This window comes from Castor canadensis, chromosome 12 (genome assembly GCF_047511655.1).
Source record: "Castor canadensis chromosome 12, mCasCan1.hap1v2, whole genome shotgun sequence".
In the NCBI taxonomy this organism is placed as follows: domain Eukaryota; kingdom Metazoa; phylum Chordata; class Mammalia; order Rodentia; family Castoridae; genus Castor; species Castor canadensis.
In genome coordinates, this window is record NC_133397.1 from 59,630,631 (window position 1) to 59,774,809 (window position 144,179).

At 41.2% G+C, this 144,179-nt stretch overlaps 2 protein-coding genes and 1 long non-coding RNA gene across 6 annotated transcripts in view; 1 reads left to right on the forward strand and 2 right to left on the reverse strand.

Annotated features, from left to right (window-relative positions):
* Positions 1–2,990: 2,990 nt before the first annotated feature.
* LOC141414833 (uncharacterized) lies at positions 2,991–25,877 on the reverse strand. 2 transcript variants are annotated; one of them, XR_012439730.1, is made up of 4 exons: positions 25,442–25,877; positions 8,417–8,707; positions 4,563–4,655; positions 2,991–3,589 (listed from the first exon to the last, which is right to left on the reverse strand). It is a non-coding gene; the product is annotated as an uncharacterized lncRNA (long non-coding RNA). The 2 variants fall into 2 exon arrangements; XR_012439731.1 differs by lacking the exon at positions 8,417–8,707 and having other exon boundaries at positions 2,993–3,589.
* Positions 25,135–108,666, forward strand: Arhgap25 (Rho GTPase activating protein 25). 3 transcript variants are annotated; one of them, XM_020177423.2, is made up of 11 exons: positions 25,135–25,518; positions 63,613–63,812; positions 72,506–72,593; positions 77,134–77,250; positions 89,347–89,554; positions 95,796–95,928; positions 98,402–98,475; positions 99,488–99,609; positions 100,293–100,489; positions 104,075–104,607; positions 106,428–108,666. In XM_020177423.2, exons 1-11 carry the CDS (start codon positions 25,458–25,460, stop codon positions 106,639–106,641), a joined length of 1,947 nt encoding a protein of 648 aa, XP_020033012.1. In that variant the 5' UTR covers positions 25,135–25,457; the 3' UTR covers positions 106,642–108,666. The 3 variants fall into 3 exon arrangements, with proteins under 3 accessions (XP_020033012.1, XP_073905975.1, XP_073905976.1); XM_074049874.1 differs by lacking the exon at positions 25,135–25,518 and adding an exon at positions 63,202–63,402; XM_074049875.1 differs by lacking the exons at positions 25,135–25,518; positions 63,613–63,812; positions 72,506–72,593; positions 77,134–77,250 and adding an exon at positions 82,365–84,172.
* Positions 108,667–139,088: 30,422 nt separating this feature from the next.
* Bmp10 (bone morphogenetic protein 10) overlaps positions 139,089–144,179 on the reverse strand; it is a 10,230-nt gene continuing 5,139 nt past the window's right edge. The window contains exon 2 of the mRNA XM_020177438.2: positions 139,089–144,179. This exon is cut by the window's right edge and continues 188 nt beyond it. Within this exon, the coding sequence (XP_020033027.1) occupies positions 143,427–144,179 (753 nt within the window). The 3' untranslated portion in view covers positions 139,089–143,426.

A 144,179-nucleotide genomic window follows, 5' to 3' on the forward strand; every position in this document is an offset into this window, starting at 1 on the left:
CACTCCTTGGTGCTGAACCCATTCTTAGTAAGAGGGGAGCCAACCATGGTTCAGATGAAATAATGTCATATGTGACTGACACACAGGCAGATCAATGCTTGTTAGCTCTCAGTATTGTTACAACATTCTTAGAAAGAATAATACGGCACATTCTTTGGTTTAAAGATAACAAGGTCTTAAAACGATTAGCCAATCTCATGAGCTAATATTTTAGTTTGTACCTTAACTTTTAAATCTGAATATAGCATGTTAATTCCTAACAGAAACTTGAAAATTTGTAGGTGTATTATAGGAGTAAAACCTATCTGGATCTGACCTGTGGATGTCTAAAATGAAAAACACTTTTGGTCATGCATCCCAACACATAGAATGACCAGACGAAGGTCAACAGTACACACTTGTTGCCCACAGATGGAAGTACAAAGAAGTGATCAATCAGCAGGGACTTGGGTTGTGTCCAATATACCTGTCCCAGGTTTTGCTATGCAGAAAAGGTTTGTTTACTGCACTGAGACTCCCAGGGGTGGAGTACTTGGGGACAGAAGCCAATTCTTCAGTGTCACAGGATTTGCGAAGGCCTCTCATCTAGGCAGGTGCTCAACTGAGAACAAAGCTTTCCAGGAAGTGTGTGGCTGGTGGGTGGGGGGTTGTTCTCTCTGCACCTGGGCGGTGAGCTGAGTGAGGCTCTAGCCACTAGCTGTAAATTGTGAGCTTGACTCCTTGCTAACAGCCAGGGCAGGAGGACCTGGTCAGAGGGACCTGGTCTGGGTAATTCCTGGCCAGGTGGGGATGGAAGTTCTGGGACAGTTACTTAAATTTGAGGGGCCAAAAGCAAAGGACAGGAGATGCCAGACCCTCCAAGGTCGTTAGTAGGAATGAGTCAGTCAGGCTACTCAGGACCTGGCACCTTGTTCTGTGATTTCACGTTTGTCCTCACACTTTCGGGAGTTATCTTGCTCTTGCTTTTTATTACAGTGGTCTCTTGTGGCAGAAAGGGAATTGAACAATAGTTCTAGTGGATTATGGCCCTGGCATGGGTTAATGGCAGCCCTAGAAAACGCTGCTCTGTATTTCTGGTTTTTCACTGAAGACCCTTACCCAGACGTGAAAGTAGCGGAGACACATTTCCTCACTTACACACACACACACACAACTGCTTTTCTTTCCAAGAGATCTTTTTTCCCTTATATAGAACAAAATCAAATATGCCTAACCACTCCTAGATCTAATCTAAAATCTTGCATATGCCAGGCAAGTGCTTTACCACTGAGCTACACCAGCCCTTGGTTTTTTGAGATGGGATCTCCCTATGTAGCTCAGGCTGGCCTTGAACTCTCTCTGTTCCTCCCTCAGCTTCCCAAGTGCTGGTATTACAGGCAACGCCACCATACTCAGCCATGCACAAATACTCTTAATCTCTGACCTTCTCCAGCCCTCCCTTTGTCTGTTAGGAACATCTTGGAAATTCTAGCATTGTTGGTTCTAGTAACAAAACTTAGTGCTTTCTTTTTGACCATGTTATTCTCTCTACTCTCCTTCTCCCTGCTACATTGCCCTCCCTGGGGGTCATTCTTATTATTATGAGGTCTAATTTATTAGAAAACAGGAGAAATGTTAGAGAATTTATGTTGAAATGAAAGAAAACTATACTAAGTATAGGAATGGGATGGTGAGAAAGTAGACCCAGGTAGGGTAGGGTTCAGGATGGGAGAGAGAATATTTCCAGGGAATGGCTTTCATCCACACAGACATTACTGAGATGGAAGAAAGGTTGCTTAAGTTATTTCACTATGGGTTAAGAAGGTGGATCTTTAAAAGATGAAGCACACTTATATTGCCTTGAATTGTTTTTAATGGCTCTATGTTTGTCCGTTTTAATTTGAGTTAGGAAGTTCATATAGAGCTTAGGCCATGGGGTGGAGGCAATTATATTCATAAATTTTGAAGGAAACCAGCCTTCAGAGAAGAGAATCATTTTTTCCAGTCAACAGTCATTAAGCAGGACAGAGCCACTGCGCTTTACCTCATGTCTCAAACTTCCTTACTGGGGGAGCTGGGTAAATTGTCACTTTTGTTGCTCCTCCTGGCTGCAGGAACACCAGCATTAATTGCTACTGACAACACTTTGCTGAGTGTGCTGAAAGGTGCAGTCCCTTTCTAAGAACTACCCCATACCTTGCCTCTGTTACCAGTCCTCACCAAGCCCTCTCCTGGTTGTTCTCCAAAGATGACTGGAAGTATAATCTTCACTATACTTGTCTTTCAGCCACCTTCCCAACTCCTGCTCATATAAAAAAAGGAAAAGGTGGTAGAGGGATGTGCACTGTCAAATGCATTCAAAATTTTGGCAAATTTTATTAAACTAAAAAAAAAATGGTGCTGACTTCTGAGTTCAAGTTGATACAAAGCGAGTGCACGTAGACTCAGGAACCATTAGTCAAGAGAATGCAAAGGAATAACTCTTGGGAATTCACCAAAATCATAAGGAGGGCTTTTGATTCTAAGACTTTGGAATTGGGGATTTTAAATTAACCTTGTCTGTATCCCCTGAACAACTGATACTGGATTTTCATTAAAAAGAAGATTTTCAGTACACTGTTGGAGAGAAAGCTTTAGAATTCAAGTATCCCTGAAGGAGATGACTCATTGGCATAATTGCATACCAAGCTACCAAAGAACTGGTATAATTCAAAAGGCATATTCATTCATATGGGAGGCTGATAGGAATGTGAAGTAGAACAGGGAAAGAGAAGAGATATTAGTGTGGGAAGGAAGGTGGCAAGAAAGAGGATTTATCTGCAACTGGGCTATCATGGAAGAAATGGCTCAATCAAATGATGAATAAATACTAATTTTTCTGTATTACTATAAACATTGTGAATTTAATGTAAGAAATTTAAAAGGGTCTCAAATTCTGTTCCTAAATATCAGTGTCATGAAACAATATATGTATTCTTGCTTTTTTTTTTTAATCTTAAAAATAATGCATAGGAACTTGAGATCTTGTTATCTATTATGGCACACGTTCTAAAGTTAATAGTCATCTTCATTTTATTGTTCCTTTATTTTTCTTTGTCAGTATCATACCCACAAAAATAAACATTTTTCTTGTAAAAATCTTCTTTATTTTCTCTTCAGTTTCACTAAATCACTTCCAAAGAATGATTTCTTGGTTAAATTATTTGACTGTTTCTGTTCTTGACATTGGACACATATGCGTCTTCACCATCTCACCACTTCCAAAGCTAAAACCCTAGAAATGTCAATTAAAAGATTGCACAGTGAACATCTGAAGCTGCTTTTTAGTTTTCTAAGTTCCAATGGAGAAAATCACCTTTTCTAATGGAAAACATTTTCAATATGGAAATTACAACTGGAGGTGCAGCCTGTTGTGAAGGGTTCAGACATATTTGGTTAATGGGTGAACAGATTTAACAGATGACCATTTGCATTGAGGCAAAGAAATCTTCTGATTGGTGCTTTGTGTCTCTGTGGGACTCAAGCTGCACATCTGAAGCTTGAACATACCAGATCATCCTGGTGAGCTGGTGGAACCACCCAAGAGAAGTCTGCTGTGGGAGGTTGCAACCTGAGGGAAGAAGAAGCCATGCATCAGGAGTTTGATCCAGTAAAAAGATGTTTCCCAGGAAGAGTCAGGATTCAAAGGACATAATTGAGGTTACTGAAATCTTTCCTTACCTTAGATGCCCACATGACAGTGGGGGACAGGATTGAAGGCAAACTGGAAAGTCTACAGGCTCAAGCAGTCCCGCTTTGTAATACTTCATGCAGTATATAACACAATGTGAAGGGAACCACTCTCTTGCATTCTTCTTTAGAAAATTGCATAGCTCTCGTGCCCCATGGCTTACTGTTTTCAAGAGGTGGCCCACAGCAGCAGTGATCATTTTTGGATGAGCTACATTGGACCAAGGGCAGGATTTGCTTGGTGGAGTGCTGGTGACCACTGCTATGTGCAGTGGAGATCTGAAGAGAGATCCTGGTGCTCAGCCAATGAAGTACTTATAGAGCCACCATGAGAGGGAGATTTCCCTGTATATACAGCTCATGGGGACTACCAGAAATACTTGGGCTGGAGTAACAGTGTGGGCAGATAATAATCAGGCTATTTGTTTCCATATATCATTTAATTGAAATTAATAGTATAATACCTTGAAACTAAAATGTAAAAACATTTGTTATCATAAGTATGAATAGAATTGAAATATGTATTTTAGAACATTGGTTACGAAGTTTAATATTTTAGGTAGCAAGTCAATTTGATTGAGGTCTTCAGGGAAGTCAAGATCTAATAACAGTAAAACATGACCTTGATCTGTCCAAATCATGGATATAGCTTAGAGCCTTGAAACCATTTTGCTTGATATAGTTCTACTGGGGTCAAATAGAATGTGAGTTTAAACTGTATTCTGGCCAGTGAGAACCAGTTACTGAGCTGATGTGCCAAGATGTTGCCAGGGACAGGTTTGAGCTATAGACCTTGGGACGATGGGCACAGCATACTGGGTGTGTCATTCAGCATCATGAACTGGCTTGCCTACCTTTATGCACAAGGCATGGTCATGAGCAGATTGGGAACCGTGCAGTTGACTGCTCATCAGAGTCAGAAAGAATGCAGTGATACCAGCAAGACTCTTAAGGAGAAAAAAAATGAGAAAACCCAAGATGAAAAGGCTGAAAGACCTCAAATGCAGTGTTGAATGTCTCTCTGAATTGCTATTATTGGTGTCTGAGAATCTTTCAGGAGGATAAGAATTGTGAACAAAGGAGAGTAGAATTAATAGAATTGGATTTTTTTTTAGCCCAAGGAAGGAAGGAAGGTCATTTAAATAACCAAGCATATTGAGTCAGGATAATCATTAGGTATTCTCCCTCCCCACTAAATCTGCATGAGACATAAGTTTAAATGGTGGTAACTGGAATTTGAATTAGGTGTAAAACACAACTTCAGAGCGGATGGGGTGGTGTAAGTGGCACAGTGCCTGCCTAGCAAGCATGAGGAACCTGAGTTCAACCCCAGCAGCACAAACAATAGCAAAAAACCCCACCACTTCTGGACCTTGGCTCCTAACTTGGAAGTACAGCAGAACCTCAGCCTCACTTCTCTTTGGGATGAAGCCTGTATTTTAACCTGAATTCAACCATTTTCATCTTTTGGAGCACTGGTTTCCTGGAGAAGCTAAGGCCTGTTTTTCCTGGATGATGTGGACCCGACTTCCTATCAGCCATGTGTGGCAGGAAGATGCTCCCCTGTGTACACAAAGCTCAAGATCCATAAGGAAGGGAACAGAGGGGTTTGCAAATGTCCAGCAGAGGGAGCTAAGAAACAAGAATTTTTTTTCTCTTACCAAATAGCCTCAATGGTCATGGACATAGAAAACTTTTCTCTGTCAGGTTATAATTAGAACAGATTAAACCAAGATCTGAATATATCAAATTTGGCAAGTGAGTGTGTGGTACTTCAATCCCACTTTGCACACTCCCTGCCCTGCAGCCAGCCATATGACCCTTGTCCCTGAGGGTTAGGAAGACAAATGTAAGATAGGCCAGCAATGTGGACATCTGTACACATTATGATCCTCCATGGAGTGGAGACAAAGAAAGCAGAATCCAATTGAATTTTGGATTATGAGACTAAATGGCCAACGCATTTCTTCTCATGATTTTTATCCTAAGAAGTTAAAGAATGGCTTTCCTTAAGGTAACAGTGTTATCCTTTCTGAGAGATGCTTCATTGAAGAGTCTTATGACAAGCCTGTCCATTTGATCCATAAAGGAAGCAGCTAATTACCCAAGACAGATTGTATTAGGTTGATTTTATGTTAGGTCAGCAAATAGGTCAAACAGATAATTTAGAAACGAAAAGGAGAACTGGCCATAGAAAGGAAGGAAAAAATAATAAAGCAACGTAGTATGGCAATTGTGAAGAGAAATGGGAATGCTTTTTTAAAAAAAGGACACAGACTTGAATTATAAAAGAATCATAAAAGAAAAGAAATTGATGAACAGAATCCATTAAATTCCTAAGCAAATGGAGTAATAACAATTTTGTACTAATGGCAGAATTTCAGACTGCTTCCTGGGTATTAAAGGGGAATGATGACCAGAAGCTAATGGAACATAAGTATTATTTGAATTAGAGTCACTGTTTTTCAGCTGGTGAATGAAATAATGATTATGGAATGAATCAGGCTAAAAATAACTATAGAGTTTTTATTTATTTACTTATTTATTTATTTATCAAGACTCCCCCCTCCCAGCCTCCCCCACAATGGGTCAACCTTGGCTTCTCTGTCTTCTTCCATAGATGAACACCAGCCTGTCTGAAGCAAACAGTCAGCTTTTGGTCTAGAGTGACTCCCACCTCAGGGGGCTCTGGACACTGATGGACACCCCTATCCTGAATACTTCTAGGAAGATGTCTCTTCAGCAGGTGAATGACAGCTCCTTTCCAGGAAGTCAGAGTCCTCAGACAACTGGCAATTTCACAGAGCTGAAATATTTGCTTCCTGACACACTTGCTGGCTTATTCGAGGTCTTATATAATGAGGAGTCAGGTGGGGGCTGATCTGTTCCTTGTGATATAGGTGAAAATCCCTTCAGCTCTCTAATAACAGGGATCATGAAGAATGAAATCCAAGGTCTCTGCTACATCTCCCTAGTATTGACCAACCCTATGTAGTTCTCAGAGTTTCTCTGTCTCCTTGGTCTTCCACTTCCTCCTCACATGTCTGGGTCATCTCATGTCACAGTTGAAACTTGGCCTCTAGTTTCCATCACAACAAAATCACTCACACAGAATGCAGCCCTGTCCCACTCAAAAACCCTCATTTCTTCTTCTTCCCTTTTCTGCTCTCTGTAGGATTTCCCAAGGAGGTCCAACGACTTTTCCCTTTGTTTGTAGCCATTCAGCTTGTTTCTCCCAGGCCTAGGTGCTGACCTTCATAAAGGTCTGTGATCTGCTGGTAGTGGTGGTTTGCAGGATTGCAGGTGAAAACGACTCCTAGGTTCTTCTCAAAATAGTTTTCTAGTGGGGAAGAGTGCCTTCCTAAGATAAATTTTGGTGCATGTTTAATATTTTTTCAACCTCCTTACGATGATTTTAACCCAATTATTGGTATCATTGAGAGAATAACTACTCCCACCTACATTATGTTCCATACACAATCTTGATTTTGATACATAGACATGCTTGATTAAAGAAAGGAAGAAAGTTGAGAAAAATTCTTTAGCAGGAAACATGTACTACAAAAACATTTTTGGTTTTTTTTTTGGAGTCACTGGGGTTTGAACTCAGGGACTCAAGCTTGCTAGGCAAGCACTCTACTACTTGAGCCACTCTACCAATCCCTACAAAAATATTTTTAGTAAAATAATAACACAGATGGAAAGAAAAATCCAATTCATTCAGATGACATACAACAATAAAATGTCTCACTGAATTCCTTCCTCCCCCTCCTCTCCCACTTTTGAACATTTCTGCTTTCAGCTCTTCTGGTGGCTACAATCATAACTTCCCCGACTGAGAGGGGTGACTAATTGCTGAGCACGAGAGTATGACATGCGCACTGTGGAGCTTAACTTGAAACATGTGGGCAGGAAGTGTGCACTGTGAAAATGCTGAAAGAGGATGGGCCCTTTCACTCTGTTCATCGTCTCCTCAAATACAGTTCTCAAACCAGTGCCATCAGAACCCTGAGAGCTCCATAGAACTGCAAATCCTCCGCCCTGCCCCCACCTTCTGATTCACAACCCCTGGGGCTGGAGCCCAGCAATCCATCTGTGTCTTTAACAAGTGCTTCAGGCAATTTTGATATGTGCTCAAGTTTGAGAAACACTGCTCAAAGACAACCTCTCCCCACAACAACAATAGCAAAAAAATCCCATGTCTCTTGCCAGTGATTGGTTTGGGGTGTGCATGTGACCCTGTTTTGGCAAATGAGTTCCCACAGAAGATTTGTTTAGGTGTACTGGGAAAAGAGTGCTTGCTCTTGTAAGAAGTGTGTGGGAATAGAGAGAACACTGCTCAATCCTTCCTTTCCATGGTTTCCTGTCTAGGTGAGAGGCATGCCGCCATCTTGTGGTCATGGGGTGAGCTGACATACTGAGTGGGCTGAGCTGAAAGGTGGAAAGAATGATATCCCAGAACCCAGAAACTGATCATGCTGGAGCCATCAAACCTATGGACTTCTTGTGTGATGTGCATTTATGTTTAAGATTAAAAACCAGTTGGGCTGGATTTTGTAAGCAGGTACTCTGATAAAGTACTATTCTTATCTCTTCTCAGGCATATAGATAAGAGGCTGCAAAGACCAGCTCTTTGGCTCTAAGTTGGGGCATAAAAGTCACTATTACATAAAGGAGTGAGAGGAGGTGGCTAGGAGAACAAACCTACCTTAGGTTTATTCCACAGGCATTTGTTCAATCATTTTCGTATCTGCCATTTCTGACTCTTTGTCCTGTTGCACTCTGGGCCATTTTCTGAGCTGTTAACCCTCCTGTTCATGTTTATCCCTCAGTGTGATTCCACTCATGAAGAAATTCATGCTGATCTTTCCCTGTGCCCTGCGTCCTTCTTTTCTGCCATTTAGATGGGACTTAGGGAGAGCAGAGAGATAAAGCAGTATGTTTGGCTTCCCAACTTGAATGAAAAGGCCCAGTTTGTTTGTTTACCATCCCTTGGAATCTGTTTCAAAAGAAGAAGGAAAAATGAAGTCAAAAAGAAGAAGGAGAACTGCTCAGTGAACATCCACGTAACCTTTGTGGGGCACACTGTGATGCTACTGAAGTGCTTCTTAACTTTTACATTCCTGCAAAACACTTTGAGAAAGACAGGGGCACTACAGTGTGTCAGCTTGACAAGGGAGAGGGTCACAGGTTCCAGAGTCTGTCCTGGGTTACCTGTATTCTACCCTGGAGCTTGGGTAAACATTCTTCTCTCAGAAGGTGACTCAGAGGATGTGGAATATGGGTCTCTCTACCTTCATGATTTTATGAAACTGAAGCTTGATTTTCTTGGTGCAGATTGAGAATGTACAACACATACACAGACACACACACACACACACACACACACACACACACTAGTTTTATCCAAATCCTCAAACACATGATGCTATCTTCAGGCAGCACTTACATTGGTGAGAAACCACTATGAGGTGTCTAAGGCCATCTCAAATAGGCAGCCTCACTCTACTTGGTAGAGTTTTCTGACCCAAGCATCCTTCAGTGTTATAGAATTTTGCCTCTCCTCCTTGATCCTAGCTAAACAATGAAGGCAGATTCTCTCTCTCTGTCTCTCTCTCTCTCAATATTTACTTTGTCTATACTCTTCAGTGTTTCTTTTATAGTTAAATGAATGTTAAACCATAGGTCCTATGCTAGGTATAACCAGAGATCCTGCCCCAGGGTCAGGATGTTGAGGTTTTTGCTGGCTCTAAAATGAGTCAATTCACTGCTTTCTTTTTGAGCTTCAAACTCTTCTGTCAGAAACCAGAGCTGAATCCTGGTCTGACAGGTTTTGTGTGCTAAGGCAAGAAAAGGGCACTAGGTAAAAACATGCAGTGTTGTGAATGTGAGGCCAAAGGTCTGAAATGTAAATAAGCACATCGCCATTGAGAATGACAACAGTCACTTGACCTTTTACATTTTAACTTAAAAGACAGATGCTCATTCCTGTGACTTTTCCTGTATGCATTGTATCTAAGAGGCACCAGCAGGAAAGTTTTGGTTTCTTTATAGTGGGAGTGAAAATGAAGACACTTTTAAAGCATTCCAGGCGTAGAGATTTTGTGATTCTCCACTTACCCACTTGTGAATTGATATTTTCTGGTGATGTACATTTCTTCTTTCTTTCCAAAGATATTAACAGATTTCATTGAATGAGCTCTGTTTTCTTTTCTGCACTCATACTTCATTGCTTTAAGTTATTTACTTCACCGTTTAATTGGAATAGTTAGTACACTTTATATTGCCTTGGGAGCATTAACTGAGGTATCCTGCACAGCTGAGTTAACCTATACAATCTATACAATTCACTAGATGGGACTAGAATTGAATGGCATGCCATTAGCTGTGAGCACCTGTCAAGGAGTTTTACAAAGGACTGGAGAGAACTGGAAACTTAATCAAGGGCAGATCCATTAAAGGGGAATCTCTTCAGTGCCAATTAAGTGTTCCCTCAAAGTAATCCTCTAGATCCTGATACTCAGAGTGTGGTCTGAGGATCAGCAGCATCATATCATTTGGGAACAAGTTAGAAATGCTGAGACACAGGATCAGTTGTATCCCAAGGTTCTGAAAAGGAATGTTCATTTTAATACGAAACCAGGTGATTCAAATGCACAAGAAAGTCTGAAAGTCACAGACTTAGGGTCTGTCTGCCTTAGGGCCTTTGTTCTTCCCACTCAATGCATTCTCCTGCTATAGGCTTGCCTGCTTTTGAACTTGGTACAAAATAGGTATGTCATAAATACGTGATAATCTTGTTCTGAAAAAAGGGTTTTGTTGGAAATTACCTCCAGAGGCAGTCACCCAAGCAAATTAGTTTTATCCTTTCTTCTGTAACAAACTATGAAAAACTCAGTGGTTTAGAACATAGATAGTTCTGGAGGTCAGATGTTTAAAATTGGTCTCACTGAGCTAAAGCCAAGGTGTTAGCTGGGTTGCTCTTTCTGGGCAATCTGAGGGGAGAATCCATTTCTTTATCCTTTCCATCTTCTAGAGGCTGCCTGCATTCTTTGCCTTGTGGCCCCTTTTCTACATCTCTCCAATCTCCACTTCTGTACTCACTTCTTCCTTTTATAGTCAGAGCTCATCATGCCTCCCTCTTATAAGGACCCTTGGATTACAATTAGGGCCCACGTAGATAATTTAGGTTAGAAGCCCATCTCAAGATCTTTGATTTAATCACATCTGCAAAATCCCTTTACTATGTTGTAAAATAATAAGAAATTTATATACTGGTCTCTGATACTGGTTCCTGACACAGAACTCCCCAAATCCCTGTTATTTGTTAAGCAACAGAAGTGCTGATGTAATCAATAATAATCAATCATGCCTACATGACAAACTCGCAGAAAAATAATCCCCAAAGTACAATGTTTGGAAAACTTCCAGGATACTGAACACATGCACATGTCAAGAGGATCGTGCACCCCAGCTCTACAAGGTCAGAAGCTCCTCCAGCCAAACCCTTCCAGACCCACCCTATGTGCCTTTCATTGACTGTTCTTCTGTATCCTTGAGCATCTATTTTATTATACAATTAACCAACGTATGTAAGTATTTACCCAAGCCCTAGGACTTGTTCTAACAAATTATGGAATCTGAGGAGGGAGTCATGGGAACCCCAATTTATAGCTAGTCAATCAGAAGTACAGGGGACAACTTTGGACTTGTAATTGGTGCTGAAGTCAGAACAATCTTGAGGGATGGAGCCCTCACCTGTGGGACTTGCTAACTCCAGCTAGATCATGGATGAACTGAATTGAATTGTAGGATGTCCAGCCAGTGTTGGAGAATTGTCTGGGTGGTATGGGGAAAAAACCCTACATATTGCTCAGAAGTGAAGTGAAGTGTTGAGAATATAGAGAGAAAAAGATTTTTTTCCCTATACACACATTCTCAAGGAGCACATTCTCAAGTTCTATTTCCGGGTCATTTAACAATATTCTAATTGCTATTTAATGAATGACTGTTACGACCCAGGCACTTTACATACACACAGGTCTAATTCTCATAAGTACACCCCACAGGAGATACTGTCATGAGAAGTCTGGGGTTCAGAAATCACAGCAAATAACTTGACCTCAGGGCTCAGCACCCAGGGTTCCAAGGTCCAGGCTACTAAACTTGGTACCTGACATTTGTTATAATCATGACCTCTTGCTTTATTACCCAAACTCAGTCTGAGTGATGGCTGACTACCCTGGGGTGCTCAGTGACCTGTGTCACCCATCTAAATCCTATGCTCATTTTCAGGAGACTTTAAATGTTATGCAAAGACCAAATTGATTTTGGTTTTGGTGAAAGATCAAGCAACTTCCTGTGCACTATCAGCCGACTGATCAGGGCCCTTTCTGAAAATGAACACACCCAGTTAGAGAAGGTCACCATTTTAAAATCACAAGTCAGAAGAACTGCTGTCCCTTGGCAATGGGTGGCTTGAGAAATGCCACTCTGAAGAACTCCCATGATAAAGGTTTAGTGGAGCAGCGGGATGAGGCTGGGGCAGAGCAGAGAACACACACAAGGAAACATTGCAACTAGTCTTTTACAATAATAGCCCTATGCTTGCTCTGAAAGCTTTGCCCTGTGCAAAGATCAAAGTCCTCAAAGTTATGTTGCTATAAGCACTTTGCTACTGCTGTCGTCAGAAAGGACACATTCTGGTCCATAAAGGCCACAGTCTGCTTTCAGCCTTTCCTCTCCTCCCAGACTCAAAAGTTCTATAGCAAGGCGAACAAAATCTATGTGCTTTTAAAACTCTCAGGCTATTTTCTGATACACTTCCTCTGCCCCAGATGTTTTGGATTTGAAAGTCATCCCTTCAGATAATTATTTTCTCTGCTAAATCAATATGATCTTCAAAACTGAAATACATTTTTGTAGAAATCCAGTCATGCTCACAAATAGCTGAATAAAGCTTCAAACTCCTGCCCCCCAAGCCCCCAGACTCCAAAGCCTCCTTGTGAATTAACCTCCTGGTTGCTTTTTGCCTGCTCCATGTCCATGTATCAGGACTCACAAAGTTTTTAGGGGCCACTTTAACTAATACCAACTCTAAATTAACATTGGAAACAGTTAGGTTTCAAATGAAGATGTACACAAGCTTCAATTGCACTGGCCACTTCAAATTTCATAAACAAAGCTTTTTGTATACCAGATAAAGCATGGTGACTCCCTTTATGAAAATGGTCAAAGTTAATTTCCTCTTTTCACCATCAGAACTAACAATTATATCTTAATTTCCTTGTTTTATTCTGAATTTTATACTTCAAGGATCATACTGCACATTGTATATTTTAAGGATCATATTGTATATTTCTAAAGATTATAATAACTTATGGACACAGTATCAATTTCTGAACTGATCTGTAAGCAAATTGGTCCCCCCCATGCCTTTCTATAAAATGGGTTGAATAATATTTGCTCCATTCACATACAAGCTTTAAAGAGAGTCAGAAGAGGAAGTGGGTTTGCAGTACTGCCTTTGCCCGTGTGAGCTCAGTTGAAAGTGAACTCAGTGCTCCAGCTCACTTTTCCCTTCCCCCAGCTACTCTGGGTGTGTTATGTGTAGTTAGTCGATGAGAACCATGGGTTTTGTTCATCTGTGGAATCAGTTGTCCTTGTCACTTCCTGTTCTGGCAGTGCCCTGCTGAGCATCTCGTGATCTCGGGGTAGAAGTTAATGCCGAGCAGTTCAGGTTTGTCTTTAAAATGAAGTGCTCCAACTGTGGCAGTGGATTTCCTCAGTGAAATCCTAGGTAGACAGTGGATTACAAGTTTGTCTTTCTGCAACTTGGATTCCTTTCCCATCTTTGTGTCAGGGTTATAACTGTCCCCCTTTCCTCCCCAGCCCTCCAAGCATACCACTTCCTCTCACCCAATATGTCCAAGCTAAGCAAGTTGGGTGTGTCATTGTTTGCACACGTGCTGGGCCACTGGGCAGGCAAGGAGGGGCTCCTTAAACCACACCAATGGTTTGTGGTCCAGAATTAGTCACTACCTTCAGCATCTCAGCACTGCAGTGCTTTGTGGACAGACAGCACCCTTCCTCTCACTTTTCCATGCCCCTCTGCATCTGGCCCAAGTTGGTTTTGCAGCCTAATGGGTCTTTAAAATAAAGACGGGCAAGTCTGTCATGTTCCCCTAGATGGAGCATGGATAGCACACTTAAATTTGTTAGATTACAAGTCACATAAGTGCTTGAAGGGCTCTTTGTGACTCATAATTTCACCAATGAAAATTATTTGCTATTCTAAAGTGTATTAAGAACTTGCTACATGCCAGGTACCATACTGAGTGCTTTTTATAGATGATTTTACTCCACCTTACTTTTGCATATGATAGAAGTAAAGCTTAGAAAGGTTAATCAACATGCTCATGGTGACACAGGTTGTAAGCTGAGGAAGTAGGATTTGAACCCAGGAAGTCAGGTTCTAGGACTCCTGGTCCTTATAATGCTTTTCTCCTAGTTCAGGCTCCTGAACCCCTGGGATTTCCATATCACCTATAGGCACATCAGTGCTCAAAGACAGCTTTGTAAAACACTATGCACACAAGAGCAAGTGGAACTTGGAGTGGACAACCTTGAACAGAAAGTCAATTGACATCCAGGTTCTTTATGCTCCAAACTGGGAAGAGACATGTTCAGCCTGGACTCAGCTGGAGACACATGAACCTGTGCTCCAGAAGAGGAACAGCAGTACCTCTATGCTTTCTATTCTTGTGAGGTGAGAGTGATGGTGGCTGTGCTTCTCTCCCTGAGTGGTCATTCCAATCACTTAGAGTGTGAAATAGCTGGCAAATCCCATGTGAGATTGAGACAGGTCACTCAAGGGACAAACCACTTAGAAAGCAAGCAATACACTGCTGTGTCAAACAAATCCCTTGCTGACTTCCTAGTCCTTGATGGGTATTTCAAGGATCTTGCAAGCCTCTGTGGTCTGTTGTAGGTATGATATAAGGGATTCTGCATCTAAAGACTCCTTGGACTTTTTCATTCCAAATGCTTCTCCCAGAAGAGGTCTCCCTATGGAACATAGCCGCATACTCATATCTGAGATGTTGGAGGCTGCAGGTACCTGCCAGCCTTTCTGCCATTTGTACCAAGCCTGAACAAGTAGTGGTATCAATATTGTCTATGGAAAGGCGTGTCACTGTGGAACAAATGCTGCCTGACCAGTCATGTAGAAGGGGATTATGGGGGTCTTCAGAGTGGAGGGTGTCTCCCCCTACCCCATGGGTGATGGCATGTCATGAGCAAGGAGTAACCACAATGTCTATAGGCCAAAAAACACCACAAGAGGGCAAATTGCTGGCCTAAGGAACATTGGTGGTCTGGGGACTATGTTGTCATCTGTGGATCAAGAAATGCCTGAAAAGGAGGGTCTCTCATAAACCTTAGCTTGATGGATGACCCATATATGGGTAACTGGAATCATGGCAGTGCTGCACACACTGTTTAGTTTGCTTCTTATAGTGTGAAAGGCTAGGGGAATAATGGGATCAAAGATAAGACACCGGATAGAGCAGTTATTATCTATGCATCCCAAGGCCTTCTGGGAAAAGAGAACTGGGCCCCTAAAATACAGGTCACAAAAATCTCTGGATAAAATGTATTTGCAGTTGACTAAGGCCACATGACAAGCAGTAAAGGCTTAATATGTGGACCTTTGTTGCAGAATGAGATGTCTATAATGGCTGATTTTGAGGGTGCAGACACACCTGCCCCAGTCTTGAGCTGGACTCACAGAATAAGTTTACATACCTGTGTGGGGTTACCTATACCTACACCTACACCTACAATGCTTAGCCCTCTGCCAAGACTGTAGCCACCTGGACACAGCCTACCCTCAGCATGATCTGACGGCATAACTTCCCAGTCCCCACACTGGAAGGAGTTAGAGGAGAGGCAGGGGAAGCCCAGGAAGGGAAAAGTGGGTGGACAAATCTGCCATAGGAACCCATCACCTAAAGCAAGATGACTGACAGTATTTTGTTAGATAAGAGATGATACTGTGGGGTATACACTCAGTCTGAAAGGGAAAGCCAGGCTCAGCATATTCCCAGGAGAAGCAGGGCAAATGTATGAGTGCTGCCTATGGTGGTGCTTGGCTTGGCTGGCTTGCACAAGGCAGTGAGCTTGTACTCAAGGCCAGCAGGAAAATTCTGGGCTAAAGATTGCCTGCAGTTAGCCTGCATATACTGTAGTTACTAGTCAGTAATGAAAAAGGTTCAGTGGAGTCAAGGTGAAGGAGGCATGAGGGGCATTCTAGTGACTTAACCACCCGGGGCTCATAGGGCAACCTGCCTAAGCCTGTAGACCTATTTGGGGTCCAGCTGCAAAACAGAAAACCAGTGAGCCATCCAAAACTTGAAGGGACCTTTGAAACTAATAAGAGTAGGCTCCATTTATCCAGAGCCTCCTTGAAGCTATTTGCTGTAGGTAGGACAGAGTAAGAGGGGGCAGATAAAAGTCTAGAGCAGTTATTAGGAGAGTGATTATCCAGAACATGGTCAGGGAGGAAGAGGGCAAATAAGGTTCCTTGTCCTAGGGCTCCCTCTTAGGATTAGCAAGAAGTCTACTGGGATCAGAGGACTTGCAAAGAAAAAAAGGAAGGCCACTAAATCTTGGCATCTTGATCACTTATCTTTGGGGACTGGTGTGAACTGAGTGCTTGTGGAATGCTGGTAAGCAGGGATTCTTCGAGGAACATCTAGGCCACGGAGAGATTCCAGACTCTTGGAAGCAGAGGGTTAGGGGACGCTATTCCTTTACCTCCTCGATCACATTGCCTGCTTGTTCAGGTTTCTCTGGCCTCCTTACCTGGGAGTTGGTGCCCACAGCTGTACCCTCTGCTGCAGAGCACTCGGACTTTAGGCCTTGGAGTTTGGAGAGAAAGCCCTGCCACTCGATAGCCAGTCAGCCTGGAATAGACATACAGTAGACCTATGGATATGCATTGGGTGGCTTGACTAACACACTGTCTGGTCCCTGGAGGTCATGTGTGGTGGCAAGATGGAGACTCCCAGATCCCCACAGAGTTTTTTGGCTCACTTGGAAGGAGGAGGAAATACCTCAATTGACTGTGCTTGGACACATCTGACATCTATCTTTGGGGGTAGTACGTGCTGAATAGAAAGTCAGTGAGGGTGGAGATAAATATTCTCCCCTCTCTTAGTCCAGATATGACAGGGCCAGACCTTGATTGATAAACACCTGGGATCAGAGAGTAGAACTGTACAGCTGAGCAGGACCATCAGATGAGTGGCCTTAGGCACTCTCTGGGTAGACTGCAAGGATGGTTACCCTTCATACAGTAAGAAAGCCCAAGTGCCTTTTGACTCAACTGCACACTGGACTAAATTCCCAAACACTACAGGTGTTAGAGAGCTAATACTTCCCTTGAGTCCCCTCTGAACACCTGTTTTTTAAGCTTAGATTTCTTGACATCTGAGTCTATAATGATGTTTTGCTTGTTTGTTTGTTTTTGAGACAGGGACTCACTATGTTGCCCAAATTTGTCTTGAGCTTGTGGGCCCAAGAGATCATCCTGATTCAGCCACCAGAGTAGCTAGGCTCCAGACATGCACTATTACACCTGGCTTGAGCTTATGTTTACTTCTCCTGAGCAAAACTTTTCCATTTCTAACTCCTTTCTACAAAAAAGAAAGCAAGGGTGAGCAACTGACTCAGCTAGGACAAGCCTGGTGCTCACTGTTGACTCTGTAGGATGCTGAAAGAATGGGGCCTCAGACACCTGCTGACCCATCAAGCAGTTACCAATCGCACTTGCTTAGGTTCTCCCTGAACTACTTTGGGTAACCAAAGTAATTGAAGGTCCAGGAAATAAGTCATTCTACATTATCTAAACCGTCCATCCAAAGGATGTCAGCCAACCAACAATACTCATATTCCCCTGCCTACTGGACCATTGTCACTTGGATGTTTACTGAGAATCTTTAACTTAATTTTGCCAATCTCCATCCTTTTTGCCATCACCACAAATGGAACCTCTATTATTCTATTTTCTCAAGCCATGGCCTGTAGTTTCTTTTGGTTCCTCTCTCTCTTCCACACTCTTTATCCAATCCATTGCTGGAAATGATATCATTGACCCAAGATATACTTGGAGTCTAAGCACTTCTTACCACCTCTCTGGCTTCCACCAGAGCATTTACTGGTACATATGGGATTGTGTTTTGTAACATTTAGAACATCACCCTCATGACTTCATGAGTGGATAGAGACTTGGTGCAGAGAACATTCCTTTGGATAGATGTGGCTCCATATTTATGCTCTGGGCTGATACCTGGTACCCTCACTGTATTTCAACTCACCTACCCAAGAGGGTTGTGGTTTTTCACAATGTGTCAACCCCACAACCATGTATAGTGTACTGGATAGTTCACACTGATCTAGACCCACCATCTCACTCACCCAGACCATGACTTCAGTTTCTAATGTCTCTCTGCTTCTGTCTTTGCCTTCCCCATCCCTGAGTCTGTTCTTAACACAGAGTCACAGTCAACTTTTAAAAGTGTAACTCAAATCAAATCATTACTCTGCCTTCAGCTTCACTCCAAATAAAAGGCAGGGTCTTGGCCAAATCCTATAAAGCCTCATACGATTAGTTCCTGTCTCCACAGTTGTCCCTTTCTTCCCTTTTCTCCATGCTCATGACCTCACTGCTATCTCTTGAATATGCTAGGTTTCCTCCCACCTCTGGTAGAGCTTGGAGCTCTTGTATTTGCCCTTCTCTCTGCTGGAAGTTTCTTCTACATGTGTCCACATGGCTCATTCTCCCTTTCTTTAGGTCTTCACTCAAAGGTCACTTATCCCATGAAGACTTTGCTGTCTAACTATTTAAAATTGGCAGTCTCTCCCTCTCTCCACTAACATGACAGTGTTCCCCCCTTCTAGTGCACTTCTTCCTCACTTCAGCACTTCCACCATATAAACATACTATACTTATTTTTCTCTCTCTTCTCAATAGAATCAGCTTTATGAAAGCAGACATTTTTGTCTGTCTTGCTGTTGGTTACATTCTCAGCACCTGGCAGACCCAGTACATTACAAAGTGAACAATTCATTTGATATTTATTAGAGAAATAGGTGGCAGGAAGCCATTTTTTTTTTTTTACAGATCAAAAGCTGCAAAATACTGGCAGCTTCATGTGACCTTACCTAATATAACGTAACCCATAATAATGGGCAAAAGGAGGGTGTTATGTCATGGACATTTCCTCCTGATTTGCTCTGTGTGCTTCCATTTGAAAACACTGGGGTTTACTTCTAATCTCTTGATAATAAATTTCTCACTTAAATAGACATTTCTCCCCCGATCCTGTGACCCACAGAGCAGTCTTTTTCTAGGCAGATTCTCAACAGCAACAATGCCAGTCTTGGCTTTCAGGCCTCTGGATAAAATTTTTCTTGGCTATGGGATATGAAGACAAGTTTAATAGACTATCAAACTGTGATACGACAAAGCCAGGGAACTTAGCATAGGTCAGTGATGAGGCAGGATCAGGGCAGGGAGGAACAAGGCTCTGCTGTTTGAGCGAAAGAGCCTGTGCCTGTGCTCACACAGAGTACTCAGAGGATGGAAATCTCCTACTCTGACAAGTGGTGGGTTTTTTTCTGTTTTTCTCATATGTCTAGGGAAAGGGAATAAAACCTTTTAAGTCTAGTTTTCTTTAAAATATATAAAATATATAGAAAATCCAAATAAAAAGGATCTTATTATTTGTGTATCCAAATTCCACATTCCAGGACACATATGCTGGGGAATCTGTCATTCACTATTGCAAGATGTAAGCTGGGTATGGTGACACAAGCCTGTAATCCTAGTTACTGAGGAAATGGAGATCAGGAGGATTTCTGTTCAAGGGAAAAAAGTTTACCAGATCCCATCTAGACCAATAAAAGTTCTAGATGGGTATGGGTGTGTTGGTGTGCCCTTGTAATCCCAGGCATTTGGGGGAGCATAAATAGGAGCATCACAGTCCAGGCCAGTCTGTACCAAAAGAGAAAGGAAGAAAAGCAAGATGCAGTCATTAGCCTTTAGCATTTAGTGATTTAGTGGTAACTAAAGGTGTAGCTCCTGGCTGAGTATCCCTACGACATGGAGTTCCCACATTCAATACCTGCAGGAGCCAGGTGGGAAGCACAACTGTCTCACATCTGCAAAGAAATGCTTTTAGTCCCAGCATGCTTGACATCAGGCTACCTTTTCCTTCTCACTTTCAAATGAGATGTGGGTATAAAATATTAACCTTCTTACATCTATTATAAGGAAAACAGTAATACAGCATGACTCCAATCACACCTGGCACTACCTCACAAGAGTGTAGGGGTTTTGGCCAGATTCATTCTCTTGACCTGTTTGAGAGGTCAGCCGTTATCAGATTGACTATTGTAGTGCTCAGCGCCTATGTTCAAATAAGTTATTTTACATAATAATGTCCCCAAAGTGCAAGGGTAGTGGTGCTGACAGTCTTATTACAGTATATTATTTATTTTCTCATTGTACTATTAGTTATTGTTAACTCTTACCCTGCCTAATTTATAAATTAGACTTTATCATAGCTATCTATGTATAGGAAAAGAATATAGTACATATAAGATTTGGCACTAGCTGAAGTTTCAGTGCCTTCTGGGGGTTTTGGAACATATTTCCCACGGATGGAGAGAGAACTACTGTACACATTAAATGGTAACAGCAAGTTATTTATATTCATATTTTCTTAAAACCTCTGCAAAGGTCCACATATAATTCCATAATGGTCAAAATAACCATGATAGGAATGCTTAAAAAGTTCTGTCACCACAGAATAGACTCCAGGACCTCAGCAAGTAGTCAGGCCTTGGACCTGGTGGACTACATGACCTCTGCCCATCTCCCCATTCAGCCATTTGCTATTCCTGACACTTTCTTAAATAGGTGTCATGTTTTAACAGCTATATGCCATTTTATTTCCCTACAGTGTCCTCCTCCCTCTTCCCTACCCTGCTTCCTGACTAGATTTATGTGTCAGGAAGCGTGACCCATTTCCTGGAAAGACCCCACGCACACACCTCCCAACCATCCAAGCAGAGCTGACCATTTTCTGCTCCCCTCCTACCCTGTGAGCGAACCACTTTTGTTTTTTTTTTTTTTTTTCATTTTTCTTTTATTATTCATATGTGCATACAAGGCTTGGTTCATTTCTCCCCCCTGCCCCCACCCCCTCCCTTACCACCCACTCCACCCCCTCCCGCTCCCCCCCTCAATACTCAGCAGAAACTATTTTGCCCTTATCTCTAATTTTGTTGTAGAGAGAGTATAAGCAATAATAGGAAGGAACAAGGAGTTTTGCTGGTTGAGATAAAGATAGCTATACAGGGCATTGACTCACATTGATTTCCTGTGTGTGGGTGTTACTTTCTAGGTTAATTCTTTTTGATCTAACCTTTTCTCTAGTTCCTGGTCCCCTTTTCCTATTGGCCTCAGTTGCTTTAAGGTATCTGCTTTAGTTTCTCTGCATTAAGGGCATCAAATGCTAGCTAGTTTTTTAGGTGTCTTACCTATCCTCACCCCTCCCTTGTGTGCTCTCGCTTTTATCATAGCGAGCCACTTTTGTATCTGGCATAGTACTGTTGATGTGTTTACACTTCTCTCCCATGAGTCATTTGGGGATCAGGCCAGGTTCCTAATCATGCTTGTTCATTCAGCATGCAGCACACATTCATCCACAGTCATGGATAAATGTTAATGAGACAAGTGAGTGAATGAATGAATGAGTCTATCTGAACTCGAGGCTCACATTCTTGTACAAGATCTGTACCCAAGGGCCCCCATAGGTGCCCAAATACAACATCCCCCAACTGAAGCCCACCATCTTCTTCAAGGTACCTCAACTCCCTGCCCCTCATAATCAGTCCTCATTCTCTCCGTGCATGTCCATCTCTGTGGCTGGAACCTCCAACCCTCCGGTGTCTTTTTTCTCTCACTAGGAGCCCCTGGGTCTGTCACTTACTTGGCTCTTGTCTGTTTTCTCTTCTTTCCATACCTGCTATGCTGCCTCTCTCCTTCTCACTTAGATATTGCCCACAGTCTCCTCACCCCACCCTGCTAAAAACTCCTCAATGACCTCTATTTTCCCCAGGGAAAAGTAAAAACTCTTTTTTGTTTGTTTGTTTTGGCACTTGAACTCAGAACCTCACACTTTTACCACTTGAGCCATTCGCCCCGCCCCCCAGTCAAAACTCTACCCAGGCCTATGGGGCCCTGTAAGATATAACCCTCTGGGGCTCCGGCCTGTCTTTCCAGCTTCATCTCTCCTCCATCTCATGGCTTTCTTCCTTCTCACGAGCAACCTGAAGACTTCTTTCCTGCCTCTGTGCCTCTTGCATTTGTCTAGATCCCTTTTTGAGAACTCTTCTTTCTCTAACTCATTCATCAAACCTTAACTTAAAAGACATTCTTCCAGGAAACCTTCCCTTCCTCTCCAAGTCTCAATCAGGCCCTTCCTATAACTCCCTGCACTTCCCCCAGCATCGCCTTCTCCTGTTGTATTTAATTATTCACTTTCTCCCTCAACACTATTAGCTGTATGTGAATGGTGGCGAAGGTCAGAGCCAAGCCTGCCTCTTCATGAGCTTTCCTCCAACAGCCAGCAAAAGTTTAGTTCTTAATTAGCAAATGGATAGATGGAATTTTACTTTCATTATTGCCCATGCTAATTTAAACTTCAGGGACCAGACAAGACATCTGGCTCTTCATTTTATAAAGTCAGGGAAGGGGAACAAAGATGGAACAGACAAGTCTCTGTCCCTGTGGCTTCACGTAGGGAACGACATCCAGGAAGGGCTCTGAAGAGGGAAGGCTACAGTGTGGGGCCTTTCCAGTGCTGCATTTTCTGATTGCCTTTCCGAGTATGCATAACCAACTTCCCCCATGGGTCATGAGTTTTTCCAGGACTCACACGAAGCCACCCAAAAGAGTAAAGGAAGTTCCCTGTATGTTCCTAAAAGCCACCTTCAAAATATTTTCAGAGTTCCTAAGTTATAGATGCTAGGACAGAAAGTTTGGATGTTGTTCATTTCCCTATGGAGATGCTACTGGATTGGGCTCATGATGGTTCCTTTCTTGTTAGGACCAGAGAAAGAACAGAGGCATTTAAGTCAGGAAGGGCTCCAAACGTCATGATTGTCTGAGTCAGGGCAGGGAAGCCAGAAAGCAGCTGGGTGAGCCGGGTTGGTGTTATGGATGGAAGCCCTGATTAGCAAATATCCCTGGCCCTACTCCTTCCTCCTTCCAGCTTAGTGACTTTGGGCTTGGTCATGTGACCTGTGTTGGCCAATAGAATGTGAACAGACAGGATGGGACCATACATTTGTGTGGCTCTTGCTTCTTATTTTCTTTTCATTCCTTATGAGAAGAATATTCTCCGATCACCACAGCACCTTTAGCTCCCCACACTAATGGTCACTGAATATTAGTTTTGGACAGGTTTAGTTTGAGATATCTCATAGAGATCTGAGCAGAGGTCCTTTGGGATTGGGCTGGAAATTTACATTGGAGTCAGTATACATGCATGGTAATTAAGTCTTGAGGCAGATGTGTTCACCAAGATGTGAAGAGAGATGGAAAAGATGTCCACTGATTAAGCTTTGGTTTCCTCCAATATTTGGAGGTTGGAGAAATAAGAAGGAATTAGCAAAGTACCAAAACATACCAGCCTGAAAGACAAGCAGACAACTAGGCCACACTCATCATTCCTGGGAGCCAGATAGAGAGATGGTTCAGAGGTGAGAAAAGTGGTCAAATGTGTCTAACACGACTGCTAGCTAATGATGGAGAACTGATCTGTTGGTTTGGTGACAGTGTCTTTAATGAGAAGATATTCTGTTGAGTTATAGGTACAAAAACATCAATGGAAGAAATTCTGGGAAGAATAAGGGGGCGACATTTACAAGTGTAGATGGCTCTTATCAAAGCTTTGCTCATTTTTATGAAGGAGAGAAATGGAGAGAGCCAAAGGAGGAAGTAGTAACAAAAGATTTTTTAAAGTTGGAATAAAACATAATATTTTGAATACTGATGGAGAAGAGAGAAGACAGTGAGAAAGCAGTAGAGATGGGGGGTGAGGAGAGTTGGTTCATCCATTATAACAGGGAGAACATCAAGCAAACAGGTTCACACGCAAGTAGGCGAGATATGGGGAAGGGGAGCTTGCAGACATTCTCTTCTAGTTGCATCAATTTTCTTAATGAAACAGGAAGTCTGCTCATCAACAGAAAGGACCATGTGGGAGGTGAAGAACAAAGTATGACAGAGTTACCCAGGGCAATCGAATAACTGAATGAATGGGTCAAGGATTTAGAGCTTGCAGGATGGTGAGCAGTGGTTGCTCCAAGCACTTTGCACCTGCTACCTAGTAAAGCCTGACAACAACCTCATAACAGTAGGCGCTGTGATTTTCCCTATTTACAGATGAGGAAATTGAAATATAGAATGGTCAAGAAACTTGTTCAAAATCATATAGCAAGAAAGTGGTTAAGCTAGGATGTGAACATAGGAAGTCTGGTTCTAGTATTCAAATGCTTAACCTTTGGTTAGGTTGACCTAGTTTAACATATGCCTGACATGGAACTGAGCAAGGTGGAGTAGAGGTTGGATTATAATGTCTATGGTGTAACCACTGGGGTCTAGCTCTGTACTGCATGCCTTTGCAACAGTTCTGCAGCAAAATAACCAACCCCATTTTGCTGATGAGCATATTGAGGTCCAGAAAGATTCAGTTGCTTATTAAAAGTTATAGAGATGAGAAGTGAAAAAAGTGAGTTTCAAACACATGTTGGTCCAATTCGAAACCCTGTACGTGATGCCAAAGGATGATCATGATATGTGAATGGGTCTGCCCAGCTAAAATGGACTTCTCTGCTAAATACATCGAAACTTTCCCTACCTGAGGCTGAGATCACTGGGAACCTTTATCCTGAGCAGGTGAAGAGCTGATCATGTCCCTTATGCAGGAACAATTTTAAAGAAGGGAACTTTGATAGAATGATGGCTGTTTTCCTGACCATTTTTGGATGTTTGATCCTTAAGGTGAAGAGGAGAGAAACAGAGCTGAAGCAAGACTCTTGGAATTTTTCTCTTAATCAAAACTATAACCTTACATCACAAATGCATTTATTCTACCTTTACAAGCATTTCCAAAGAAACATTTTTTTCAAGAAAGCATGCTCATAACACACTACACTGAACAGCTACCCACTTCCTCAAAATGCAAGGAAGCAGACAGTTAAAAAAAAAAAAAAAAAGCCGCGAGGCAGAGTTGTTTATCACGACTTCGCCTTAGTAAAGCCTGAGATTCTTTAAAACAGAAGCTCTGCTTCCCATGACGCAGAGCGAAGTGTCAACTGGGATATTTCTGGTAAAACTGAAAGCAAGAAAAGCGGGTGCCAGTCCCTAGGGGTTTGTGGGTGGGAGTGAGGGGTAGCTTGGGTGCCATTCTGAAGTGACAGATGGATGGACCTTTCATCTGAGAGAAAGGAGGAGACACATTGGCAAATCAAGCTCAAACCTAAGACTGCTTGTGAAGCAATCTTAAGGAGGGAAAGACAGACACAAGTCAAAAGGAAAGATCGAAAAGGCAAGAAAGGCACAAATTGTAGCAGACTGACTGCTTCACCAGCTACTCACCCAAACCGGAGGCAAAATGTCCTTAAAGTTACCAAGGAACTGGGATTTCAACCTGAAAGCAGAGGCTGCGAAAATAGGTATGGTTGGGTCCAGCTCTTTTCTCTGCTTCTGTGGTTCTTATACTGGAGCACTCAGCATTTGCATGATGGTCTGCAGGGAGCATAGTCTACTTCAAAACCAGAGCCTGCAGTAAGTCTGAGTTTGGGGGAAAATTTGCATTCAAGTTGATCTGTTGACTCAAGGTTTCCAAATGCTGGGAGAGGGTTCTCTTTCATCTGGAGGTAACTGTGGAATGGAGCACCTTGGTGTGTGGAATATAGGATGGTCTTAGGCTACATATCAGGCACAAAACTGAGGTTTTCCCTATATTTCATGGTAGGGTCGATTCCCTTTGGTTTGAAACTCATCCATATTTTGAGTGGTTTTCAATAGGAGCACAAAGACTTCAGTCTTTTGATGTGCTCTATCCATGACTAAACTCAATGGTGAATGTCCTGTTTCGTGAGCCCAGGGGTCAAGATGTGGCTATCTGTAGCAAAAAGCAGACAAGGTATAATAAAGAGAATTTTAAAGGAACAGAATGGGAAGGAACTCAGAAGAGTTGAAAAAGAGAAACATTTTCAATTCGTTATCTTTAAGGGATAATTCTGAGGTATTCCGGCTTTTAATTCATACCCTTTACCTCCAATGATCATGGTGATACATTAGTTTAAATCTAGTATTTAATTGTTGTTATGGTATTCTTTATACAGATATCGTCTATTATTAAATTGATTACAGTAATATAGAATAGAGAAAATTGAACTAAAAGTGATTGCCTAAGTAATATTTACATATAATTTTAATATATAATAATAAATAAATGTAAATGTATAAACACATAGTGAGATAACTTTCTTGATAATAGACACAGGTAAGTGTTAAGGTGTTTGTAACAACATGGAAGAGTTTTGCTTGGAACAAAGGTTAGCTTGGACCCCTAATGGTGGTTGATTACCGCTAAAATGTGTAGTCCACTGAAAATTCACAAATGAAGAGTGTTGATGAAGATCTGAGAAAGGAGTTGAAGGAAAAATAAGATTAATTTATCTTGGTGGCCAGAGAGGACTGGCATTCCCTAACCAAGCTGGAATCATTAACTGTTGAGCTCAATTCAGAGAACAGGTAATGTTCATGCTTCTTACATAAGCAAGAGCTTTTTCTCTTAACCATCATTGCAAATACACTAGGCTCGTGCTCATTCTATGCCATCACAATTCATTTTCAAAGCAAAACTACTATGACTCTGTTTCTTTGAAAATGTCCTGATTCTCCTCACATAAGGCCATCTTGCTCTCTCACCATCTGTATTTTAATAGGTACTTAGGTCTTTCCTTCATTTTGAAAATAAGAAAATTAATAGTTAAATGATTTTTTCAGAATGTAGACCATTACTATATTAGATTCTCAAGCCTAGGGTTAAGTTGGGTAGATTTCATGGTAGTTAAAAGTGTGGCACCATGGATAGCCTGCTGCAGGCAAGTCAAGTGCCAGCCAAAAACACAGATTCCTGGGCACCATCCTGATTTATGGCATCAGAATCCCTGGAAGGAGGCCCAGGATTCTGCATGTCAATAAGCACTCACCTGATGAAGAATGCTGCAGGTGCCACCGGCTACATGCACGAGCCTCAGAGAGTTACTGTCTAACACAGCGCCTAACACCTGGGCCAGCGTGGCACACAAGCAGTATTCACTGACTGAACAAAGACTGGTTACCAGAAGATGGTATTATTTAGTATTACTAAACGGAAAAATAGTAACAATGACTTAACGAAGTCTAAGGAGTCCTCATCGTTATCCTTATCCATGCCATCTATAAGTTTGTTGCCCCAAGAGACTGGACTGCAGTAGAATGTATCTTATGTGTGTCTCACGGACTAGAATCTAGATGATAAGCCCAGTCCTCTGAGAGCAGAGGGTCCCTGACTCAGTCCCAGCATCTTCTGTCCAGGTGCAACTGTAGGAGCTGGCTTAATGGTGTATCAAAGAAGCCACCTCCATTGGGAAGACCTGTGGAACTGGGAGTCAGATCAGGGAAACTGATGACTTACAGTTCTTTTCCAGCTTGGGTAGTGAAAATCTGATCAGGGTATCTCTTCCTGATCTCTGTTGACATTCAGGCTTGTTGTGGGGGTTTTCCTGTGCATTATGGCATATTTGGCAGCCTTGGCCTTTCCCACTAGGTGACACCACCCATTGTGACAACCAAAAATGTCTCTAGACATTGCCAAATGTCCCCTGGGGGAGGGGGTGAGCATAATATCTTCCCTAGTTGTGAACTACTAGAATAGATGATCAGTAAATGTACAATTACAAGGTCACTTGTGATTGGAACCCACACATCACATAATGATTCACTTTCTAGCTCAATTTTAGAAGATGCGTATTAACATATGACTTTAGGGGGACAGTAGTTTAAGAAGAACACCAGATTGGGCTCTTGCTGGGGAAATAGCAAGACACAGACCTACAGTGTGGCCCGGGATGGGGGTTGGGGAGTAGGGGCTCTGCTCTTCCTCACTGAACTGTGTCTCCATTTCCCCTAAGTCCTGAGTGCTGAGACAGGGTTGGAGTGAAAGTGAAAGTCTGAGAGTGGTGGGGAGGACTCTGTACTGTACTTCCATCTCAAAGAGCTGAGGGGAGCCTTTGGATGGCAGGACAGCCCCAGAGACCACCACCGTGATCCTGGAAGGGTTATGATGCAGTGATGGGAGAACATAAACCTGACCATCCTGCCTCTGACCTAAGGATCTTAGTGGAGAACAGGTGTTGGAAGTAAAAGAAAAGGTAGAGCCAATAGTTTTGACTTGAGGTGGGACTGTAGTTCACTTTTCTTCCTTTGATCTTTATCATCTTCAAGTTCAGTCCAGCAATTTAAACTCTGATAGCCTTCCACAGTGTTCACACACTGTTACACAAATATTTCACTTTTTCACATGTCTGTCCATCAACTGAATTGTCATCACTGGGGGGAAGGTTCAGAGACACAGCATCCTTTCTTCCCAGGGTCTAGCACATCCAGTATTTTGCCTATGAGTGCTCCTTTGAGAGGGTACTGACCATCCAAGGAAAGCCCTCTCTACTCTGTGGTTTGTGAAGACTACTGGGTGAATTTCAAGACCATCTATATTGTATCCAACTGCACACACATCTTATTTTTTCTCAGTTCTCCTAAGCCAAAATAGGAGAGAATAGGGCCTTGTAGGGATATGATTTTGAAGTACACAATGAAAATGACTATGGAGGAAAGGTTGTTTCTAACTTTCCCTTCCTGAAATTTAATATTAAAAAACTATTCAGAAACAAAAATTTATTGTAACCTTCAACTAATAAGTGAATAAGGTCAAGAGTGGGTTTTTCCATTTGGTTTTCTATTTGATACCAATTTAATCATTATTTATCTGACGTGGTATATTTTTGTCTTTTAGAGAATCAAAGTAAAGGAAATAAAAACATTCATTATTTAAACTTTTATAACTAGTTCAATTTATAAATCATAAAACTTTGCATAATATAGGTTATTATTCTTATTAAAAGAAGTCAGATTTGAAAGTATAGTTTTAGATAGATTCATAAATTTAAAGAGATAGAACTGAATATATAAAAAAGTCCTCTGAACTATTTTAAAATAGGCACACAACATGAATAGGTATCTCACAGAATAGAAATGGTACTTGGCCAATAATATCTGAAAATACACTTAATAATCAAAGAGTGAAACTTAGAAGCACAGTGACGTACTTATTCTTACTCACCAAGTTGGTTAGAATGAAAAAGTTTGACAATACCATGTGTTTGTTGTCCAGGATGTGAAGAAATGGCACCTCTCACACACTGAGGATCCAGCCACTTTGGAGGAACCACTTGGCAATGGCTTAGGGAAGCTGATGATGCACAGATCCTATGAAGCAGCAGTTTATCTCCTGAGACTTTCCCTGGAGAAACTCTGTGCATGGGAACAGAATGCGTGTATAGAATTATCATAGCTGCATTGTTTGTAATAACAGGAGGGAGATACCAATAGTACTATGGGAAGATCAACTCCAGCATTCTTACAAGATAGAATGCTGTACAAGAACAAAGTATAATTAACTATAGTAACACACTTAAATAGCAAAAACTTACTATTAGGCAAAAACAGAAGTTAAAGAAGAGAAGAATGAATTCATTTATATTATTTTTAATATACATAAGTATATGTATATTGAAAAACTATTCTAAAAAACAAGGAATTGACATATAAAATTCAGAGTTGTTGCTACTTTTGGAGGGGAAAGGAAAGAGAATGTATTTGGGATCTTCAAAGGTAACTACCCTCAGTATAGGTACATGAGAGTTTATTGTATTATTGGATGTCAGATGAACAAAATATCACACATATAAACAAATCCTCAAAAATCTGTAAGGATTTACAGCACTCGTTAATAGCAGTTAACTATGGGTGAATTCTTTATAGGTGTGATATAGTCACACATAAGTATTATTATTTTTAAGTTCTCTGTAATGAACAAGTATTAACTGTGTCATTAAAGATACTCAAAGCTGAAACATATTCCCAAGTGGTTGACAAGGAATATTGACCCAAGGTCTTAAACTTGGCATATGTTTAAGAAATATATATATTTGGAAATCTAGCAGCCAGCTCCAAAGTCCTGGTCTAACTGAAGATGTTCCACCAAGCTAAGATTCACACTTACTCTTTTGTAGACTTTCTGGACTTCGAGTCCCAGGAAATAGGGTTTTCTTGAAAGAACTACACAACTTCACAGTGGCCAGGCCAACCTGCTTGAGCATATTTTATGCCTCACCTAGACATGAAATGCTGGATACTGGTTGGAAATTCTGAAACCTCTCTGCCCAAGGTGAGCTGATCCATGCATTCTTGGGAGTTTAATCTTGGTGAAATTTCCTTTACAGTTCATTGTCAAAATTACCATGTGCTAATCCAGCCAGCCTGGGTTTTAGACCCATGTGTTTATTTGTTGTGGCCAAAGTTATTATGCTTCCTGAGTAGCTCCCAGTCACTGGTGGCTTAAAGTCCCCAGGCATGCAGGCAGCATCAAGGATCAGAACATGCCTTCCTTGGAAGTGAACAATTGATACAAAGGGGGTTCTTTCCCAAGCCACACTCTATCTTTTTGAAAGGGTGCATCATTATTCTTTGAGTAAAAATAATATTGTTGACTTACCTTTAGGTATAAGTTAGATTTTTTCCACAAAGGAAATGCCTCCTGCTGTCCAAGCTGAGAGCCTCATCACCACTTAAGGACTGAGGGATGATGCCTTCTCTGGGTCTGCTTGCTGCAGCAACAGAGTGAGGATCAACCTTAGTAGTAAAGGGAAAATGCACTGTTTTCTACCCACTCACCCACAATGCCCTGCCTGCAGACACTAGGCAAGGCTGCCTTAGATTTTGCAAGCTGTGCTATACTGGAAGCCAAGTGCACTGGATTGACAGACACAAGCTCTGTGGCTCTTAGTGTCTGTGATTCTGAAAATGGGTCTGGGTCAAGACAGCCCTGGCCTAGTTGTACACAATCTAAATAGTATGCGGAAGTGATAGTACTGCCTCTCTCTGTCTCACACATCAATTTATAAGGCATTTTCACGGTGCCCAATGGGAGAACTGTATGGAGACTCCACACAGCTGGAGAGAGGTCCTTTGAGTAGGTCATGCTCACTGTGAGGGAGTTGAAAAGATCTATGACAGATTGAGAGGAGTAAGTTGGTGATGATGGTCCTTTTACACACAAGACAGCTTGGAAAAAAAAAAAGAATCTTCCATGTTGCAGCACTGAGGGTGACTAATTAGGTAAGTTGAGATGCAAGATCTAGGAGGGTAAAAAGAGCCAAAGTGAAGCACTAGTTTGTGGGCCACAGCAACTGAGACCAAATGGTACATGGGGAGAGCTGGGGAAGTCAGTGGGGACAGCCACAGTGAGCCATTTGGAAGGATTCCATCACAGAGGTTGACATGGAAATTTTGCAGAATCCCCAGAAGGAACTGAGATATGAAAATTAGAAGGAGAAAAAATAATTTACATTTCTTATTTTAGCCTTTGTTTATCACCAGTTTTCTCTGCTAAATCTTTTTGTTTTAAACTAAAAACCATTTTAGAAAAAAATGATACTCATTGGTCTGACAACCAAATATAAAGATAGTCTTGCTCTCTACATTTTTAGAGCTCACAGTTAAATGGAGGCACAGACAGGGAAACAATTACAAGACCATGAGGGAAATCCTGTGATGACAGCAGGTGTGGGAGCCACAGAAGGATGCTAGTAAACCAGAGCTCTGGTGCCACTACCCCTCTTCCCATTGCTGTCAGTCCCTTTCTTTAAGACACAGACATGTTCTTTAGGGAGTCCCACACTTGTCTTTGTTCCCCCACTGATTTTCCAATGATAGTCTCTGCTTCTTGGTGGAAGTAAAATGTTTTATATTTTGTTTAGCTAATCCTTTGGAAGGGTTAAGCTGAAATTCCTTATGAGCTCACTCTGGGCACCTGACTACTTGTCTCCTTGCCACACTTTCCCCAGGCACATCACATTTGCAATGCAGCCTTCAGTCACCTCTCACTTTCTTCACTTCCCCCTCATTCTCATCTGCCTGATGCCCTCTCTGCACCCTGGACTCCATTACCACTGCTCAATTTCTACTATGTTTTGGTCACAGCATGGACATCATGCCCATTTGGAGTCCCTAAGTCTTTGAATAAGTGGAAAGACAATATAATAATCCTTTCCCCAATCATTTATACAGTTTACAGATCTCTAGACTACAGACTTCCTTTGAGGTGATATCCATGCATGCTTCTGAACTTGTATGATGTGAGTCAACCTCACCAACTAACTGATCATTTGGTTTTTTATCAAAAAATTTTTTTTTTAATAAAATATGTAACACAGTACTCTAGGTCCTCATGGGAAAAAATAACCTCAAATTGCCTGAAAAAAGTAGCATTGATAAGAGATTGTCTAAGGGCTGAATTGTCCACTGATTATTCTTTTGAGGAGTAGAGGATGCCAGGAGCTTATGGTTTGGGGATCCTACTGCTAATCAGCAGCAAACCTGGGGCAAGATGCTTAACTTCTACAAACAAGATTCATAACATATATATGCACATCTGTTTCCTTCCTTTACAGGCAATCTCATTTCCAATCTCAGATCAGACCAGCAGCTATGATAGACTACATTACCTTGGTGCCCTCCTAGAACAGGGCTCTCTGAGCTGTGCTCTAATGTTACACTTTCAGTTTTTGTCTTTCCTGAAAGTAATGATTTCATGAAATCTTTCCTAATTGTGTTGGAAAAATGAAAATGAGGAATGGGCCATTCTAGTAACTCCTGTGCATAACTCCATGTGAGAAAATTGTTTAAGAATTCAGTGCTCAGAAATAACTTTGCCTTCTTTGAGGGATGGCTACACTTCCTCCTTTCTGATAAGACAGGGCAACTTAACTATGTTCCCCTTTTTGTCTTGGCTCTGAAGAAACTGAATTAACTTTGAAGCTTAGTCACAACGACCTCCACCCATTTGATTAACAAGCTTATATTTTGTGTTTGATAAGAATTTTTGTGTTCATTGAAAATGGTTTTCTGTGAGACTATTAAAACCTCATTAGTCATTTTCTTTAAATAAGAAAGTATAAGTACATGCAATATACCCAACTCTTCCTACAGCCTGTGGGCAGATCTCATACTTAACAATTGCACATTTCAAGTTTTCTCTTTTTTAAAATTAATGTTCAATTTATTAAGATCACAAATTCAAACCCTCACTCTTCTTAAAGTTTTTAAGTCTTTAGTATATTATTTTATGTACTATCTAATTTGGCATTTATTTCATTATTTATTATTTTTATTGCTAATTGTACAAAATAAGGGTTTGTTATGACATTGTCCTACTTGCATACTGTGTACTTCAGTCATACTCATCTTCTATACCCTTCTGTCATCTCTTCTTCCCCCTCTCATTGACTTTTTCTTCCACCAAATAGTACATTGTCTACTTTCATGTCTAAAAAAATATAGGTTCTATATATGAAAGAAAACATGCAATGTTTGTCTTTCTGAGTCTGGTTTGTTTTACTCAGAATGATGTAAAACATCACCACATTTTCTTTATCCATTTATCTGCTGAAGGGCACCTAGGCTGATTCCATGACTTGGCTATTGTGAATAGCACCAAAGTGAACATGAGTGTGCATGTATCTCTATATAATATTTCTAAAAAGAGTTCAAAGGACATAAAAATGCTGAGGATCATTTCTTTTAGTTCACAAATAAAGATACAATCCCATGAGCACTCAAATTTCTTCTCTAGAGTTATATAAAGTTGTGACATCTTTAGTACATTCAGACCAGTAATTAAATTTATTCACTTGTTCAGAAAACATTGACTTGCTCCCTCTATGTGACAGCATCTCCCCCCCCCCCCGGCTGTGTCTCACCTTGAGAGCACTTCCTCACCCATACCTTCACAGTCTTTACCAGTACCAAATATCCTCCGTAAGTCATGAGGTCTCTGTTACCAGCACGGAGACTAACTCAGGTGACAGCTGCCTCACTCTATCTTTTCCTCTCACACTGCTCATCCATCCCCCAAATTTGCACATCTACATATTGTTCTAGATAAGGTTCCTGGCCCATGGTGGCTGAGCCATTTGTGTGCTTCTTTGTTGGTTTGGAGGTTCAAAGTGAAAGAGGAAGCACTACAGCATGGAGTTCCTAAGTCTGATGTAGAGTAAATTTTAACATTTTAAAATAATTTTATAATGTTTACAAAATAACTTTCTGACCAAGTCTAAACTAACTGGAATGGACTAAGTCAGCAATCATATCATAGTTAGAAAGCTGGTTTTGGAGTCAAATTGTCTAAATTAGAATCCCAGTTTTACTAATTGCTTATGATGTGACCTTGGTCTTTAGGTTCTTTAACTGAAAAATAGAGAATAATCACAGTATTCTCTCTTACAGTTTTCATGCAAATTAAAGGAGATGATCGACATAAACCCCTTAGCATAATACTAAGTGCTTCATAAATATTAATTATCATTATTGTCACCATCACTGCCATTGCCACAATGTAGGTCTGATATCAACACCTTCAAATCCAGTCCTTTGTGAAAGTCTCAGCAAACAGCACTCAGGTTTTGTTTGTCTTTGTCAAGTTGAGTTCTTTCTGTTGAGTTCTGTTGAATTGAGTTCTGTTGTGTAGCTTCTTTCATCTATTTTAAAGCAAGCTTTTATTCTTGCTCACACATTGGGAGTCACATCTGACAGTATATTGCAGGGATCTTTCCAAAAATCACACAAAAAAAATCCTTGCCCTTGTGAATCCTTTATCTAGTGCCTAAATTTGTGATCCTACTTTATGGGTGTTTTTCAATTCTGCCCCTTCCTCCCCATCACCATGGCCACCCCCATCTCCTTCTGGGAAGCCTAGTTATATTGCCCAAGTGGGACGGCTGCCTCCTGCTGTGAAACTGTACCTTGTGGCTAATTTTTCTCTATTCTGACGGACACGTATTTATTGGATACCTACTAGGTGCTGGGCACTCTGCTCAGCTAATGGTGTAAGAAGATAAAAAGATTAAGATTCTGACAGTCTTATTAGAGAGAGACTGAGTGGGTAGATCTCTCCCACTAAAGAGCAGCGTAATTGTCTTCATGATATTTACAGAGCTGGCACAGGACTTATTCTGTAACTGTCGTTTTCCTTGCTCCACTTGAGCCATAGCCCCTAAATATCTACAAGGATAACTTTTTACATGTTAATCCAAGTCCATATGCTGTTTCCAAAAACCACAGATCTTTTTGGATCTTCAACTGCTATCTCATTGAGAGCCAGTAGAGAGCGCCCACAGACAATGCACTAAAGTTGGATTTCTGTCACTAAATGTTGACTGTATCCCTTATTTACCTCCAGAAAGCCTTGGATGTTGCCAGGTCTCTGGCCAGCCCAAAATTATTCCCAGACCTAATCCTTCTATGACCTGAAATGGACAGCATTACAATGAAAGCAATTGATAATGGTAGTCACTCTTTTGTCTTCACAAATAAAAAGTAAAGTTCCTGATTTACAATATTTCTTGACAGAAATAAAATAATTCTTAACTTAACGAAGAAGCCAGAGCTGAATATAGAAGGTGGGTGGAAAGTGAGTTTAGGTACAAAGCGTAGAAGACAGAGCTGGTTTGGTTTCCAGCTCAGCCATTTATCATCTCTGACTTAGGCGAGCACTTAATGTCTGTGTCTCAGTTTTCTCATCTGCAAGATGGAGGAGTAGGTTCTGCCTGCTTCACAGAATTGTTACACAGTACTTCCTCCAACCAGCTCAGCCACTCATAGCCATAAGTCAAACATGTCACTCCCTATAATTGTGCTATCTTTGAAATCTCACTTTCAGACTTCCTACTCTGTGACCTATGTACACAGCTTACCCACTCCAGTAATCAATTCTCTGACAACTCCTCAATGAACCACCATTCATTGGTCCTCCAATTATTTTTTCTCTTTATCTATCACCTCATTACATCCTCCTTCCTTTAGATTCCTAACTCTAGCATTACTTCCTCTACTGAACAAGCAACAAGCACCCTTAAATCCTTTGGCCCCCACTCCTCATGACTATCTGAAAAATCATTGTTTAAACCCAATTATCCACCTTTTCAGTGCCTGCACCTGAGCAGCTGAATATCACTGGAGAAAAACCAGACCACTGAGCTGCCTTTATTTGCAGCCAGTCATCTTAGTGGGCACTTAACAGAAGCAGAAAAACCTACTATTGTGTTAGTCCATTTCTGCCACTATTATAAAATACCTGAGACTCAGTAATTTGTTTAATTTAAGAATAGAAATTTATTTCTCACGGTTCTTGAGGCTGGGAAGCCCAAGATCAAAGTGTTGGCATGCTTAGTGTCTGGTGAAAGCCTGTTACTTATGGACGGTAGTGTCATGGTATGAGAAAGAGAAGGGCAAAATGGGATGAACACTGTGACATCACATAATAGAAGGTCAGAAGAAAGTGAACCCTCTTTCTCAGACTCTTTTGTAAAGGCCCTGTGTTAGTCAGTTTTTCATTGCACTGACAGAATGCCTGAGAAAATCAACTTAAAGGAGGAGAGATTTATTTTGGTTCATGGTTTCAGATGCTTCAGATAATGGTCACTTGGTCCCATCACTTTGGGCCTGAATGAGGCCAAACATCATGGTGAAAAGTTTGTGGTAGAGCAAAGTTATTCACTCCCTGGGGCCAGGAAGAGAAGAGAAGAAGAGGAGAGGAAAGGAGAGGGGAGGAAAGGAGAGGAGAGGAGAGGACAGAGGAGGGGAGGGGAGGAGAGGGGAGAGGAGGAGAGTGCTCAGGACAAGATACAGCCTTCAAAGGCATATTCCTGGTGATCTACTTCCTTCATCAGCTATGAATTTATCAATAGTCCATTGATGAGTTAAAATCCTCTTGATCCTCTCTATAGCACCAATAGCTGGGGACCAATCTTCAACACATGAGCCTTTTTTAAAAGGCCCAAACCATAAAAGGCCCTGGTCACAGAGCCCTCCTGACTTAATCACTTCCCAAAGACCACACCTGTCAATACTTTTTTTTTTGCTTTGGAGATCAGCTTTCAACATGATTTTCAAAGGGGCACAATCATTCAAACTATAGCACCTACCTAGTAAATTTATTTTTCTTTTTCCCCAAACTCTATTATACTGGCTAATCTTGGTTGTCAACTTGATTAGTTTAAGAAGCACCTAGATTAGCAAAGCACACTTCTAGATATGTCTATGAGGGCATTTCCACAAAGGATTAATTAACGGGGAAAGGCCTGTCCTTGGCTAGGAGCCTGAAAGGAATGAAAGGGGAAAGAGGAGAGAACCTACTAGTACAAGCATTCTTTCTCTGCCTCCTGACCACCATGATATGAACTGCTCTGCTCTGCCCTGCTTTCCCTGACTTAATGGACTGAAACTTCTGCAACTGTAAGCCAAAATAAATCCTTCCTCCTTTAAGTTATTCTCTCAGGTATTTGTTACAGCTATGAAAAGTGTGACTAATACACTCTCCTTTTTTCTCCTCAGGGTCTTAACACTTATTTTTTTTTTTGCTATTACTCATACTTTTACATTTCATAGAGAAAAATATGTGCACCCGAAAAAGAATTACTTCATTTTCCTATCACCAACAGTCTCCATATACCCACATCTTTTTCTCCAGTTCTACTCTTAGATGTAGGTAATAGGGGCCCTATTTGAAGACCCACACTTTACAGGGTTATGCTCTTGTCTTGCCTCTGCTGTTCTCCTGCTCATAGCATAAGGAGTCTAGCCAAGGTGACATGCTCTGCCTGCCTTTTGGACCACCTGGGACAGCTGGCTAGGAGTACACGAGCGAGTGTTTTCCTGGACCAAGAACCCAGTGAGTGTTCTTATGGGTTCTCAAGGTGGTTGTTCCATGGATGGTTGATTTTAGGGAGGCACAGAGTTTGGGTTTCTGGGCTGTAGTATCCTCATGAAGTCCCTCACTGGAAGAATGGAGCTGGGGATCAGAAAGAAGGCACATGGGTTTTAAGACAAGGAACTCAATTTGAATTTTGGTGCAGGCTATCCAATATCAGTGCTGGACCTGGTCATGTCTCACACAACAGTCAGCCTAATGACATTTGGTGCATGCCCCTCCACCAGGGATGTTCTAATCAAAGTCACTCATGATGCATAACTTGCCAAACTACAGTTGTCTCCTCTGGCCTCATTTCATTCACTCAACTATCCTGCAGTGTTGGATGAAATCATCCATTTCTTCTTCTCATGGCTTCCTGGAGGCCACACTTCCTGGCTTACCCTGATTTCATGAGTCATCTTTCTGAGCCTTTTTGATAAGTTATCCTCCAACAGACCTCTTAACGTGGAGGTGCCCTGGGCAGTGCTGGCTTGTCATTTGTGGTTCTTAGTGCAAAATGAAAATGTAGGGTTCCTTATTTTAAAAAGAGCATTTGGAATTTCAGATTGGGGCAGCTGAGCATTAAATTGAGTGCAGAACTTTCTGAGCGCAGGGCCCTGTGTGATTGCACAGGTAGTATGTATATAAAGCTAGTCCTGGTCCCAAGGCTCAGTGCCTGTGTTCTCTTCAGTTCATTCAACATCACCACCTAGGTGATCTTATCACCTTTTAAACACTGCCTGAACTGTTTTTTGGTGGCACTGGGGTTTGAACTCAGTGCCTTGAGCTTGCTAGGCAAGCATTTTACCACTTGAGCTGTGCTCCCAGTTCTTTTGTTTTTTTAGGTTTTTTTTTTCCAGATAGAGTCTCCTGCTTTGCCTTGGACTTGCTTTGGAATATAAGTCTCCTATCTCTGCCTGTTTCCTAGCTGGGATTATAGGCATAGACCATCACATCCAGATTGTTTTTGAGATAGAGTCTCACTAACTTTTGTCTGGGTTTGCTAAAAACCAAAATTCTCCATTCTCTGCCTTCTGAATAATTGGACATGATGACATGCCCAGCATGTACCTTCAATTTTGTTATTAGCTCCAATCTCTCTTGTGGGTTCTGATCTTAGTAAGGTAGGCTAAAAATCTGGAGTTAACTTCTGCTCATCTTCTTCCCTCCTACTGCACACCTGATCTATAGGAAAAAGATCTTTCGCTTCAAATCACCAACCTGATACTTTCTGATATCTTTGATGCAATAAACCCCAATAATTCTTGCCCCATCTACTGCAGTAGTGTTTCAGTCTTCCTGACCCCACTATTGTTCTGTATCATATATTCTCTGCACCATAGCCAGACTCCACAGATTAGAAATATAGAAATCAAATTATGTTGTTTTTTCCTCAAAAATCCCGTGTACTTAGAATGAAATTTAAACCCAGGATCCCTGCCTGTGGGCCAGGCCACTGCCTGTCTACCCCCAACCCATTGACTGTTCTGCTGCTGCTCCCATGCTATGCCCAGTCACACACACCTTCTGGCTCCTGAAACACTCTGTGCTGGGGCTAGCTCAAGGTCCATCTGCTGTTGTCCCTGAAATGCCTTTCCCAGGTCTTACTGTGGCCTTTCATCCACTCTATTCCAAAGAGGTCCATCCTGACCACAGCATCTAATATAACCTGCCCCTACCTCTCCAGTCTCCTCCTCATTTTCTTACTTTACTTAACACAATTTTGAATCTGAAATGATCTTATTCATTTGCATGTTGGTGCACTGAATTGTAAGCTCGTTGAAGTCAGGACTGCATTTTGTTCACTTTTAGATCATTCAAGAACAAAAACAGTACCTGCTGCACAGTAGTTATCAAGGAGAATTCTGCAGAGTAGCTGGAGTCTGACCTGTGCCTGCTAACTTTCCTCTACCCCAGGGAAATTAAACAAGTTAAATAATGACTGAAGCATGTTTTAAATTTTTATTATCTCTTTATATGCTGTTCTTATTAGAGACTGAGCAGTGGTTTGATTTAGAGAGGTAATTCTGACTTTCTTATAGAACGAGAAGTAGGGCTTTCGGTTTCTGAAGCTATTTTGGAACAGTATGTGGGTGACTGAACATTTAGTTATTCCCGATGGAGGTCAGGGCCTCAGGCACAGTGTCACAAGGGGTACTTCTTGCTCCTCTAATCGAAACATTTTGATGACTGTGACTAAAGCATGGGCTAAGATTTCCTTCATTTCAGATTCAGGGCTGGGGAGGGGGTTTCTGTTCACTTGCCTCCCCACTCCCTCTTCTCTCTAACCACATTGGTTCTCTTCTTTACTCTTAGGGAGCACCTGACTTAGGAACTTAGGGACCTTTTCATATTGATGGCTACAGGTAAAATGGGCAATTTAATTTAGTTTTTATTTCCCTCTTTGGAGAAAAATTCAATTCACATTTACTAGTGAGCATGAAAAAAATTAACTGCTCAGGAAATACAATACTAAAGCTATATATCAGTTTTGTAGGATGGTCAGTTACTGTAAGTGGGTAGCTGAGAAGAGAAGACAAGGACCAGCCAGGGAAAGGAAGAGAGAGAAAAGGACGGAAGAAGTCCACCAGAAGTTCACTGATAAGTAGGAAAATCTACAATAACCTCAGCTAGCACTTCCATGGGTCCTTCACAGAGAGAGGTTATCAGTGGGTGGCTTTCCATCTCTGGTCATATGTTTGCATGCTCTCTCTATTTACCACTCCTTCTTATTCCATCCAATGACTAAGATCCCCTTCTTAGGGCTGTTTGCATGGCGTGCAACCATCCTCAGTTACGCAGGGTCCCATGCTGCATTTCATGTTCTGTTAGAACCATCTTGTAATTGTAATCACTTTTGAACAAGGGCTCCACATTTTCACTTTTGCACTAAGCTCTGTGAATTATGTAACCAATCCTGATATTCTTCTACTTCTGTCCTAGAAACTGGGTCATCTTTGACCCTGGTCTCGACCTCAGGACCTCTTCCTACCCCAATTAGTGCACCATCAGTCCTATGAGTTCCACTTACTTTTACCTCAGATCCAATCCACCACTTTCTCTTATTTCCATGTGGGGCCTAGACTACACTGGTAGCTTCTTGACCACTTTCCAGCCTCCAGTTTTCATAGCATTTCATTTGTTCTCTGTGAGTTCCCTAGAGACTTCATGTTAATATTTTTATAGCTCAGATCAACCTGCCAGGGCTCAAGGGAACCAAGCAAAGACAGAATAAGACTCTGAAGATAAACATTCTCTACTCTTCCTCTAATTAATTGGATCTCAAATTTGGCTGTCCTGGGAGGTTTTAAAAAGTTCACTACTATGTTCCATCCCAGAGGTACTAGTGTAAGTGCTCAGTAGTATGACTTAGGAATTTAAATTTTCATGAGCTCCTAAGTGACTAGATATGCCACACAGTGTGGGATTTGCTTCTGTAAGTGCTGGTAAGACAGCCATGGCACAATGGCAGCACCCATGGCAGATTGGAAGGGGGATCTGGAGCAGTGATTTGCAGAATGTTTGGAATTGTGTTACTTTTTTGTAGTAGCCTGACTTTTAAATTTTTTCTTCTCTAAAAATGTACACTAAAACATTATTTATATCCTACAGTATAGTTTTGAGTAATGCACATGAAGTAAAAATGACACCTGAGAGTACTATTAAAACTTAAAGGTGGAAATTTTTTGTCGTTTACAATGTGTGGGGCAAAGGCATAAAGAATAGTTTGTCAGCAGACCCAGCAAGTGTTGTGGACACTTATGTCACCTGCTGTAGTATGAATTACCTGTGGCGTTTCCTAGGATTCAATTTTGGAGTATATCACAGACTCAAACTTGTATACTGCTTCTGACTCTTTCAACACCTGTGTGTAGGGTCTCATCCCATCCTTTGAGGGATTAAGCCCAGAGAGGCTGTAGCCCTTGATCACTCAGTGAGTCAGGACTTTTGGCCTCATCACAGCTAGTCTTCTCACTTGCAACCCAAACTTCATTGATGATTTTCCAATGACTTTGCGTGGAAACCAGAGCGGGGGTGAGACTGGCCAGGAAAGCCTCAGGTATGTAAAATGGAACCAGTAGTAAGAGTGAAAAAGAAAGGTGGAGGATACCCAGCATGAATGACTATGTCTAAAGAGCCATGTGGGCATTTGGTACATTTTAGAGGGCAATGAAATGCTTATTGTCCCCTAGTTAACAGTAACTTTACTCTTTCTTTTCTTATGCCTGCCCCTGCCATTTTCCCTGTCTATTCCAAATGCTGTGATTGCTGGCTTGCAATCCTCCCCAGCTAACATATTCAGGTTCTTTCCCTTAATGTCCCCAGTCTGGCTTCAATGAGCCCACACCTGCCTGAAGTCATATGAAGAATTATTGGTGTACATGAAGATTCTCAAAGAAGTGTATAACCTTACAAAGGTTAAAATCACCACTTTACACTTCCAAGAAGAGAAAAAGTCCTCCTTTTGTCACCAGAGAGGGGTCAAGGAGGATCTTAATGACAGAGAGATCCTTGACTCATTACTCTGTCCTCCTGTCCTAAGCTCTTGAATCTGTCAGTGAAAAGAATTTCAAGACAATTCACAAAGTAAGTAGAAGGTGGGCAAAGATTTTACTAGACAAGTAAGACAAAGCACCACCAGTAGAGGGAAAGGGAAACACACATCAAGTGAGCGTTGGAAGGAAATACTGTGATTCTTCCATTGAGGTTATTTGTATTAATTAAAGTAGGTTAGGGAGTCTTGCTTTAATTTTCTTCCAGATAAGTGATTTCTTTGTAGTAAGCACTTGCTAACATTCAATTGTCTTGTTGCAATCTTTTGAATTAGTACTGAAGCAGGAGACATTGGGTCTAAGGTGGTCTTACCAAGGAAAAGGAGGGTCTTGGGACATGGATGCCCTTTTCTTGTAACTTTTATGGAATGCTTCTGATTAAAAGAATTGCTGAACCAGGCATCTCTAATTTCTGGGGCAAGGTCAGAGAAATTTCTTTTATTCTATATTATATTTAATGGGGAACTAAGAAATGATGGTTAGGGAGTACTGAGAAAAATGTATGTGCTTTGTGCATTTTTCTTAAAGATTACATAGTGCAATGTTTAAATTTGAAATCCTAGCAATTTTTCAGTCCTAGCTCCTAATTCTGGCTTGCTTTAATTCCCATGCTGCCTGTCCCTATATTAGCCTGCCTTACTTCAACATGGAATCCTGTGATAACTGGTCCAGATATCACATTATGGGCAAATAGCTGTCATCCTCTAGCCTCCCCCCTCTGGCCAATGTGTTTTCTGGATATAATGTATAGTGGGATGTCAAAAGAGTAGGCTGGTGGAGAAGCACAATGTGGGTTCCCTAGTTCATAGTTTTCTCTTAGCGCAGTCTTCCTGGTCTAGGCCAATACAAGAGTGACAACTAATGAAAATTCCTAGAATTGCTTCTTATTGCTGAAATGCAGGATGCCAGCCACAGGATGGCATTCTGTTCACTGATGTGTAAACTGAAGCTGACTATGGCCACCAGATGGCAGAAAACCCAGCCAGGGTTTGGATGGATTTGGGTAGGAGCTGTAGACTGGAAACTTTACAGGTTGAGGACAACCATTTCATTAGTTTCAAAATACTATGACCATGTGTTATAGATAATTGAATTTTGGACTTAGAGTCATTTTGGATTCCGCTTACTGTGTTGGATTTACTGTCTTTTCAATAACCTTGCTTGGTGTTTATAAATGGGCAGGCATCAAACTTACCTACATGTCCTGACATTCTGTAAGGATGTAAAGATATTGAGGTTATTTCTAATTTTTAGACATTATGCATAAACTGGTATAAATATCTACTTACTGGTTTTATATGAATCTAATGCTTCATTTCTCTTGGGTAAATATTGGGGAGTGGGACTATTAGGCTATATGATGAGCACATGTTTAACTTTAAAAGATACTGCCAAACTGTTTTCCAAAGTGGCTGTATCATTTTGTATGCTGACCAGTCATGTATGAAAGTCCCTGCTGCTTTTCATCCTTACTGAAACCTGAATTTTGGACCCAAGGCCCAAACTCCTGAGATTCCATATGCCAGGTCCAGCCACCTGCCCCTAAACGCCAAATAAAGAGGCATGGTAAAGGTAGAGAAAGGAGGTTTATCACACAGCACAGGGCATGCCATGGGAAGAGGCAGAGTAAGCACATAGCTCATCTTTAGCCATGATGACATGAGCTATAGGTTTAAATAGACAAAAGAACTGGGGCCAAGGGACTAAGATATGCATAGTTAAGCAGTCTCAGTCACAGGTGTAGTTGTGATTGGCAGAGCAGTCTTGGTCAGGCAGGTGGTCTGGTCCAGTTTTGGAAAGTTATCACCTGAAGGGAGTAATCTGGTTCCTGTTGAGAGGATTCTTGGGATAATTGTCCTCACTGGGAGTGTGGCAGCTCCAGGCGGCTCCAGTTCGTTGTCATAAAGATATTATTAGCTCTGTTCTTTCTGGAATCCAAGGTAATTGTAAATTGACTGTAAAGAGAATGGTTTAGAGCAAAGAGATACAAAATGGAGGCAGGGATGTCAAGCTTCTCATGTTTTTAGTTAATCTGTGGGACCAAGTAAGGAGGCAATGCTTTTCAGCAAAAGCAGTCTAAGCACCTCTTACATTACCAGTCTTTGATGTTGTTAGTTTGCCTTTAAATTTTATTTTAGTCATTGTAGTATCTTTGTGGTGGTATCTCATTGTGGTTTTATTTTAATTTTCTTAATGACTAACCGTGGTTAGTATCTTTTCATTTGGTAAAGTATCAGTTCGTATATTTTGCCCATTTTAAAGATTGGCTTATTTATTTTCTCATTGTTAAGTTTTGAGAGTTGTTTATCTATTCCAAATACAAGTCTTTTGTCAGATTTGTGATTTGCAAATATTTTCTTTCAATCTGTAACTTGTTTTTCATTCTCCTCAAGGTTTCCATAGAGTGAAAAGTTTTAATTTTGATGAAATCTAATATCAAAATTTTCTTTTATGAATTGTACTCTTGTGTCAAGAGTTGGTTTTGATGATTTCAACCCAGAATATTCTATGAATATCAAATACATTTCACAAATATTATAGATTCTGAGTCTTCAAATACATTTCACAGACATTATAGTTTCTAAGTCTTTCATTCAATCTCTGCCTGCAATGTCTTGCAAACATGTTCGTTCACTTTTTTCCTCACTAGCACTGCCTACATGAATACATCCACACCCCCACACACGGATTTCCTGTGTGACTCTGAGCCCTCCCAACTATCAAAAAAGTAACATTTTCCAAAATATCTCTTATCATGCAGACAAAAGTACTGAAAGTGTGAAATGCCCAGTGCTATTTTTACAGCAGAACACTTTGAAATATTACTGTGAGTTCTCTTTCTCAAAATTATGCAAGGTAATTTGAAATAACATTTTGAGAATCATTTCCCCAAATAATTTTATCTCTGGTGTGATAAAACTCACATTGTACATCAGTTGAAATTTAATGTTTAAGTCAATGAAATTAGCTATGTTTATTTATTTGTATTTTGAAATATCTCCCAATATATTAAAAGGAACATGTCTGTAGAAACGTTACTGTAATCTAACTACTTCCTCCTACTTCTCTTGGGTCTGATTTTAACTCATCTTTCTTCACAGTTGATACAATCAGGGAATGCCAAGAAAGAGAAGAAGGGAGGAGAACAATTGAGCTTAAAAGTTGGAGAGGAAATATAATTTGTTCTTTAAGCACATGAAACAAATCTTTTTTCTCCCATTTTTAAAATTCCACATTCAAATACTTACTATTTCTTTTCTAAATGTGCTCCATTCCATCTTACTATAAAATATGTAGGTTATTTTATGTTTGACAAATAATGTTTTGGGTGTATGCATTAAATTTAATAAAATTATTCCCTTAAAATATAACCCATAAAGGATGCTGGGAAGATGATAAGAATAAGAAGCACCTAAGATCTATCTTCTCACCTAGATGGCACTACCCTAGCAGAATCCGTTTGATACAACTATTTTTGAATTCTAGTGTCTCATGGAAACTTGGATTTTCTAGGGAAAAGGCTTGGGCGGTAAACTGTGCTTAATTTTGGTCAGTTTCAGCTCTTAGCATACTAATAGGCACCCATTTCCCACCCCAGGGCAGGCAGCTATGTATGCATTCTCTGAGTGGCTTATGCTCAGCATGTAGGAGCAGGGTGGGCAAAATGATTCCAGCCTCCAAATAACAGGGGTCTGTCCTTTGATTACAGAGGTGCATACAAAGGAGTAGCAATTTTCTTTCTTTCTCTCTCTCTCTCTCTTCCTTCCTTCCTTCCTTTCTTTCTTCTTTTTCATCTCTCCCCATTGGTTAAAATGACTTTTCAGAAGCTTTAAAAGGTCCATGCCCTTTTTCTCTTTACCTTCCTTCCCTTTTCTCTTAAAATGCTTATCACAGTCACAACGAACAAACAATACAAAAGCCAGCCAACCCTAGAGAAAGGGGTATAATCTGATTTCCAGAGTGACCTTAAAACTGGAGTTTTGGACCCAAGGTCCAAACTTCTGAGATTCTGTTTGCCAGGTCCAGCCACCCACCCCTAAAAGCCAAATAAAGAGTCATGGTAAAAGCAAAGAAAGGAGGCTTATTACACAGCTCAGGACATGCCATGGAAAGAGGCATAGTAAGCACTTAGCCCATATTCAGTCATCTTTGGGGTACATGCACACACTATAGGTTTAAGTAGACAAAAGAACTGGTGGTAGGGGACAAAGTTATGCTTAAACAGATCCAGTCACAGGTGTGTTCTGGTTGACCATGATCTCAGTCCAAGGATTCCCAGAGGGGTTCCAGAAAAGATGTTATCACTGTCATCACTTGAAGGGAACAATCTGGTTCCCATGAGATGATTACTCCTGCTCCAGGGTGTAGCCTTGTCATTATAGGTAATTGTCCTCATTTGAAGGGATGGTCTCTCCTGCAAGTCTCCACTGTTCCTTATGGGAAGTTTCAGTCCCTTGTTATAAAGATGTTATTAGTTCTGCCCTTTCTGGAATCCAAGGTGACTGAAAAGTGACTGCAAAGAAAATGACTTAGAGCAAAGACAGATATAAAATGGAGGTAGGGATACCACACTTCTCTTGTTTTTAGTTAATTTGAATGCCCAAGAAGGAGTCAGTGCTTTTCAGGAAAAGCACTTAGAGTACCTCTTACAACTTCATTATTAGGTTCAAATGTCCAGTTTCCAAAAACAACAAAAAAACCACAAGGCATACAAAGAAACAGAAAATTATTGCCCATTCAAAGGAAAAAATACAGACCCAAAGAAACTGTTTCTGAGAAAGACCTAATCAAAAAAAAAAAAAAAAAGATTTTAAAGCAACAGTCTTAAAGATACTCAAAGAACTGAAGAAAGATGTGAAGTCAAGAAAAATGATGTAGGAACAACATGAAAAAACAGCAAAGAGATGGAAAACCGAAAAAGAAACCAAAAGAAGCAGTGGAGGTGAAAATTATTATAACTGAAATGAAAATTACTAGAGGATTTCAAAAACACATTTGTGCAGGCAGAAAAAAGAATCAGCAAAGTTGAGATAGGATGAATGAAACTGTCAAGACTGAGGAACATAAAATATTAAAGAAAAGTGATCAGACCCAAGAGATCTGTGGGGTACCTGTAAGCAGTCCAATATAGTCCTGGAGGTCCCAGAAGAAGAGAGAAAGGGGAAGAGAGAATATCGGAAGAAACAATGACTGAAAACTCCCTAAAATCTGATGAAAGACATGAATATAAGCATTTGAGAAGCTCAGTGAACACCAAGTCTGATGAACTCAGAGACACTGTATAATGGAAAGGTCAGGAAACAAACATAGATGTTTGAAAGAAGACACAGAGAAATGATTTGTCCTATACAAAGGATTCTCAATGAGACTATGAGCAAATTTCTCTTCAAAAGCTTTCAGGGTCAGAAAGCAGTGATCTGATATATTCAAAGTGCTGGACCAAGAATCTTATACCTAGCAAAATTATCCTTCAAAAGTAAGAGATAAAAAGTAAGACATTTTTAGATAACTAGAAGCTGAGGAAATTTATTGCCATTAGACCTGCCCCCAAGAAACCCTAAAGGGAGTCCTGTAGGTTAAAATGAAAGGATACTAAACAGTTAACTCAAATCCATGCAAAGAAATAAAAACCTTGGAAAAGATAAATATATATATAATTATAAAAGCCAGTATTACAACAATGATATGTAACTCTACCTTTTGTTTTCTATATGATTTGAAGACTGGTGAATTCTTATTGTAGAAGCCAGTGTTATTGTAACTTTGGTTTGTGAACTATACATTTGTTTTCTACATAATTTAAGAGACTAAAAAACTTAAAATAAAAATAGTTATTGTCTTTGAAACACAATATATAATTTGATGACATTAACAGCAGAAAGGAGTGGAGACACAATTATGAAAGAAGCAATCTGTATGTTATTATTAAAGTTAAGCTAGTATAAATTCAAATTAGACTGTTATAACTTTAGTATGTTACATGTAATCCCAATTTTAACCAAAAGAAAATAGCTAAATAACATACACACAAAAGGAAATGAGATAGGAATTTATACCTTTCACTACAGAAATTTAAGTAAAGGAGGTAGCTATACAGGAAATGAGGGGGGAAAATGCTGTAAGGAATGTGAAAAACAAGTAACAAAATTACAGAACTAAGTTCCTCCTTATCAGCAATTACTTTAAATGCATTGCCATTAAGCTCTCTATTGAATAATAGAGATTTGACAGAATGGATAAGAAAACATGACCCAACAATATGCTGTTTGAAATAGTCTCACTTTAGACTCAAAGACATAAATAAATTAAAAGTGAAAAGATTTTTAAAAAGCTATTCCATGTAAATAGTAACCAAAAGAAAATACACTAATATCAAATGAAATGGACTTTAAATATAAAATACTATAAGAGACAAAGAAGGTCATATCAACTAGAAATTCAATACAGTAAGATCAACAAAAAAACATTAAGTAACCATAAGCTAAATAGGCTATGAAAAAATGAAAAAGACTCATATTGCCAAAATCAGAAATATTACTGGGTCATTGCTACCTATTCTACAGACATAAAAAGGGTTATGAAATAGCATTATGAGCAGTTGTAAATCAACAAATTTGGTAACCTAGATTAAATGGAAAAGTTCTTAGAAATATATCACTTTTAAGACTAAACCAGGAAGAAATAGAAAATCTGAATATACTTGTAGCTAGTTAAGAGAGTTAATCAGTAACCAAAAATCTGTCAAAGAAAAACCCTAATGGGTTCACCAGTGAATTATATCAGACATTTACAGAAGAACTCACATCAATCCTTTGCTCTTTTCCAAAAAATTTAAGAGGAGGGAAAACTTCCTAACTCATTCTATAAGGCCAACACCCTAGTATCAAAGCCAGTCAAAAATGCGGTAAGAAGCAACAAACAAATATCTGTTCTAACATTGATACAAAAATCCTCAACAAAATCCTAGCAAGCTGAATTCAATAGCACATCAAAAGATCAGACATCACAATGAAATTACAGGATGATTCAACATAAAAAAATCAATATGATATGCCACTTAGAGAGAATGAAGGGAAATATGCATGATCATTTCAATTTTGGTGTAGCACAAAAATTCAAACGCCCTTTCATGATAAAAACACTCAGCAAACTAGGATAAAAGAAAGCTACCTCAGCATAGAAAAATCTATATGAAAACCCCACAGTGAACATCATATTTGATGTTGAAAGACTGAAAGCTTTTACTCAGATCAGGACAAGGCAAGGATATCCACTTTTGCCACATCTATTTAATGTACTCCTAGAATTTTTAGCACCTGGCAAGAAAAACAAATAAAAGACTTCCAAATTGGAAAGGAAGGACAATCATCTCTATTCAGAGATGATGTGATCTTATATGCAGAAAACCCTGAAGATTCTACCAAGCTGTTAAAACTAATAAACAAATCCAGCAATGTAGCAGGATACAAAGTCAACCCTCAAAGATCATTTGCATTTCTGCACACTAACAGTGAACAATCCAAAAAGGAAATTAAGAACACATTTTCAGGACTAGAGGAGTGGCTCAAGTGATAGAGCTCCTCCCTAGCAAGCCCAAAGCCCTGAGTTCAAACCCCAGTACCAGAGAGAGAATAAAATATTTAGGAATCTTAAGCAGGTAAAAGACTATTCTACACATCTACAAGATATTTCTAAAGAAATTCATTCTGAAGAATGAATTCCTAGTTTGAAGATTTTAAATTGTTTAGATGTCAATGTTACTTCTAGGACCTACAGATTTATTGCAATCCCTATCAAAATCCCAATGACATTTTTTTCTACAAAATGAAAAACTCATCCTAAAATTTATATGGAATCTCAAGGGACCTGAATAGCCAAAACAATTCTGAAAAAAAAAATGGAGCTGGAGAACTCACATTAAAACTTACTACAGAGCTACATTAACTAAAACAGTGTAGTATTAGAAGAAAGACAGACATACAGACCAATGGAATAGAACAGTGTCCAGCAATAAGCCCTCACATATATGGTCAAATTATTTTAAATAAGGCAAAAGACAGTCTTTCCAAAAAAGATGTTGAGAAAATTAGATTTATATATGCAAAATAATTAAGTTGGACCCGTATCCAATGTCATATACAAAAATGAAGTCAAAATAGTAAGATCTAAAATTATAAAATTCTTAGAACAAAGCCTAGGGCAGCCAGCTTTACAACACTGGATTTGATTATTATTTCACAGATACAACATCAAAGCACAGGCAACAGAGGAAAAATAGGCAAATTAGACTTTTTAAAAATTTTTAAATTGTGCATTAAAAAAACTACTAACAGAGTAAAAAGGCAGTCCACAGAATGGAAGATATAATCACAAATCATATACCTGATAAAAGACTAAAAACCATAATATAGAGAGAACTTCTAAAACGATACCACAAAAAGCTTCATTTCAAAAATGAGCAAGTAACTTGATTAAGACATTTCTCCAAAGAAAGTCTACAATGGCAATAAGCACAGGAAAAGCTGTCCAGCATCACTAGTCATTAGGGAAATGCAAATAAAAATCACAATGAGGTAGCATCTCATCCTCCTTAGGAAAGCTACCATTAAAAAACAACACAGAAAATAACATGTGTTGACAAGGAGGTAGAGAAATTGGAACCCCGTGTACTGCTGGTGGGAATACAAAATGGTGACCCCATTGTGGAAAACAGCATGAAAGTTCCTCAAAAAATTAAAATCACTATGCAATTTAGCAGTTTCAAAAGAATCGAAAACAGGGCCTTAAAGAGGTACTAGTATACCGTGTTCATAGAAGCATTACTCATAATAACTAAATGTGGAAGTGATTCAAATATCCACTGACAAATGGATAACCAAAATGTGGTGTATACATGCAATTGAATATTATTCAGCCTTAAAAAAGAAGAAACTTCTGTATTATACCATGGATGAACCTTGAGGATGTTATGATAAGTGATATAAAGCAAAAAGATTGAGATTGTATGGTTCCATCTATCTGAGTTGCCTAGAGCAGATATAGTCATACAAACGCAAAATAGAATGGTAGTTAACGGGCTGGGGAAAGGGAAAAAGGGAATTACTTTTCAATAGGTGCAGAGTTTCAGTTTTGCAAAATAAAAAGTTCTTGAGATGGATGTGTCCATGGTTGCACAACAATGCAGATGTTCAGAACAGACACTTAAACTGGTTAAAATGATATTTTATGTCATGTGCATTTTAACACAGTAAGATGTAATTTAAAACATAACCCAAATCAAACAGTGCCAGTTAATTTTTCACCTTAAAAAAACATCTCATGCTATTTGATGGGTCAGGCCAAGGAGATTCAGAATTCAGAGTGAATCCTGGGTGCCATGATACCAGCCTGTGCAGAATAATGGTTGCCCTTTTTCCACTTCCGGCACAATTGTCCGTCTGTGTGGTTTCCACTTCCTCAACCTCTGCACCCACTCCTTCAGTGACCACTAGCTTGACAAGCAAACAAAGGAAAAGGAAAGAATGGTGCTCTTCTAGTTCTTCTGTGAGAACCATGAAGGAGTGGCCAGCCACAAAGAGACAAATGAGGTCAAAGGCCAGCGTGTGGTCTCCCAGGGAGCCCAGCTCAGGCAGAGGCACACAGTTGCTCACACATGCATATGAAATAAGTCCTAATGTTTTGTGAGGACTTTGGTGATAAAAGGGGAACCCCCTGAAGCATTTTTTCAGACAGCTGATAAAGTTTGACAGCTTTGAAGAGGAAGCAGAACTGCCGGATGTCAGTGGCAGGATGACAAGGTTTGAAGTTCTGCCTTCTGCAGAGCCTCACTCCAGGACAGGGAGGGCACAGCCTTGAAATGGATAGAAATGCCGGCAAATGGAAGGATTTTGTGAAAAAGTGAAATCTCATTAATTTCTTACAAGGTAGTAGCTCTAAGTAATACATTAGCTTTGATTTTTTTCCTATTTCATTGTTTCATGAATTTTTTTTTTCATTTTTTAAAAACATATTTTTTTCCTTGCTTCTCATTGGTTTTTTTGTTTGTGTGTTTTTGTTTTGTTTTGTTTTAAAAACAAAGCTAATCCTGGCAAGAAATGTGTTTCTAATATGTTTGGTGTGCAAATGTTTCGTGAATTTTAGAATGGTTTCTTCTGTCAAGCTCTAAACATTTTATAAGAGAGTTGCAAAATGTTGTCATAGTACAAATTTCCACAAACTCCATAGCATGGTATATGGCACAGAAAAAACATCAGAAGTTTCCTGAGATGTTATTTTCCGCTTCTGTGAAAAGCCACACCTGGAGACTTCCTAATTTTTCCTCACAGTTAACACACCAGGCAAATACTTAGCCTGATTCCTAAGAATTTATAATTCTCCCAATTTTTAATACTTGAGTTTTCAGCAACCTAGAGCATCTTTCAATTCTTTTCTATTGTTGGCTTGAGAGACATTAATATTATTACTACTTGTTATTATTGTTATTTTGAGATAAGGTGTCTCCATGTAACGCAGCCCTCCTCTGCCTCCTGAATGCTGAGATTACAGGCACACACACCATACCACACCTGGAAAGACATAGTATGTTCTTTAACACCTAAAGTGCAGTCCTCTTTTCTTGAGGATTAGCTTTTGGTTTTGGTGGTACTGGCATTTGAACTCAGTGTTTTCTGCTTGCTAAACAGGCATTCTACCATTTGAGCCACGCCTCCAACCGGTTAATTAACTTTCAATGGAACTAATATTGAATGTATTGAATATAAAGTCATAATCTTTTGAGACTTTGGCTTTTTAAAAACTCTCCTAACTATTGATGGGATAAGCCATGCATTAAGTGTTCTCAATATTGAAGTATCCTTGCATTCCTGGAACGTTCTAGACACTTGGAATAGATGAGTGGTCAAACTGGAAAAAATCTCTGATTTTGTGAAGTTTCTGGTCTATTTAACTTTATAAAATCTGTTGGGAATGATTCCTTTTTTTCTATGCAGAGGCTATTTTTGCTCTTCACTGTTTCCACTGTGAGGTTTTGTGCATATAACAACTCTCTCTGTATACACACACACACACAGAGTATCATTTCATATTTCACCTTACTGTTACTGAAATAATCTTGTGGTCACTTCACTGGCAATTTGGAAATGGGAGCTGTTGCCAAGAGGTCAGACCCTCTAGAATTCCAGGAGGCCCTTCTTTCCTGGATTCCCTCAGAGATCACCCTGGCGCTTCCTCTGTCTTCTGCTGCCCTTTCTCCCTCTCTGCCCCCATGTCAGTGCAACATTTGACATTACAGGAAGCACTGTCCATACTGGAAGCACCAGGAGCCTAACTGATAAAGTGACAGAGAAGGGGAAGCAGAGGCTGGGTCTATCGAGGAGGGAATGAGCATGTGTGCGGTGTGACATCTGGGTAGTATCATTTGAGTGGGTTGGAGGAATAACTAGCAGGTCTGGAAATGAAGCCTGAGAAAATGGGTAAGTCAGGGCAACAGCTGACTTGTGAAACAGTAAATGAGCCTAATACAATCTCGAAAAAGTTCTTTTTTTATTATGCAAACATTTCAAACATCAACAAACTACCATGTACACCCATTCCTGGGTAAATTCAACAAGTATTAGAATTTTGTCACAGTTGCATCTATCCCTTTCTTTTTCTTTTTTTTCCTGAGATATTTTAAAGCAAATCCCAAACATGATTTAATTTTCCTCTCATAGTTAAGTATGCATCTTTAAAAATATGGATATTTTATTTCCTAACTATATTACTCTGATCATGGTTAATAAAACAAATGAATATTTTTTTGGGGGGATATCGTCTGTCTCCTATCCAGAAACAAATTGTCTACCACTTGAACTGCATCTCTAACCAACTTTAGCTATTTTTCAGGTAGGGCATTGAGTTTTTTCCTGGGGCTGGCCTTGTACTCTGTCCTCCTACCCATGACCTCTCTCATAGCTGGGAACTAAGGTGCATTACCACACAAGGATTATTGATTGAAGTGAGGTTTCACTAACTTTTTGCCCAGGCTGACCTCAAACTTGATCCTCCTAATCTCTGCCCTCCGCCCCCTTTTTTTTTTTGGCAACACTGAGGTTTGAACTTGGAGTCTCATGCTTGCCAGGCAGGTACTCTTACTGCTTGAGCCACTGGGCCAGCCCTTTTTTTTGTGATGGGTTTTTTCAAGATGGGGTCTCAGGAACTATTTTCCTGGGGCTGGCTCCGATCTGCAATCCTCCTGATCTCTGCCACTTGAATAGCTAGGATTACAGGTGTGAGCCACTGGTTCCAGGCTTCTGCCTGTCAATTTTTAACAAAATCTTTTTATCAGGTTGTATTCCAGGCCCATCCCACTGCAAGCATTATTCATTGTTCACACTCTCAGTAGTGTTCAAGACTAAAATCACTATTCCCAAAGACCAGTGAAGGCCCCAGGAACTGACTAGACAAAGTTTATAGCCTCCCAAGATTCAAGGCTTAATTGCATTTGCCAGTCCTGGCCTTGTTGTCCTGGCAGAAATCTTACTGTGAAACTCAGGTCCCTCCTCCATGCTTCTAAAATACAAACAAGTATCCTAATGCACAATTTATTTCGAATGTTGCTGACTAATGAAGTTAAACCTCTCACCAAAAATAAATGAGGAGCTTTGACAGTCCACTTAATACAAGATTCTCCATTTAATACATCACTGGACAGTTTATGGTGCATATTTTCCCACAGTCCTACTTGATCTGAATTGGTCTTCCTTACATTCATGCCTGGGAAAGCTGGTAGCTTCTATATAGGCAGTTACCCAGCTAGTTTGTCAACACAGGCTAAATTTACCAGCCTATTGCCAAAATTTCCACTTGGCTTTGTGCTGAGGAAGAGGCAGCTCCGGGCAGGGTTCAGTAGGAAGCGCTCACAATTCTGCAAGCTTCTTGTTATTACACTTGCTTCCTGTTATGCACAGATAGGCCCAGAGAGCCGGGGGAGGTGTTGCAACGGATAGAGACACAGAAGAGGCAACTGTACTCCACATCCCTAAAAAAAAAGAAGGCCCCCCAGAATGGAGCAAGGGATGGGTTTCTTAAGAGGGGCTGCTTAGAGTGAGTGAATTTGGCCAAGGGTAGAAAAACTTGATCCTACTTTGGAATTCTAGAGCTGCCAAAGGGAAAAAAGGAACAGAAAACCAGTCCCTCCCCCTACCCCATTCATTCTCTCTCTCAATCTCTCTCTCTTTCTCAATCTCTCTCTCTCTCTCTCACACACACACACACACACACACACACATACACACGCGCACACACACAGAGTCACTATCTCCCTCTCTCTCTGCCCTTCATGTAACTACCAAGATAGCATTCTTATTCCTTTCCAAAGTGAACTTTACTTTTTTTGGTTGTAATATAGTCTCTTGTCAAACAATGAAGAATGTTTCTATAAATTATAGAACATGGAAAAATTAAAGCCACTACATTCCTGGGTACTGAGGCAGGCATTTAGGAACAACTTCTAGATATTTCTATAAATTAAGTCACGTAAGTTTGTCTCAAGAGTGAGTGTCCAGGAAAGGCCCACATGGTTTAATTTCAGAGTACACAGAGAAAGCTGCCATCAGTCATAGCTTGTTGCCTTCTGTAAAGGGTAATGTTTTTCTGCAAAAGTTAAAAATGAAATTTAAAATTAAAGAAAAATTCAGGAAAGTAATCATATCAATTTATTCTAAAGCCTAAATGATATGTTTTAATTGGGAAGGTTTTAAAAGACCCTCCACTTGTCCACACCTACAATAGTGGTTACTTTTAAATGAAGGACAGTTTGCTTTGGAGACACAAAAAGGATTAAGAAAGCAAGCCTGGAGGTTCTAAAATCAAATGCCCTATTTTTCTTCTGGATGGATACTGAGGCCCCTCATCCCACAGTCTGCTCACAAGAATGCTGGAGGGGCTTCACGTGTGTGAGTGTGTGACAGACAGTACATGTGTGTACCAGGTGGTGTAGACGCGGGGTGGATGAAACAATGGTGGCATTTTCAGGAGGTGGTAGTGACTGCTGCTTTATGAGGCCTGAACACGGGACCCAAGTGCTAGGCCCAGTCATCTCCTTCCCACGTCTTGGCCATGCTGAGTTTAGTCAGCATCATTATGTCTCTTCCACTGAGTATGGGCTGGTAAGACATGGCAGGATTTCCTAATATGTCCACTTTCCTGTTGGTGTCAGCACGGCCTCCATGGTGGGCTTGAGGTTTCAGTACCATTTCTCTGTCACCGTTTTTTCAAGGTCTGCTGAGCCTTGCAGAGCACATGTTGGGCGGAAATAGAAGTGAGAAGTTGTTTATGCACAATATTGAGGTAAATGGGTGGGGGCTGAGGCATGTGTGATATGGTTTGAATGTGTCCCCCAGAGTTCACAGCTGGAAATTTAATCTCCAGTGTGGCAGTGTTGGGAAGTAGGGCCTAAGAAGAGTGCTTAGGTCACAAGGGCTCTCCTCGTGAATGGAGTGATGCCATGATTTAAGGAGTGAGTTAGCTATCATGAGAATGCAGTGTTATAAAAGTGAGTTTGGTCTCCCTGTTGCTCTCTTGCTCCTCCCCCTTGTCCTCGCTTGCCCTCTCACCTTGGCATGATGCAGCCCAAAGGCCATGCTCTTGAAATTCCCAGCCTCCAGAACTGTGAGCCAAATAAACCTGTTTTGCATAAACTACTCAGCCTCAAGTATTGTCTTCTAGCAGCAGAAAACAGACTCAGACAAGGTGCTTCAAATCATGCGGCAGATTAGGAATTGTGTCTTTGTTCCCTGCCCAACAGAAGGGTAGTGCCGTTTTTCTGTCCACGTCACTCTTACTCTCTAAGCACTTTCATTTGCAACCTCTACCCCTTTCTTTACCACTAGAATGCGTGCTGCTTTGTAGGTTGTGAGGCCTAAGCTTGGATATCATGCTGTGAAATCAGATTGCTAGCTGAGTAGCTGGAGAAAACCATTTCACCTCTCAGAGCTGAAGCTCCTTGCCTTTAAAACAGAAGTGATGGGCTGGCAGCATGGTTCGAGCGATAGAGTGCCTGCCTAGCAAGCGTGAAGCCTGAGTTCAAACCTCTAGTACCACAAAATAAAAATAATAAAGGAAGAAAAATATAAAATAATAAAAAGAATGAAAAAATAGAAGGGACAATATGGTACTTAGCATAAAAGAGTTGCTGTAAACAATAAAGAGATCAGACACAGAAAGTGCTTGCGCTGTGGCTGCTTCTTAGTAAATACTCAATAAATAAGTAACTATTGTGTTTATTATGTGATCAGGATTATAGCTTCTACCAGCCACTCTGTCTAAAATGAACATATCTAGAACTTCTATAAAGAAATAAATTTGCCAATATTTATTATGAATGTAAAATGGCTTGATGATGGCTCTCAATTCATTCTAAAATGTTTATTTCAACAAATATTTATCAAGGACCTTCAGCTAGCCAGACTCTCTTCTAGGGTATGTGGAGCGCTCTTGAGTCCTAAGGGAAATGGCTTCGTCTAGGTTTGTCTCTGTAGCTTCCGGCAATAACTGTTTCCCTCCATGCCTGTTTCCTCTGGGCACTGCCTCTTCTTTGGTTTCTGAACACCTACCATGCTACTTTTCTAGTCCGAGATTTTATGTCACTCAAATCTGGCGTCCACTTGCACCTCTTTTTCCCCTCCTAACCTCTTTGTTATTTCAGAAATCTTTCCTGTTAAAACCAGAACTCTGGGGGAGCCTGAAGCTCTCTGTCCACCCTCAAACTTCACAATGTCCAGGCTCAGATTCTACTGACTATTAATTAGAACAGCCTTGTTTTCTGACTTCTTTGCTTCCCAGGTCTCCCAGGTCTGTGAGCTCTTTGGGCAGGGCTAGTTCTGGCTGATCCTACAGCCCCAGAACCTGGCACTGTTCCTAGTGATACCAAGTGCTCAGCCAATAGGGGTTGAATGAATGATGGGGAAGGCTTGCTTATCTGAGCCATGCACACCCCAAACCTCATAAAGGTCTTTCCTCTTGCTCCTCCTTGTTCAGCCAGTGGCTAAGGCCTGTCCAACTGCTTCAGGCTGCCTCTCATATTCTTTCCTTTTCCATTATCATCCAGGCCTGAGACATCTTGCATTGTCCACTTAGTCTTCCTTTTTCTGTCTTTCTCCCTCCTTTCATCCATAATTTCTTCCTTCCTTCATTTAACATAAAATCCACTCCATGTTACAATAATAATTTTAACAATAATATCTTCTATTTGGTGACTGTGTTTTAAGAGGCAGGCACTAGCTGGAACCTTCCCACTGATCCTAATGATTATTTACCCTACAAGACACATGTGGCTCTCACAGTTTCACAGAGGAGGAAACTAGTTCTCAGAGATAGACCTTGACTTAGCCATGGCTGTAGATGGGAATCTACTTTACTTGCCTTCTCTTCATTAGGTGCATTTAAGTGCTAGGATACAAAGATGAGCAAGGCCAATACACTAAGGCAGCACCCTTGACTTCTTAGATTGAAAATGGAGAGGAACTACAGAAAAAAATTACCAAGCCTGGTGATACATGCTACAATGCACTTGTGTCCTAGGGGACAGAGATAGAAGGCAGTCAAGTATGGCTGCACTGGGAGGGTGTAGGTGTTCTCACAGAGGCATGGCCTGAGGTGCATCTCAAAGAGTGAGCAAGAGTTAGTTGCTCAAGAGATAGACTCCCACTCTGGTGTGGGTGGGGAGAAATACATATTGTCAACAGTTGAGTGCAAAATGGGAATGGAGGAAGAGCAGGAAATGCAGTGGGAAAAGCCACAAGGACTCCAGACTCCAGTTGGGAGTTTACCCTCCAACTTATAGGAAGGAGGTGTTGAGGTCACAGGAGGATCAAACAAGATCACACTCTAAGCACTGTTGTCTGGGTTGAGTGTAGGAAGGATAGCTTTATGGTATGGTTGGCTGGCTGGAAGGATGTCACTTATAGCACATCATAGACACCAGTGGAGGGAAAGCATGTTGGGGTGTGTTTGTTGGCACAAGACAAGGGAATAGTAACAGTTGAGAGGGGGATGATAGTTTGACTAGCAATGTGGTGACCTTGAAAATCACACCATAGTACATTCGAGCAGCTGGATGGACATGTCAGAAGTTCAGGAGAGAAGTATTGGGGGGTGACACCAGACCTTTTCCTCCCTTTTCAAATTCATTTCGACATGGTTCCCAAATGAATGAACAGCTCGGATCAACACATTTAAAAAATACTTTCAATAGATCTCCATCTCTGAATGCTACCTACATGTCCCCCCATGCATTCACAGCCATCTAAAAGTAGAGCCTAGAAGGAGACAGAGTTGAGAGCTGAGGGGAGAAATACCTCCTAGGGAGACCCATGCCTTTGATGCTAGCACTCAGATTCCAGGAAGTGCTGACTAACAGAATCCTCTGCAATGACGGAAATGCTCTCTTCTGTGATGTCCAACACTGCAGTCATCTGTTACACAAAGCTACTGAATACTTGGCATGTGGATGATGACCGAGGAAATGAGTTTTAGCTTAATTTAGTTTATTTTCATTCATTTAACTGGACACAGCCACTTTGGCTAGTGGACTGGCTAGCACAGTGCTGGCTAGGGTGAGTACAGGTAGGTTTCTGGTCTTACTGAGACCCACATTTTCACTCGCTCCAGAGTGTTCGGTAAACACTGAGCAACTGCCTTCTCACCTTGCCTCCCTGGTTCACTTGCAGCCCCCTCAGCAGCCCATGCCTGGTTCAGATCTGCTTCCCAAAGGGCTGGGAACATACACTGTGCACACAATCACTGGCTCACAGCAAAGCTTGTCCTGGTTATTATTTTCAGTATGAGAGAACACTCCATTGGTAGTAACAGATCTCTTTGTTTATTTCATTCCCAAAAAGTCATATCCACAAAGAAGAGAGACTGTTCAAAGAAACTAACAAGAAAAGTTTGTCAAAACCAAGGCCTGCCAGGCTTTCTTCTCCCATAGTTGGATCAGCTTGTGAAAGGCTTGACTTATGAGCAGTACTGAGAGTTAAGATGGCAGCATGTGGGGCAGAAAGCTCCCCTATTTAATCACTGTTTCACTGAGTCCCCAGCTGTTACCCTATCCCCCAGTTTGGACCTAATTCCAGCAGTGTGGAGGTTTGTGCTGATCCATCCACATCCTCTAACTTGTAGCAGATGGCCCTGGGTTTGTAGTCATACCAACCATGGAGGGATGATAACAAGCACTCAAGAAACACTGGCTGGATGCAGGGCAAGTGGTATCATTTTAGAATGTAAAATAACATAATCAAGGCCTTGGTCATATTTAGACAGACAGGTGCTTGCCTTCCTGTCCCAAGGTCATCAAGCTCCCTTTTAACCACATCTGAGAACACCAGGTCCTCACACCTACTCCTGCCTTTGCCAGCCCATTCTGCAAGGCACAGATGCTACTAGGGAGGATGCTTTTGTTTTGGTTATTGTTGTTTTTGCCATGATAAAGCATGAAAATTTTCCCAGAACTAAATGCAAAATAATACCCCAGCAGCTGAGTTCTATGCTGAGAGAATTCCCTTCAATCTATAGTATCTTATTGGCTGCTTCCTACCTCCACTGCACGTCTTCATGCTCCTGGAGACCTCCCATTTCTTCTGTCTCCCACAATGATCCTAAGAGACCATTTTCTGATGGCCCAAACAACCTGAGACTTCATAGCTACCATGTGGCACCTTCTCCTGTACTGACTCCATTTGGTGAAACCTCAGAAGCCCAGAAGCCATTGGGAGGCCCTCATTTTACTGCAGCAAGAAGGGGTCCCTCTCTTCTCTGTATGATGTTGCTTCAATTGGGTGGTCACAAAAGTCGTACTGGAATGAGTTACATTGAGGCCATTAAAGTGGAGTAAAATGCCATTCTCCCGTTTTCGCCAAAAGTTTTTTGTGTGAACCACACTTTTTATTTCTATGTCCACCCTCTTTCCTAGTACAGATAAAGTCTTTGCAAAGTATGTTCTCTGACCTAGAGAGATACAGAGCTGCATAGAGTCCTTCAAATTCCCTCCTCCCCACTGCACTCCTGCCAACACCCTTCTGTGGTTCCTTTGGATCATTACACAGTCTTAGAGTATAAAGTTTTTATTGGGGTGCCAGGACACACTGATATAAAGTGAACTCTCTGAAGTATACTGCCAGATGCTCATCAAAAATATCAGATTTTTTTTTTACTTCAATTGAATAAATGCACTCTTGTAATGTTGTCTGTTTGATGGCAGATTAAGTCAAATATATCTGGCAACCTCTCCAGTTCCCTGGTGGGAATTAAGGACTGAAAGCTGGAAGTCAAATATAAGGGTATGTTACAGAGCACAGATCCTTTGTGAAGGTCAAGGGAGCCCAGTTAGGGAAGATTTCTCTTCCAATAGCTCTAAGCACTGAAGGGGGGAACATTAAATAGGATGATAACTGGATACAATTGGAGTCAGTGGAAGAAAGACTCATTCCCTACAAACTTCTAGCATTTGAAAGTATGACATAAGCATGAATAAAGACTGAGAATCCTAGTCCTTGAAGGAGAAAGACAGGAATCAAAAGCAGTGGGAAGGGCTGGAGGCATGGCTGAAATGGTAGAGCCTAGCAAGCTCAAAGCTCTGAGTTTAAACTCCAGTACCACCAAAAAAAAAAAAAAAGAAGAAATGGAGAGAAGTTGGGAATTAAGTGAATTAAAGATAGGAATGAGGGAAGGAAGAAAACTTGATGATGGAGTGACATTTTGAAGAAGAGAGAAGTTGAGGAAGCTCTGAATGACCAGAATATACTTTTGTAATAGGAAATAAAGTCACTTGTTGACATAAATAATAGTGACATATGCTTCCCTTTGACAAAATACTGTGCTAAGTGTTTTGTATATGTTAGTTTGTTTAATCTCTGCCTTAACTTCATAAAGTAGGGACTATTATTAATCTACTTTAACAAATGAGAAAAGATTCAGAGAAGTTGCATAATTCATCCATGGTTAAAAAAAAAAACAGGAAAGGAAGAATTGGTCTCTAATCAGGTGAGATGAAATGGGGTGAGAATAGATTAATGGCTTAGTTCAGCTAAATTATAAATGTTCCAAAGATGGACAGAAGCTGAATAAAAGGGTTGTAGGATGGAGGCTGCCTCCAGTAACTCTTGGCACAAAGGAATGCAAACACTGGGTATTAGCAAGTGTGGAGCATCAGCAGAGGTCAAGGAGCCAAAGAGCTCTAATGTGGTTTTAGGTTCAATATTGAACTGGCTGGGAGAGAAGGAAGGCAGCATCAGAAGAAAGTATTGAATGGAGACCAGAGTGGTGGATGGGTGGCTATGGAGGTAAGAGAAGCAGTGTTGTACAAGGTGGGAGTCACCATGGAGAAGAAACATGGGCTCGCTGGTCAGGATCCAATGGGATGATAAGCAGAACTCTTGTGGTAGGACACAAGCTAATTATACCATGTGAGGGGCAGAGCAGACTAGCTTTAAGTCTTGATTTTGAGTGAGGTCTGTTGGCAGTAACAGACTACAAAGGTATTATCTTGGGAAGGTGCTACCCGAGGCCCTTTTGTCCAGCATAAAATTCTTTAAACACTCTAGGTAGCAGGGCACTCAATGACACATGACAGGAAAATTCAGGAGGTGCCAACTCCCTGTAGGCGGACTGCACGGATGGAAGCTGGGGGATTTATGGGGTCCACTGGATAAGGGGTTGAGAATGGGTAGCCGTGGAAGAAAGCCAGGGCAGCTTCCGGTAGCCTCTGCAGCTGCATGGGACTCACCCAGGGAGGCATTATTTTCTCCTCTCTCTTGTCAGATACTAACTCCCCCGCAGGAAAAGGAAGCACCTTTTGTCAGATGCTGCGGCCACTTCCTCTTCAGCAGGCTCCAGCCAATCTTTCGTTTTGCAGAATGTGGGGGCCGGCGACAGCTGCTGGACTGCAAGTGCGTGGATCTGGGTCTAGCCCTGGTCAGGAGCAGGACCCCCAGTTCCTCTCAGGAGCCTGGGGGATTGTCCCTGAACCCTTGAACTGGACCTGGCTGGGCCCCAACCCATTTCTCGGCACCCTGGGGCTTCCTCTCTCCTCTCCCCACTTACTTTTTCTCACTGTTCCATGTCCTTCAATCAGTCAGCCTGTCTATTTCTCTCTATAGCTCGGACAAGGAGTATGATGACTGGTGAGCAGATGGCGGCCTTTCACCCATCATCCACCCCCAATCCTCTGGAAAGGCCCATCAAGATGGGCTGGCTGAAGAAGCAGAGGTCTATCGTGAAAAACTGGCAGCAGAGGTACTTTGTACTGAGGGCCCAGCAACTCTACTACTACAAAGACGAAGAGGACATGAAGCCACAGGTACAAGCTGGGCATTTGTCCCCATTAATATGGCTCTCCCTCTCCAGGCACAGAGGAGAAGGTGGGCAGGCGGCCCACTGAGATCATGCTTAAACATCTCAGTCGGCTAGACACATCAATGTGAAGAGGTTCCTTTTGCCTTTTCACTGCTTTCTCCACTCATAACTGAGTTGTAAATAATGACAAAGAGGTCCTCCCCAAGACCACCACAGTGTAGTTTCCTAAATGTGTCACTAAGACCAGTTCACAATGTGGTGTTGACACCAAGTCAAAAGCTCACAGAGAGTGCATTTGGGCTCAGGAAAATTAATTGAGGGGGTTATTTTTCAATAAATATATCTATTGATCATTTGTTATGCTGAGTGCATAATGCTCTAATACCACGTATTTAAAATAAATAATACTAGGTATTTGAAATAAATCAGTGAGTGAAGCAGATAAAAATCCAAGTCATATGGATGGGGAGAGAGAAAATAAGCTTAATAAATAAGGAAAGTATGTAACTTGTTAGAAAAATATTAGTTCTTTGAGGAAAAAAATAGAATGGGGTGAGGGAGAAAGTTTGTGAGAAGTGTTTCAGCTTTAAATAAGGTGGTCAGAGTGACTTCATGAAGCAGGTGAAATTTGAGCAAGGACTGAGGACGAAATGGAGTTAGGTAGGTAGATCTCTAGGGCAAGAGCATTCGAGGTAAAGGAGTTCATGCACACAAAGGCCAAAGGGGGGCATGTTTGGTGAATGTGCAGAATAGCAGGAGGTATGCATGGTGGGACAGAACTAGGGAATGAGAACCAGAAAGGATGAGGTCAGAGAATAAGGGCAGCGGCCAAGGTCTATAGGGTGCAGATTGTGAACTGTAGGTTCCTGGGAGGGCATGAGCATTTCTATTAAGAACCACGGGGAGGATTGTAGGTTCTGAGCAGACAGGTGATATTCTTTAACCAATGCTGTAAATGGTGACTTTGGCTAAAATAAATGGATGCCTGAAGAAGGACACACAGGGTAATCTAGGTTAGAGGAATCCCAGTGGGAGCTGTGGGCCAGAGACAAATGGTCAGACTCTAGATGTACTTTGAATGTAGAACGAGCAAGTTTTTCTGATGGAATGACTGAGGCTGTGAGGGCTTTGATCCTAAACCTTGGACTTAGATATCTCCTCCCTACCCCATGGGCTCTTCATGGTCACTGTGGTGTGTGAGGGTAAGGAAGGTACTGTTAACAGTGACCTTGGGACCCCAGGTGTAAGCTGGATGTCTCAGGGAAACCAGGACCAGGACACCCACCTAGAGCTCATGTCTGTGGACATGATATGGTAGGTTTGGTCAGAAGGAGCTTATTAGGAAAGACAGACTCCAGAATCTTTTGGAGCCAGGATAAAACCCAAGAAGGGTGAGGATTAGAAGTGTGTGGATATTGGGGGTAGATGAGCAGATGGATGGAACCAAAATGTAAGTCATTTTGGATGAGGGCATCTTTCTTTAAGGGCAGGACTTGGTTAACCATACCCTCTACTTATGGGTGTTCTGCGTGTCTGTCACTGCAGAGGCTGGAGAAGGGCCCCAGAGACCCCACCACAGACTGGGTTCTTGTCAATGTCCTCTGTGTGGTAACCAGACTTCCTCCCTTCTATGAACTACCCAGACCTTATCAGAGCCAAACAATTCCAGGCTAAGACAGTGATATTGGTACATTAGATCATGCAAAAGGTCTTCTCACCTGCAGAGAGTAAAGTGTGGGGGGGGAGGGGAGGGATGAGGACAATAACACATTGGCAATCCCAAACCAATGGCAAGGGCCGCTGGGTGGTGGTTGTCTGGGTGGTAGAAGATATTTTCCATAAAAGACTAAGTTCTTTTTCTGGCCCCACCATTTTGTGGGCATGCAATTACTTAATTTTTCTTATCCATTGATATGAAGCATGTGTTAAATTGTTTTATAAAATAATAAACTAAGCCAGGTGTGGTGTTGCACACCTGTAATTCCAGCATGTAGGAGGCAGGAAGATCATGAATTCGAGGACAGCCTGGGCTATATCAGCAAGACCCTGTCTCAAGAGCAAAATAAATAAATAAAAATTTGTGTTTTCAATGTACCCAATGTATGTTGAAGGTAAAATATGAAAGTACAAACTGATTATTATAAGGTTAAATTTAAGCAAATTAATTCCAAGTATGTGTTTCATATTTTATGTTAGAAAAACAAAATATTCAAAGCACTTGAAATAATTATAGTGAGTGTTTTCTCTAAGCTAAATGTCTGCTCTGAGACTACTGGAAAGGAGCTATTGTTTTTTATTTATTGATCAAATTAGCATTGTTGTGTGTGATGTTCTATCATTGTAAAAGAATGGTGAAATTACTAACAACTAAATAGAAACTATGGAAATGTTTCCCTGCCCTGTTAAAAAAAAAATAAACCAATGACTGAAGCTAAAATAATCATTTGAAGGCCCTTGCTTTTTTCCCAACTTGTAGGAAGAGGGAGCTCAAGGCTGTCTCAAGATTAAATTAACCTGGGATAATTCAGTAGAGCTTTGTTCAGGATGATAAGGATAATTTCTTTTTAGGAAACCTATTACTATAACACATCAGATCAATAGGTCAAGTGGGAAAAACCACATGACCCCTCAAAGGGTAGCTGACAAAATCATTCGATAAAATTTCTCATTTCAGGTACAAAAATTTTAAAAATGAAACTTTTAGAAATAATATGATTATTCCTTAGAAAGAATAAGTATATTTTATTGTGTGTTGATATGCATATTTTGATTACAAAAGCTACACATATGCATTGTGGGGAATTTGGAAAATGCAGGAAAGCACAAAGAAAATAAAAATTACAGTTCCATTAACAAGAAATAGCCATCTAAATTTAGCATTCCATGTCCACAAACATTTAGAGTCATCTATTGTAAATGTAAAATTAGTATAACATTTCTTAATTAAAAAATGGTATGTCAGGAACATTTCTTTTTAGTATTGAATATTATTCTGCAATGTGACTTATGATAGTGGGTATAGATCATCCATTGCATGGATGTTCTGTTATTCTTACTGCTGGTGTTTATGTATTATAATCACAAACAAGAATTAAGTAGCCATCTTTATAGCTTCACACACTCATGATCACTTTATTAAAATAAAAACCTATTTAAAATAAGGTAGTGTTAGTTATACAATCATTTAACATTGTTTTGGGAATTCTTAGACATTGAAAATATCTAGAAATGAAGTAAGCTAATTTTTCTTGAAAAAAGTTATGATACATTTCCACATTATTTTCACAGAATTCATGATTTAATGGCTGTAGCATAAAAATTATATTTATAAAAATGCCAAATGAAAATACAGATATCTGTACCATCTTTGGGTTGCTGGTATTTTTAAAGCCCAACAACAAAGACAGCACAAGGAAAGACTTATTTAATTTCAGAAATAGAAATACATCTTAAAATATCAACTGAGTAAAGCAAAATTGAACAATTAAACAGGGAAAATGTATGTCATGTATATGGTAAACAAATACTTTTCAGTTTTTCTTTTGATTGGACTGGAGTTTGACTTTTTTTGGTGGGACTGGGGTTTGAACTCAGGGCTTCAAGCTTGCAAAGCAGGTACTCTACCACTTGAGCCACACCTCCAGTCCTAAACAAATGTGCTTAATATTTAAAGTATTCTTTTAATTCCATAAGAAAAAATCCAAATAGCTCAATAGAAAAATGGGCAATGAAACAAATGGGCAACTTACCAAAGTGTAACAGCCAAGAAATACATATTAAAAAGTTCAATCTCATTAATAACTAATGACATACAATATAAGCTAATGAGTTACCACTGTCCCCTTCTCAAACTGAGAAATGTTTCCTAGAAATTTTAGTGAATGAGGGCTACAAAACAGGAATTCTCATGCACAGCTTGTGGATGTGAAAGTACATGCAAACTTCATGGAGGGTATTAGGTCTATTAAAAATATAAACCCTTTGACTCACATTTCTAATTACAGGAATTTAACCTAATGTATAGTTTTCTGCCAGTGGTGTGCTGATAAATGTTTAACAGCAGGCTCTTTAGTGGAGGAGTTGATTTGTGTGCAGTGTTTGTCAATTTCTGTGGTGTAAATATTCTCTTCATTATTGGTTCAAACTACCAACACGGTATCACTGAACTCAGAGTTGAAAAGAGATGTGTACTAGCACAACGTTACAAAGATAAAATATACGTAATCACAATAATCAAAATAATAGTAAAATACAGCAAATAAAAAGGAAGTGATAAATTTTGAGTAACATTATCTTTTTTGATACAAAATATTCCATCAGAGGTATATATAATAGCTGTGTTTAGCAGCTGACTCCTTGAGTTCTTGAAAACGCCACAGTCAGTTCTCATGAAGCAACATAATCTGACTGTATGTAGCATATCATTGCTACATCTGCCTCCTCTGTCTTACTGTTGTGGAAAGTGTGCCCTCTGCAAAGCCTTTCCCCATCTTTAAGTTGACCTGCGTCAACTTGCAAAGTAGGTGAAAGTGGTTATGGGCAACTTGAGCCCTTCCCTTTCTGGCACACTTCCTTCCTCATCAGAGTCTCTACCCTAACCCTGACTGGTGTCTCTTCCCCTAGTTTACCTTCCTCTATTCATTCATGATGTCCAAGAGTCTCGTGCTCAGTGTGAGGACTGCACTTGCAATTAGTAACTTACGCCTTATATGAATAAGTTGAATTATGATTGTTACTTCTTTCAGCAAGTAGCCTTATTTGTAATTCTGGAATCACTGACCAAGGTTTGAATCATAATTTTCCTATTAACTAGCTTGTGATCTTGGATTATTTTATTAATCTCTCTAAACTTGATTTCCTCATCTCTTGAGCAGAGAAAAACATTAGTCCTTCCTCACAGATATCTTAAACTATCTATTCATTAATTAGCATGTATTATATAGGGGAGATTCACTGTGAAGTTTACATATGTGCTTACACTGTATCTTAATTAAATTCACCCCTTTCCATCATTCTCCCTCATCCTTTCTCTTTTCTTAGATCAATTTCAACAGTTTTCATTGTTCTGTTTTCATATAAGCATACAAAGCACATTGACCATGTTCTCTCTCTTTAATCCTTTCCATTTACTCTCCCCCCTCCCACTAGTACCATCCCTGGACAAGACCTGCCTTACATTCCTGTCCTTCATTTTTTTAATGTGCATGTGGATTGTTCAAGGTATTTCACACATGCAAATATCACTCTTTACTTTGATTAACTCTCCCTATTACTTACTCTTTCTCTATCGTCCTGCTTCCCTATTGTTCAACAGCTTACGTGTGTTTTGTTACACTATCTGCGTACACAGATGCATTGTTTCAATATTATTCATTCTCTATCATTTTCTTTTCTTCCCTAGCCTCCCTATAATCTCAGACAGACCCACTATTGCAATCATGTTCTGTATATATGTGTGTGTGTAAATAAGATCGTGTATGTATTTATGTATGTATTTATCTTATAGGTCTAGCTTCCACATGTGAAGGAAAACATGTGACCTTTGTCCTTTCATGACTAGCTTATTTTGCTTAACATGATGATCCATCCAGAGATTCTATCCATTTACCTGCAAACAACATAATTTCATTCTTCTTTATGGCTGAATAATACTCCATTGTATATATATACCACATTTTCTTAATTCACTCATCAGTTGTAGGGCATCTGGGTTGTTTCCAAAGCTTGGCTACTGTGAATAGTGTTGCAATAAATATGGGTGTGCAAGTGGCTCTACTGTATCCTGGATCACATTCTTTTGGGTATATGCTGCATCATATGGCAGTTCTATTTTTAGTTGTTTGAGGAATCTCCCTATTGCTTTCTATGGCACTAATTTACATTCCCATTAACAGTGTATAAGGATCCCTGTCTCCATCCCAACATCATCACCAGCATTTTGTTGTTTGTGTTTTTGATGATAGTCATTGTGATTGGAGTGATGTGAAATCTCAATGTTGTTTTGATTTGCATTTCCTTTATAGCCAAGAAAATGCAAATCAGTGTATTTATTGGTCATTTGTACTAATTTGGAGAATTGTCTGTTCAATTCATTTGCCTATTTATTCAATGGGCTGTTGATTCTTTGTGGGGTTAGTGTTTTGAGCTCCCTGTAGATTCTTATTATTAATCCCTTGTTAGATGTATAGCTGACAACAATTTTTCTCCCATTCTCTAAGTTGTCTTTTCAGTCTAATGACTATTTCCTTTGCTGTGCAGAAGTTTTTTGGTTTGATGCAGTCCCATTTGTCAATCCTTTCTCTAAACTGCTGAGCTATTGGAATTCTATTCAGAAAGTTACTGCCTATGCCTGTATATGCCAGAGTACTCTCTATTCTTCCCTTTACTAGTTTCACAGTTTCTGGTCAGGTCTTACATTAAAATCTTTGATCCACTTTGACTTGAAACTAGTACAAGATAAGAGACTGGGATCTAATTTCAACCCTCAACAAGTGTGTATCCAACTTTCCCATCACCATTTCTTGAAGAGTCTGTCTTTTCTCCAATGCATGCTTTGGACTCCTTTGTCAAAAATAAAAATTAAATGGCTATAGCTGTGTGGATTTGTGTCTGGGTCCTCTATTCTGTTCCACTGGTCTTCATGTCTGTTTTTGTGCCATTACCATGCTGTTTTTATTAGCATGGCCTTATAGTATAGTTTGAAGTCAGGTATTGTGATACCTCTCACATTGCTTTTTTTGCTCAGGATTGCTTTGTCTATTTGAGGTCTTTTGTGCTTCCAGATGAACTTTAGGATTGATTTTTCAGTTTCTGTGAGGAAGGCCATTAGAATTTTGATGGGGATTGCCTTGAACATATAGATTGCTTTCAGTAGTATAACTATTTTCATGATATTTATTCTGCTGATCAATGAGCATGGGACATCCTTCCATCTTCTAATGTCTTCAATGATTTCTTGCTTCAGTGATTTATAATTTTTGTCATATAGGTCTTTTACTTCCTTCACTAAATTTACTTCTAGACATTTTAATTTTTTTGATGTTATTATGGGTGGTAGATTTCTTATGAAGATCAGATGTGCTAATATATTCAGGGCAATCAGCACAGAATCTGATACCTAATAACTACTCAATAAATGGAAAATTTATATATTTAGCACTTTATTTTTACTATTTTCTGATGAAATTATTTTGGGTTTCAAATGACAGTTGAGAGAGTTACTTAGCGGAGGCATGTGCCTCTGAACTCGACTTTCTTTCCCTTCCTAATGGCATACCTTCCTGTCTAAAAGTAACATGGCACTTTCTTCTGGTGCCATCATTCAAAGTAACTCAGTGCTACTTTTTCTCAAGGCATTGATGTGATTTACAGAAGATGGTGAGGATCATGGGGGTGGAGTTATTTGTTATAAGAAATTGAAGAAAATTAGAAGATATTGAAGAATTGCAGAATTCCATTTGATAGAGAGATATTCTTTTATTTTTCTTCTCTTCTTCCTTCTCATCTTCATAATCTTCCTATTTTTGCCCCTTGTCCTTCTCCTTCTCTGCCTCTTTTCTCACTCAGCCTCAGACAATCTTATTTCTAGACTCCCAAGAAACATTCATTCTTTTTAGATTTCTGAGTGGATCTGAGATTTTCTTAAGACTCTTTTCCTTCATAGCTTTTTGTTTCCAATCTTCCTCATTCAGACTTTGCTCAGAATAAAGGCACATGTGTCCTCAGCTTAGAATCAGATGTCCTACCTTCAACATCCAGCAAGATGTAAATGACAAGTAACTAACTTTAGTAAAATGAATGACTTTTAACATCATTTAGAGTGGTCATTTAGACTTTCCAAGTTCCATTTTCCTCACCTGTAAAGAAAGTGATAAATGTGGTCATGCCCTTGCTGTGGAGCTGTTGTTGGGATCTAGAGAGATACTGCACGTGATAAGCTTACTCATGGTGGGATGGTGGGAGTGACTTGGGTTTTCTGATGTGGTATCTGTGTGAAGGAGGTCACATAGCCTATTGAACCCTCCCTTCCTGCCCCCTGTCCCCCGTGGATCAGAGGTGGAGGTGGTGGGTTAAGATGGTTATTCACCACAACCTCAAGCGTGATGGTGAGGAGCACCATTCTGCCATTTGCTAGCTCTGTGAGGACAATTTGTAGAACCTTTCTGATCCTCGGTTTTCTCTCTTGCCAAGTGTGACACCCTGCTCAAGGTGGTTAACAAAGAGGCAGGCACCTGGGCAACGCAGCTCAGGAGCTTTTGCTACTGTTACCTATGGTGACTCCTCAGATGATTACCTATGGCACAGTCCTAACTATCCCTACTCTGGCCACTGAGCAAGTAGAATGGTCCCTCCAGTTTCAGCATCGTCTTCACAGAGGTAGAGTCTAGTTTGGCCATGAAGTTATGTCTGGGAAAGTTGGCAAGTGTTGGTGATGTGCCCTCTCAGCTCATTTTCCTGTCAGGGGCTTGTCCTTTTCTCTCTAGGAACCCACCTTGCTCTCAGATAGTCACTATTTAATTTGACCAAGGTCCAAATACCAGAAAGCGGGTATTAAAACTAGTATACCAACTTTCCATGTCTGGTTCCACCTACTCTCTCATAACACCATCATTATTACCCAGTCTGTTCTCCAACTTAATTTGGGTTTATAGGATAAAATTGCTGCTTATCTGAAAGACCTGACTTTTGATCTTTTAGGGCTGTGTGTATCTACCAGGAAGTACAATCAAAGAGATTGCCACAAACCCAGAAGAAGCTGGGAAGTTTGTCTTTGAAGTTATTCCAGGTAGGTGCCAAAAGGAGGGACAGAGGTGTATTAAATTTCCATTTTACATCTAGATCCTAGAAGTCAAGGTTAGAATCAGTTGAGTCCTTCAATCTACTAACCAATAAACCTGTAAAGAACACATAGTGGTTCTGCATATATTCTAGTTGATTAACTAGCAGCTTGGGCCTGAACTAAGTAGGTGTTCATTTGGTTTAACTCTAAAAGCATTCATGAGTACATGCTTAGAGTTAGGTACTGTACCAGGTACAGGAAAAGTCTGACTCACTCAAAGGAGCTCAGTCTAGAATTGAGCAGAACATTAACAGTTAGAATATAAATTGAAAAATGGGACTTTGCCACTTGAGTGGGTTAAAAATAGTGGAAAGCCAGCACTCTCATGGGCTTCAACCGGAACTAAAGAGAAATGACAGTGTGGACTTGTGATGCACTTAGCATGTGCCAGGTGCTCTGTGTCACCTATTGCATACATAACTTCACGCTAGAGGGTGCCCCTTTCCAACTGAAAGTTATCTTCCAGGCTGGAGTTGTGGCTCAAGTGGTAGGGAATCTGCCTAGCAAGTGTGAAGTCCTGAGTTCAAACCCCAACACTGCCAAAAAAGTTACCTTCCTCTGAGGGGAGTTTGGATCATGCTCCTGAATTTGCCACCCTGGGGCTACTTCTCCCTGTCTGCCCTTCTCTTGCTCAGATGCCAGCCCTAGCCCTGTCAGGAACCTCAGGGTTGCTGATTTAGCCATGCTGTCTTGCCACTACCACCTTACTGATCACAGTAGGGAAGGTCACAAGTTCCTGAGACCTTCACAAAGTAGCTGGATGTTGATGGAGAGGGCAGACTAGCAGAGGATTGTAGAGGCACCCAATCTAGAGCCAGCCTGCCTACATCCAACTTCTGACCCTGCCACTTCCTATTTCTCCCTGACTTTTTCTTTATCTGTAAAATGGGGACAATGATGATAGAAGGATTAAATAGAGAAATCTATACAAATACTTGGGACCATGCCTGGTATATAGTACATATCATATAAGTGTTTGATATTTGTGGGATAACTAGAGGGAATTATAATGCAGAGAAAAATCCTAAAACTGTCTAGGACTAATTAGAGAAAACAAAGTAAAAATTCTTAAGACCCCAGGTGGTTTCCTATTGGGCACTTCCTTGATTTTTTTTTACCTGATGGTCTAGGCTCCCTTCTTCCTCCTTAGAATCTTGCCTCCCTCTCTAGGAAAGTCTCACCCCTTTCCCATAAGAATTCTGTTCCTCAATGAAAACTCATGAGCTGGCTGACCTAGGCTTTTAAGTCTTCTTTCAGCCTCTCGTAGTGCAACAAGGTTTGGGACACAGAGACAGGATTTACTGAGGCCAGGCATTGGCAAACTATAGCCTGTAGGGCATAGCTGGCCTGCCCTGTTTTTGTAAATAAAGTTTTATTGAGTCCAAAAAAAAAAAAAAAAAAAAGAATTCTGTTCCTAGGATCTCTCGCCCAATGCAATTCATGGGATATAACCATTCATGGTAACACACGTCCCAAAGCCTGAGGTTTCTATCCAGGAAATCCTACCAAGAACGCCATGTAAAAATTCACTGTGGGCTTTGCACCAAAAGTCCACTGCCCTAGGCTGCTCTGCCAGGATTGGAGGAAGATCTGCTCTCACTACCACTCATTCTCACAGCAGTTGCCTGGACTACTGGGGGGATCTCCTTAGAGTCTCGGTGTCTCAGTTTCTCTCTCTCTCCCTCTCTTTCTCTCTCATACACATCATACACACACACACACACACACACACATCTCATAAGAAGAAATGATTCTAAAGCAATGCAGGCACCACTGTCTCTCAAGTCTCCCGCAAGGTGAAGTGAGACACTCTTCTATGTTATGATGTCAAGACTTTTCAGTTCCTCTCATTGTCCTCCTTGTGCAAGGTGATTCTCAGGGGCCAATGCTGGCATAGAAACCAGGATCCTAATCAGGGTCCTCTCTCTATCATCACCAGTTTTAGTTGTACAGAGTTCAGATAGAAGTCTTTAATTGCAACTCTTTTTTTTTTTCCTCCCAGCCCTCAGTTTAATCTGAAAACATTTTAGGTTTACAGAAAAATTGCAACAAACAAACAACACATAAATTTCTCACACTCCCTGCCCTCAACTTCTGCCAGTGTTACCAAGCTACAGAGGCTTCTCCCGCTGGGACAGTTAATTGCAACTCTTTAGGGTAAGCTTTCCTCTCCCTAATGATGTATAGCAGGATAACTGTTCTGCTCTCCTGTCCCCACCAGGGATAGGAGTTGTTCCTTCTGTAGCATACATTATCTCCTTTAGCTCTCATACCACTTTATGAGATGCTGTCATTCATTCAACAACAAATGTATTGAGCATCTGGTAGAGGCAGGCACTGGAGGACTGGAGCTCCAGCAAAAAACAAAGCCTGCACGCAACTCACCATCTAATAGAAACAAAGCAAATAAATAAGTAATTCATATAGTTTTGTGATGACATAAGTACTTTGGAAAAACAAAGCAGAAAGAGAAAATTCTGGCTGAGATGGGGATGGTTGTAGTTGCTTTGTCATTTATAACAGAGCCGGCAAAATATGTGTTATTGAGAATGTAGCATCTGGGCAAATATCTAAAGGTGCTGAAAGAGTGAGAAGGGGAACAGCCAGTGAAAAGTCTCTGAGCCTATTTCACAAGTTTAAATAATATTAAGGAAGCCAGTGTTCTTAGAATGGACTGATGACAAGAGTGGGAAATTCGATCAGGAGTGGGCACAGATTAGATAGGCACTCATAGGCAGGTATAAGAAATTCAGCTTTTATGGTAGAAGGATGGAAAGCTATTGGGAGGTTCTAAGCATAGGAATAACATGGTATGACTCATGTTTTAAAATTTGTTTGAGTGGAGAATACAATGAAAGTAATGGGGGCAAAGGCAGAGCAGGGAGACCAATGGGGAGACTCTTGTAATAATGCAAATGGGAGATGGTGATGAGGAAGGAATTGTTTCCAGTGGGGTAGCTCATGGCAAAACCAAAGGTTCTCGTAGGAATCAGTGAACTGAGAAGGCATGCTTTGAGAAAGTAGTAGACTGAAGTATACACATGGCAGGGAAGAATACCAGATAAATTTTGCACAAGGTCAAATTTGGAACCTCTATTAGGAGGAATGAGACCTTGCCTTGAGTTTGTCAGTAACTTGCTGTGTACCAATGGTGAGCTATCCTTGCATGTGAGGGCTTCAGTTCTATTAACTGTAAACTGGAAATCATATAGCTCCCCATTCTCTTCTAAAGGGATCTTTTGGTTTTTCCCTGAGCACTGTTTTACTTCCCAGAAATGCTCAGTTCTCAGAATTTTCCTGAATGGCCAGGCTTTTCATAGACTCACCTTTTTAGTCAGAAGAGCTGACAAGATGAATTTAGAATAAGCTTTTATTACAGGATGAAAAAAGGTCATATTAAGCTAAGTTCAAGAGACCAGAACCAAAGGGGACTGGGAAGTTTTTGATGCCCTGCAGAATAGCAGGTTTGGGCCCCACATGGCAGTTGGAATGGGCTCTTTCTGACAGTATAGGAAGAATGGGTTGATGTTTCTATTGACCCATTGAAACTTAATAGCATCATATAATTGAAATTATTTTCTTGTCCCTCTTAAGACCTTTTTGTTTCTTACCAACTAAAGAAAGCTCCAACTTTGCAGACCTCCCTTGCAAGGAGGCCCATGAAAGATGTTACAGTTCTAGTCCCAGTTCCACTACTAACTACATGTCCTAAGATCTGTGTGTGACCTTTTGCCTTTCCTTCTCTTACTTTTCTCCCCCAATTTTCCTTTTTTTGATCACTTTCCCTCATTGTTTGTTTTGCCACCTCTACTCCCTCATCATTTCCTTCATCTTTCTGTCCATTTGAGCAAATGGACTACCTAGAAAATACTACATAGGTCTATAACTTAGGTTTAAAACAAAAATGGAAAACAAAGTCCTAACAAGCTTCACGTGTCCACTAACTAAATATTTAAAACCTACCATTTGGATGGTCAGGAGAATAGTTATATGAACAGGAAGTTTTATGAGAAAGGCACACTTGTGCTCACTGTCCCTCTCACCTGAGGGTGCTGACCTCTTTCAAATTTCCACAGCTGAGCTCAGGACTGACTTAACAAAGTGTCCACAGTTGGCTCGATGACCTAAAGCCTTCAAACTTGCATGGTCTGGTCCTATCTCTGCTCGTGCTGAACTTTCCCTAGGTACTTCCTCATTCTTTGGGTAGGAGATGGCTTCTGTCCCCATGAAAGCAGCTGTCAACCAAAGTCATCGCAGTTGCAAACCATTGTGTTCTGTGATATGTCTGTAGAATCAGAGTTTTAGCAAAAACCACAAGAGTGCTCGGAGATCCAGTTCTATTGCAGATAATTAAACAGACTGTATCACTTGACTGGCAGTGCTTCATCAAACCAAAGGATCAATCAGCATCGGCCTCCCTTCCCTTCCCCTTGCTCTGGGCCCCCTACCACTCTAAGATCTTCATATATGTTACTCTTTCTTTCAGTCTCATGGGACCAGAATCGCATGGGCCAGGACTCCTATGTCCTCATGGCCAGCTCTCAGGCGGAGATGGAAGAGTGGGTTAAATTCCTCAGGAGAGTCGCTGGCACACCCTCTGGAGGTAAGGACCCTTGCAGGCCTTCCTGGGCAGGTGTCTGTGACATCTCGGGGATGAGGAGGAAATAGCTCCAGACATGATCCCTTCTTGAACAGTGTTCAGGGAAAACAATAGGAGAACAACTCTGAGACCATGGTCATGGGCAAGTTCACTGTTGAGTGTAGAGGGAAGGAGGGTTCAGACTTCTGGCTTTCCTCCTGGGTCATCTCAAAGAGGCAACTCCAGATCGAAATGGAGGGATGGCAAGTCCTTCGCACTGGTCAGCAAAGGAGTGTGACATCCCTTCTCCGTTCTGGACAAAGCACTCTCACCCGTGAAGTGAACCCAGCTGCCCCTGGGTTCCTGGCAGGATTCACTCATGTAGCACTATGGGTCTGCCTGATTAAGGGACTTGTGGAGCCTGAGAGGGTGGTGGCAAGAGCTATAACTTAGGCTGCTCAGTATAAGGAAATAAGGCTACTCTCCAGAAGAGGGGTGGTCAGACGGGGAAGTCTTCCAGGTGTATGGAAAATTCTGCATTGAACTCTTCTGGGTTATATGGCTCACATGTATGAGCTCTCTGGGAATCTTAGTGATACTTCTACACTACAGTAGGGTCCCAACTGAAAAAAAAAAACCCCTAAACAAGAACAAAAACTGATGCAAAAAACAGTCTGAAATCAGCAAACCCATGAATCTACTATGCTCTCCTCATTTTGTAAAAATGTGAAAGAACTGTTGTGTATGAGTTCCACACACTGATATGTAAAAGTTTCCAACTTTTTAGGAACACACTGACTTGTGTCAACTCTAGGATAACTGTATAAATATATAATTATTTATTGATTTTGCTGCCTCTTAGTTTAGAAATCATTTATGGAAGCTTTCATGGTTTAAATATTAAATATTGATTTGATTTCCCAATAGCTTCTTTTAAAAATTATGATACCACAATAATTTTATGGAAATTTGAAAAAGTACCCCCTTAATCATCAGAGCTATTTTTATGTCATTTTTTTCCATCTAAGGTTCATATACACATACATTTTCCAGAATGATAAACAGAATATATGCAATTTATATTTTATAACTTTAAGAATTTATAAGTTAAGAATTTCTCCATGTTGCTATGGAATTTAATTGATACATTTCAGGGATTATTTGGTTACAAGGGATAGAAATAATAACCAATGATCTTAAGTAACAAAGTGGAATTTACTGAATAGATGCAGGAGCTACTCAAAGAAACCAAAGACATGGGCCAGATGTGGTGGTGTGTACCTATAAACCCAGCTACATGGGAGGCAGAGGTAGCATTGTGGCCTGAGCAAAAATGCAATACCCTATCCGAAAAATAAACTCAAAACAAAAGGACTAGGCGCATGGCTCAAGTAACAGAGCACTTGCATAGCAGATTTCAAGGCCCTGAGCTTAAACCTCAGTAACTTCTATTAAAAAAAAAGGGGGTTGGGGGAAGAAAGGAGAGAGAGGGAGATCAAAAGTTAGGAACTGCTGGGGGTTTGTGGGTGAGGGGGCTCACAAGGGACAGGAGCCGAGACATGGAGCTTCTCCCGTGAGTTTCTCTGGGACCACTCAGTTTGTCATTCTGCTTTTCTCTGTACACATATCTGTTCTCATCTAGTCAGCAGTCCCCTTGTGCCTACACTTGCTCTCCAGGTTCCCGGGCCAGCCCCAGCTGTCCTGGGTATCTCCCACAAGTGCGCAGCCCATTCTAAACTTCTGAAAAGAAACTACCTGGCTCAGCTGAGGTCAGGAGTCCATCCACAGGCCCAGGACCTGGGGACCAGGCCAGCTGTGGCCTGTGACCCACCAGCAAGAGCTTTGAGAATAGGAATGACCTGAATGGGACAACCAAACTCCTGAGTGCCTGCTACAGCCATCCTTAACATCTGTATCCTATTATAGAAATTTACATAGTTTTATTAACCATTTCTCCAACCCTGAATCCAAGTTTTAATTGTCCTGATTGGGCCAAGACGAGGGATTTTTTAATTTATTAAAGCCTAACTCTACGCTGTTTCAGCCTGCGTAGTCTTAGCCATGGTCTTCTTTATTGCCTTAGATTTTAAGATAGTGAACGCTGTTGACATTCTGCTTTTCCAGTGCAGAAACTTAGGCTGTCTACATTGACGAGGGTAGTAGATGGTGCCTAACTATGCACCTGCTCTGAGTTAAAATGCTGCCAATGTATTTTAACCAGGATCTGTGCCTTCTGTGATGCTCAGCTGAGCCTTGTCCTGGTGAACTAGTGCAGTGTGTCCTGGTACATAGGGGATTTCTCTCTCAGTCCATCCTAAAGCCGCCAGCCTGCAAAGCAAATCAAGCACAAATCCTATAGGCAGTGGAAAGTCCAGGGGAGGGGAGATCAGAGTAAACACTGCGTGTTCATTCAAAGAACAGTGTTGTTTCTGATGTGGCATGTTCAGGTTTTTTAGACACTCATTGAACCAAAACCATAGATCTCAGAATAACAAGACATTTTAATACAGCAGAGCTCTGTCTCAGGCCATTGAGCAAATAAGATGTTTGCTCTTCTAATTTGTAAGTCAGGGAACCTCAGATCTGAGGGACCAGATGTGCCATCCAAGGAGGCTAGCTGGTGAGGGGTAGGGCCAGGGGTCCTTTGCACAATTCTACTCCTACCACTCAGAGGCATAATGCACCCCTGGACCAACAGGACATGTCTCCTGAATACTGGGAAATCACTGATGCTCCTTGCTGCTGCCTCTTTTCAGCCCTTCATGCAGCTTTCTGAGGCTTTTCCTACCCAGAGCCTGCCCACTTCTCACTGCTTTCACTACCGCTATTCTGGTTGAGATGGAATCCTTCCTTGTCCAGATTACAGCAATGGCCTCTCGACTTAACTCCAGGCTCTTGTCCCTGCTTTTTGTGCTGTTCTCCCTCCGCTAAGGGTGAGCCTGCTAAACCGGTGCCTAAAGACCCTTCTCTGCTCCACACTTGTCATTTGGCAATAGCTTCCTTTCTCACTCAGAGTAAAAGTTATACTGACGTATTGAACGCACCCCCCATTTCCTCTATGTCCTTGTTTTCTAGAACCTTCTTCCATGTTCATTTCACTCCAGCACCATCAGCCTCCTCAAACACCCTAGGCTTGCTCCTGCATCAGAACCCTTGCCTTGTTCCCTCTACCCAGAATCCTCTTGTCCTGGCTGTGTGACAAGAGGATCTCTTCACTTAGAGATCACCTCAGTCAGCCTTCTCTCCCCACCCACCCCTCCTCATCCCTCTGTTCTTCATTTCCCTTCTAATTTGCTAAATAATTTACTTATTTTGGGGGGTTCATTCTAGCCTCTCCTCTCTAGAATGAAGCTTTAATCTACTTAGCAGGAGTTGTTTGAAATTAGCACATAATAGTTGTACAGGGAGATACATTGTGATATTTACATATGTGCTTATAATATATCTTAATTAGATTTACCTCCTCCATTGTTCTCCCTCATGCTCCCCTTCCTCTCCCCTTTTTAGAACTATTTCAACAGATTTCATTGTTTTGTTTTTATACATGGACACAAAATATATCCACCATGTTCACCCTCATTCACCCATTCCTTAGGCCCTTCCCCTCCCACTAGTACCCATCCCCAGAAAGGACCTGTTTTACCTTCCTGTCCTTCATTTTTTAAAAAGAGTATATTAGAATAGTTCTGGATGGTTTTGCTTTGACATTTCAGACATGCATATATTTAATCAGATTAAACCCCCCCCCATTTACTCTTTCTCTATTGCCCTTAGCAAGAATTTTTTTCTCTGTTTTGTTCAGTATTGTATCAGAGTCAAATAGAACCTAACATGATCAGGTGCTAAATATATTTACTAAACGGAAAGGTGAAGAAATGGCCCCTCTCCCTATAGCAGTGTCATGTCCATGCTGTCCTTTCCACAGAATGGTGATTAGTTTACCTGAGAAATGATTCAGTAAAAGAGTTGCTTCTTTTAGAATTATCTCCCTCCAAGCATGTCAGCAGTGAGCCTTGGTGAGGCTCTTTATGGTTCAAAGACCCTCTTAGAAAATCTGATAGGAAACAGGGCATGGTGAGACACGCCTGTAATTCCAGTTGCTCTGGAGGTTGAGGTAGGAAGATTGAGGTTCCAAGCAAGCCTGGGCAAAAGCTTGAGACACTTCGAAAAACAAACCAAAAAGCAAAAGAACTAGGAGTATGGCTTAATTTCTAGAGTGATTGAGCATAAGGCCCTTAGTTCAATCCCCAATATCAGCAAGGAAAAAAAAAAAAAAGAATAAAAAACCACTGCCAACAGCAGAAAAACAAAAAAGAAAGAAAAAAAAACTGATCACTGTTACGAAAACTCTCCTCAGAAAGATACCCAGACACAAGAAACTTTGCTTTCAACAGCAGGATATTTTGAGACAGCTGTAATCCAACTATATACCCCAGGTGATGAATCCCATTGTTAAACTATAGAAGTCACCTGGATGACTGGTGACAGTCCTGCACATCCAACACCTCTTTCTGCTTCCAACCACTTTTGTCTCCTTTGTCCTTTGACTGGAGAGATGGCCACAGGGTCTCCTTGACTCTCTTACCATCTTTCTCTTGGATCCTCCTCCTCCTCCTCTCTGGCTCTGGATCTTCCCTGCACCTTGAAGATCTGCACCTTGGCATTGACCATCTCAGAAAGCCAGCGTCTCACAATTGTCTTTAGCACAGCACTCTCCCAGGGGCCTGGCTAGAAAGGTTAGACTATCTCTTCCCAGAAGTTCTGGGTGCAGTTCCAGGTTGCCTCAATTGAAGTAGGAGAAAGAGAACAGAGGCCATCACAGTCAACCACTGACAACTTGTTCCTGGGCCATTCCTACCCATTTTCTCCAAACCATGCCCTCTCTGGATCCTTACACTGAAACCTACCCTGCCTGGAGGGAGCATGCAATCCAAGTCACAAATTAACTCTGTCCACACTGCTTTTACCTCTCACCCATCCTTCACCACCAGGCTGCCTATCTGAAGTTCTCTCCCACCATTTCTGGTATATACATAGTGCATTAAATTGTTCATAGTTCCACTCTGCCCAGCCCAGTGTTAAGGCCCTGGGGCAGGTCTTATGTTTTAAGCACCTTCATGTGTTTGCCATCATAAGGCATATAATATGTAAGTCATGAATTCTTATGTACCTGAAGTACCTCTTCTTTCTCTAGTTCTTGTAAGATCTTTGTATCCATCAGAGCCTGCTTTCGCAGTGCAGTATAGCCTGTGGGCTGTGTTGTCTTTGCAATTCATTGTTTTCCCTTGTGAATTGGTCTTTGCTTTCTAGCTAAACTGGATAGCAAGAGGGACAGCTTTTACTGATTTCCACTGTTTCCTTCCTCTCCCCTTCTCCCAGCTCATAACACAAGACAGACACTTATTCATTCATTTAGTCAACAACTATTTCTTGACCACGTGTCACAGAAAGAACAGAGGAGAGACAGAGAAGAGGAGACAAAATCCCTCTCAGGGAGCTCCCAGTCTACTAGAAGACACAGCAATTAATCAAAAAACCAAGGCTAAACCTAAAATGACGGCTTTGAAAAGTGCTGTGGAAGCAAAAACACATGATGTCATGTGAGAAAAACAAATCTTTGTCAAGAAGGTTGAGGAAAGTTTCCCTGGATCAGTGATGATTAATTTAACTCCAAAGGACCAGCAGAGTCTAACCAGACAGAGCAATGGTGTCTCAATTCAAAAGGACAGCAAATGCAAAGGTCCTGTGGCAGAAAGAAGAACAAGCTCTGTAGGGGAAGGTGGTAACAGTAGGGACAGTGTTGTCAAGGATGTTGGTCTAAGGTAGCCATTGGGGATTTTAAGCAAAAAAGTGATGAAATGAGATTTTCTTGAAAAGATCATTCTCATCGCCACATGGAGGATGTCCTGGGCTGGAGGTAACAGATCAGAGTGAAGGTGGGTAACCACTCAAGCTGTCATCCAGGCCAAAGAGGGCAGATGGTGGCTTGGACAAAAGTAACAGTCATGGAGTTGCAGAGAATTAATGTTGGTGTGCCCAACATTCTGGAGGTAATGTTAGCAGGATGTGGATGAGAACTCCACATGGAGGGAGAAGGTGATATCAAAGACAGCCCATGATTCCTGGCGTGGGAATAACAGATAGATGAACAGTGGCTGGCCTAGCCCCTTCCTAGCAGTCCAGTTCCTGCCTGTCCCTCTGCGATGCTGGGAGGCCATTGCAGGTCTCCTGGCTACATCATTTCTCTGCAGTGTTTGCTAGTCTTTTCAGCGTAGGGGAAAGCAGCTCAGTTTACCCAACAGCCCACCTCCAAAATCATTATCTCTGAAGGCCTAGCTGAGCCACGTGCAAGTCTAAGAGCATTTCCAGGGAAGGGTGTGCTGGCTTCATAAACGCTAAGTGAAATTCTGTGTTCCTGCCAGACACTTTGATATATGGAGCAATGCTGGGAAGGGCTTGCATGCGGGATTTCTTCTTTCTTTTCTTGTTTTTTTTTTTTCTTTTTTTCCCTAACCCACCTCTGAGATCGCCCCTGAATGGCAGTTGACAATTAGCTACTCAGTAAAAGGAGGCACTTATTTTTATTATGGCCCTGACAGCTTTATGTTCCCTCTTTAAAAGTCAAGAGTCCTGTGTGTAAAGGTGAGTGGGGAGGGGAAGGAGCTGAGGGCCGGGCAGGTGCCAGCAGGTCCCATGGTTTCCGCATGGGAGTTAGACTGAGCAGTATTTGCAGCCATGTGCTGATCTGGAAGCCAGAGCAGACGGGTGCTCCCAGCGCAGGGAGGAGAGAAGGCCCCAGGCCGGCTCATCAGGCTGTGAGTCCTCGGTGCCGTCATGCCTCATATTCCCAGGATGCCACGCTGGGGACCTGACTGTGGCTTTCCTACCCTGGCATTGCTCTGTTGCTGGAATTTCAGGAGGAAAACCCCCAAGCTCCGAAAGAAAGGTATTTCTTCTCTAATCTGTGATTCAGTCCTTTCATGGCAAGACACTTTTCCCAGCTTCTCCTTACTCTCCTGTCAGGGATGGGGGATGCACCTGGAATTGAGCCCCCGAGGAAAGCAGGTATCAGTGCTGGGCTGGCAGGTGGTGGGGGGTTAGGTAGGGCTGAGCAAGGGGACTCTACCCCTGTCTGGCTGGAGCACATGGAGAGGGGGGCTCTTGTCCTGAGTGAGTGATGACAAAGGAGGAACAAGATTGGGAGGAAGGTCACAACTGATCTTTCCATTTTCACTTCCCCAAACCAGCCCAGTATTGTGCGTTTTATCGCTTCTCTGGGCGGGGGTGGGGGGTGGGGGGGGTCCAGGGTTAAAGGTGGAGGGTGGACTGGGAGCAGACTGGGCAGTTGTGCCTCCATGGTAATGAGATGTTACCCTTCAGTAGTTGCTCAGGACTGGATGCCTTCTGTCCAAAGCTTTGGGTATGGGGACTGGAGAAGAACTAGGGGGACATGGCACAAGATGGGGAGGATGACATGACTGGTGTTAGAGAACTGTGGGAGAAGCTCCAAGCGTCTCCCCCCTCGGTCCCTCTCTTTCAGATGGATGATGTCTGAAATGCCATTCCGTGTACTTGAAACTGAAGAAATTAACATACTGAATGTAGGACCACAGAGTAAATATTACCTTAGATAAATTCCTGCTCTGAGTCTCAGTTTTATCATCTGTAAAGTGGAACAATATCTACTATATAGGACTCTTGTGAAGACTAAGTGAGATAACACACATGAAAGCATCTAAGGCAATTCCCAGCATAAAATTAACTTGATTAAATAGTTAATTATTATAATTATTATATTACATTTAGTAATTATAATCATTACATATAATTATAATTAATTAATTAATTTAAATTTATAACTATCAGGGTAGAAATGCCTCTACTTGTGGGGACTGGTTGAATGGGGGAATTAGCCCTGATCCCACTGCCATAGGAGTAGAAAGAACTGTGGAACACAAGGTCCCTGAAGGATTGGGGACAGCCAATCCTTCAGGCACATGATGCAGAGGAGGAGCCTGGCTTTTGACATTTGCTGTCCTTCAGGTGAGAATGGTTTTTGAGCAACTCCTGCCCCATGGTCTGGTCTTCTTCCTTCGCTGGCCCCCTCGCATTTTTCCTTAGGCTTCTACTGTTCTTCTGTTTCCCCACACTGAGGTTCTTTCATGTCTACTCAGAATGAAAATCTAGAGATAAGGATTCAGAGCTCAGAGGTACTGTTCAGGATTGGGTCCTTAGAGTTCCAGGGATGTTTGGGATTCTAAACTCTTATATGATCTGAGATGAATAGTGACAAAATCTGGCCTAGAAAAATAAAAAAAAAAAACAAAGGCACTGTTATGTAAGAAGTGACACTGTTGGTTCTAATGTCCCCAGGGCATGCAGTGGTGAGTTCTTATTGGAGGGAATAGCTTTGGCTGGTTTCTAGGCTGAATATGTAAAGTTTGGGTGATATTTAAAGCCATGGGATTATAAGGAAGTATGAAAAGATGGGGGAGGGAGGCCCTGGGACACTCCGACACCTAGAGGACAGGGAGAAAAGGGAGGAGGAGGCTGAGTGGGAGCAGCCAATGAGACAAATGAGGAACCGAGAGAAAGAGTAAAGAGCCAAGAGCCCTGTGAGCAAGTGTCTCAGGAGGAGGAAGTGACTTGCCATGTCACATGCTGCTGATTGAGCAGCTGAGATGAAGACTGGAAATTTAACTCCTGGCTTTAAAAATGTAAGGACCATTGATCTCCTTGACAGGAGGTGGTCTGGAGAAGTGCTGAGCAGAGAAAAGGCATGGAGAACGGGAAGAATGGGAGACAGTAGGTAGTAATAGCTCTTTGAGGACTGGTCCATCATGTGCCAGTCACTGTGCCAGGAGATAAAAATAGAGGGCGAACCAGACAGGCTGTCTGCATTTGAGGAGCCTACAGTCCAGTGGAAGAGAGAAATGTTCAAATAAATCATCATGAAATTACCTGACAAGTGATGAAATAGAGGTGCACATCCAGAGCTGTATGAGCACAGAGTGACAATTCCCTTTGAGAAGACATCCGAACTTAGGAAGTTTGGGTTCCCAGGTGGGGAGTAGGAGGAACATATCAGTTGGAGAGTTTTTAAGGGCAAAGATCACTTTTTATTCTTTCTACCAATCTGTAGCTCCCAAAGAGCCTAACCCACAGCAGATTTGCTGAATGACTAGGAATTTTGGTGGAAGGAATTTGCAAGGAACTCAGCTGAAAAATAAAACACTGCAGTAATATAGGCAGCAGCAGTGAGGACTCAGAGCCAATGAAAATGTGTTTAGGATGTAGTGATCTATTTGGAGGGAAGGAGAGTGTTGCAGATAATTCTGAAGCTCATATTTTTGCTAACTGGGTTAGCTTTGTATTCTCAGCATCCAGGAGAACACTTGTGCTTCATGGGTTGACTGAATGCTCTTGCATAGGAGAAGGCTACAGGAGAAGCAGCGATTTCAAGATTGTAGAAGACACTGAAAGAATTGCCATTATATATGGGAAGATTTGTACCAGATACACACATATATAAGTTATTAGTCAGTTTATAGGTGATAATCCAAATGTGTGGAACCCAATGAGCTTTCCCAAGGTGAGTGTCTACATGAGAAGAAAAGACATCGGAGTTGGGATAAGAGGCAAATAGAGGACCAGGCACAGTAAAGCAGACTGAAAAGAGTCATCAAGGAATTGGAACAGAATGAGAATGGATGGTTGTGTAGCCACATAAGGAGAAGGTCTTAAGAGGAAGAAGAATCAACATCATATGTCTTCAGAGAAGACCAGTAAGGTGTGGAATCATCAAAGGCTGGACTTAGCCATTAGGAGGGCACTAGAAATCTTAGTGAGATGATTCGATGAAGAGTTGCAGACTAAGGGACCAGATTGTGGTTGACTGAGAGACTGGGCAGTGAATAGTAAGTGAAGAGCATGGCTATGAGGAGGACAGCCTTCTGGAATTAGACACATTTTCCTAGTAAGACATTGGTGAAGAGAATGGCAAGCATTGGCCATTTGCATGAGGACTGGGTGGAAGATTATTCTTTCATAAATTGACAAAGTCCTAGACTCATGTGGGCTCTTTATATTGAAAGAGAAAAGTTTATGGCACAAAGGGTAGGTCTGGAAGAGGTGGAAGGGATGGAGCTGACAGTCTAGGAAAACATCACCTAGAAGAAAAGTTGGGCCCTTTCTTCACTGAGGCAGACAGGGCAGAGGAGGATGGATGGAGGGGCGGTCTACTCATCTCATTTGGAGAGGTTAAAGGGAAGAGGAGTCACAGTTACCTGCTGAGATAGGAGGAAGAAGGGGTTATGAACTCAAGGGGAGCTATTCCCACCAGTGAGTTAGAATGGGGGGGAGTGTTTGAAAAGTCCGCAAAGGGACTGATGGAAAAAGAGGCCAAAGAGCCTGGTGCAGCTCTGTTCAGGCAAAACCCATATATTTTCTTTCTCCTTTTATTTTATCATTTTTACATTTACTTACATATGTATACGTTGTTTGTGCACCTCCCCCTCAATCCCTCACCCCCAACCCCCCCACTTCCAGGCAGAACCTGTTCCATCTTCTTCCTCTCCGATTTTGTTGAAGAGAAAACACAAGACATAATAAGAAAGACATAGTGTTTTTGCTAGTTCGAGATAAAGATATAGAGAGAAATTCCTAGCATTGCTTCCATGCACATTTGTATTACAACCACATTGGTTCATCTCTGCCAGACCTCGTCACTACTTCTTGATCCCTTTCCCATAGTGGCCTCTGCTAATTTAAGATTACTTTATTTGCATTTCAACAGGGAGCACATCAACCACATTCAAATTTTAGATTTCCTTCCTTTACCCTATTCCTCCTGTGCGCATTCTCCCTTAGTATGTGACCCCTGTCCAATAATATTACTGCATTTGTTTTAGGTCTATGATCCACATATGAAGGAAAACATGTGATTTTTGGCCTTCTGAGCCTGGCTGACTTTGCTTAATTAGGGTCTGGATAGAGGAGAGCAAGAGAGGGAGTTAAAGGGAGGGAGAGAGCAAACCAGTGTCCTGGCATTAAGTGCTGGGTGTAGCAGAACCCCAGTTATGACACAGGGAAGATCAGACAGGGCAGAACTGAATCCATGGCCAGTTTTATGAACTTGTAAGCCTGATGGGAGAATAGGTAGGCAGTGGTCGTCCTCATTTAGAAACTAATCTTGTTACTTGCAGGGGTGGGGAAATTACAGAGCCAAGTGCTGACAGGGCTGGGGTGGGGCTGGTCCACGCTTGCTTTGCCAGAGGCTGTGCAATTTGGAAAGATATTTTTGGAAAGTAATTTGCATACCCCATCAGGTCGTAAAAATGTTTAAACCACTTGACCTTGTAATTCTACACGTGGGGATTTGACCTAAGGAAATAGTTCAAAGGAATGAAATGTCTGTGTTCATCTGTCCAAATGTTAATTGATTAATAAAGCAATTAGTTAGGCATTAGGCATCTGTACTACATACATTCCAGGAACTCTGCTAGGCAAAAGAACATGTTTACAATGACAGTGTTTATAGTAGCAGAACATAGTAAACAACCTAAGTTATTTTAGATGTCACAGGGGTTTAACACAGCATAGGACAACCATGCAACAGGCTATTTTGCTTTCAAGCTCTGTGACGCTGGCAGAATTCAGAACGGCCTGCTTGCTGCTGGCACTTTGTGCACATTCTCAGAACCTCGCTGTCTGGGCTTGACTTCTGATTGCGCCAGGTCCTGTGCTGCTTGATCTGGCAAGTTCACGAGTGCCTCTGAGGTTCAGTATCATTAAGAAGGTGGGTATGACAGTGCTACCACCAAAATGGGGCTTCTGTCAAGATTAAATGAGAAAAGGTATGTGAAGTTCTTGGCACACTTCCTAGCACACAAATACTCAGTAAAAGCCAGCTGTTATTTTAAACATGTAAAAATGGGAGTCAACAGAAAAGGACAGAGATTGCCCTAAATTTATAACCCCATGAAATATTATGAGTAGTTTGTCTCCCAATTTGTTTAGTATCATTGCACTAAAACCTTTAAAGTCAGAGGTGACAGAAAAATCAGTTGATCCAAGGAAGGTCAGAATGACAGGAAAGTCCTGTTTTTTTTACCTTCTCAGCGGTGTTCGGCCAGCGCTTGGATGAAACCGTAGCCTATGAACAGAAGTTTGGCCCTCACCTCGTTCCTATCCTGGTAGAGAAGTGCACAGAGTTCATCCTCGAGCATGGTGTGAATGAAGAGGGCATCTTCCGTCTGCCTGGGCAGGACAACCTGGTGAAGCAGCTGAGAGATGCTTTTGATGCTGGGGAACGACCCTCCTTTGACAGGTACACTGTCCTCGTCTCCAGTGTCCTATGTCCGCCCTCTGTACCAAGTGGCTCAGGCAAAGATCTCTCCATCCCAGTTGAGCTATGGGACTCTCATAGTTGCATCCAAGAGCACTGGCTCATAATAGAAGGAAACTTTTGTTCTACTCAAAATTCTGAAGTTGGGACCTGGAGCACAGTTAGGAGAGCATGCGGATTGTTTATGTGAGACAGGTTGTGAAGTGGAACTAGAGTCTTGCTGGGCAGATTCAGGGGATGCTTAGGACATAGGGGAAGGGGGCCTGAGAGTAGGGAGAAAGATGGGACCTAGCCTGACGCCTGCTCTTGGGGCAGATGAGAAGCCTGAGAAGGCAGAGCTGTCTATATATGGACACATGGTGTGGTAGAGAATGAACCATAGCTATAGCCAAGGACACCAATGTTCTTCTTCAGCATTCCAGAACTAGGATTTCTAGTTTCCAAGTCCACAGTACTGCTTGATTCTGAACTCAGTTCTGAGCCTTTTGGGGAGCATGTACTACCATGGCAGCCTGGTGCTCTTCCAAGTTTCCTCTGTGGAGGCTGCCCACCCAGTTTGGGACATGTTAAATGTAGTGACATTTCTTCCTACCATTGCTTTTCTCCCACCTCCTCCAGCCACCCAGCAGAGCTTTCCTTCCCCTCCGTTCTCAGCTGATACACTCTCCACCCCAGCCCTGTGCCTGTTGTAAAAGGCCCATCCTGGTTGCCTGTGTATACTTGTCCTGCTGACATAAGATCCTTTGTTCTTTCCAAATTAGTTAGATTTAGTATGATAGGCCTGAACTCTACCCAGTTTCCAAACATTGAAATCCCCAGAGCTTATTTAGGACAGAGGGGAAAGTTGTGAAGACCTAAGTGTCATGATTGTGTGAACATTCTCATTCTCTACCTCATCACCCCATCCCCAGCTTAATTATCACTGTGGCCCACTTTTCCCTTGAAGCATCTCTGAGGTCCATCTGTTTCCATGTTCACCACCACAGTCTTAGTTTGGACCACCATATGTCTGTCTTTCCTGCGTTTAGTATGTCATAGGTTAACTTACCAAGGGTGCTATGGGAAGCAATGGTGGAGTTGTCACTGGAACTATAGCAGGTTTTGGGCAACAAATGTAGGGACCTTTTGCAGCACCATAAATTGCATTTCATGAGCAGGCCCCTGTTCCATTATGCCTGCCACCTTTGTATTCAGTTTTCTTCTTTTTAATTGGCTTTGAATTGACCAAAAGATGCAGGTGGGTTATTGCTAAAATAATGCAAGCAGTAAGCCAAAAGGACTGATTGCTGGGATTTACCAAATAACTGCTTTATAACATTAGTTCAGGCCTTATCAAGTTGGTATGAAGAGTGGTATTGGAGTCTTTGATTCTCAAGAAATTTTGGGAGATGGAGGGAGAGAGTTGCCACATCTTGTCATAACATCTCTACCTGTAGTACTGAGGAGTAAAGTAGACACATCCACAAGTAGGAAGGGTCTCCTGGGTTCTTTATGGTCCTCAGAGTGCCAACTCTAGGGACCATGTAACCCTCAGAGGCTGAGTCTGTTTTGGGGGAGCAGTGACTTCTTCTTTCTTATTCTTGTTATTTAGTTACATTCCAACATATTATTTGGGGCCAAGACTTCTTTTAAGAGCATGTCCTATATTAAGAGAACTCCTGTTCCACCTATATATCACCAGAGCATAGCATCCTACAGGCTTTTACCCTGGGCCATGGCTATGGAGTCATCAGAGTTCATCTCAATGTCCAACTTTCCATTTCTTTACCCTTTGGGATGTGATATGAATGCCTGATATTACACTGAACTACAGAGTTTTCAACTTAATTTTAGATTACTTTCACATACCTTTTCTGATTTGGCCCTCAAGACAAACCTGGAGAACAAATAAGATTATTGCAATTCTATAGATGATGAAGCAGCTTTAAAAAGATTAAGCAACTTACCCACATGGCTAGGCAGCCTGTTCCTGGGCTCTAAATAAAGAGCCCCTAATCTAAATAAAGATCACCTAGGGGTGATCTTCTCACCCCTAGGCCATTATGACTCCCCCGACCTTCCCTTTCCCCATTTTCCTGGCCTGCTACCCTCTTTCCCATCTCCACTATCACAGACACACACACACACACACACACACACACACACACACACACACACACACAGAGTTCAGGTTAACAGTCCTAATATTGGTTCTCTTCTACCCCTAGGCTAAACTCAGTCTCAGGTAACCATCTAACACTGATCACTTTCACTAATAACTTCAGAGTAAATTTGCCAGTTTTGTTGACCTCTCTTTGGTTGTTAGCTTTGTAAAGCCTTATTACAATTATAGCTTTTTGTGCCCCCCTGGAAAACCATTTAGAAATTAAGGAGTGGCAGAAGGAGATTTGGGATGACAAAAAGTCCCATCTTAGCAAGCCAGTGGGTACTTCCCTAGATCTTCTACATTGACCATACACTCCATTCCACTATAAGACACCCCCCCCCATTATCTGACTAGAATGGAAGGAATCATGGAATCTCTTGCTTGGGAGATTCTAGTGCAAGTGTGTATGGTTCTCATTAAACATAGAAATGTAAAATTAAAAATTTCCTTGTCAAGTTTCTGTTGAGTTGGATATTACCTGGACACAAAACTAATGTACTTCCCATGCCAACACTTTTGTGACAAAGTACAAACAGACATGTCACATTGTATCAATATTCTAAGGTAAGCACTAACAGAGTCATCTGATGGGCCTTGCATAATCTCTGATGCATCACTTATTGAACTCAGAAACCACCTGGGTCCTGACTTGCTCCTAGTCCTTGATTAAAAAAAATTATTTAAGGTTGTTCCATTGGGTTGGAGGAGCAGCCAGCTCAGGAAAAATGATGCCGGAAGCTTTAACCATAAGAATGACATTGACATCTGAGCCAACCCTAATTCGATGGGGCACAGGCATCAAAGCAAAAATTTATAGAAACAACTGTAGAAGTTCCATTATGTTAAGAGTACTATGACAACTTAGAAGAAGGAGCTTTTGATACAGTGTAAGGTGTTCAAGGGGGTTCTCCCCATTATTCTCCCCATATTCATACTGAGACACAATAAGCAAGAGTGAGGAGTTAGCTAGGTCAGACAGTAGGCCTTTTCAACACCATCTTTGGCAAAATGGTTTTCTGGAGGTTTTAAAGTCCTAAGATTACATTGATTACATCCCTTAGTGATGGATTTATTACACACCATGTAATAAATTTATTACATACCATTTTTGACCAAGCACAGTCAAAAATAATTAAAAAATAAGTTAATCAAAATAAATTTTAAAAACAGAAATTTGAAATTCTTTTATGCAGTTCAACTGAGGTTGAGAAGCTCTCAGTCAGTCCTGCATTATCATCAGTTGTGTTTAAATCATTGTGTGATATGTCAAGTGTTTCCCTGACCTTAATTTTGTGAAAATCTGCCTCCCCAAAAGCAAATGCTGTCCCCAAAGCAAGGTTAAAAGTTAATGTGCTTAATTTAAATGATAAAGTAAAAATTTTTGACTGATTAAAGGGTGGCATGTCTTCAGTGGAAGTTGAGTGGCATTATGGGAAAAAAGAGTCAAGCATCCTCAGTACAGCACTGACGTTACGCATCCCAAGCATTCAGTTTTTCCTCAGCCATGGTCTCCTTTGGATCATAGACCCCCGAGGAAACCAAGGGTCTAGTGTATGTGTGTATATACATATATATACTTAATATGCATGCATGTATGCATACATATATATTTAATTTACATGTGTATATATATGCACTTAATTATAATTTTTGATTATGACTTTGAATTATCCATCTATCCATACTATATGTGTGGCTATAATCCCTTTCTCTTTCTAATGTTGGAGATTTTGCTGTGTTTAGTGCTTCCTGCTCAGACTATATCTTTTTTATTTCTGTTGTTTCTCTTCAAAGGATCTAGTTGTTTTTGACTTCTCATTTATACTGTCTTTCTCATTTCAAATTCTTCATTTTCTTTGTTCATTCTGTCAGTGAGTTTTGTGTGCTGGAGGCTGTGCCAGGCAGTGCACCAATGAACAGGATGCTGGATGCAAGGACACCAGATTGGAGGCCAGGGCAGAATCCTAGGGAGAAACAATGACCTTCTGAAACAGGGGAGTTTAAGGAGAGGAGGGATTCTGAGGGATCCACATGACTTTGGGAATAACAGAATTGAGGGAACTTGGGAGATTAATTGAATATAGGAAGGAGGAGAGGTCCCAATCAACCCAGTCCCTAGATTTTGATAAACACAATTGAGTGGACTGGGATTTGGGGACATTAGGAGAATGCAGCTTTGGGACTTTAGTAGAATGCTGCTCCTGCATATTATCAGCTGATTGTCTTTCTGCCACTAGTTATCTTCTCATCATCTTTTGACACAAGTACTTTTCCCAGACTGGTCCTGCCCAGGATTATTTTTAGATATTGACTCAGCAAAGTTGGATTTTTTTTTCAGAATCTCTATGTTAAGGTGACAGTCTTGTCCCACATTTCCTGAGGGTGGCCACAGAATGTAGACAGGGCCCTATGCCAGTTCTGTGTTCTCTTAGAGGTAGAAAGTTCACAGGCTGCAAAGGCAGGGTAGGGGTAGGTACTGCAGAATGCATTGCCAACAACTGGCTACCAAGAACAAAAGCAATTGAAAAAATTGTACACAGAGCTCTGAGAAAGCTTTACAGCCAACTTCCGGTGTTCCTGTTTCCCTTGCCTCAAATATTTCCCTTCTCCTGTCCAAACCCACCCCCTTATCCATCCAGTCAGTTCACATTCCCTATTGCTGACTGGTCAGTGACAGACCATGCATACAACGGTATTGTACTGTAGCACTTAGGTGGATAGTAGGTCACACCATTAGGCTTGTGTAAGTGCACTCTTGAGTTCACACAATGACTAAATTGCCTAATGACATATATCTCAGAACACATCCCTCTTGTTAAGTAGCACATGACTGTATGTGGTAGATTCAGATTCATTTTCTCTTATAGCCCTGCAAAATAAATGCAATAGCCCTGTAAGCCAGAAGTCAGCCAACTTTTCATACTAAGCCACATATTAAATATTTAGGGTTTTCAGGCTAGACAGTCTCTGCCACAGCTACCATGCTATGCTCTTAGAGTAAGAAAGCAAAGAGAATACAGAAATGAACAAGTGTGGCTGTGTCCTAAAACTTTATTTTATGGACACTGACATCTGAATTTCATATAATTTCCACGTCATGAGGTAGTCTTCTTTTGAGTTTTTTTTTCCCAACCATTTAAAAATGTTGAGAATCATTTTCAGTTTGAAGGCCATACAAATGCAGATGCTTGACCAGATCTGCCTTCAGGCTATGGTTTATCAACCCCTGCTATAAATGAGAGAAACTGAACTGTACAGCCCCTGTCTCTTTCAGTCAGACACTCACCTGATGTTGTCTCAGTCCCTGTAACAGGGCCTCCTGTTCTAAGCTAACACACATGCCCGTAATTCCTCATGACTTCTCAGGTTCACCCAAGGTCCTATATTATCTGAGGAGGCACCTTTTGCTGCCCAACCCTGGCATGGGTTTCCCTGGCTACACTTCCATCCAATTGACTTACCGAGTCCACACTCTGAGTCCTGGGATTCCCATATTATGAGCTGGGCCATAAAGAGTAAGGCCCAGGATTATAAAGACTTGGTAATACTTGTGTCCCCTCAGCTCTGTAGCCTGATGGGGCCAGGGGTCCTGTGTGTCTCTTGGGTTTACTACTGAAATTCCAGTGCATGACAAGCAAAAAACAAAAGTAAGCTCTCTCGATGCTTATTGATTGAATAGATTATTGAGGAACTACATGAAAGAATCTCAAAAGATTAAAGAGATCAATGGACCAAGAACATAAAGGAGTTAATATATAAAAAAATTAGAGACTAATTTACACGGTGCTAATTGAGTGACTTGAAGAAAGAAGAAAACAGTAAAGAACAAAATATTTAAAGGAAATTTAATGAAAAAGTGGACTTTGAATTTACCTTTGAAGTAGTTGGGTGGGAGAAATAGAGGGAAAAGTGTTTAAGGTTGTTATTCCAAAAGGAAGAATTAGCAAAAACATTTGGGTCTCATTACTTCATGATCTCTACCCTCTGGAACTCAGGGCTCTACTGAGTGGACCATCCAAGTGGAAGTGAAGAGTTCTGGAGTTGCCCTTTCAAACAGGGTTGCTTATTTTCTTCCAGAGATACAGATGTGCACACCGTGGCCTCTCTGCTAAAGCTCTACCTCCGAGACCTCCCAGAACCCGTGGTTCCCTGGAGCCAGTACGAGGGGTTCCTGCTCTGCGGGCAGCTCATGAATGCAGATGAGGCAAAGGTTCGTGTTTCCTTTGTTGGTTCTGCTTTAGAAGAAAGCAGTTGGCTCCTGAACACTATTCTGGTAGTGACATACTTTGGTAAGATACTTTGTCCAACTAGATGTCCTCAACAGAAAATGGCAGATGGTGCCAATCATGGTGACTGCATGGTGACCATAAGCCTGCATGGATGTCATAATCCAATAGAGAAATGAACCCTAATCACATATCTCAGAATTCTTTTTAAAATGAAAAAAAGACACTACTTCTGTAAAGGTATTCAAGCACTGTAGCCTAGCTGAGACCTGCTGAGACACAAGGACAAGCTGACCAAGTTATAGGGCAGGTATAGGGTTGGGCTGTTTAAGCTCTGTTTATGGCCATGGTGGTAGGCATGGTCGCTGAAGGAATGCATGGACCAGGGAAAGGAGAGGAAAGATAGGAACTTTCCTTCCCTCTTTCCTGCCACTGCTGCCCATGGGGTCTGCAGTCACCATCTGCAGCATCACACTTTTGAGAGTGCACGCATTCTCCAGCAAGAGAACAAACAGCAACAAGAAACCTCTTGGTTTTGTACCCCAACTTTTAACACCAGATAGCTCATGAATTTATTTGTGCTACACTGCTAAAATGGGGGTCTAATTCCTCCACTTTAAGTAAGTTGGCTTTCATTGTGTCTCTCTGGCAAGGTGGTACACAGAAAAACCTATAATGAAGTCATGAATTTGACTTTGATTCTGCCATTAGGCAAATTATGCATCTTCTGTGAGACTCAGTTTATTTACTCAGACCAATTGAACTTTCTACAGTAATAAATGCTATATATCTTTTCCAAGGTGGCAACCACTAACCACACATGACTTCTGAGCATTTGAAAGGTGGCTAGTATACCTGAAATTCTTAATTTAAAAAAATTTAATTAATTTAAATTTAAATAGTCACATGTACAAGTAGCTACTATAGTTGCCAGCACAAGCAGACAGTTCTCATATTCTATATGTCCAGGGTTGAGGGATATGATACAAATGAGTCACTTTAAAAATATTAAAAGTCTTGGTATAAGTATTGTTATAAGAGGAGGTTTATTCTCTGCTCTACTTCAGAACTGTTATATACTCTGTACTACAGAATATAAATATTTTAAATGAATGAACAACTAATGCCCTAGCCCTGTAAGAAAACACAGCTGTGAGAATTTCCATATTGACTGACAGTGGGGAACCTTATGACTTGTGTAGTTCCTTCTACAAGAAAAAAAGGCAAATTTTATCTTAAAAATTTGGGCAGGAAGAGAACAATAATGATGCAGCTAACTATTGTAGCTATTTTACAAACAAAAATTAGATTGCATGATCTGCTGTAGGATATTTGGTATGTGATTTATGAATTTGGTAAGGGGAGAAAGAAGAGGATCTGAAAAGTTAATTTAAGCTTTTCACTTTTGTGAGAGAAGTAAAATGTTAAAGAATAGGTCTAAAAGTTAGCTAAAAATGCAGCTATTGCGGTGGCATCTTACGCCTCAGTTCTGGGGAAAGGAAAGCAGGCACAGAGAAGTAGGTTCTGACAAGACTCCCACCCTAAGAATGTGAGATGCTCATGTGAGACTGCTTTTCCCAACTTCTTCCCGTCTCCACACACCGGAGAGTCCCCGCGACTATGGCAATTTGGCAGGACAAAGGGACCAAGGTCTTCTTCACCATGAAGTAGGAACTCTGGACCAGAGGGTCTCCACCATGGGGATGCACATAGATTGGTGAGAATGCATGGTGTGTTTTCTCCAGCAGAGCAGCTTAGATCGGTGATAATGGGTGGTCAGATCTGGGGAATGCCTACAGACCTCGTGGGGACCTGTGTGCTCTCACAAGCATGGTGCTACAAACAGTGATTACAGACCCTACAGGCAGCGTGTCTGAAAAGGACAAAGACCTCCTTGTCCTTCCTCTCCCTATCACATGCATTCCTTGAACGACCACATCTGACTTGCGCTTAAATGGCCAATGCTGCACCTGCTTCCAGCTTGGTCATCTTGTCTCTGTGTCCCAGCAGTTCTCAGCAAGGCTTAAAAACCTTCACAGAAATTTCTTCCTTTTTTCTCACCACTTTTACAGTGATTCTGAGATATTTGATTGTGTCCTAATTCTTTATTGGATCATAACATCTCATGTTTTCATTGAGCAAGAAATTGTCAGATAGTCTATGCCCGAGAGTGGTTCAAGGTCAAGAGAGAGGTGGGTGTTATAATTACAAAAGATATGTCTAAAAAATTCACTGTATAGAAGACTATGACCCCCTCAATACTATTTCTTGCAAATTTCTGAGAATTTAGAGCTATTTCTAAATATATTTTTAAAGTCACAAGACTGTAAGAATGGAATGATTGTCAAAGTGTTGCTTCTGTTCGATGCACTGGTTATGTGCATCATAACCAACAGTTCTCCTGGTTGGCACTCGAGTAGGCTTGCTTACTAGTGTCAAAAAAAAATCTCTTCCCAGGCTCAGCAGGAGTTGATGAAGCAGCTCTCCAGCCTTCCTCGTGACAACTATAGTCTTCTGAGTTACATCTGCAGGTAAGAGTCCCCTGTAGGACTGTAGTCCTCTACAGTTTTCAGCCACATTAGACAGAAGTCCCTGGGCTGGGTGTGGTGGTTTATGCCTGTAATTCCAATTACTCAGGAGGTGGAGATCAGCATGATCATGGTCCAAGACTCTATCCAAAAAATAATTAAAGCAGAAAAAGAGCTGGAAACATGGCTCAAGTGGTAGAGTGCCTGCCTAGCAAGCATGAGGCTTTGAGTTCAAACCCCAGTGCCACCAAAAAAAAAAAAAAAAAAACAGAACAGAAAAAACAAAGTCCCTGGTTAGAAGAAGAGGGACTATTCTGAGCTCTCAGAGATTCTGTTACAGAACTTTGGAAGCTCAACTCTATTCTTATAGCACTGAGAGAGCTTCCTATTCCCACAAAATAATTTAAGGGATCTCTAAAAACCCTGTTGGCACACAGAATGAACATGCTTCCTCCTTCAGGTCTGTCCCAGCACTGCCAGGAGTCCACGACATGCAAGACAACCCAGAACCCTTATAATGCTTCCAGAATTATCTCTGGTCTTCCTAGCTCTGGAACACCCTGGATAATTGTTAGGTATTGAACACCTACATAGAGTTTTCTCAGTACCTTAATTGGAGGATGAGAGTGAGGAGGCTCCATGGACTCCCCATCCGTAAGGCCTTTTCACTGATAAAGTTTTCCTCTCTGGAGATGTGTGAAGAGGCAGGTGACTTGCCTATAAAAGCAAGACATGGGGGCAGTCAGATAATCCACTTTAGTTCTTCTAGTCACCTCTGAATTTCCTCAACTGAATCCAGCCACTTGCTTATGTGATTCTCCAACCCAGGCCCCATCCCATTCCCAGCAGCTGGGAAGCCCCATGGTTTCTCTTCCTTCCTTAGTCTTGGATCTTCTGAACCAAACATAAATTCTTATGGACAGGAGGAAGGAGTTGGAATCCAACAAGTACAGCAGAGGTGCTTTCTCCTGGCCACTTTCTGTTTTCTACAATGGGATTTCATGGCTGCCCACAGGTTTCTACATGAAATCCAGCTGAACTGTGCTGTTAACAAGATGAGTGTGGACAACCTGGCTACTGTGATTGGTGTTAATCTCATCAGGTCAAAGGTTGAAGATCCTGCTGTCATCATGAGAGGTACATAGGTTGGTCCTGCAGTGAAGTCCAGCACAGAGGACATAACAGTAACAATAGCAGTAACAATGCTGCCCCTAGTGTTTGTGTACTGTTCTGCAGTTTGCCAAGTGTTTTCAGTTAATTGTCTCCTTTGAATGATATTAATAGCTTTATGAGGTAGGTAGGGCAGGAATTGTGTCCATTTTCCAGATCATAAGTGGTTTGCTGAATGATCACAGTGCACAGTAGACTAGCACAAAAAGAGTTAACTCGTGTTCCCTAGTCTTTTATCACTATTAAATACCCTTAGCCAGGTAGAGCAAATGGGATTTCATTTCATAAGCCAACTTACAAAAAGGCTGCTGTGAAACTAGGGTGAGAAAGCTTCTGAAGTTGTGTCTTGGCTCAATAGACAAAAGTTCTGGGCTAGAGAACTAAAGTCTACTATGGGGGTAGGAAGGCAGTGCCTGGCACACGTTTACTACGTGTCCAGTAAGAAAATAGATGTTATATTGAGGTTCACTGCAGGAGAGAAAAATGTCTTCATTTCCTCCCTTATTATATTAAAGGCAATTTAGAATGAGGTCTTTGGGGGCTCTGCTGTTTAGGGTTATATTTACAGACATTCATAGCTGCCAACCCTGAGGGCTACTTGCCTTCTATCCCTGGTCCAGAACTACAAATCTCTTTCTTCTTTCTTTCAGGGACTCCTCAGATCCAAAGAGTGATGACCATGATGATCAGAGACCATGAAGTCCTTTTCCCCAAGTCCAAGGATGCACCCCTGTCACCCCCTGCACAGAAAAACGATCCTAAGAAACCTCCAGTGCCTCGGAGCTCTGTGGGCTGGGATGCCACTGAAGATCCCCCGGTTTCCAGGACAGACAGTTTTAGTAACATGGTAAGACTGAAAGCCTTCCTACGTCCATTGGACAATTCCTTTAGTCCAGGTCATTTCATGTAAGAACTGCTCTGGGTTGGCAACTTGGTGACTTACAGATGATGCTGTGGCACTGGGCACAGCTGGTTCAGACCCATTTGAACACACCTTGAAAGCCTGGCCCCTTTCAAAATCTGGTCTCTGTTGGTATCCTGGGGGCGGGGCTAGTGACATGTGCGCCAATTGCCTAAGACTGGGCAAAGGGAAGTTCAACAACAATAACAAAATTAGCTCTAACATTACAAATGTTTTGGTGAGAGTTGTTGAAAATTGTGTGTGAAAGTCCAGAGAGAACGGTTTCCTGCTAACCCTGAAACGTGATCCCTTTCGCAGAGTGTGCAATGTGTTTGTGTAGTATCCCTCATCCCCTGATAAGCCGTCTCAGCAATGTCAGCCCCCTCAGTTGTACAGCAGGGCTGAGCTCACGTTCCCACTGTCCCCAAACTCTGCAGACTCTAAAATGGAGGCTATTCGAGGGCAATAATTTACAAAGGTCAAATACTTTTACATATTTATAGGAACAGATTTTTTTTTAAAGAATGTGAACTTTATATAGCAGCTTGATTCTTTATGTGTGGCGTAGTGAAGATTTTTGGTAGACCAGATGAGTTACCTGTCGTGCTGTCGAAGATGGAAAACAATAGCAACAAAAGTAGTAATGGTAGAGGTTGTAGTTTTTCTTAGACAAGCTTTGTCTCAATACAGGCATTTTACTCACATTCTGAAATTAAATTGCAATTTAGAAATGCTCAGACTTCATGTAATAAAATTACTCCCACAGTCCTTGAAAATAGCCCCTGCTATGCTCGTTTCACAGGTTTTCTGCTGTTCACTGTGTACTTGGGCAGCAACTGTGCTAGGAAATTTAAATAAGTCGCCTCTGGAGTCCTCACCAGAACTGCAGGGCAGTTTAGCATTGCATGTTTTGGATGATGAGCTGAGGCCAGTTGACCCAGGCTGGCAGCACTAGCACATACAGAACAGGACTCAGGTCTGCTTCCCCTTCAGGCCCCAGGTGCTTCTGACTGCAGAGGACAGGGGAGACTGCGATTGTTGAAGCAAGTGACTAGCTAGAAGGAAGGAAGAGAGCTTGAGTCTCCTCATTTCCCCACCTTATGTTAGGCTCACTTTTTAATCTTTCTTTTCCAGTTTTTAAATAATTTAATTTAAAAAATATGTACTATATGCACATAGTTAAAAACAAAGAAAGATAAATATATACACTAAGAAGTCTGCTCCCTCCGCTGTTCTCACACACCCTGTTTTTTCCTGCCTTTATTGGTTTGTTTGTTTGTTTGTTTTTCCATTGCATGGGGCTTCATGCTTGCTAGGCAGGCACTCTACTGCTTGAGCCATGCCTCTAGTCCTTTTTGCTCTGGTTATTTTGCAGATAGTGTCTGGCTTTTTGCTGAGGCCAGCCTGGACCACAATCCTCCTATTTTACACTTCCTGCTCATACTAATATGACAGGCACTGGAGCAACAGGCATGTGCTACCACACCCAGCTTTTTTCCATTGAGATGGGGTCTTGCAAACTTTTTGCCCAGGCTCTTCTGGAATGCAATCCTCCTGATCTCAGCTTCCTACCTAGTTTGGGATGACAGGCATGAGGCACTGCACCCAGCTATTGATTGAGATGAAACTCATACTGTTTGCCCAAGCTGGTCTTCAACCTCAGTCCTCCTGATCTCAGCCTCCAAAGTAGCTAGGATTACAGGCATGAGCCACTGGCAGCTGACTTGTAGTTTCTTATTTATCTTTCCAGTGTTCCTTTATGTATATGTAAGAACATATGAGCATAAATCATCTCCTCACCTTCCTTTTTAACCCAAAATGTACTCTCTCCCTTCCTCTACTCTCTTTCTCTCTGTCTCTCTTATGTATCTTGCACTTTTGAACTTAGTATATCCTGGAGAATTTTTCATGTCAATAAATACTTTCCCACTTACTGCATTTCTTATTTCTTGGTAGGTGTATAGTACCTTGTTCTTTACCTGTACTATAATCTACTTAATTAGCTCTACACATAGCAAGTTTGCAATGAATAATCTTGACCATATCTCCTTTGGTGCTCAGGTAGCTATATTTCTGATAAGTTCCCAGAAGTGGGGTTACAAGGTCAGAGGATAAGTATGCTTACATATGTAGTTTTGATAAAAAATTATTAAGCATTTGTGCCATTTTGTACCGCCACAAGCAGTGCACGAAAGAAATTGTTTCCCTACTGTTTCACTAACGGAGTCTACTGTCGAATTTGGGGGTTTTGACCATCTGATATGCAGGAGTTGGTTTTAGTAATTTTAATTTGCGTTTCTCCTATTATGAAAAGAAGCTGAACATCTTTCCTTATGTCTAAGGGCCAGTTGCATTTTTTTCCTCTGTGAACTGTCTAATCTTGCCCTTTGCCCTTATTTATATTGGTTGTTGGTCTTTTTCTTCTGAATTTTTATAAGCTTTATATAATGAAGAAAGTTGACCCTTTATATATTAAGGAGAATTGTTTATGATATGTATTGCTAATATTTTTGCCAGTTTGTTATTTGGCTTTAGCATGTGGTGATTCATTTGTTTTACTTTTGTTCTTTTTACTTTTGGAGGTTGTAGAAATTCACATCAGTTGAATTTATTGAACTTTTCTTTGTAGTGTCTGGATTGTGAGTCACAGTTAGAAAGACTTCTCAGCTTAAAAATGATCCTACTTTAGGATTCTTTTGCCACTAGCAAGTAAATGATTTTAGTCATCATTTCATCTCTAAGAGCACAAACAACTTCCTTAAGTACAATATCCTTCTGGAAATTTACTATGTAGATAGTAGGTGATAAATTAGGAGATGGTCTTCTAATTAAGATTAGGCAGGCACCGGTGGCTCATGCAAGTAATCCTGCCTACTCAGCAGGCAGAGATCAGGAGGATCGTGGTTCAAAGCCAGCCCATGGCAAATAGTTCTCAAGACCCTATCTCAAAAAAAAAAAAAAAAAAACCAGAAAAACTAGAAGGTAACACCCACGCACAGGAAATCAATGTGAGTCAACGCCCTGTATAGCTATCCTTATCTCAACCAGCAAAAACCCTTGTTCCTTCCTATTATTGCTTATAAGCTCTCTTCAACAAAATTAGAAATAAGGGCAAAATAGTTTCTGCTGGGTATTGAGGGGGAGGGGGGCAGAGTGGGTGGTAAGGGAGGGGGTGGGGGCAGGGGGGAGAAATGAACCAAGCCTTGTATGCACATATGAGTAATAAAAGAAAAAGGGAAAAAAAAGTTATTCAACAATTTGATTTCTGTTAATACCAAACAGTTATTTCCTAAAAAAAAAAAAAAAATCACAAAAAAAGAGGGATGGCTCAAGCAGTAAGAGCTCTTGCTCAGCAAGCATGAGACCCTGAGTTCAAACTCCATTACAACCACCACCAAAAAAAAAAAAAATATTCTCACAGGTGTGCAATGAAGAAACATTTTCTTGCAAATCTCTGATCCTTATTTTGGGGGTGTGATACATGGGTGGCAAAAAAAAAATCATGTCATATCCCTGGTTATTTTTTTCTAGACAAGTGATTCTGATGCCACCAGCCCCACTGGACTGCAACCAGGTGACCAGTATCAAGAGGACAGCAGCAAGGGCCCCAAGGAAAAGTCAGGAGATTGGAAGGTGCAATCTCGTAAAAGGACACAAACACTCCCTAACCGGAAATGTTTCTTGACATCAGCTTTTCAAGGTGCCAACAGCAGTAAAGTAGAAATCTTTAAAAATGAGTTCTGGTCGCCGTCTTCCGGGGCTAAGCCAGGGGAGGGGCACAGGAGAACTGTGTCCCAAGACTTGCGCCACCTTTCTGACTCCCAGCGGACTTCCACCTATGACAATGTCCCTGCTCTGCCAGGGTCCCCTGGAAACTCAGCAAGTGTGTTCTCTGCACCTGCCTGTGACTCCAAGAAAGATGTTCCTGCCAGCACAAACTCCGAAACTGGGCCTGGAAGAAAGGACTTTGGAGAAGAGGAACTTGATTCTTTGCAGAGGTTGGTCCACGACCTGAGGAAGGAAATAGAAACACAGAAGCAGATGTATGAGGAACAGATTAAAAAGTAAGTCCCACGCAGAGGAGCGCTGGGTAGCATTTGGCTTCCATCTTCAGAAGCAATGGGTCTTATTCTCGTCTACCAAGAAGTTACGTTATGAAACTCTCTAGGGAAGACACGAATCTTTAGCAGTCAAACCTAATAAGAAAAAGGGGAAAGAAAGTGATTAGATGGCTAAATTAATAAAAACTCTAAACATCAGATTCGATTTATGGAAACTTAAATATCTAGCCTAAGTAGCTTAACCAACAATGTCCAAATAGTGGTTCCTTAAGAATCAGAGTGCTTTATTGAATTAAGAGGAACTCTTACAATGTTTCATATCAATGTTATTCATTGCTTCTGCAAACATTTCTTGAGCACCTCCTATGCCCCTTGGAGAGCAGCACTGAACAAGACAGACAAAAGTCCCTTCCCGTGGGAACAGAGTAAAAAACATGTAATAAAATATATGTTATGTCAGATGGTGGAAAATGCTTTGTGGAAAAATAAAGTAGGACCAGAGGTTGAAAGTTCAAGTTCATTAAAGGCTCTAATGTTAAGTATGGTGGTCAGGAAAGGCCTCCCCGAGATGGTGGCACACAAGTAAAGGCCTGAAGAAGGCAAGGAAACAAGTCAGGTTGGCATGCCAGGCAGAGAAGCCAAGGTGCAGAGGCCACAAGAAGGGAGAAGGTGAAGTGCAGACATGCTGGGAGCAGGGGGAGTAACTAGAAGGAGATGAGGGCAATGAGGTCCAGAAGGCCAGAACACAGGCTGCAGGGGGCACACAGAAGTGGGAGGCTGGTTAGGGTTCTGTTGTCACAGCTTCGTGCATTTGCTAAGATCCTTGCTTACAATCTGTTGTCTTGGGTAGGTGAAGTATTTTCTTGGGCTCTTTTTCACACTGCTGATTCCCCACCAACTCTTTTTCACAAGAGATAACCTCAATCCAGCTTTGCTCACATAAACAGTAGTCATAAGATCATGAAATGTGAATTGGTAGGTTTTCATGTTTATGGATACTACTTCATCCATTAAGTCTTAGGTACTGGAAAGAAAGACTGTTGTGAGCCTGTGTCTTTTGTTCCTACAAAGGACTGTGACTGCTAGATGCAAAATGTAGTGCCCTCTGGGGAACTGCACCTACCGAGGACAAGGATCCTGTCTGTCTCATAGCACTTCTGAATACTGATCCAGGTGAAAATTTTTCAGGTTTCCTGAATTCCCAGGGTTGTCACTGTTAGTGGCCAAAACCTTAAAAACAGTCCCAGGTGACTATGTGGAATTAACCCAACAGGTGCAGCTCCCCAAAGGGCCAGTTCCCTTTGTTTCTCTAACTCTTGATTCAGGATGACCTTACTAAGGAAGGCTCCCCATTGGAAAGTCCTGGCTTTTCACTGGAGCTGGATGAGGAGGTATCACATGCACAGAATTTGGGAGTATGATTTATGGAACATGCATGGGGATTTCCCCAGTTTCTGATGAACAGGACAGAAAGGAGGTGTTATAGGGGTGGAAATATAAATTTATTAGAGATGATCCCTTCTTTTAAAGATTTTTATCTGGTTAAAGATATAAAGCAGAAAATAACATGCAAAGCAATAACACAAGAGATGTCACAGATGGTGTGAAGTGAAAAAGGATGTGCTTAGCCGTGCTCTGAGAATTCAGGTTGACTGGGAAGTCTTCATGTAGGAGGAAAGGCATAAAGAAGAGGTACAGGTTGGATTTGGGTCTTGTGTTTTAGAAAGGAAAATGAAGAGGAGGATGTGAACAAGAGTGAAAAGTTGTTTGTAAAGGAAAAGTCTAGAATCAACACCCTAGTTTTTCTTTTCTTTTCTTTGTAGCCTTGAGAAGGAAAATTATGAAGTCTGGGCTAAGGTGGTAAGACTCAATGAAGAACTAGAGAAGGAAAAGAAGAAGTCTGCTGCACTAGAAATCAGCCTCCGCAACATGGAGCGCACCCGGGAGGATGTTGAGAGGAGAAACAAGGTCTTGGAAGAAGAAGTCAAAGAATTTGTGAAATCAATGAAGGAACCCAAGACCAAGACCGATGCTTGAGGGTCCCAGGAGCACTTCAGAGACAGCCAGAGAGAGGCTCAGCTTTGCTCTTTTTCACATGCTACCTGATGACTGCAAAGCAAAGTCGTTCCCTGTGAGGAGAAGGACTTTGGGGGAAAAACATTACATTTCCCAGTAAATAAATCAATGGAGTTTGCAGGGAGATAAGGATGAGCAGGGGCATTTGTAATTGCTTGCTGATGTACTCAGAAGGGTTTGTTATTCCATTGTGATTTAGGCAGAGCAAGATGGAACCTTCCATGGTGGTTGACTAGGTTCAATGGAGACGTTTGAGGCAGGCATCGTCTCAACTTGGGCAGAAGGCTGGCCACAGCCTGAGGCGAGGCTGAGGCATTAGTTCTGTGTTTCTTTGTGTGGAATCACTGGCCTAGTGAGATGGCCTCAGGGCATCTCTAAGACCAGGAGCAGAACCTGATACTCAAGAAACTCACCTGAAGGGCGGTGTTCTTGGAGACAGCATGTGCTGGAGCCAAAAACCCATTATGCCATCCCCACTACGGTGCATGTGCTCCAGGGGGTACCAAACTTATTAGACCAAGATGAAACAAACAATAAGTTCTATTTATAAAAGAAAATTGATGAGAAAATTGTATATAAATAAAGTGCAAAATGAGTAAGGCAGTTGTAATCCTATAGAACCTTTATAAAAATTAATAAAGATACCCCTTTCTTAAGGCAGATGCATCCCTCTCATGGTGATGGCTTGGTGAGCAGGATTTCAGTCCCCACTTGTCTTTCAGTGGCCCCAGTTGTGTATGGAGGGCCTAGGAACAAATGGAGGGCCAACTATGATATGACCTCAGAGGCTTGTTGTAGACTTGCATAATAATAATCATGATGATATTTGTTTTTGCTTCGTAACAGTGCAAGTAACTTTACTCTTTAGAGGGCCATCAGACACTAGGCACTAACTGGAAGAGGGGCTTTCCCATATCAAGCCAGCCTGGCAGAGGTCCCTGGTCAGACCCCTGAACCCTAGCTAGGATGGTTGAGTCTTTTATAGTTTTGTCACCATTCTAGTTAGGTGATCTCCAAAGACTTTTTGATTGTGTACCCCATCAGTAGAAAATTTTGAACTCCCCCCTAATTTTGAATAGATATATTTATTTGCTTATAAATTATTGTCTACCCTCTACATCTGTGGGCTTTGCAGCCATAGATTCAACCAACCACAGATAAAAAAATATTTTTGGGGAAAATTTTATCTGTACTAAACATGTACAGAGTTTTTTCTTATTTTTCCTAAAAAATACAGTATAACAACTACTTACATATCATTTACATTCTATTAGATATTATTAGTAACCTAGAGATGATGGAAAGTATGCAGGAAGATATGTGTAGGTGATATGCACATACCATGTCATTTTACATAAGGGGCTTGAGCACCCATGGGCTTTAGTATCTACAGGAGGTTCTGGAACCAATCTGCCACAGATATGGAAAAGTAACTGTGTATACATGTACTACTGTATTGCTACATCGTGTTTTTATAAAACACACACAGTAGAAACTGAAAAATGATGGAATTAAAAACGGCCAGTAGCTATTCTCTAATGTGTTCTCATCTCGGGAGATCAGTAGCCTGGTTTTCTGCTGGCATTGCCTGTACCCTTCTCACATCTTTTGTTCCATTGCTCTTACAAATTTATTTGAACTCTAGAAGCCACATGGCTCAATTAGTGTTCTCCAAGTGAGAGGTTGGCCATTCCTAGACATGCCCCTCCTCTGTTACTTTTTTTCTCTCTTTATTTTCTTCACTCTTGCTTATTCTTCCCTGCCTTTGGCCTAGACCTATTGCCCACGGAGTGAAAGGTACAGATTGGAGGGTCAGTATTTCCTATTGCTGTTACTCAGGCCCTGCCCCTCTGCCTACAGCCTTCCAAGGGCTGCTGATGGAGGGAAGGCATCACAGAGCATATGCTAGGGGCCTGCTCACAGACCATTTTGAGGGAGAAATGATTTGGGACGTTATTGAGAAAAGCAATAAAATATTTGACTTCTTGGGGTCTAATTGTTCTTTGATTACAGAGTCACAAACATGGCAACATTTATTGGATGCCTGCCGGTGTGTGTTCCTATGTACCCCATGGATACTTTACACTGACTCTTTGGGTGCTAACACAGAGTGGAGTGTGGAGTGTCCATTGTCCCAATTACACAGGGAACAATTGCCTGAAAGTACAAAATGTGTGTGTGCGGGGAGGGTGGGGGGAGGGAGGGGCTGGATTCTGATTTGGATCCATGTTCTAGGACCTTTCTGGGTAGAAGCTCAGGCTGAGTAGAAGTGCCATATTGGAATCCCAACCCCCTTCTGGTCTGGTGACACCTCTTTTTCTATTCCTTCCAGCAGTGTTGTGAGGCAGCAGGGCAGAGGTTCCAGTTTCAAAAACATGGGGCAAGCAAGAGAAGAATCTGTTATGGCTAAGTTTCTACTCCTTGCTCCCATGTCACCCCCCATACAAGGAGGTCACTAGAGTTCTTCCAGGGTTCTAGGTCCTCATGAGTCTAAGAGAGAGTCAGGGAAAATATGGGATGTGATGCCACTGTCCCTAGTCCTCCAAAAGGGTAAGCACAAGATGCATGACCTCACCTAGACCAAGAGGCCAGTTTCTGGAAGGCAATACTGGAGACTGACCTATGTTAGGTGTTCTGTTGGGCTCAGGAGTTTCCTGGCTCCAGTGCAGACATGTACTAAATTTGTCTTTTGTCCAACCATACTCCTCACTTTCACCTTACCTCATCTTCTGTCTGGTAACATTGCAAAAGCCTGAAAAGGTCTGCAATGTACACTTTCACACCTCTGTCCCTTCCCTGCCAGGCTGCTTTTCCCTTTCAGCCATGAGCATGGCCCATATCAGAGCATTTCTCTGAAGGTTAAGGCAGATGGTTTCCCAGTGAGTTTGTGTCCTGGATAGGACAAATTGTACTAAAGCATTGTCTGGGATGATCCCCTCCCAATAGACACTGGTCAGAGTCTGAAGCCTAGAGAGACCAATGTGGCATTCTTAGTACAGAGCCTGCTGCAAAGGATGTAAGAAATAAACAGTTTTTGTTGTTGTTTTGATCAACTTCCTTAAGCTCTGCTCAGAAAAGCAAGAAGCAGGAGACTCTGGAGCAGCCAAAGGCTGCTGGGACTGGAGAGGGGTGGGGGCGAAGGGGAGTGAAGATCTCAGTGCCACAGCAACTGCTGGCTGGGCTCCACGGCTCAGACCAGGAAGACGAGTGTACACTGACATTGGGTAAACTTCCACATCCCACCACTTCCTGTGCAGATACCAGCAGTGAGCAGGCCATGTGCTTATAGGAAAACAAGGAGCGCACTTAGAGGCCGATCCTACAATTAAAACGGGTGGCATTTACAAGAATCACATGAAATCCTTCAGAGAAGTCAGGAAAAAGGAAGCCCCAGCGTGGAGCTGTAGCTGTCCCCATCCCAGACTGGCATTTGACATATGAGAGGGCTAGAGCTGGGGGACTGTTGACTCAGATTTCCCAGGACAACTTCTTATAAGGGATGACTACAGAATATTAATGAGGAGGTGGAGCTGTAGCTCCCACTTCCTCTAATACTGGAAAACTCTCTTAGAATCATAGAATAACAAAACTGGAGGATGCTCTTGAGTGTATCTAATCCAACTTGGTCATTGAATGGACAGGGAAAGAGAGGTCCAGACACATACACTACTCCTACAACAATGAGGAAGAAAATTAGAGGTGATTGGCAGTGGAGGGAGAACTCCTCTAATCCATAATATATAAATTATTGTGATTCTTGGCTTCTTCCTAAGGGTTCTTTCCCCCAAACTTATCAAACTTTAGTTGCTGAGTGCTTCCAGAGCATAAACCTGACCTCAGCTTGTGGTCACAACTAAGATCCATCTTCCTAATTCAATGCCATTTTCACCTGCTTTGTATTATATATGCTGTTCTAAGGCAGTGACTCTCTTACATCCTTAGCAGAATCACCTCAGGAACTTTTTAAAAATACTGATTCTCGGTTTTCACCCCATATCAGTTGAATCACCATCCCTCCGGGGGTGTCTTAAGAATTGATATTTTTAAAATTCTCCAGTTGATTCTAATAGGCAACAGTATTGTTAAATAGGGTTCTAAAACTGTGAAGTCTGGTTCATGTCATGAATATCAAATTTATGTGCTCCATCTCCCATCTCCAGGCAACACAACTCCATTCTCTGGTCCTCCGCACATGCTGGCTTATTGAGTATCCTTTAGGATAAGATGTTCCTGAGAGCTAAAGAATGGATTTATTACAAATCCATTTTTCAAATGGTGAAGACTAACTCCAAAGATACTACAAATAATCTTGATGTAGCAGTAACTTCATCATGAACAAATCCAAAGATTTTGATATTTCTTTGACATACGGAGATATTCTCAACTTGCTTTGAAGATTGAGTCTACACACAGGCAAAGAAGGTAAGCGAGAGCTTGATTTAAAGAATCCTGAAAACAGCTCGGATTAAAATCATCTCCCTTTCAGATCCATATTAGATCAAGACATCCCTACGAGCAGACCTTGGGCCAGTAGCCACCGATGTGATGTTACTGGGAGACAACCGCGAAGACCCATTAAGCATTAATACCATCTTTATGTTAGTATCCGATTTCTGCCAGAGCAGGGTGTAGTGCAAAGTGAGAGCCTGGCTGGATAAGGTGTATGTGATAGAGGGATAGATCAAATATGGATGCAACCAAGGAGCACTGAAGTGTGAGTTCTGGCCACTTGAGATGGGGTGAGAGAGCAAATACATAGCTTTAATGGGGGAAAGGGAGATTCAGATGACAGGAGGGAGTAATTGGTTTGTACCAAGCACACCTGATGACTGGTTGAAATTGACACTTTGGTTACCTTTCTGCCCCCATTTCTCCCCTTTACTAATGTCCTCTCAGTCCTGTGAGATCTACTATGCTAACTTATCCTGGATCCTTGCTTGGCATCAGTATACCAACTTCACAACAATAATTACCATTAACGAGCAGCAGATATCTTTTGTTTTCCACCAGGCTCCATGCAGAGCGTTTTGTATATATGTCATCTCCCTTAGCTCTCAAATCAACTTATTTTAAAAAATGGCAATCAAGCCTATTTTGCTGAGGTTTCAATGCAACAGAGATAGGGACTGAAGCAAATCTGTAAAATGTGTATGCTCATATAGGGAGAATGCAACATTGAAACTATCTCTTAGTGTAGAAGTGAAATAAAATGTTCAAGTGTATCATTTGTGTCTTGAATATCCCCCAAAGACTCCAACACCAGAGGAGTTAAGGCTTGGTCCCCAGCCTATGGTGCTATTGGAAAGTGGTAGAACCTTTAGAAAATGGGTCCTAAAGGGGATTTGGGGACCTTGGCCCCTCCTCTTTGCTTTCTAGCCCCTTTGAAGTGAAAAGCTTCCTCTGCCGCAGGTCATAATGAACTGTCTCACTATAGGCCCAAAAGCAATGGGGCCATATGACCATGGACTGAAACCTCCAAAACTGTGAGCCATAAGAAACCTTTCATCTTTTTAAGTTGATTATCTTAGGTATTTTGTTACAATAACACAAAACTTACTCACACAGGCCTTTTGTTGTTTTTAAAGTGAAGCCCAGTGAGAGTTCAGGAAAGACGTACTAATTGTGCCTTTTCTAATTCAGGCTCAACTGGAGTCATATCTGCTGTGGAGGTCATCATAGCCCCAAGTCACACCCATCTACTTGCTCTGAGAGTGACTGAGAGGCCACGCATCACCAGGTCCTTGCTTGAAGTCATTCATGGTCCCATGTATCAGTTCTACCCTCAAAAGACTTAATGGGAATAACTCTGGGATTAGGATATCCACAGAATCTCTGGTTGTATGTGGCTAAGGAATGAGTCTCTCATTACTCACTTATTCCTATCCTCCTTTCTACTTAGAGATTTTTTTTCTCTTCCCCTGTGAGAGCCCACAATTGGGGCCTACTGAAGGATGTACTATCAGTGAGACCTTTATTGAGAGAAAAACCCCTGTCCATTCCACATGGAAGACTCAATGGTAATGGAGTGGTCTTGAAGAATAAATGGGTTGTGCACTCCCATCCTTTCCTCATCTTGACCTGTGTCATAAGTTAAATATAGCATCTGTCCTGTGAAGTTTACAGTGTGACAGCCCGTTCTGACTGGGAACTTGTGGCTTCCGCGTGTAGTAACTAGAGTGTCTTCAGCCTGTTTCATGCAATGTTTTCAAAACACTCCTGGTGGATCAGTGAGCAGAAGCACTGCCAGGTGACCACTTTGAACAAGGCCCATCTGATGACGCATTGACATACACTTGCCCTCTGCTTCTTGCATTTAATCATTGCTTTCTGGCAAGCATACAAAGCTCTTATTTTTCTTAGAAGTTGCTCCTTCCCCAGCTGTGAAAGAGGACACTGGTTTGTCTGCTGGTCCCCTTTCAGGGAAAACACTGGATAAGCACATGGCCCAACTCAGCTGGTCGGGGGATGGACACCAGATACATTCTGTGGGAACTTGAACTTAATCACTTGGAAGCTGGCAATCTGAGTTAGATATTGTGTATATTTTAGGGCTGGATACAGTTATCCCTTGGAATCCTCCAGGGATTAGTTCAAGACCCCCTGCAGATTCCAAAATCCATGGATAATATCGAATACTGTATAAATGCTATGGAAATACTTATTATGCTGTATTATTTAGGTAGAATAACAAGAAAAAATGTTTGTACATGTTTAGTACAGATACACTTTGGGGGAGATTATGGAGGATATGTTCTATCTGCTGCTGGTTGAATCAATGAAAGTGAAAACCAGCTGTGGTCAGGAAAGCCTCTACCCTGCTGTCAGTCTGAGTCCATTCACCTGTGGAAATGCCGGCTATTAAGCAAAATGGACACCCTCAGCATTGGACCTACTTCTTTCAGGTTCTCATATTCTCTACTTCTCTCAAGTTTTCATATTCCTGGGCTCAATTATGGAATTGTCAGTGTGTAAGCTTGCTGTTGATGATACTTCTTTACTCATTGACAGTCATTCTTATGCGTCTCTATTGCTTTTCTGAAAGTGTTAAAATACTCTTCCCAAAGAATTGGAGAAATGAAATGTACAAAAGCACATGGTGTTCAGCAACTGCTATGCCACTCTTGAGATAGTCGATCTTTGTATACAAAGAAAATCTGGGTAGCAATGCCAGTGGCACCTTTATACAAGAAAATTGCACCCAAGGTATAGTGAACTATAACAACAATGATTCTTCCTCCTACAAGAAATAGAATTTTAGAATTGCTGACAGGGCCATTTTAAAAATGCAATTTATCAGGTGCTTTCTCTTCCCTAAGTATGGTGTTTTCTGCTTTACCTGCAATATCTTAACTAATTCTCACAGAAAGCTACCAGGTGGTGAATAGTGTCATTCTAACTTTATAGCTGAGGAAAGTGGGGTTTAGAGAAGTTGACAATGTCCTCAGGCTCACAGTTAGGATCCCATTTTCAAGAGATTCTTTTTTCATTGCAATACTTTTGAAATTGGCGTGTATCTTACAGTTAATTGGCACATTTCAAATGTAATGTCATATAAATTGGTGGCTAGTTAAACTGAGAAAATATAAGAAGTGATGATAGAAACATGCATCAAAGCCAGGTACCTGATTCTAGCACTAGATCTCGGGAACACCAGGGCTTTAGTGTCAAAGAAAACACTGCACTTGCATCTAAGAAATGATCATGAACCTGATAGCCAGTCTATCCCTGAAGAGAAGAATATGGCTTTTAGTGCCACTTCATTATTTGTCACTATTTGCTCTGTAAGAACAACAGTGGGGTGGTCAGTTCCATTATTTTGATCAATTTATTCTTTGTAGAGGATCATTAGTTTATGGCACCATTTAGAAAGTCTCAGGCTTTTTCTTTCTCCAGTGAGAATTTTTTCAAGACACATTTCAGTCATCAAGCGCCCAGGCCTCAGTACATCTGCAGGTACAAAGTCCCAGGCTGGCTGAGTTTGCAAGCCGTCCACAGAACCACAGCTCCTACTGCTCTGACAGGAGAAAGCAGCCCCTCTCTGGGGAGCAGCCCACATACATGTTTTCAATACTGACAGAATGTTTCCAGCTCTTGACGAAGTTTCTGCCCCCTGAAGATCTCCCAGTAATTCTTTAGAGAAGTGTTTTCCAAAGCTTGTTGTTGGAAGACTTCACTTCGCAAGAGAGACCCTGAAGAGTAGGTTTCATGCCCAAATAAGTTTGTGAAACCCTGCATCCCTCCAAGACTCACAGGGAAGGGCAGCCTCCAGCCTCATCATATTTAGAGTCTAATTTGAAAGCCCAGCACACAAAAATCACTGGATGTCAAAATTACTTGGAAAATCCCACCAAATTGCTTGTAAGTTTCATAGCTTTATGTATTCCTGGTCACTAAGTTATAAGTAGAATGACAAAACAACGTAAATGATGAAATGAAAAATATGGGTCAGTGAAGCTGGGCATGCTGGTGCATGCCAGTAACCCCAGTGCTTGAGAGTCTGAGACAGGAGGATCACAAGTTCAAGGCTAGCTTTAGCTATATTGTGAGACCTATCTCAAAAAAAAGGCCCTAGGTGATTGCTCTCTCAATTTCCTGGCATCCCTATTTAAATTGTTATTGTTATTTTTCATCCAGTGTATAGTTTAACTAATATAATTTATATGCATGTGTAAAATTTAAATGAATAATTATTGTAATAGCAGTAACAGTAATAGTTGCTGACATTTATTGGGTGCCAGACTGCTTTAAGTGCTTTCTTTTATTAGATGGTTTAATCCTAACAAAAACCACAGGACCACTGGCATCCCCTTTCCACAGCACAATAACTTGTTTCTGCTTTTGTTCCTGCCCTTGGCAATAAAGTGACTCTGCAAATTGTCCTGTGCCCACAGGAAAACATTTTTGTGGCAGCTTCTGGGCTATGGATGGAGCGAGGGCAGGTTTAGAGCAAAGTCTATGCTTTGAAAAAATCTCTAATTTGTTCATCTGACAAATTGGGTTTTTAGCAGATTATTCTGATTTTACATATGCAAAGTCAACATTGGCCAACTGGAAGCAGAGACTTACCAGAAACCATAATGAAGTGAGAGGGGTAGCAGCATGCTAGAGCCGCCACCTGACAGGAAAACAGGGCTATGCTGAGGGATGAACAAGGCAGGACCACTTCCTGGACCAGGGAACTGAAGAGCTGATGAGCACAGGGAGGTGAGGAGTGCAGTTAGAAACCCCACAGAGAGATCAGAAGGAGGCTGAAGGCAGAAGGCAGAGGGAGTACCCCATTTGGAGCTGTGTGTGTGTGTGTGAGTGCACGCGCTCACAAGGGTGTTGCATGAACAGCTGGGGGGCAACAGGCAACTCCAGTCCAGCCTGCACTCTGTTGCCCTTGCCCTGTGCCCCCAGGGGTGGGGGCCTTTTCCTCCACTTCAAGGCTCTCAGCTCACAAGCCCAGCACCTGCAGGGCAAGTTCAGCCTGAAGTGAGCACAGTTTTCAACTCACCCTAGGGAGCTTTCGAGCTTCTGGGTATTTCTCCAACAGATGGTTTCAGTGGAGCGGAAATAGCAATGTGGCACTTTGAGAATGAGGAAGTGAAGACACACTACAGTTAGCAACAGTAACTGGCTAAAACCTCAAGGCACCAAGGGCCTTCCAAGTTTCTGAGATCTCAAAAGATTTTCCAAGAAGTCTATTTGACAATAGTTCTTTATTAGTAAATGAAGACATTACTACTACTACTTACAGTAGATGGGAAGATCCTTTCTAGGGAAAGAAATCAAGAACAGGGACTGGAGGTGTGGCTCAAGCAGTAGAGTGCCTGCTTTGTAAGCAAGAAGCCCTGAGTTCAAACCCCAGTCCCACAAGAAAGGAAGGAAGAAATCAGGAACAAAAAAAAAATGTAGTAATGGGCAGATTAATTAGGCTGCGAGTTTAGAAATATAGACTTCCAATGCAAAAAATGACTTCCAGTTGCCAAATTTAAAAACATTTGGAGAATTAACCTAGAAGGTAACACCCACGCACAGGAAATCAATGTGAGTCAATGCCCTGTATAGCTATCCTTATCTCAACCAGCAAAACCCCTTGTTCCTTCCTATTATTGCTTATACTCTCTCTACAACAAAATTAGAGATAAGGGCAAAATAGTTTCTGCTGGGTATTGAGGGGGGGAGCGGGAGGGGGTGGAGTGGGTGGTAAGGGAGGGGGTGGGGGCAGGGGGGAGAAATAAACCAAGCCTTGTATGCACATATGAATAATAAAAGAAAAAGGAAAAAAAAAAAAAAAAACATTTGGCGTCTGAAATTCGATATCAACAAACTTATGCTATTTTTTTCTGTTTCTAATTAACCTTAGCAACTGTACATAATGTCATAATCCAATAATATTTGACAGTACTTACATGTACAGTATTTGATAAGCATTTTATGGGATTTATATTTTTAAGTTTAGTATGAAATAAAAAGATGTGTTTTAGTGTCAAAAAAAATGACTTCCTTTCTCTAGTCTGGTAGATGGTGTTGGGTACCTTTAAACATGGGTTTAAGTTTAACTTTGACTGCATTGTCCAAGTTTTCAATTATTTAGTCTACTTCAAGGTGTAGTCTACTTCTAGTTGGACTATCACCCTACTCTGCCTCCTCAGGCTTAGCCTCCCAACAGCACAGGCTTAAATGCCTTCATTCAAAGTAGCAGGTGCTTAGAGAAGGTCAATTCCGCAACCCCTTTTGCAGGACCTGTGTCCTGTGTCCTCCAGGACAAAAGCCAAGACAGTGTTGTTGCAGGGAAGCAGCACGCAGCTGCTCTAAGGCATCTCTTTTGTCACATTTCCAGGCCACGTTTGACAGGCAGCAGAGGTATCAATCATGGTCACCCTGTCAATCAGATATTAGTGATTTCTGGCTTACTCAACACACAAGGTAGTGTTTGGGAACTAGGTTAGTACAAGTGATCCCCATCAACCAGCTCTTTCTGTCACCAGGTCTTAGTGGTACCAGCTCAGCCTTAAGTTCTTGTGGTCAGTGGAACTAGGAATCATGATGCAGCAAGCAATTCCATCTGAATGAGGCTTTACTGGGGCTTATGCACAAGCCTTAGGGAGACAGTAGATAGTACACGGGCAGGGTGTACTAGCACTTAGTGTGCTCTCTGAGGAAGCAAAAAGTAAAGCTTATATAGTCTGACAAGTGGCTGACATAGCCAGGTGAATTGGCAACTTTTGCAAAAGGTTCAGGACTTCTGTTTGTGAATCTTTTGTTCTTGTCCTGGGACAATACACAGCAGGGTGGTCTGCTCATGCATGCTGGGTCTATTTGTGCTTGGCTCACACAGGTAGTCATCACCACCACCCTAGGAGCAGTCAGAGCCAAACATTCTGCACCTGCCCAGACTAAGGAAAGTCCCTTTGCAAGCTTGGGGAGCCTCTGTTTATTGAGCCAGTAACATATTTGAACACTGACTCATAAGAGGCCCTTCTCGTGGACACCATATATCTGGCAAATAATTCCCCTTCCACTGAGGTGTGTGCGGAATTCAGTGCAAGCTTCAAAGGAAGCAGATGGCATAAATAGCCCTATCCTGTAAGAATCTGCTTCTCCTTCAAGACAGAAAACATGGTTGGGAAATTAGGCCTTTCTTATTCTGTCTCACAAGTGAAAGGCTTTATGAATTTGGCTATTAGCATGAAGATTAGGATGAATAGTACTTCAGTGGAATGAGGAATTCTCCTTAAATCAGGCCGTTCCTTGTTGGAATGCTGCTTTTCTTTTCGCAGTGAGATAGGTCACCATGCAGTGAACTCCCAGTGGGACAGAAATTCTTCCCAGATACTTTTAGTACATGGGGCTCAGGATGAGAGTCCAGACCACAGTGAGAGCACCTGGGTATCTGAAGCAGCCTAAGAAAATGGGCTCTTACAGCCCTACCGTGGGAGTTTCAAGTCTTTGACCCAATGTGCACATGACAAGCAAAGGCTTACACAGCCTCTGGCACCTAAGGTTCCACAGATCCTCCATTTTCCATCTGGGACCTGTGTTCACAGCAGAGCACTTGGTGTGGAGGGCACATCCAGAGGAGACACAGAAATCAGGCTTACCTGCAACAGGAAGCCTTGTGAAGTAATCTGAGTACACATAGAAAGCACAGTTCACTAAAAATGTTTTCCCTCTAAAATGCTCTTTACCAGCCTTTTGAAAGCCACTGGTTAAAAAAAGTCAAGATGGTGAAAAATTAATATTTGCCATTTACATAAAGACTACAGAGTGAGAATTATCAGAACTGGAGTCCCAGTTCTACTGTATTCAGTGGTATCATTTTGAATTTTGTATCACTACCATTAAAATAGTTGGAAAAACTCCCGACCTTGGTGTAGCAGTTTTCTAGGATGACCATAACAGAATACCACAGATTGAGTGGTTTGAGCCACAGAACTGATTTTCTCACAGTTGTGAAGAATAGAAATCCAACATCATCAAAATGTGGGCATGACTGGTTTCTTCTTAGGCTTCCCTCCATGGCTTCCCTCTGTGTCATCACAAGGCCATCCTTCTGTATGTCTGGGTCCTAGTCTCTTCCTATAAAGACACCAGTCATATTGGAATAGAACCCAGGCCACACTGGGTTCACTTTAGCTCAATCATGTTTTTAAAGTCCCTATTCCAAATACGGTCACATTCTTAGGTCCAAGAAGATAGGACTCATCATATGAATTTCAGGGGGACACAATTTGTCGCAAAACACTTGGTAACCATTTTTGTGTTGCCAGTTAGTTCTCCAATGAAAAGGGTTCTCCATCTTTCAGAGTCTCTGCTGCAAATTAGTAAAAGCCTCAATATCATTACAACTACCAAGAACGGTGAATAAGATCAGAGCTCTGTTGCCTTGCTGGCCCCTGGATGGCATGAGAAGGTCACTGGATAAGAATAAGAAAAGCTGATTTTAGTAGTGACAGTCAGCATTTTTATTACGAAATTGTTTTTAAGCTATCAATATAATAATATTGTTATTAGTTGGGTGTGAGGAGGTAGTGTTTAACTTGATCCAAGAGTACTTACTTCCTGACCTAGCTCCTCTGTGCTTGGGGATGTTTGTGGGGATGTGCCAGACACATACTTTATTATTATAAAGATTTTTCCCCAAACTACAATTTGATCCCCTAGGAACATGGGCTAGACCTTGAGGCAGCCCAGGGAACCATTGCACCTGGGTTCAAGGTAGATCTGCAGCCTACATCTTGGGAAGACCAAGGAACTTCCTTTGCCCCTTCATGCTGGGCTTCCCCAAAGCAGCATCCTGATGATAAGAAAGGCAGGCTAAGGAGAGCAGAGTGTCATGGAGGAAAGGAGGGGCAGTGCTCTTTCTAATCCTGCAGGCTGAGCTTTCCTGAACTGATCAGTCCAGACTTTCACAGCCACCCTACTGTTTCCCTTCTGGTGGAAGAGAAGCATGAATTTTGTGTGTGTGTGCACATGTGTGTGTGTGTGTGTGTGTGTGTGTGTGTGTGTGTGTACTTCATATCTCTTGATTGTGAACAATCCTCAAAAAAAAAGACAGTAGTCAGCTAAGAGGGAAGATGGTGATAAGAATGAGTTGACTTCAGACTTCCCCCGTTAAAAACTGAGGCTTTGGCATCAACATTGAAGAGAACTTTATAAAGGCCTGGAGACAGCCATTGTTTCTGAAAGTCCATAGGAAACTGCCAGTGAGAAATGTTCCTAGAAGGTGAAGATGCTGGTTTTGGATGCTTCTGGTAGACCATAGGCTGCCCAATGTGATTAAGTGAAAAATCAAATGCCAAGCTGAGCTATGTTGGTGGCTCCTTTCTGCCACTAGTGGGAGCTCCAGGTTCGTGCCTTTCCAGCAACCCAAGGAGGGACTAGAATACAGGGCAGGGGTATTTTGGAGAGGCGGGGAACTAGAGGATGAGGCTGTGGTCAAAACTCTCGTCTATAATGTTATTTGTTTAGCACACAAGACCTGAGTCCTTTGCCTACCATTTTAGCCCTTATTACAAGTTTGAAGAACAGGGATCTAGAGATGAAGATGAGGACCCAGCGCTTAGGGGCCAAGAAAACAAGACAACCCGCGTCCAGGTTGTAAGCTTCAGTCTTCCTGGGACCTGGACAAAAGGGATCCATCCTCAGAGGCCCAGGCAGCTAGCCTGGCCCAACTCTTAGGGTTTATAACAAAAGCTCGGTTAAAACAATGACATGATCTTTCTTGGAAAGTTCTCTTTAAATATCTTCCCTGAAAACCAAGCTGATGTAGGATATAAATATCTTCTGATACAGCCAGATACAGCTATTAAGATAAACATTGCTTTGGTTTTTTGCTGTTGTTTGTTTGTTTGTTTTTGTGTACTGACTGTACTGGGGTTTGAACTAACAGCTGTGGGCTTCCTAGACAAGTATGCTACCATTTGTGCCACTCCACCAGCTCCCACACATTGCCATGTGTAATTCTACAATTGGTACTTAACCAGTTGTCTTCCCCATCCAAGTCATGTTTGAGAAAGGATGGTACTGATCATTTATAGGATGACTTCTGCTAGAAGAAACACCTACTGAGAAACAGGTCTGGAGAGATTCTTCTCTCAGTTCTGAGAACAAGATCCAGCTGGTAACACCCTGGTTTTACTTCATTGTATCATCATTTATGATAATGCATTTACTAGCAAGGTTGATTTATTAATGTTGGCCTCCTAGACTAATCTGTGAGAACCATGGAGCACAGACTGTGTCTGTCTATGTCATTGCATTAAACCCAATGCTTAGCAGAGTTCTTGGCACACAGAAATGATGATGCTGGTGGTTCCCAAACTGTGTGCCAAAGAGTACATACCAGCCACTGCAGCAAACACACAAGGATAGGATGATATTTTATGCTTTTGAAGGACATACAATGATCCTAATACCCATGGGAGCAGAGAGCAGACTACCAAAGAGGCAATTTGCAGCACCAACATTGAATTGTCTGCCCTCCTTCCAATCATAACAAATCTTTTGAAACTAGGATTTTGGTTGGTGGTGTTATAAAATACAACTGCCACACACAAATCAACTAGAGTGGCAGTGTCTAATATGCTTCTCAGATTTGAGAAATCACACATATCCCACTAGTAATTATAGATATTTATAAATGAAATGTTAAAAGCATTGTTTTTTTCTTAATTTATGTGTATTGTTTCAAACAGCTATCTAGTAAGTTACTAAGACATAAAATTCTTACTAAATTGCTAACACTTTTCTTAATAAATGATACAGCTAAATATGTCTTTTGGGTCAGGGGCACCATGAAATGCTTTCTAAGGACCCTGTGAACTGAGAAAGTTTAGAAACCTCTGACTTGGTCTATATTTGTTAATTCACTGATAGGATCAAATGTTTTTTAAATTTGTGCCTGGTCTCTTTACCTACAAAATAATTCAAAGGAACAGAAAGTACATTTGGAGAAAAAGCATTACCAGATTTTTTTTCCCTTTGTCATTGAGAGAACTCTGCCACTGAGTTCTCTTTTTGAACATTTACTGTTTACTGAACTCTTACTATGAACCAGGCCCTAAAATTTCATCTATTCATTTTTAACATGACCTGACCCTCCAAGCAATGTTTTGAGGGAGATTATTGTTCATATTTATACAGGAGGAAAACAGTTCAAAGAAGTAAGTGGTAGACACAGATGTAGTGGTAGATTGGCTTCATACTAACACCTATTCTCTTCATCATGATGATGATAAATCTTGATAATTTATCATAATTAGCTATATGTGTAACTAACTACTCTTTTATTACTATTGTTTAAAATTTAAGTTTAACAATATGCCAGATGGCAGGCGGACAGTTTACATCAATTATTCAATTCAATAATAAAATAATCTTAGACATTAGGTTTTATTAGGATGAAGATTCCTGTTTTACCAAATAAATAAACAAACAAATAAAAGGTATTTGGTGAACCCAAAGTCTCACAGCTACTGCTGGTGGAACCAGATTTTGAATTCAGGCTGACTGTTCATGGTAATAGTGCTGACAAAAGGAGAGGAACTGTTGGGGAAAACTTGGCTACTAGCCAGAAAAGTGCATCAAGCCCAGTCATAGTCATTGATGTGGAAAAGAAAGAAAGATCATTAAATTCCAGTGTGCTTTTTCCAGTTCTATGTGCTACAGTGTGGAAGTTTCAAATGTGAGGGCAAAGAAAGCCAAACTTCTCTTCCTAAGAGGGAGTGGCTCTTTGTAAAGGAGGGGAGAAAGTAGCCAAGGCACATTCTAAGTAGAGACATCATTATTTGAAGAATCATTTGTTTTACGGTGTAGAATGAGAACAGTGGGCCAGGTGCTCTCAGTGCTCTCCTACCTTCTCTTCTACATCCCTTGCACAGTATGCTGAAGGCCACGGAGACCAAGAAAAACATCATGTGTGTTCCATGGTGACAAACAATAAGTTTGTTTGTTTGTTTGTTTAATTTTGGCAGTATTGAGGTTGGAACCCAGGTCCTTGAACTTACTAGGCAGGCGCTCTACCATTTAAGCCACTCTCAGCCCTTTTTACTTTACATATTTTTCACATACGGTCTTGCCTTTTGCCTGGGGCTGGCCTCGGACAAGGATCATCCTACCTATACCTCCTGAGTAGCTGAGAATACAGACAGGTATGCACCACCATGCCCCCTTTAACAATAACCAAATTTATTGAGGAGACAATATTCTCTGAATGCATCACCCCACCTAAACAGGTAGGTTGAGTTGGGAACATAAATTGAGAGGGACCAAAGTGTTGGGGTGGAGCTGGTATCATACATATTCCAACACTGGTACAGAGCAGGCAGCTGACAACCACAAGGGAATGCCTAAGGCTGCTGGCAATAGTTTCAAAAGGAACTACTTTGAAAGAGAATAATGCACTTGCCTCAAAGCTTATGAAGAACCAGTACTCTCAAGAGCAGTGGCAGTTCTTATCACTTCATCATTCAGTGAAAAAACCTGCATGGTGTCTGCTTAAACATTTTGGATTTTGTGTGTTATATGTTGACTGTGAAATAAAAGTTTTCAAGAACAAACAATATAGATAATTAGTTTTTTTGAAATATATGCAGCAAAGCAGATCCAGATTGGATTTTAGGTACTAATTTTGATTATTATGTTCTAGATGTGTTATTATTTATCCTAATATTTTTAGAGACCCTAGAAAATGCCAGGCTCTGTGATGGAGACAAAAAAGCATGGCCCTTGCCTTTGGTCCTTCCAGGAAAGGAAAGGCAGATACAAGAAAGCAAATGAATAAAAGATTTCAAGCTTGGGATCAATACTATTAAAGAAATAAATAAGGTGCTCTTCTAGAGAATCAGAAAGGATCTGAACAAGAGAGAGAGCCCCCTGAGAAGGACATTCCAGCAGCAAGAATGGCAGAGAAAAGGTTCCCAGGAGGTATGGAGAGTAAATTGTTAAAAACAGAATCCCAGTACATAGATTTTATTTTGTTTTTGTTTATTTTTGAGGCATGATCTCCCTATGTAGCCCAGGCTAACCTAAAACTCCTGGTGATCCTTCTGACTCAGCCTCCTGAGTGCTGGGATTATGGGTATACACCACCACATCTGGTTCTAGTATGGATATATTTCCAGATCAACAGCAGCAGTGATGTAATAGAGGCATGTATAGGTTGCAGTTGGAACAGACAAAAATGGAACACCAACTGCCAATGTGCTGCAGCTACTTGGAGTAGATGGTGCCTGAGTAGCATTACAGAGAAGACAAAGTGGTGAAGAAATGACTCAGAAGAGGGAAGAAAAGGGTTCAGAGCACAGAAGATGGGATATCGAAAGCATCAATCCTGCAGCATGCAACCAGGACCTAGAAGAGGCTGGAAAAGATTAGATTGAAATCAAGGTGGAAGGGTTTTATACTAATTATTCCAAGTTCCCATCTCTAATTAGAGTCATTAAGACGTGTATGTCCTTCATTCCAGCCCAGAGTTTAAAATCTTTGTTGCTGGACAGATTGGCACAACTCAAGAGTGTAAGAACTTTTTAAAATAAATATGCTGTAGATTTACCTGATCCTGGTCATTTCTCATCTTTCTTTCTTTGACTCTATTGTGGTTCCTCTTCATCCCACTGCAGAGTGTGACAACTGGAAGAGTTATAGAATCAGATGACGAATTCTGGAGAACAAATGATTACTCTATAAAAGTTCTGCTGTTGCACAGAAGCTCTGGAGTGTTTTTCACTACGCAATGACCCACAGCTTGTGTTCATGAGGGGCAGTCTCTATTCAGGTTCTCTAGTCTCCATGTGGTATCGGAGTCAGTGTGGAAGGATCAGAACTCTTTTCTAAGAAGAGAGCAATTCCTGTGTGATTGGAAATATGCCCAGCAATAAGTTTCTTTATCTTCAGTCTTTAACATTCCACTGTTGTTGGAATCTCAAAATCACATTCTCTCCCCTCACTCCAGATGTTCTGTTGATCCGTGTGTTTGATGTTGGCTCCTTTACCTTGCCATGGGGATGAACTAAATTGGGGTTCTCTTCACAAAGAAGGGTGAGTAAACAGGAATCTGTTTTTCCCTACTTCATGATGTTGTCATGAGGATTAAATGAGGTGACACCCTTGGGACACTGCCTGACACTAAGAGCTTAGTAAGTGTTAGTTACTATTTTTTATTGTTATCTTAATCATTTTTAATCCTGTCTCATCACCACTTGCTGTAGCAGCCTGGAGTCTTATGTGTAATCATCTCATGTTTACTCCTAGGTGTGCATACCTGTACTCTATGCAGCAGAGATAAATGGAACTAATTTTTATGGTTGACACTACAGTGGTGAATGAGATCCACCAGAGGGACAAGGGTTCCAGAACAGGAAACCAGAGTTTAGTCTTTGGAATACTCTAACCAAGTGGGACAAAGGGATGGCTGGTGACACTTGGAAGGATTGTTGGACAGTCTTGTCCTGGCTACATGGGTTCCCCCACAACAGTCATAGAATAGAACAGAGTGAAGAAGGCAGGAATTAATAAAAATACAGGCTTAGGGCTTTACCTTGTGGATGAGATGAAAGGACAAAGTGACTCCAGAACATCAGCCAGAGAATGGATGGACTGATGGATGGTAGATCTATGGGAAATAGACATGGTGCTGATAAATTAGGTTAAAATGAAGAAAGGGGCCAAGGGACATCAGGTCTTTTTAAGTCCAAGAATTGGTACAGTAAGTGGGAGTGAGAAACTCAGAAGTGTAGACTCTTGACCAAGTGTTCAGAGGAATGGACCAAGCAGCATTCCTTACAAACCAAGGACTGGTTAAGTCTATTCCTATCTGCCTTTGCACATATTGCAGGTGTACTTTGACATTTGCCTTTCTGTAATATTGTTCACAAATTTCTACTTTTCTATCAATATTTGTAAGTCCCCATATGTTTCTATTACCCATTCACTGACATGCTTCACCTCTGGAAGCATCACCAGCAGAACAGCTTGGGCCCCTACCTCCTCCTAGATCACGCTCAAGCATGAGTCTTCAGTGGGCGTGGGGCAATTCCAGTGCCTTTACCCACATCTCTTTTGAGACTGCCACAGTCACTGACACATTGTCATGCTGATCCACAGGCCATGGGGACAGCAGTCACTTACTGAGAGAGAGGGTGGGTTCAGTAGGGCCTTTACCTCAGGGTCTTGTTGACAGTGGTAGTCATAGTTAATAGAGTTTCCATTCAACCAGTCACCTGAACTAGAAAACACAGCACCATCTGGAGTTCTACACACCCTGACACATCATGTCCATCTCAACAAACTCAGTCAATTCTGCTCCTGAATATGTCTCTTGAATCCTGACCTCAGGAGCTTAATTCTGTTTGAGACAAACTTTTTTTTAAAAAACCTTCCGTGCTGGACCTCCTACCTCCAGTAGTTCTCATCAAGGAAATAGGGTGACTGTGATGGAAAGAGATGAACAAATGGCCCAAGTTCCAGTGAGTGACCACTGAAGAGTCAGTAACTGTAGTTGTTCCAGTTCCTAGAAGTCAGCAGCAGGAGAAGGTGTCAAGTATCTGGTAGGAAGTGAGCTGTGACATTCTGGCCAGCTGACCTTCCTTACTGGAGCAGGACCAGCTAAGAACCTACAGTCATTAGTATGATTACCTCAGGAAATTCAGTTCTGCTTTAATTAAACACTACTAAGCAAGGCAATAGGATTATCAGGCAATGAGTGAGGTCTACATGGACCATGCCTCATGAAAGAAACTTTCAGTTTGGCTGGAAAGACAGTCATCAGTCAGGCAAGTTGAATGTGACAAAGAAGGAAAGGATGCAGCACAGCGGGTACCTGGAAGACAGCCTAGTCTAGGGGTGCCAGAAAGCTGTTGCTGGGGAAGTAACAAGAAAAGACTATGCAGGTGGGGAATACCTATGATATGTGAGAAAGGGAGGAATTCTATTTCATAGAAAGGAACAAAAGATGCAATTTCTTACTCATCCATCTCAAAATATGCCTTGGAAATGTATAAAAAGAATTTCAAGAGAAGCACGTGAGCACAGTATAACAGCTTCTTTGAGACCACTGGTTTTAGCACCACCATAATTTTTTTCACGTACTTCCACTGACATATTTCTAATGGCAGAACAGTCCATTGCCAGCTAAATTTTTGATTAAATATTGTTTGTATTTTTATTTTTTAAGTACTAGGGTTTGAACTCAGGGTCTCACACTTGCTAAGCAGGGGCTCTATCACTTGAGCTGTGCCCCTAGCCTTTTTTTTTTTTGTAAAGCAAAGTCTCACATTTTTGCCCAGGGCTGGCCTTCTGTGTAGCTGGGATGGCAGGCATTCACACCATGCTTGACTTGTTGGTTGAGATGGGGGTCTAACATTTTTGCCTGAGCTGGCTTTGAGCCACCATCCTCCTAATCTCTGCTTCTGGAATAGATGGACTACAGGCATGAACTACTATGCCTAGGCCTGTATTTTATTTTTTGACATTCATTTACCTCCACAGCTTTCCAAATGCACACTGTGGAAAGTCTCATTAAGGAGACTTTTTTAAACCTAGAACTTTCTTCTCAATGATCATTAGAAAGCTGAAAATATTGAGAATTTCTTTTTGGCCTGTTTCTGTAGGACTTTGATTGGCAGAGGAGATGGTTTGAGACCAATCCCCTAAACTTCTGGTGTACTGGCCCTATTGGGATTTGGGAACTGGCTTTGCCTTCAGTGTGAAAGCATTCAAGATTACTTAGTGCTGATTCTCCCATCACAGCCAATAACCCCTGTGTTCACATAAAAGTATGATAAAGCCAGCTTCATTCTCAGCCTTCTGACGAAAGAATAGAAAAACATAACAGGAAAAGGTAAACAGAATATCAGAGGTGGCCTAGGGTTTTGGTGGAGGCAAGTGGGCTTCCTGCCTTCACTTAGTAATGCTGTCAGTTGGCATGTATTGTTCCTCACCTACACTACTATTTGAAAGTATTATCACATTTAATCCTCACAGCTGGACTTGGAGACTAGTGTTTTCATTCTTTTGACAAGTGACATAACTCAGTCACAAAAAGGTTAAGTAAGTTTCAAAGTAATACAGTCAATAAGTGCTGATCTGGGATTCAAATGCAGGCAGTCAGCACCAGCACTCAGCCTTTGCCCTCAGAACAAAGAGGAGACTGGACTGACCAAGAAAGGATTGGGTGCTATATGTAGGTTCCCCAAAGCTTGATGGTGTAGGGGAAACTTAGTTCTTCCTTTCTAACCCTCTGGTCAGCTGAGCAAGAGCATTGCAAAATGCTGTCAACTACTAAAGATTTCAAGAATCCTTAGTTTGTAAAAATCTGGCCAGGATATTGTGAGGATTTCTTCGTATCTCTGTTTTCTCCTTCCTGCCCCTATCCCTAGCTCTTCTAATTTTGTTACTTTCCATGTGATCACAAATATTTATTCAAATCAAATATATTTAAGAATGCTTGTAATACCTAAATAGAGGTACACAGAAAAAAAATTCAAAATATGTTCGATATTTTTCAATAATAGCCATTTTCCCCCATAAAGGAAATGCAAATCAAAACCACACTAAGATTCCACCTCACCTCTGTTAGAATAGCCATCATCAAAAACACCACCAATAACAAATGTTGGAGAGGATACAGGGAAAAAGGAGCCCTTGTACACTGCTAGAGGGAATGTAAGCTAGTACAACCACTTTGGAAAACAATATGGAGGCTTCTTAAAAAACTAAACATAGATCTGCCATATGATCCAGCAATCCGCTCCTAGGGATATACCCGAAGGAATGCGACTCGAGTTATTCCTTAGGCACCTGCACACCCATGTTTATTGCAGCCAAGTTATGGAAACAGCCAAGATGCCCCACCACTGACGAATGGATTAAGAAAATGTGGTATTTACACACAATAGATTTTTACTCAGCCACAAAGAAGAATGAAATTTTGTCATTCGCAAGTAAGTGGATGGAGCTGGAGAACATCATCTTAAGCGAAGTTAGCCAGGCACAGAAGGCCAAAAATCAAATGTTCTTCCTTATACAAGGACTTTAGACCTAAAACAAATGCAGTAATATTATTGGACATGGGTCACACACTAAGGGAGGAACACATACAAGAAGAACGAGGAAACCCAAAAATTGAAACTCTTTGATGTGCTCCCTGTAGAGGAGCAAATATAACAATCTTAAACTGGCAGAGGCCACTATGGGAAGGTGACCGGGAAGTAGTGAAGAGGTCAGGTAGAGATGAATCAATTCGGGTTGTAATACACGTGTGCATGGAAGCAATGCTAGGAATCTCTCTGTATAGCTATCCTATCTCAAACTAGCAAAAACCCTATACCTTTCTTATTATTGTTTATGTCTTCTCTTCAACAAAATTGGAGAAGAGGGAAGAACAGGTTCTGCCTGGAAGTGAGGTGGGTGGGGAAGCGAAGAAGGGGGTAGAGGTCAGGAGGGAGAGATGGCCCAAACAATGTATGCCCATATGAATAAATAAACCAAAAAAATAGCTATTTTCCCACTTTTTTAAAAAATAGAATTAGGCTCAGGATTGAAAAGAAACATGAAATTCCTTTAGTCTATTAAGTCTCAAATAGATGCAATATTACCCTCAAAGTGTTCTCCTGATGGCTCTGGGCTTTTGCAACAATTGAAGTAGAGTGTGCTACTTGTGTTAGTGAAGGAAGCCAAGGTTATTAAATATCATATAATATGAGAGATAGTTATTCACAACAGTTTTTTCCCCTCATGTGCCAATCCTGCTTCCACTGGTAAACACTGACTCAAATTCAAAACTTCCATTTTATAGTTCAAAACTGAATCATAGGAAAACGAAGAACTTTTCTTAAGGTTCCTTAGGTAGTAGCTTAGCATGGAGTTGCATCCAGACCTATGTATTTCTAGGAAAGGGCTTTTTTTTTTTTTTTTTTTTTTTTGCTACACCAGCAGGTTCATAGCTGTCAAGATTATTTTATAATAATGCAAAGACATTAGTCACTTTTATCACTTATTTTCTCACAGAGTTCAGTGGAGTTTTCTAGAGGTGATATGTGATAATGCTGTGTAATGAAATGTGTCAATGTGTCAACATTTACAAGGTCTATTTTCAGACCATTTCCCAAATAACAAATACATGATGATTTGGGATCATGCTTGGGTCACAAAGTGCAAGAAAACCAACAGACTTTGCTGTAACTAAGAACAAAGTGGTCATTGTTGTGCTTTAAGATTCTACTTTGCAGCTAACATTTAAGAAACATTTAAGGACTGTCATTCATTGAGTTTTTGTGTGGCATTAAAGATGAATATTCACAATTATCTAAACGGGCTATTAAAATGTCTCTCATTTTCAATTACAAATTTGCATGAGGCCAACTTTTCTTCATATACTCCAATCAAAACAACAGATTGCAATGGAATGAAGGCAGAGCAGATAGGAGGACCAGGCTGTCTTGTACTAAGCCAGACATTGATGAGACTTGCAAAATTGTAAGCCAATGCCAACCTTCCCTTGACATCAGTTTTGTCTTGAAAAGTATATTTGATATTAACAAGTGTTATTTATATTTGTGTGTAATGAATTTATAAATCTTAAAATGAATTGATGAATTCACATTTCAAGTTTTTTTCAGTTCCTAGTATGCTAACCATCAATAGATATAATCCATAGAAATTCAAACTCTTTGGGGTCGGTAATTTTTAAGTTAGTGAAAGAGTTCTATGAATAAAATGTTTAAGAACTGCTACCCTACATCATGTGCATTTGGCTAAATAGGATTCGCCTGGATGAGACTCAGGGGATCTATTTTGGCAATTAGCCCTCAAATTATTCCAGTGCGCGAACTAGCTTGAAAACCATGAAGTAGAGAGCTCTTGGTTAAAGAAAGTCTCATTCTAATATTGAGCTGTAGAAGCAATGGTAAGATCAGAGACATATTGGGGACTTTAGGAATGTGGTTGACTCTGCATCACTACAGGCAAAGACAAAGCGCCCAGAACTAGAATGAGGAAGTGTCTGACCAATGCCTGGTTGGCAGCTAAGTATCAAATAAAGAATGAGCCTCGAATGAGCCTCAAAAGAACCTGTGCATGTTGATAAGAGCCAAGATATAGAATCAGCCCAGGTACTCATCAATGGATGAATGGATAAAGAAAATGTGATATATATACTTGCATATGATGCGTGTGTGTGTGTGTGTGTGTACACAGATACACAATGAAGTATTATTCAGCCACAAAGAAGAAGGAAATTATATTGTTTGCAGGAAAATGGATGGAACTGGAGAGAATTTTGTTAAGTGAAATAAACCAGGCTCACAAAGACAGGTATTGCATGTTTTCTCTCATATGTAGAATTTAGGGCAAAAGAAAAAAACAGGACATTAAAGCAAAAGGGGGACTATAAGGGATTGTGGAAGGAGAAAAGAGATGGAGGGTGAATGATAGGGAGTAATAGAGGAATAAATATCAGCAAAGTACATCGCATGTATGTGTAAAATGTCATAATGAAGCTCATTATTTTGTACACTTAGTACACTGAAATAAAAATGGAAAAGGACTTAAACAGATATTCCACAGAAGATGTAACTATGACTAATAAGCACATGGGAAGGTGCTTAACCTCACTAATCTCTGGGGAAATACAAATCAAAACAATTAGCTATTATCTCACAGCTGGGCACTGGTGGCTCACATGTGCAATCCTAGCTACTTGGGAGACTGAGATCAGGAGGATTATGATTCAAGCCTATCCAGGGCAGGTCGTTCAAGAGACCCCATCTCAATCAACAGCTGGGCACAGTAGCATGTGCCTGTCATCCCAGAAGACAGTAGGATGCTTAAAATAGGAGGATGGCAATCTAGGCCCGCCTAGACAAAAAGCAAGAACCTATCTCCAAAATAACCAGAGGAAAAAAAAGGTGGTGGAGTGCCTGCCTAGCAAGCACGAAGCCCTGAGTTCTAACTCCAGCAATGCAACCACCTACTGGGACTGTTACGGTGAAAACAGAACGAATCAGAAAGTAGCAGTGCTGGCAAGAATTTAGAGAACTCAGAGCCTCGTGTACCGTTAGTGGGAATGTAAAATGACCCAAATGCCCTGAACAGTATTTCCAATTTATCTTACAAATTGGGACACCTAGCACACATGGCTTAAGCTCTATTTTGGCAACATCTGTCTGGAATTGCACAGCTGCTGCTGCCTACAACTGGCCCCCGCACTTTCCAGTGGCCCGCAGTCCAGGCCGCCTCATTTGTTTGTTACTTGCTTTGCCCCTGGGGTTGCTATCCCTGTTCTAGGGAGCTCAAAAAACATCTGGGGGTCTTTTGATGGTCTAAGAAGAGACGAGGGCTGTATCAGGTGGCATGCAGGCTCAGGGTAGCATAGAAGAATCTGCATTGTGGCACTGACACTTCAGTTTGGACTAATTCACCTGACGTTCAAGGGTTAGAGGAACAATTCCATCTTTAATGATTTTAAGTTATCGTATGAATCATATCACTAACGAGAACTTGGAAGTACTTAAACTAGTTGTAGGTGGTTGGTTAACAACTTCTTTCTGGTAATATCAGAAGCTCTGAGTGATCAGTATTTCCTAGTCAGTCTTTTTTATAGCACTTATTTGACCATAAAAATACCTGCTATAATAAATCCCATAATATCTTCCACATGGAAATCTCTTTCTGTGTTGCTAAGTTTTCATATTTGGTCTTCACTTGTCAAGCCAGTTAAGGAAAGTCACTTTCTCAAGTGTCAGCTGTGGCTCTAAAAACATCTACCGAAGATAAGCCGTTGTCATGGCAAAACACAACAAACCTAAAGGTGATAGATCATGGGACTCGGCTACTGTACTTGCTGGGTGAATCTGCACTGCCTGCAACCTTTGCCTACTCCACACACAGCTTTTCAACACCATGCCCTGGGTTGTCTCAAAAGCACTTTGCTTCTCACTTTGCAACTCCTCAAGCCGATGGCAGTCAGCCACACCATGTGGATCCCTACTTATTAAATAATACTGCTTGGCACACTTATTTGTTAAAATCTGGCTTTTGTTCAGGTACGCTCATGAAGGTTTAGAAAATGCAGACTATAGTCTAATAGGATCTGGAAGGTTTCGTCTATTTGTTGGTTTGTTTCTTGCCTCCCTAAAACAAAAAAGTATTGAGGCATATCCTAAGATAAAATCTCACTAAAAACATCTTGGCCAGAGGTCCTGACATTAGGAGTTGAGACATCTAGATATTAGGGTTAATCTTTCCACTGATAAGGTGACTTCAGCTAAGTTACTTAATTCTTTTGTGGTTCCTTTTTCCAAAACACAAGAATGCCAAATACTACTTTTAAATATACTAATAAAAGAAAGAAATGAAAGGGGCTTATAGCTCTAGCTTAAATATATTGTTTAGCCATCTTGGGTTGCCAAGTTTTTAAAAAATTTATCATAATTGACCTAAGAAAAATTGTTATTCTATTAGGAAATATTTGCCAAGCCTATAAGAAATTTATCAAATTTGGTTTTAGTGACTATTAATTCATTTATGAATGTATCTTAATTCACTTAGCTCAACTCAGATTGTAGGGGAGGGAGAGTGGCTATCTTTCCATTCAAATGTAGTGAGAGGTACTACAAATTAGAGAACTTGATATGTGCTCATGACATAAAAGACTTAAGCCTGAGCCCTATGTAGGAAATCTGGGGTCACAGAGAGGCAGGTGACCTGGTCTGGAGGAGAGGTGAAGAAGAGATGTTATTATGGTTGAGCAGAGACTGACTTATAACCTGGCAAGTATCCCATGCAAGTCTCCCATGGGCAAAAGAGGGGGAATCCACTTAGAATTTTGTTTGATTCTAGCTATGGGAATTTTTTTAAATGTCTGAAAATTCATCAGCATGCCTGTCATCAGGAGGTGGAGTCTCATTCCCTTCCCCTTAATTCTGAGTTGACTTTGGTGACTCACTCCTACCCAACAGAATGTGGAAGAAGTGATGGCACATGGCTTTCAAGGCTAGATAATAAAAATCTCCATGTTTCTTTCCCTTAAAACACATTCTGAGACCTTTCTACCACCACAGATTTCCCCAACGTGGCCATGTGAAGAAAGCATGGAGAGAACAGAGAGACCCAAGGAGCCCCACCCTAGGTGACTTCAACGTGATGCCCTGGTTACCATTTGACTATAGAACATCCCAGAGAAGAGGCTCCTGCATGAGCCAAATCAACCCCTGATCCAAGAGCAAAAGACATGGATGCTATTATTCCAAGCACTGTTTGGATATGGTTTGTTATATAGTGATAGAGAACGGTAATGAGATGCCATCCAATAGGGTTGCTAGATGCATAATGGGACATTAGCACACAGGAACCTGGGCTGGAATCCTGGACATTGTAGGTGTCAGCACCAACCCTCAGGTCACAGGGACTGCAGGTTTGCAAATAACTCACATGAGAAGTTTTAAGCATCTTCCACGTTCATATGGTATGAAATTGATTTATGATAATCTTGGGAAGAAATAGAAATAGAAGATGATCTAGCAGAACTCAGAGAACAAATGAATATTTCAAGTTCAAATCCTAGATCAGCTCCTGCCTGGCTATATGATTTCTGATGTGTGCCCACTCCCACTGTGCTCAGCTCTTCATATATAAAATGGGGCGGAAGCTATGCTAGTTATTACACTACTGTTTGTAGTATTAGCAAGTATCACAGTCAAGTAGAGTTCAACCTCACATCTCAAAGCAGTTCTTCAACAATGAACCCTGGTAGGCTTGATTTGTGATCTTCTCAACAGCACTTTTAGGAATAGAAAAGCAAACTACTTCATCTATCTGTGGCTCGTCCAGCTCTTGTCACCTTCTGAGCAATACCTGCCTAGGCTGCCAGATTTAGCAAAAGAAAAAAACCCATTGAAATTTGAATTTCAGATAGAGAGTGAAGACGTTTATAGTATAAGCGTGTCCTGTGCAATATTTGAGACCACCTAAACAAATTGTTCATTGTTAATCTTAGAATCAAGTTTAACTAGCTATCCTGTACTTTATCTGGCATCCTGATGCGTGGCCTCAAACTATCCCAAGAAAGGCCCGGCCTTGGGAGCTAGAATGCTATGATTTAATTCCACTGTGTGCGTCTCATTTAGATGTATTTTGTAATTGCATTTTTGCAAGAACTTAAAAAAGTACTAAGAAGATGAAAGGATAAAACATGTGACAGTTGCAGCAAAAGACAGAGGTAACAGAACTGGTCTCATGTAAATATTATGTTAATTAAAACAGATGGGTCTAGAACATAAACAAAATAACTGCAGGGGGCTGGTTTTTGTTCTGCTGGGTTTCTTAATATAGTAACTCAGTTCCCATCCTGTTAGCACTCTCCTTATCAAACATTGAACTAGGGTATAAGGAAGTTTAAATTACCAGCAATTGGAGATCCGTTTTCTAAACACTTGAAACAGATGGTTTATTGCCTGAAAAGCATGCTTCCTTTCGGGGAATGGAAGGTTGAACTTGGTTATTTCAGGAGAATGTTGTGTTGCAGCCTGTTTATTGACATCAGGGTTGCCACACTGAAAACACTTTTCCCTCAACTCTGTCCCTTCTATAGAGTTTGCCACTGAGAAAAAGATCTTATTTGTAATGCTGCCTGCTTGCTTCTTAGGCATCATTAAACAAAAGCCTAGTGACTCCTCCCATAGGAATTCTCACCATTGCAGAAAAAGAGCAATAACCATGCAGAAGATTCTTTTAAATGAATGTTGTTTGAGATGGTACAGGGTTAGGGCATGGTTCCAGTGGGAGGGTGCCTGCTTAGCAAGTGCAAGGCCCTGATTTCAACCCCAGAATCAAGAGAGAGAGAAGTACAGTTGATAAAGTTGGACATCTTACCACCCAAGTAGCAGTGAATTTACAAAAACTAATGTGCTTTTTGACGATTTTGGGTTGGGAGGAGATGTTCTAGGATTCACTCTTGGATTTCATGTTGCACTTAGCTGTCATCGCTCTTTAGTCTCTCTTAATCTATGACAGTTCCTCAATTGTATTTTGCCTATTAATGGCTTTTTCTTTACAGAGCACTATCTATTTTATAGAATGTTCTTCAAATGGGTCAGGTTACATAATACATTTTAGACAAGAATACTAATAAAGGGGTTTGCTCTAGATTTTCTAAAACCACCTCCATGCTATGCGAGGAAGTTGGCCCAGGATTCAGTGTGTGAAAATTCTCTATTTAATCTTGATTTGATAAAGGTGTTTTCATACCTCCCATCAAAGAGTCTTCTTTTTTAAGAAAAATTTTATTAGCATATATTAATTGTTTGATATAATGGGTTTCATTATGACATTTTCAGACATGTATGTTAATGTACTTTAATGATACTCACTTTCTTTTTTGCCCTCCCTTGTTTCCCATGCTCCCCTCCTGCTAGGCCCTTTCCACTTCCCAAATAGTCTACTTTCATATTTTTTTTTAAATCTAGATTCTGCATATGACAGAAAACTTGAAATATTTGTTTCTCTCAGTCTGGCTTATTTCACTTAATGTGATGATCACCACTTCCTTCCACTTCATGCCAATTACACGATTTTGTTCTTTGTATGGCTGAATAATACTCCACGGTCTATATATGCCACATTTTCTTTATCCACTCATCTGTTGATGGGCGCCTAGGCTGATTCCATAGCTTGGTTACTGCGAACAGTGCTGCAATAAACATGGATGTACAGGTGTCTCTATTTTATGCTGACTTACATTCCTTTGGGTATATGCCCAAGAGTGGTATAGCAGGATCATATGGGAGTTCTATTTTTAGTTTTTTGAGGAACTTCCACACTGATTTCCATAGTGGCTGTGCTAATTTAAATTCCCACGACAGTTTATAAGGACTCCCTCAACCCCAATCCTCACCAGGATTTGCTGTTTTGTGTTTTTTGATGATTGCTGTTCTGACTGGGATGAGATGTATTTTCTTGATGGCTAGGTGAATGTTATTAAACATTTTTTCATGTACTTTTTGGCCATTTGTATTTCTTTTCATCAAAGAATCTTAATTTGAACTGAGTGGCCTAAATTTCTCAAAATCATGTTTTAAAGTAAAAAATGGATAGAGGTCGATGGAATGGGGCTTTCTTTGGATGAGATGAGCCTCTTCTGTGTGAATGGTCGCGAATGGTCTGAGAAAGTAAAGAGAGGGCAGGAACTGTTTCTTGTAAGTTGACAGTTCAGGAGAGTGAGTCCAAGATAATCACATAATCCATTTATAACCACCCAAGTTAACAAGCTCTCACCTTCTCCAAATAGGCCCCTTATTTACAAATAGTCACTTCTGTACCAAAGTGGGCTCTCGTCCATGTGACGAGAATCACATTATTTCCCCACAACACCACAAAGATCAAGTCACATGGGGCGTACTCATATACCTTGTAATGTATCATTAAATGTGTAATATGAGCTTTGACCATAACTTTATCTTGTACTTTGTAACCAAACTACCTCCAAAGATAACTTGCAGTTGTGTGTCTGCCCAGTGCAATCCCAAGTTGCACCAGGAGAAAAAAGTTGATCTAGAGTGGTCTTGCTGAGGTCAGACCACATGTGGAGGATGGTTCTAGGCTCCACACTAAGTGAGGGCATCCAGAAATGTAATGTCTTATAGTCAAATTAATAAATAAAGAATTCAAAATCAAGTCATAAGAATGGGTTCTGAGACCTTTTTAGTCCAGCCTACTCTGCTCTCTTTCTTCAAGGGCTAGAACTGCTATACCCTTCAAATCCCACATTCTGCCATAAGAATGAACTTCCTTTCATAACAGGCAGCAGTGTCTACCTGTTCTCTAAGCCTGTTGCCTCTAAAAGGGCAGGTCCAGCTGACACACAATCCTTTTATTTGTTTTCATCCTGCTGAAAGAGCTCACTGTGTCTGGCCTCATCCTCAGATATCCACTCTCTGTTTGCCATTGCTATAACAAAATACCTGAGACCATGTAACTTATAAAACACAGAGGCTCGTTTAGCTGTTCAGGAGGCTGGGAAGTCAACAAGCATGAACTGGTATCTGGTGAACATCTGGTGAGGGGATTCTCGCAGCCTTGTAAATATGGCAGGGGGCAGAGCAAGCATGCCAAGGACAGATCACTTTAAAATAAAACCCTTTTTGTGTAATCCATTAACCCATTAAGCTATGAATCCATGAATGGATTAATCTATCCATGAAGGCAGAGCTATCATGACCCAATCACCTCCCAATCACCTCATTAACATATGAATTAGGAGATTAAGTTTCCAACACCTGAACTTGCAGAGATACAATTACAGCACACACCACTGCAGGGAATAGGGAAGAATGGACACAGAATGACAGGAGAGCTAACAGTAAGTCAGAGGGGCTATCACAAAGATGGGAGACTATCATAAAGAGGGGCTATGATAAAGATGTATCACATACATAAAGATGTATGTGAGGCCCCAAGATCACGGAGAATGTCATGAGAGACTTCAGTTCCATACAAGGAAGAACTAACAACTTTCTGCTTACCTTTGTGCTTCCCCAGTGACTTGCACATTTAATTTAGCCTGAATACTTTCCACACAGTAGTTGCTTCTTAATATGTCTCATTCAGAATTCAAAGAAGAGATATTTCCCAAGAATTGACAATGAGGAGCCAATAAATGCCTCTGGCATTCATGGAATTCCCACAAAGTGCTGTGAAATGAGAACATCATATAAAAACAGAATCTCACTCTCTAGTGAGACCACTTAGAAGTGCCAAACAACTCACCGTTCGTTTCTTTAGACCATTCTCCACTGATGGAGCAGGAAGTTTCATTCCATCTGGATATACTGTAAAGTGGAAATGTAACAGAGAGGGAGTGGGGTGCAGAAAGAGCTTTTGTCTCAAAGAAAAATAAGTTGCCAATAATTCTTAAAATAATGCTTCCATTTTATTTAACAGGATGACTCCAAATGTACACTTTTGGTTTATGAACACAGTGTAAAATATTTATTTCCACCTTCATTTAACCCAATCACTAAATAAGTTTGGACATGAATAATGAACTTGCTTTACCCAAGAATGTGACTGTGCTTCACAGGTGATTTAGTGTGTCCTGGGTATCAAGTGACTTTCCCACATGCATGGAAGCCCCTTATGTGAGCGCTAGCATGTTGGTTCCCCCAACACAGTCAGGCCAGGCTCTCAGAAAAACTAGCGTGTGTGTGTGTGTGTGTGTGTGTGTGTGTGTGTGTGTGTGAATGTGTGCAATAGAAACAATGCTGATGTCACAAATGGTCATTCCTTCATGGGATTACTAATTTATGAAAACATTTCCACATGCAGAAGCATCCTTTTTTGCTACTCTTGTACAGTATCATCTACTCACCTTAAATTTTATGAGTGAACTCAAATGTCCTTGCTTGGGGACAAGGAAATACATCATCACTATGCATGAGCTTACAGAACTATAGAGGATGCAGTTCTACCCACAATGACTATGAAAGGCCTACAGTCCTTAAAAAAGGTAACGTCCCTTCTGTGACAGGTAAGTAACAAGTTGTTTTTCCAAAAACACTGCAGAGCTTTGTAAATCCAGTAAGAAATACTATGTAAAATTTCCCCATATGAATATATCTTTTACTTGAAGAATATAAATTATAAAGAATACTGAAACATTTCATAACAGTTTTGCAGTTTTTTTAACATTAATTTCCCAGACCAAATATTATACACTGAAAAACAATTTGGCACTTTGAGGCTGACATTTTGAGAAATCAATAAATTAGTATTTCTGACATTTATAGAATATTGTAATTGTACAAGTGGATTTATCAATTGGGTCTTTGGTGGCTCCGGTAAGGGAATGGGTACATTCAGAGAGGAAGCATCTGCCTTGGTGGATCCAAGTAAATGTCATCTCCGTTCATTGAGCAGTCATCATATTCCCTTATAGCCAGATAAAATCTGCCTCTCATGGTAAAATGACAATGTCAGCTTATGGAATGACATGACATTTATTGATTAAATATTTTATGGTACAGCTACACTTCAGTTAAAATTTCTATTTACAAATTAGTAAGTATACAAAAGGACTCACAGCATGCCTACGAGACACAAATACACAATGTTACGATAAGTTAATGGCCAGATTCTTTAAAATAACAGGACATTTTGATGCAAAAATAAGAAATGAAAATACAGGCCATCGATTCTAAGGGAGCCATGCTCAGGGGGAAAGGGTATGATTTGAAATGCACAGATTATTCTGTCCAAGAGGGACTCACAAACATAAAAATAAAATATCTGATATTCTACACTATATTACAAAAATAAATATATTAATCAATAAATAGTAGGAAGCCTAGACTATTTTGATTGTAAGTTGCCCAATGCTGCAATTTTCCCCAGGAATCTTAGGTTTATTAACCTCAGTGATGATAATCCTGCCATGAAGGTGTAAAAAAGAAAAGTCTATGTGGAGCATCGTGGAAGATCTATGACCAAGGGTACATTATTAGAAAGTTCTCCTTTCCTAAGCATCGACACTTCCATGGCTACATGGTAATGCAGTGAAGCAGAAGAGTTGCAGATGTACTATCCAGAGCAGAGAGAATGCTTCTATTTATGGTTTTTGTCATTTCACTGTTTGATAAGAAGAAAGCAAAAGATAATTAATAATGCAACCAACAACACTTGAATGACGAAAATGTGACTTTCGGCACCCATTTCTAAAGGGAAGAACATCAGAGAAACACAGGCAGATATCTGGGCTGTGGTAAAGAGAGAGACATCTGGGATATGTGTAGCCTAATTGCAGACAGCCTAGATTTTCACCTCTCTTCAACAGCAGAGTGATTGCAAGGTTTCTCCAGCAGCCTGGTAGAGCCAGCAGTGGGCACAGTGGGAAGCAAGAGCTGGCAAGTCTAGTATCAGCAAGTTAATGTAAGCAGTGTTAGGGGTGTAAAAAAGAGCTCCCAAGAGTTGACTGTTAAGCTTTCAGGAAGTTTGCAAGCCAATTGGAAAAAACCATGGTGGGAGAATTTACACCATAGAAATAAATAGAGCAGGGCTCCATCCCACTCTGGATGGCTGGTTATGAAGCATTTATGAGCACACCACTGTCTTATAAATATATTAGACATAAAATAAATAAAATTTACCAGAAAAACTATCCTGTTTAGCTGAGAATTTACTGTATATCTATTCTAGTGTCCTTTTGAAAGGATAAGTACCGTGGAGTATACGTGTAGGCATGGTGTACCATCGAGTATAAAGGATGCACATGTACCATCTTGCACTCAGGGCACTAAGTGTGGCTACCCAAAGCCAGCTACATGGTCACATACACATGCATGTGCTTACCCATATTACATTACATGGAGTTTAGCCCATAAATGAATGATTCTGAGTTGCACAGTCATCTCAAATTATCCCTCAGTATATTCCCACTGATGGTTGAAATATCACTCTTCCAGGGGCAATGAATTCCCCTTCTGGGCATATAGATGTGTAGATCTGAGATCCAAATTGGCAAAGCGGACTTCAAAGCAGCTTTCTTTGCCTCTATTATCTTGGGAAATATGAGTTTATAACCATAAGAGTTGGGTGAAACAGAAGCTGATAGTTTCTCAGGGTAAAAAAAGAAAAATGCAAGAATTCTTAAGGAAGCATTCAACAGGGGTTAGGGCTGGAGGCGATGTACTGGAAACCACTTTCCTGATTCTAGTGTGAATCATCTGTGTCACCTGCCTGAAGATGCCTGGATGGCTTGGGACCTGCTCTTTTTGCTCTAGCTCCTCCTGTATGGAGCCCATTATCCCAAAAGAAGCACTAAGACTGCAGTCAGAATCTCAATGTCCTTTCAACCTATTGACTTCTGGGAAGACCCATTCCTGTCAAGGGCACTGCTCAATCCCTCATCCCTGGCCAATTCCAAACCAGGAAGAGAGCAGAATGGGAAATGCTACAAGGTTTCTATCATGGAGCAAATCTGATTCCAAATTCCAGTTTAACTTTGAAGTCATTTTCTCATCATTAATTCATGAAGTCATATATATTTATTTAGACTCTGGCCTTCTTTTTCTTATACTTAATATTGTTCCTGAAATAAGTAGTGTCATAAAGGATATTTTTTTACTCGAATCAAATTAAATATTGGGGGAAAATCTAGAAATCAGGTCACTAACTCTTTTCATCCTGAGAGCAAGTGCTTTCAGGTGTCCCCTTCTAGACATAGCATGAGTAATGAAGGCCAATGAAGACAGGGGACACAGGAAAATGGGACAAGGACATGAGGCATAAGGATGAAGATGCACAAAGAAGGAAGATGATGGAAAAAGGCAAAAGCAGAAGTGCAGAGGCAAGAGAAAAAATGTGAAAAGAGTCCGACAAACAGGTCCCTTCTGACTTTCCTCCTCTTGGACTTTAATTCTCACTCTAGAACTGCTTATGATTTTACAAACACACCTGAGGATAGCATCTATATCCTTTCCCTTTCTTTCTCTTCCATTTCTCCTACTCTCTGAAGCAATAAAGGCCAACACTCTTGGCCTTGTTTCCTGTTGTCTAAAAGACAGAGCTCATCCTGAAATCCCTGCTGTCTTCCTTTCTTGACCAGGCACTGCCCCCTAGAGTGCATGGTTCCTTTGGGCTCATTCTTTGTCATTGGACCACTGCTTCTCTAATCTGTTTGGTTTCTTTATCTAACAACCCCTCCTAAGCATGCAGCCTCATTCACCAGGCCTTCTGCTCTAAGCCAAACAGAAACCCGAATAACAAAACTATACCTACATTTCCAGAGCATTTGGGGTGGTTAAATTCTGGATATAGATTTTCTTGATTTAAATCCTATTCAGAGAAGTGGTGACCAAAAACATACCATTGGACTTTAATGGACACATTTGAGTGAGTCATGCATGTACACGCATATAATCTGCTTCTATTGAACCAAAGATGCTCATAAGTTCATGTATGTGTACATATACATACACAAATATGTGTGTTGACACTGTATTTTGCTGTTCCTAAGTTGACGTTGAAAATAAGTAGTGCGGGCCAGCCATTTGCTGTTAGAGGTGGCATTGCCAGGAAATGACAAGTCCAAAGAAAAACAGGCTGGGAGAGACTAGATTGTATAGACAAATTGCATTTCCTACAACAAATCTTTCTTTCCATTTCTCTAAGGTGGCAAGCCTCTATTATCTGTACACTCTTATTAAATATTTTCATTAAATAGAACACAAAATATACACATTTACAGTTATTAAATAAGCTATGGAACTCGCCTATCTACAGCCACATTCAGAGACCGCCATTCCTTCATATTTAAACTTGTAGGTAACAACGCCTTTGTCTAAATAGAGGATGGAGATAGGGTCTAGCTTCGTGGGCACACAGCAAGCTTTGGAAGCTTTCTGGGAGTTCTTGAGGTGGACCAAGGCCTGGATAATCGCATGCTTTGTAGGTGTGAGATGCTCTGCCAGGGGGTAGTTACAAACACCACGACATTCATAGGCTTCATATCCAGGTGGAGCAATGATCCAGGAGTCCCAGCCAATCTCTTTGAAGTCAATGTACAGTGGGGTCCTCTTGCAGTAGTTTCCTTTGGCATTCCTTCTGATTCGGGCAGTGGAGTCATAGATGATGTTCGACCTCATCTGCAACAAAGCCTCTTCCCCTGGTCCACTAGAATAGCCATCCATGCCCAAGCTGTCCAGCTCCAGAAGTTGCTCATGAGCAATCATTTCATTCAGTTCCTCTTTCTGCTCTTTGTCACTACTTTGGTCATCAGAAAACACAATAAGCAAAGGGTCATGCTTATTCTGGGCACTGGTGTCTATTTCCAGTTGTCCCCTTCCAGCATCCTCAGCTTGGTCCTGTCTGCTCTCAATGTGGACCTCCAGCTGATGGGTAGACGAGCCTGACTTTTGCCAACGTCTGATGGCATCTGTGACATCAAATGTCTCCCACTCACTGTTGAGTCCATAGATCTCGCCTGACACTAAGACCAACATGTTTCTTTCACCGTCGTTATCCCC

Bases quoted from the DNA above. Each gene is read 5' to 3' on its own strand.
- Arhgap25 (XM_020177423.2), top strand. From the start codon at position 25,458: ATGTCCTTAAAGTTACCAAGGAACTGGGATTTCAACCTGAAAGCAGAG. The intron at 77,251-89,346 runs GTAAGGACCCTT...TTACCTTCTCAG, and splicing joins CGCTGGCACACCCTCTGGAG to CGGTGTTCGGCCAGCGCTTG. The intron at 99,610-100,292 runs GTACATAGGTTG...TCTTTCTTTCAG, and splicing joins TCCTGCTGTCATCATGAGAG to GGACTCCTCAGATCCAAAGA.